Raw genomic sequence first — 103,091 nt, 5'->3', positions numbered from 1 at the left:
GTCTGACTGCATCCCTGGGTGGGGGGCCGTAGGAGGGCCCTGGCCACTCCTGGCTGGCCTTTCTCTGCTGTCAGGAGGAGAAGATGCTCACAGGATGTTGACCTGATGGCTTCTCCTGGACTTTAGGGAAGGACTATGGGGTGCCACCCAGGTGGGGTCAGTGCCTGGAGGTTAAGGTCTCGACAAGCCAAGGACTTGATTCTTCTTGGCCTACATCTTTACCCACCTGGTATCTTGTTTTTTAAATTACTTTTGGCTGTGCTGGGTGTTGATTGAGGCACACAGGCTCTTTGTTGCCGTGCACGGGCTTTCTCTAGTTGCAGAGCGAAGGCTTATTACGGTGGCCTCTCTCGTTGCAGAGGCACAGGCTCTAGAGCGTGGCTCAGTGGTTGTGGCACACAGGCTTAGTTGCTGGACCAGGGATTGAACCCGTGTCTTCCTGCACTGGCAGGCGGATTCTTAACCACTGGACCACCATGAAGTTCCCCACCCATCTTCATCGAGCACCTACTCTGTGCTGGGTGCTTGAGGTTCAGAGGTGGCCAAGACAAGGTGGCCTTGCCCTTGTGGGACTCATGGTCCCTACAAGTGCAGGAAGTGTTAGGATGAGGGAAATCCGGGGCCTGGGAGAAATGTGCCTGGGGAGGTGACATTAAGCTGTGACTAGAGGGACCTCCCTGGTTAACACTTTGAGCTTCCAGTGCAAGGGACACAGATTTGATCCCTGCTCGAGGAACTAAGATCCCACATTTTGTGGAGTAGCCAAAAAAAAAAAGGCATAAGCTGGGACAGGAGAGGTGACCAGGAGTTGGCTGGGGGGCAGGGAGGCACAGCAGCACACGAGGAAATGGTCTCCTTGCAGCGGAACGAGTGAAGAGCCAAGGGTGGTTGGCAGGAAGTGAGTGAAAATGCCGGGGCCAGTCAGGGAGCCCTGGGAGCCTTGTGGGGGCAAGGGCACTGCCCTGAGTCACAGGAGACCCCCTGGCCTGAGCTGGAAAAGGGCCTGTTGGAAGGACACCAATTAGCATGGGGAGCAGAGGAGGAGCTGAGTTCCAGGTTCCAGGACAGACACCCCGGGGGAGCATCCTCTGTACCTGCCCTCCAGCATGTCCCGCTACAGACAGGCTCTGAATTTGGGAACTTGGACCACTCAAGCTCCCTTGTTTCTCCTTGGAGGAATAGTAGGGGCTTACCCAGATGGAAGAATTGATGCTTTTGAATTGTGGTGTTGGAGAAGACTCTTGAGAGTCCCTTGGACTGCAAGGAGATCCAACCAGTCAATCCTAAAGGAAATCAACCCTGAATATTCACTGGAAAGGCTGAGGCTGAAGCTGAAGCTCCAGTACTTTGGCCACCTGAAGTGAAGAACTGATTCATTAGGAAAAACCTGATGCTTGGAAAGATTGAGGGCAGGAGAATGGGGGACAGAGGATGAGATGGTTGGATGGCATCACTGACCCAATGGAGATGAGTTCTAAAGTAACTCTTCTAGAGACCACTGTAGCTTCAACCCCAGCAAGTCGCACTTGGACAAATTACTTACCTGCTCTGCTTCAGTTTCTCCTGGCAACTGGGTGATAATAGTATTCCTTCTTGATCTGTTGCGAGGTTTCTGAGTCCGTGTGGTTAATGGGTTAATGATGGTGCTGACCCTGTTAGGATCAGGGAAAACATCTTAAGAGTTTGATGCACAGGATGTCTTTATCCTTTTTTCTCTGGCTGCTCCGGGTCTTAGTTGCAGCATGTGGGATCTTCACGTGTGTCATGCGAACTGTTAGTTGTGGCCTGTGGGCTCTAGTTCCCCGACCAAGGATCAAACCCGGACCCCCTGCACTGAGAGTGCAGAGTCTTAGCCACTGGACCACAGGTAATTCCAAGACGTCTTTATCTTTTATCACAAATTAAGCTTTGCTGTTTTGAACTTGGGTTGGCACTGGGATCTTCAGTCTGTGGGTCAGGATCCTGCACCAAAAGTGGGTGCCAAGGAAGGAGTGGGAACGTCACATCAGGGGAGCTGGGCAGCCCTTCCCCTGCCTAGGAAGAAGGCATGCTTTTGTGACTGCCCGTTTAGGGGGGCTTCTGCATGTTTTATCCGTTTAGCTAAGTTAACTCACACAAATGGACAAGTGACATGAAGTTTCCTGCCAAGTAACTAAGGATTGGAGATACTACTAATAATGCAAACACCAATAAACCAGAAGAAAATGGCAGAGCCAACACTTCCATGGCTCAGAGGGGCTTTGTGGCTGCAGCAATGATCCAGTTAATCAGCTCGAACAGGAAGTCAACAGCAAGCACACACACTGAAAATACCTAGAGATCTCTGAAAATTTTGAAAATGGATTAACCCTGTGCCCATTAAGGATGAGCTTGGCCTTAAGTACATTGTGCTTCGAAGAGTGAGCTTATGGTGGTGGTTCGACTATTTCAGTTCAGAAAACATTTTCATATTGGGAACGTGAGTGGCAATTTGTGTGGCTAGGCATGCAGACACGGAAGCACTTGGTGCGCTCTGGAAAGGGGATTCATCCCTCTGGAGGAGTGGGGTGTCCAGGAAGAGGTGGCGAGAGTGCCAAAGCAGGCACTGAGAGGGTGAGTTGACTAGGAAGGCTGCCAGATAGACGGTGTGTGAGCGGGAGGGTCGCTGCCAATTCTAAGGGCCTTGGAGACAGTTGGTCTGGAGACTTACATCTGAGGGCCTTCGGCATCCTACCTTTGAAAGTCGGGCCAATCCTACTCTTTATCACTGGCTTTGTCTGTGACCGGCTGTGTGACCTTGCAGGTCATCTGACCTCACTCCTGCACCTTTGTTTACTTATCTGTAAAATGGGCTGTAATAATAGGGCGGATCTCAGAGGACTGTAAGGATTCAATGAGAATCTGGAACATCCCACAGGACCGGGCTCCCAGTTAAGACCCAAACAAAGGAGGTGAAGGTTATCGTGAGGTGGATGAGGCCAGGAGAGGAGGAGATTGCTCAGGAGGGAGGGAGGGAGTGTGTGTGGAGTCAGAAGAGGACTCACACAGGTGGAGGAGATGATCTCAGCCCTTGTGAGCAAAGCGGAAGAGGACAGGTGGGAAGGAGGAGGCGGGGGTGGCGCCCCTCTCCCCTGGTTTGTCTGAGGACTTCCCTGGAGGCTGTTGGAAACCACACAGCCAGGAGGTGGGGGGCACGGGGAACCAAGCCTGTCTTGGTTCCAAAGCCAATCCCAGCAGAAGTGCCGTGGAGCAGCATGGTGGGAGCCTCGAATTGGGTCCCCAATTCCTCACTTACTGCCTACATGTCCTTAAGCCACTTACCCTCTCTGAGCCATTTCCCCATCTATGAAATGAGACCATATCCCCTTCCTAAGGTTTGGGGAGGTTTGGATGAAATGAAGCTTGGGAAGGGAGCTGAGGTTCAAGGGCTCAGAAGCGGCCTTGCCTTCCCAGCTGTGTGTTGGTTGCTCAGTCGTGTCCAGCATTTTGTGACCCCAGGGACTGTGGCCCGCCAGGCTCCCCATCCATGGAATTCTCCAGGCAAGAATACTGGAGTGGGTTGCCATTTCCTTCTCCAGGGGAATCTTCCCAACCCAGGGATCGAACCCAGGTCTCCCGCATTGCAGGCAGACGCTTTAACCTCTGAGCCACCAGGGAAGTCCCAGCTGAATGAGAAACAAGTGCTGACCTGGATCAACAGGAGAGAGAGGAGGACCCAGGAGAAGGCTGGAGACTGGAGATGGGAGTATGGAGCTCTCCGTCTGCTCCAGTGCTCACAGGACACATTGTAATGGGTTGGACAAATTGAAGTTCCATGTATAGCTGGTAGCTCTCCTGCCAGGCCTTGGGAGCCAGACTGAGTGGGCATCCCAGTTCTGACACTCAGCTGTGTGCCTCAGTCTTATCATCCATGAAATGGGAATCCTTATACCACCCATCTCTTAGAGTGCTTCTAAGAGTTAAGTGAAGGCTTCCCTGTGGGCTCAGTGGTTAGGAACCCACCTGCCAATGCAGGAGACTTGGGTACAATCACTGAGTAGAGAAGATCCCCTGCCGAAGGAAATGGCAACCCACTCCAGGATTCTTGCCTGGGAAATCCCATGGAAAGAGGAGCCTGGTGGGCTACAATCCATGGGGTTGCAAACAGTCGGACACGATTTAGCGACTAACAGCAGCAAAGTGTTAAGTGAACTTGTAGTAAAGGATGTAGAACAGTAAGCCCTGAAGTGTTAGCTATTGTTTATTATGTTTATTATTATCGTCATTATTAGTCGAGGACAAAACAGAGCTCTTTCTCTATGCTATTTATTATAAAATGCATACAGAATAACACAAGTCAAAGGAGAACAACCCAGTAAACCTTCACAAACTGAACAGTATCACCCACAGAGGCTTCCTTGTGACCCTCCTAGTCACTACCAACCTCCCACCCACAACCCAGGCACCACCCTGGCACTAACTTAGCTCAGTTTCCTCTTTTTGTCCTTTATATAAATAGAATCAGACAGTGACTCTATAACTCTTTCACAACTGGTTTCTTCACTCACCATCATGTTTTGTGAAATAACCCAGGTATGTCACTGGCAATGGTATGTCGTTTTCAATGCAACAACCGATCGATCGTTATCTACTTTTGGCAGGTGAAAGGAGCCCTCTGAACCTGATTGCCCTTTGCCTTGCTCAGTACTGGTGGTGGGGAAGCAGAGCGTACAGACTTTTAAAGACACCAGTTTCATGAGTCACATGTAACCGACGTTACCCGTTTGCTGTGTTCCTTCAGGACAGCTGCTTCCTTGGCAAAGGCCAAGGCACTTTCAACTCCTTGCTCAAACCAGGCTTGAGTGGCCCTCCTAGGTAACGTGAGTGCTTGTGGCAGCTCCACCCAGGTTGGCTCCAGATGTGCAGAGAGGTGGGTGTGAGGCAGTTCAGTCCAGTTCAGTCGCTCAGTCGTGTCTGACTCTTCGTGACCCCCTGGACCACAACATGCCAGGCCTCCCTGTCCATCACCAACTCCCGGAGTTTACTCAAACTCATCTCCACTGAGGCAGTGATGCCATCCAACCATCTCATCCTCTGTTATCCCCTTCTCCTCCCGCCTTCAATCTTTCCCAGCATCAGGGTGTTTTCAAATGAGTCAGCTCTTCACATCACGTGGCCGAAGTATTGGAGCTTTAGCTTCAACATCAGATCTTCCAATGAACACTCAGGACTGATTTCCTTCAGGATGGACTAGTTGGATCTCCTTGCAGTCCAAGGGGACCCTCAGGAGTCTTCTCCAACATCACAATTCAAAAGCATCAATTCTTCAGCGCTCAGCTTTCTTTATACTCCAACTCTCACATCCATACATGACCACTGAAAAAACCATAGCCTTGAGATGGACCTTTGTTGGCAAAGTAATGTCTCTGCTTTTTAATGTGCTGTCTAGGTTGGTCATAACTTTCCTTCCAAGGAGTAAGCGTCTTTTAATTTCATGGCTGCAATCACCATCTGTGAGAGCCCCAAACACTGTTTCCACTGTTTCCCCATCTATTTCCCATGAAGTGATGGGACCGGATGCCATGACCTTAGTTTTCTGAATGTTGAGCTTTAAGCCAGCTTTTTCACTCTCCTCTTTCACTTGCATCAAGAGGCTTTTTAGTTCCTCTTCACTTTCTGCCATAAGGGTGGTGTCATCTGCATATCTGAGGTTATTGATATTTCTCCCGGCAATCTTGATTCCAGCCTGTGCTTCATCCAGCCCAGCGTTTCTCATGATGTACTCTGCATATAAGTTAAATAAGCAGGGTGACAATATACAGCCTTGACGAACTCCTTTTCCTATTTGGAACCAGTCTGTTCCATGTCCAGTTCTAACTGTTGCTTCCTGACCTGCATACAGACTTCTCAAGAGGCAGGTCAGGTGGTCTGGTATCTCCATCCCTTTCAGAATTTTCCACAGTTTGTGGTGATCCACACAGTCAAAGGCTTTGGCATAGTCAATAAAGCAGAAATAGATGTTTTTTTCTGGAACTCTCTTGCTTTTTTGATGATCCAACGGATGTTGTCAATTTGATCTCTGGTTCCTCTGCCTTTTCGAAAACCAACTTGAACATTAGAAGTTCACGGTTCATATATTCCTGAAGCCTGGCTTGCAGAATTTTGAGCATTACTTTACTAGCATGTGAGATGAGTGCAATTGTGTGGTAGTTTGAGCATTCTTTGGCATTGCCATTCTTTGGGATTGGAATGAAAACTGACCTTTTCCAGTCCTGTGGCCACTGTTGAGTTTTCCAAATTTGCTGACATATTGAGTGTAGCACTTTCACAGCATCATCTTTTAGGATTTGAAATGGCTCAGCTGGAATTCCACCACCTCCACTAGCTTTGTAGTGATGCTTCCTAAGGTCCATTTGACTTCACATCCCAGAATGTATGGCTCTAGGTGAGTGATCACACCATTGTGATTATCTGGATCATGAAGATCTTTTTTGTATAGTTCTTCTGTGTATTCTTGCCACCTCTTCTTAATATCTTCTGCTTCTGTTAGGTCCATACCATTTCTGTCCTTTATTGAGCCCATCTTTGTATGAAATTTTCCCTTGGTGTCTCTAATTTTCTTGAAGAGATCTCTAGTCTTTCCCATTCTATTGTTTTCCTCTATTTTTTTTTCATTGATCACTGAGTAAGGCTTTCTTATCTCTCCTTGCTATTCTTTGGAACTCTGCATTCAATGGGTATATCGTTCCTTTTCTCCTTTGCTTTTCGCTTCTCTTCTTTTCACAGCTATTTGTAAGGCTTCCTCGAACAGCCATTTTGCTTTTTTGCATTTCTTTTTCTTGGGAATGGTCCTGATCCCTGTCTCCTGTACCATGTCATGAACCTCCGTCCATAGTTCATCAGGCACTCTGTCTATCGGATCTAGTCCTTTAAGTCTGTTTCTCACTTCCACTGTGTAATCATAAGGGATTTGATTTAGGTCATACCTGAATGGTCTAGTGGTGTGAGGCAGGTAGGAGCTAAGTGGAGAACCCTCCAAGGAAAGGGCACAACCTGGAGCGTCAGCCTCCCCCACTGTGATTTTGGGTGGGGCTCCCAGTTGAGGAGAGGCCAGAGGTCAGCAGGGGCACAGGAGTCCGGTGGGGGCACTGAGATTTGTCATGTTTCAGAGGGGAAAAAATGTTGGATGATATCCTGCCTCAGTGCCATGTGAAGATGGGCGGTCTCCTCTCTTGTTGGTGGGAGTGTAAACTGGTCCAGCCTCCAAGGAGGAAAATTTGGAGCTCTCTGAGTTATACAAAATCACACACCCTATGGCCTCGCAATTCCACTTCTAGGAATTGATTCGGCCTGGACACAGAGGGAATCAATGTTGTCTGTAATTGAAGCAAAAGGTTAGATGAAGGCAGCCTCCATTTCAGTCGTAAAAGTCTGTTAACCTAAAATAATTTTAAGAGCCAATTATTTTACCAGCAAAGAATTACAACATGGGACAGCAATTAATGCCAACTACACACACCTCTGCAGGAAAGAAAACTTTTTATAAAGGAACCTCTTTTATAGAGGAAAAAGGGAAGTTGGGAGAGGCTGTTATAAACAAAAAGTCCATAGGAGGAAATTGGGAGTTTGAAGTATAGCAGCTTTTCATTGGCTTAGTTTGACAGTTTCTCATTGGCTGCGCTATTGCCAGGCAAGGGGAAAAACTTTCTTCCTCCAGCTGGCAGCAGTAAAGTTCTGTCACTTCCTGCCTGAGGTCCAAAGTACATTTTTTCTCTTGGGATCTATACCGAGGTGAACTGGTTAAGTGTATAAGGACTCCCCCTTCTGGCCGCTGGCCTCCATTTAGTGAGTGTTTCCTTTATTAATTTTCACACTATCAATAAAGAATTGGTTGAACTCTGGCACATTCATTTGCTGGAATATTACGAAGTTGTAAAAAAAAAGATTTTTACTATTATGAAATCTCCAAGTTAATCTGTTAGAATGAAGCACCATGAGCTAGAAAAGCTTCCACCTGTTCTCAAAGGGAAAAATAATACTTGCTTTTCTCTGCCTGGATAGCTCTGGAAGGAAATACAAGAAATGGGTAACCTCAGGGGACAATGAATAGCTGTGGGTCAGGAATGGGAAACTTTCATCTTCCGGACTACCTGTTCAAAAAAATTAAATATTAGAGCAACACACACATCTGGGTGCTCAGGAATTTAGTGGGGTCTGGTTATGTTCCATGACTAAGAAACATTTACTTACTTCACGCCAGTCCAAGGTGTACATTTATGTTTTATGCAGTTTTCTTTAAATCATATTTCACAATCTAGAACAACAACAAAACTAACAACCCTCACTGGGTTCTGGCCGTGCACCGAGGTCAGCCTGGTTCCAGCCTCCAAGGGGCTAAGGGAGGAGGGTGGGTCCCCTAGAGCCCCCCAGGACGAGGAGGATGACCCAAACAGGTTCTTTTGGCACCCGCCCCCACCCCCTGATGCCAAAGTAGTGAGGCAAGAGCAGAGGGCAGGCCCCCTCGATCTGGCCCAGTGCCAGGCTGGCCAGGCTGGCAGCAACTCAGGGCAGCAGGGTTGCCCTGTCCACGGCCTTTGTCCGCACCTGCAGCTCTTCTTTCCTGATTGGCCTCCTCTCTATTGTTGGCGGAGGAGGTCAGGACCGGCAGCCACCTGCATTATTGATGCCCTCTGGTAAGGCGGGAGATGTGGGGGGCGGGTAGATGGAGCCTGTAGCCCCCATTAGCGCAGAGCCCGTGTGGTGTGCTGCTGAGGGCACGTCTGCGGGCAGCCGGCTCCTGAGGCGAGAAGAGGAGACAGACACCAGGAAGCCATGGGCAGGAGCGAGGGCAAAGCGCCCCAGCGCCCGGAGGGACCCGGGAGGCCCCCCTCGGGGGAGCAGGAATCTGGGTCTGCCAGCACAGACAGCGTGCCCAGCCGGGAACACCGAAAGGGCCACCATAAGGCCCACAGGGAGCCCAGCGCCAGGCGAGGCCAGGAGCCCCCCGGTGCCCACAGGAAGCCCACTGTAGGGAAGAACAGGGACTACAGACAAGCAGAGGCAGGGCTGCCGCCAGACGCCAAGGGGAGAGGAGGCAGCGGGCATGCCCGTGGGGGATGCCGGGCTAAGGAGAGGGGCAAGCGGGGGGACGGCCACGGGGGGCACCTGGAGGAGAAGGGTCTCCAAGGAGGAGGAAGGACACGCGAGCACGACCGCGGCAGAAGGAGAGGAAAACAACGGGGACGCTCGGCTCAGCGGGGCCGCCAAGAGACACGGAGCCTCAACGGGGACACATCGGGGGGAGACAGGGCCAGCTCCTGCCTGGACAGCGAAGCCCACGAGGCCCAGGAGAGCCACAGCCAAGGTGGTGGGACCCCAGAGCGGAGGCCCAACTTGGAGCAAACGGACATGGGCTCGGGGGGCACTCAAACCAGCGCAGACTCAGCGCTGGAGGCGCCAGGAGCTCCCCAGAACAGCGACAGCCCAAGCTGCAGCGACGGCAGAGGCAGTGACAAGCCCCCCTCGCAGCCCCAGAGCCCAGAAGGATCGTCGGGGGCGAGGACCCAGGGAGAGACCGAGGATTCCGGGACAGACCCAGACTCGAGTCAGGAGGGGGCCGGGCCGTGCCGGAGCCCAGGAGCAGCCCCAGGAACGACCCGCGGGGCCCCTGAGGCCAGCGAGGCTGACCCGAACAGAAAAGCCGCAGCTTCCAGCCCCCTCGAGGGCAGCCCCGCCTGCATCCCCCGGAGCTCGTGGGGTTCTCAGGACCCCAGGCAGGGCGGGGATGCAAGAGACGATGGGGTGCAGCCCGAAGCTGAGCCGAGGGGCGCCCCGCCCGAAAGAGCCGAGGTCTCGACCGCTCGGGGTCAGCGCCGCCAGATTGGAAAGGTGATGGGGAAGGCGCACGAGGCGGTGGGCGTGAGCAACGAGGGGTCTGGGGGAGACGGGCCGCGGGCCCCAGCGCCGCTGGCCGCCCTAGTGGCGCTCCGCAGGCTCCGCGCGAGGCCCCCGCCGGACCCCGCTCCCCAGGCCGCCGGGCCCCGCCGCGGCAGCCTCAAGGACCGGCTCGTGCGCGTAGCGCGGGCCCTGGGGCTCCTGCGGTGGCTGCGGCTGCGGCTCCAGCGGCGCGCGGGCGGCGCGCGGGGCCCCGGGACCAGCGAGGGGACGAGCCGCGGGCAGGGGCCGCGCCGCCGCCGTCTAGCGCTGAGCCTGGCGGGCGTCGCGGGGCTGTGGGGGCGACCAAGGCCTCCCCCTGGCGGCGGCCCGAGTTCCCCGCAGGTTGCAGAAAGCCCAGCTCACGACCCATCGGAGGACGAGGACCCGACTCCAGATCCCAAGTTCGCCGTTGTGTTCCCCAGGAGCTCAGAGGAAGGGTCCGCGGACGCCCCCGCCGGGGAGGGGCGCGATTGGTCCTGTGCTGGGGCGTCTGCGGACAGTGCAGGGCGCAGGGCCAGTGTAGAAGGGGTGGCGGAGTCCCCCCGCGGCTCTCTCGGCCCGAATCCCCACGAAGAGCCCCCAGTCGACGAGAGCGGCTCCAGCAGCGAAGCGGAGCCCGAGACCTTGGGAGCCGCGGCTCCGGTGCATTGGGCAGAGGGCTCGGACCCTCACAAGGACCCCAGGCTTGGCACCGAAGCACTGCTGCCCCGACTCACCTTGGAGACCCGCCGGCTGCCGGAGGGAAGCCCCGGCCCCCGCGGGTCCTTGAGGGATCGGTGGGAGCCAGAGGACGAGGTGGAGGAGGCGCTGGAGAGGGACCTGGAGCTGAGTCTCGTGCCCGGCCCGGAGGAGCCTCCTTTTCCCAGCGGCGCCGACGGCTGGACCGTGGGGGAAGGCCTGGAAGACACCGAGGACCTGGCCCGGCTGCGGTGAGTGGGCGCGGCCCCAAACCTGCCCTGCCTGGGTCACACCTTCTCCTGTTCCACCCTACCTCCGATTTTTATGGAGGGTCTCCTTCGAAGGGGTTTTGTCATACAGGGTCGTCAGGCTGGAAGGGGCAGGAGAGGGGTGAGAATTCAGATGCCCTTTTTTTCTCTAATTGGCACAAAGCTTCCTTCTGGCTCAGCAGCCTAGTCCTGCCTGTAGCCCCCACGGTAGGATCTCTTGTTCAGGAGGGGCGAGTCGGGGGAGGGCTGTGTTATGGACAGGCTTGGAGAGGCTGCGGGACTTGGTGGAGGTGTCTCTGCAGCCAGCTAACCCAGGACCTCTTTCTGCTCCCAACTCCCCTCTCCTCCACCCCACGGCCCTGCAGGCCAGTGTGCGACAGCTCCGTGCTGCTGTGTCTGAAGAAGAGGTTTCACCTGGGCCGAATCTACGTAAGGGGGACCCAGGAGGGGGTGGTGGTCTGGAATTCCTTTTCCCCTGGGGTCAGAGGGCCCTCTGGGCACACACACCCCAGAGTGTCCCCCTCCATCCTCCCTAGGCTGGGTGCTGAACCCTGCTCCCTCCACATTCTGATGAGAGCTTTCACTGTCTTCCTAGACCTTCGGGGGGCCCCTCCTGCTCGCTCTGAACCCCCGCCGGGCCCTGCCTCTCTATGCACCTGAGGTCCTGGCCAGCTACCACCCTGGGAAGACCCCCAACACCACCCCGTATGTGAACTTGCCCCACTAAGCACCCACCGGGTGGCTACCTCAGCATGTCACACTGACTGAGGTCAAGGGAACTGTGAGCAGGACCTGGCGTCGCTGGTAACCTTCTCTCTCATCTGCTTCCACTCTCCTCCCCCAGACACATCTTTGCCGTTGTGGCATCGGCGTATAGCCTGTCTGAAAGCACTGGGCAGGCCACCTGCATCCTTCTGGGGTGAGTAGTGGCTGAGCCCTCAGGCCACGCTGAGGGCTGGGAGGAGGGCGATGTGAGGTCCGTATTTGAAATTGCCTGTCTGGTCCACTGCTGGGCAGCAGCTCTGGCCTAGCTAAGACAGTGCCCTTGGGGACTTTTTTTCTGTTTGGCCTCCTTGCCCTGGATCTATGTTTCTGTATTTCTGGGAGCCTCCCTTAGGGTGGGAATCACTTCCAGGTGGGCACATCCCTGCTTTGGGGCTCATTTAGGGGTCACCTTATGTGCCCCTTCCTGGAGGCCCTGCCAGCCCTTCTCTCCTGCAGTGGGCACAGCGGCTCTGGGAAGACAGAGGCAGCCAAAAAGATGGTGCAGTTCCTACACAGCCTGGAGTGGGAGCAAAGGGAGAGAGGGTGTCGGGTGAGGGGCAGCTCGCCATGCCCAGGGGTCCAAGAGGGACCTTCCCACTCCTCTGGGCCAGGAGAGTGGTCTTCAGGCCTCTGGCTTCTCCTCGGAGGCAGCCCCAGGCATGGCCTACTGCGGGGCAGGGTGGGCTGGGGAGACCGACCCCTCTGTGGGCCGACAGAGCCCCCACGTACTGTCCTCGTCTGGGATGCCTCATTCGGGGCTGCTGCGCCCAGAGATACTTGAATGTCCCCCCCACCCACCCAGCTGGACACCGTGCTGCCCCTGCTCAGCAGTTTTGGCCATGCCAAGACAGTCCTCAACGCCAATGCCAGCCGCTTCGGCCAGGTCCTGGGCCTCTGCCTGCAGCAGTGAGTGACGGGGGTCCAGGTGGGCAGGGGCACCCACGGCCAGTTCCCCAGATTGGGAACCCGAGACTGCCACCCTTGGGTCCAGCCCTCGGTGGGCCCTGGGCCGCGTGTACCCTGGGCACCCTCACCGTGTCCTGTGCCCACAGTGGGGTCGTCGTAGGTGCTTCTGTGTCACATCACCTGCTCGAGACCTCGAGGGTGGTGTTTCAGGTACGACCCCGGCCCGCTGCTCCCAGCGCAGGGGAGAGGGAGGCGCTGTGACCCCTCGTTCCCCTGGCCTGCCTTCCCCCGGGGGCTTGTCCTTGCTCCCCGGGGCACAAGACCCGGCTGCCGCTCCCCCTAAGCCAGTCCTTCTCCCCCGAGGCCCAGGCTGAGCGGAGCTTCCATGTTTTTTATGAGCTGCTGGCGGGGCTGGACCCCGTGGAACGAGAGCAGCTCTCCCTGCAGGGGCCAGAGACCTACTACTACCTCAACCAGGTGAGGGGAGGCGCTCCCCAGTGCCGGGCGACAGGGCCTGCCCAGGGAGGGGTCCCCACTCAGGGTCTAGGCGAGGGAGGCTGAGGGAGGCTCAGCAGGCCCCTCACCCCGAGCTCTGCTGTGCTTGGCAGGGCCGCGCCTGCAGGCTCCAGGACAAGGACGATGCCCAGGACTTCACAGGACTGGTGAGGGCCCTGCAGGCGCTGGGCTTGTACACCGAGGAGCTGACCGCCGTCTGGGCTGTGCTGGCCTCCGTCCTGCAGCTGGGCAACATCTGCTTCTCCTCGTCAGAGGTGAGCTTCCGTGGAGGTGCTGGTTTGGTGGTTTGGCTCATCTGCATCACCGGTGGTAACCTCAGAGTGCAGGAGGCCACCCGCAGGGCCTCACTGCTGTCTCGGAAAGTGGATGGATTTCCATCTTTTTTTTTTAATAAATTTATTCATTTTAATTGGAGGCTAATTACTTTACAGTATTGTAGTGGTTTTGGATTTCCATCTTATAAACAAGAAAACTGAGACTAGGGTCTTCTGCCTCTATACTAATCCCATCCCACTAAGGCCCCACCCTAAGACGGGCGCTTGGTGTTAACTGAGCGGCTATGATGTACCTGGGACTTCACGTGTGTGTGTGTGTGTATTTGGGTGGGGGGTCTACACTGAGCACTTTGCATGATCTTAGTTCCCCAACCAGGGATCAAACTTATACCCTCAGCAGTGACAGAGCAGAGTCCTCACCACTGGACCATCAGGGAATTCCCTACATAGAGTTTCTTTTTTTTTAATATTTATTTGGTTGCACCAGCTTTTAGTTATGGCATGAGGGATCTAGTTCCCTGACCAGGGATCAAACCTAGGCCCCTTGCGTTGGGAGCATGGAGTCTAAGCCACTGGACCACCAGGGAAGTCCATTTAGTGCTCCTGAGAACACCGTCATATAAAGCTTATTATTTCCCCTCTAACGACAAGACAGTGGAGGCTCAGAGAGAGGAAGAGACTGGTCGGGGCCACCAGCTAGCACAGAGGTAAAGTCGGATTCACACTCAGGCTCTCAGAGTCCAGAGCTAGCCACCCCCCGCCCACCCAGGTCTACCTCTGGGTCACGGGCACCTTTCCGGTCTGAGCGTGGCGCTGCCCCCGTCCATGGGAAGCAGCCAGTCCACAAGCAGAGTGCTCCTTCCTCCCTCCCGCCTCCGTCCAGAGGGAGTTCCAGGAGGTGGCCGCCGTGTCCAGCTGGGCCGAGATCCATGCTGCAGCCCGGCTGCTGCAGGTGCCGCCCGAGCGCCTGGAGGGAGCAGTCACCCGGAGGGTCACGGTGAGCTTGGGGGTCCTGAGCAAGGGGGCCTGAGCAGACCACCCAAAGGCTTGGGGAGCCCTGGGGTGGGCCTTGGGCCTGGCACACCAGCTGCACATTCTCTGCCCTCAGGAGACGCCCTATGGCCAGGTCTCGAGATCCCTGCCCGTGGAAAGCGCCATCGATGCCAGGTAGCCCTGGGGACATGAGAGAGCTGGGAGTGGGCCTGGCCCCTGCTGCACGGGGCTCACTCACCGTGCCCCCAGGGACACCCTGGCCAAGGCCCTGTATGCACGGCTCTTCACCTGGCTTCTGAGGATGGCCAACGCGCGGCTGGCATCCCCTGTGGAGGCAGGCAGCACGGTTACCATCACTGTCATCGATGTCTACGGCTTTGAGGTCACCCTGAGGGTGGGGCCCAGAAAGGGGTGTCCACCTCATCCTGGATATTCCTGGGGACTCCAGCAGCTCTTCTGTGGGGCACACTCATGCACTGCTTGCCTCTCTGACCGTAAGATGGTCCATGAAACACTGCAGGCTCCGTAGGTGCAGCCGTCTGCCCCGTCCAGTCATGATATCACCTCTGGAGAGTCCTAGCTGCTTGGCCTTGTTGCAGAGTCTCATGGAGCCTTGAGGTGGTGAAAGACCCCAGGATTGGTCAGCCTCACTTCCTGTGTCCAACAGGCGGGGGGAGAAGGGGACTCCCACAAATCACCCTGAGTTTCCATAAGCTCGTCACCCCTTCCCAGAATATCCGGCCCCCTCAGGCCAGGGAGGAGGGATGAGATGGGCACCGGTCACTGTCCTCTGCTCTTGCCTCCTCTCCACAGCACCTGTATGTGTTTATGTATATTCATATGCACATTTGTGTGTATTTTAGAGCATGTACAAAACTCTGTACAAAGCTGCATGAAGCAGGGGCTCTGCTAGGCTTGCTGGTCAAGTGTTGGGGGCACAGAGGAAGGAGCCTGGAATTCTAACAGGAGGACTCCTGGAAGGCTTCTTGGGAGCAGCAGCCTGGAACTCTGCTTATGAGAATGTGGCATTCGGATGGTCCCTGAGCTAGGCTGTAGGAAAAGGTGCCTTCCAGACCACAGGATGGCTGTGATCAGAGGCCCGAAGGCTCACAGCAGTGCTGAGGCAGAAGGCAGGGGGACAGCTTGCTGGAGGGGAGGCCCAACTGGGGCTGGGGCAGCACTGAGGCGGCCGCGCACTGGGCCAGGGTCTTTGGACTTGACCCTGGAGGTGGCAGCATCAGCCCTGGGGCAGCATCCTGCCTGGTGCTGGGAGAATGTGGGCAGCGGTGGGAGTGGGGAGAAGGGCACCAGGCCTGTGTGCTGGCCCCCCTAGCTGCCCTGGCCCCCCCACCTCATGTGGGTGCCCACCTCACTGCTCACGTGCCCCCAGGCCCTGCGGGTCAACGGTCTGGAGCAGCTGTACAACAACCTGGGCAGCGAGCGCCTGCAGCTGTGGTGCAATCGACTGCTGCTGGCCCAGGAGGAGGTATGGGACTGGGCTTGGAGGAGGCCGGGGATGCCCAGCTGTTTCCTAGAACAGAGGCCATTCCTGGGGGAGAGAGAGCACTGCACTGAGAGCCCTGCCCCAGAGCCCCCTTGCTGTAGGCCGTCTCAGTCTTCCGAGCCTCAGTTTACTCATCTGTATAATGGGAGGGTCAGCCCTACTCTGGCTCAGATGAGGCCCCCCATGGACACGGGTGATCTCCACAAACCAAGTGCTGGCTGTTCCCAGGAGGAGTGTCGGAGGGAGTTGCTACCCTGGGTGCCCATCCCGCAGGCTCCACAGGAGTCCTGCCTGGACTTCCTGGTAGACCAGCCACACAGCCTCCTGAGTATCCTGGATGCCCAGACATGGCTGTCCCAGGTGAGCCCTTCATGTTGGGGGACAAGGAGTGGGGGGTGCCTGGTGACCAAGCCAGAGCCAGCAGTGCCTCTCAGGGGAGAAATGAAGTCTGAGGTCCTGGGACCTTGCCCGCAGGCCCTCAGCACAGCTTGGGAAGGCAGTGGCCACACTGGGTTCATATCTCTAGTCTCTGGATAACCCTGAGTGAAATGCTGACCTCTCTGAGAGTCCTCGCTGCAGGAGGGGGACCATCGTGCCTGAGGGGCCAGGTGGTGCAGACTCTGCAGGCTGCGCGAGAGGCTTGGGGGTTCATCAGGAGTCTTTGTTATAAGTTCTTAAACTCCATAAAAATAGCCTCTTACTGGATGACTTTTTTATATGTGAATCTTTAAAAAAAAAACACATCCCATCTATTTAATGTTTCATTTAAATGTACTGTATCCTTCCCCCTTTTTTATTTTCTTGGCCACATTACACGGCATGTGGGATCCTACTTCTCTGACCAGGGATCAAACCCACACTCCTGGCATTGGAAGCACAGGCTCTTAACCACTGGCCTGCCAGGGAAGTCCCTGGATGGGTTCTTAAAAGTATCTTTGAAAAACTTGCTCAGAAACACCTGTAACTGTGAGACCAGACTCCCAGGAGTCATTGCCAAAACTGCCTTCAAATCCCCCAGACCCGTTTGTTTTAAATAATTTTATCAAACGTCTCTAAGCTGCCAAATCTTATTGACTGAGGTGTGCAAGTCTTCCGTGTTTTTTCTTGATCGTTCAAAATAGTCCCTGGGAAAGAGGTCGTGCCCTTTATAAAGACTCAGATATGGAGCGACCTCCTAAAAAAGCTCGGAGACCAAACTGAAGCTCACTGTGTGTTCAGTGCTGTGGTTTTGTGGGGCAGGGGAGAGAGGCACAGCCCCGCCAGGGGAGCCACACCTGCAGAGGCCTGAGCATCTCTTCCTTTCATCAGGCCACGGACCACACCTTCCTGCAGAAGTGCCATTATCACCATGGCGACCACCCGCGCTACACCAAGCCGCAGCTGCCCCTTCCCATCTTCACCGTGCGACATTATGCCGGGCCTGTCACCTACCAGGTATCGGGTGAGGGCAGAGTGACCCTGGGGAGTCACCTGACGGGTGAGCGGGGTAAGTGTGGGGAGGCATCTTCCAAGGCTTTAACCATCTCTCTCTGCCTGGGCCCCTCTGCCTCACCTAGGGCATGATCACTGAGCTCTGGGCAAGCATTGTGGGATGGGAGAGTCAAGGTCTTGGGACCCTCCAGACCCAGAGGGGCAGAGCGTATGCATGGGACCTGGCTCTGATGACCTCAGGGAGTCTGCTTCTCCTTCTGCGCCTCCATTGTCCTCATCTGTAAAATGGGAAGGGGAACCTGTCCTATAGTATTGTCCTGAGGATTGATGTAATTACATGGAAGTGGTGAGACAGGTGCCTGGCACGTCCAAGGTACTCAGTAAAGAGACCTCCTCTCCCCCTTCTGAGTTTCATGATGACTGCACACCTACCCAGGAGGAGAGTTTCAGGGGGTGGGGGCGTGGTATAAATGGCATATTTGGGTGACTGGTTTGGGGTGGAACAAGTCATCCTTGTGGGTGGGAAGTGGTATCTCATTGTGGTTTTGATTTGCATTTCTCTAGTGATTAATGATGTTGAGCATCTCTTCATGTGCTCCTTGGTCATCTGTGTATTTTTCTTAGATAAATATCTATTCAAGTCCTTTGTCCATTTTTGAATTGTGTTGTTTTTTTTTAACTGAACTGTAGGAGTTCTGCATATTAATCTGGATATTAATCCCTTATCTGATATGTGATAGTTCCTTCCATTTTGTGGGCTGTCTTTTCACTCTCAACACTATATTCTGATGCACAAGAGGTTTTCATTTTAATGAAACCCAGCTATTTTTCCTTTGTTGCCTGTGCTTTTCGTGTCTATTCAGGAAATCCTTGCCAAATCCAGTGTCATGAAGCTTTCTCCCTTTGTTTTCTTCTAAGAGTCTTATGGTTTCACGTCTTACATTTAGGTCTTTGATCCTTCTATTTTGAGTTGATTTTGGTACATGGTGTGAGATGAAAGGCCACCTTTGAAGTTGGACTGTTAACAGAGGAAAGAGGCTGGGTCACTTGCCGAAGGGACTGGCTTCCACACCCGCCTTCTCTCCTTGACGTCCCCTCCCCGCCTCACATTGTCTCTCGCAGGTTCACAAGTTTCTAAACAGAAACCGGGATCGTCTTGACCCTGCAGTGGTGGAGATGCTTGCCCAGAGCCAGCTGCAGGTGCCCCTGCTGGCCGTCCTGTACCCCCCGACCCTGTTCTGTCCTCCTCGCCCAGACAGTCTTGCCCAAGGGGCTGGCCTTCAAGATCCTGGCACCTTGAGCCTTTGGCCGACCCACCCCAGCGCCCCAGGGAGTGGGGACGGGGAGCAGGCTGGGCTATGGACAGGCCTGGCGAGCCACTGCAGTCCCTGTCTCCCCCCGTAGCTGGTGAGCTGCCTGTTCCAGGAAGCAGAGCCTGATGAGTTTGGGGGAGGACGGGGCAAACCCACGCTGGCCGCTCGCTTCCAGAAGTCCCTGGGGGACCTCCTAGCCCAGCTGGGCAGGTGAGAATAGTGCCCCCACACCTGACCCCCGGGAGTTTGAATAGGGGGCCAGTCTGTGCTCACGTGACTCCCCTTTCCACCCACGAGGAGCCATGTCTGCTTCATCCAGTGCCTCAACCCCAATCCAGGAAAGGTGAGCCCTCCCAGAACCTGGCCGCAGAGCCCTCCCGTCCCTGCCCTGCCCTCTCAGCACCCCCGCCACTCCCGTCCCCTGCCCCGTGCTCCCCATGGCTGTGAGCCCCTCGACTCCATGTCTTTGGCTCTGCTGCACTGCCTGGCCACAGCTTCCAGGCCTCTTCGACGTGGATCATGTGGCAGAACAACTGCGCCAGGCGGGCATCCTGGAGGCAGTGTGTACCCGCAGCGCCAACTTCCCCATTCGCCTGCCCTTCCAGGCCTTCCTGGACAGGTAGGGCCCGGGATGGGGGGAAGCAGGCACCTCAGGGCCAGGACTCACTAGGCAGGCCCACCTGGAGTGGCTGGAGGACCTGGGGCTCCTTCTGGGGAAGACGGACCCACTTTCCCAGGGACCCTGGGCCGGCTGTCCAGTCCTCCCTTCTTCCACTCTCTGTCTCTCTCCTTCTCTCCCTCCATCTGTGTCTCCTTCCACTATTCGTCACCCCCACGCCTCTTCATGCCTCTGTGCATTCATGCACCTCTCCTCCTCTTAGCAAAACTCTCCTGGGTGTCTGGCACTTAGTAGGTGCTTTCCATAATCATTGTTGAATGACTTACAGACTGAATGGACCCAAGGGGCTCGAGGATCAAATGAGTGTGGGGAGAGGTGCTCATGTGCTTGTTCTGACTTGAGTTATCCATCCCTGGGCAGGTTCCGGGCCCTGGGGACAGAGGAGCAGGGCGAGCTCTCTGACCGGGAAAGGTGTGGCATCATCCTGAACCAGGTGCTGGCGGCTGAGTCACCCCTCTGTCACCTGGGAGCCACCCAGGTGGGTGGTGTGTGTGTGCAGAGAGGCAGGGAGGGCTGGCAAGTGGGAGGAGCATTCTGGGATCCTCTCAGAATCTGGGGGTCCTTCCAGGTGGCGGGGAGACAGAGTGGGCTGGGCGTCCCTGACACCCCAGGAGAACGGGTTGCCTGGAAGGAGGCTGAGGCCTCAGGAGAAGGGCAGGGTGGTCCCTGCCTGCACACCTGGCCTGCCTCCAGCCCACACCTCTGCCCCCAGGTACTGCTGCGGGAGCCGGGCTGGCAGCAGCTGGAGCAGTGCCGGGCCCAGCAGCACACCCAGGCCCTGCTGACCCTGCACCGAGGCCTCCGCGTCTGCATCTCCCACCAGCGCCTCCGCCTCCTGCTGCGGATGCAGGCTCGTGTGCGTGGGCTCCAGACCAGGTGTGTGGGGGGCGCTGAGACTGTAGGCCTCCTCAACGTGGCGGGGCAGGCTCTGGGAGACATAGGGCCTCGAGGCAAGTCTGTCTGCCTGCATCCCAAAGGCACTGGACTCTTCTTGCCGACACCCCTGCCCATACCTCTGCTGTCTCTTCTTGAATGCCCCCAGCCACGAGGAGCTCATTACCTGCTGAGGGCACTCAAACCTGCTGTCTTGACTCCTTGACTGGTGTTTTTTGTTTTTTTTTTTTGCTGCATTGGGTCTTCATTGCTGCATGTGGGTTTTCTTTAGTTGCAATAAGCAGGGGCTACTCTTCGTTGTGCTGCAACACTTCTCGTGGCCGTGGCTTCTCTTGTTGCAGAGCGCGAGCTCTAGAGTACAAACGCAGGCTTCGGCAGTTGTGGCTCACAGGCTCAGTTGCTCAATGGTATGTGGGATCTTCCTGGACCAGGGAGATCCCTGGATCTTGGGATCTTCCTGGATCCCATATCTCTCACATTGGCAGGCAGATTCTTAACCACTGGACCACCAGGAAAGTCCAACTGTCCTTTTTTCTAGTCCATTCTGCACTCTGCAGCAAGAATACTCTCTCTCTCTTTTTTGGCTGCAGTGGGTCTTAATTGAAGCATGCAGGATCGCTGGTTGTGGCGTGTGGAATCTATTAATAGCTCCCTGACCAGGGATCACACCCAGGTCTCCTGCATTGCACGCAGGCAGATTCTTTACTGTCTGAGCCACCAGGGAAGTCCCTCCAAATCCTTTCATCACCAGCAGGAACTCTGTACCCGTTCAACAATCATACCCCACTCCTCCTTCCCTCCAGCCCCTGGTAGCTTCCAGGATAATTTCTGCTTCTGTGAATTTGCCTATTCTAGATATGTCATCTAAGTTGACTCATACAATATTTCCCTTTACATCTGGGTTATTGCACTAAACATATTTTCAGGGTTTGTCCCTTTTGTAACATGTGTCAGAACACTGTATATTTTTTTACACCTGGAAATTGTTCCGTTGTGTAAGTGGACCACAGCCGTTTATCCATGTGTCTGTTGAATGTGCGTGTGGGTTGTCTCTGCCTTTGGGTTTATTGCAAATAAGGCTGCTATAAACATGAGCATGCAAGGCACAGTTCAAATCTCTGCTTTCAGTTCTTTGGGGTCTTTACTTTGGAGCGGAATTCCAAGTTACCTGGTAATTCTGTCTTTACCTTTTTGAGGAATCGCCAGATTGTTCTCCATAGTGGCCACACCGTTTTAGCCTCCGACCAGCAGTGTGTGCAGCTTCCAGTTTCACCACATCCTCGCCGAGACTTGTTATTTTCTGCTGTTTAAATTATTGCCAATCTAGTGGATGTGAAGTGGCATTTCATTGTGGTTTTGATTTGCATTTCTCTAACGACTAGTATGCTGAGCATCTCTTCATGTTCTCCTTGGCCATCTGTATGTCTCTTTGGAGAAACAACTATTCAAGTCCTCTGCTTGATTTTTAATTGGGTGGTTTGTTTCTTATTGAGTTGTAGGCATTCTTTATATACTATGGATACTAAACTCTTATCAAATATTTGATTTACAAGCAGTCTCCTCTCTCTTATTTATTTTTTAGTCTCCTCTCTTCATAGTGTACTTTGATATAAAAAAAAGCTGTAGACTTATTTTTTATTGAAGTATATTGGTTTACAATGTTGCAGGTATATAGCAAAGTAATTCAGTTACAAATATGTACATGCCTGTATATCTCTCTATATATTCTTCTTCAGATTCTTTTCCGCTATAGGTAATTATAAGATAGCGAGTATTATTCTATTCTATATTCTATATAGATATAGATATATATGTATGTATACATGTGTAACTGAATTACTTTGCTATATACCAGCAATATTGTAAACCAATATATTTCAATAAAAAATAAGATCCTTGTTGTTTATCTATTTCATATATAGTAGTGTGTATAGATTAATTTTTAAATATTCATCATGCTCAGGGCTGCTTCCTTGAGGAGTCTGGTCTTTCTTATATCTGGAAAATTCTCAAAGATATTGTCTCTTCAGGGATCTACTAGACTTCCAGAGATGTAATTTTTTTCATTTTTAGGAGTTCTTCTTGGGGGGAGGGGAAAAAAAGTTCTGTTTCTTAAATAGTAATGTGCCAGACTCTATTCCAAACACACCTCTTAATTCATTTCATCTTCTTGTGGAGCAGACAGTCCACTAATTCTCCTTTTAGAGGTGATGAAAATAAAACACGAAGAGGTGAAGTAGGGAATTCTCTGGCGGTCCAGTGGTTAGGACTCAGCACTTCACTGTCAAGGGTGTGGGTTCAATCCCTGGTTGGGGACCTAAGATCCTACAAGCCACGAGCATGTCCAAAAAAACCCCCAAAAACCCAGAGAGATAAAGACCTTATCCAAGACTGCTGTGACGAAACAGTAGAGGAAGGCGCCTGGGTGGCTGGCTCCAGAGCCTCAGGCCTCAGCCCTGTGTGTACAGCAGCCTCTGGGTTCACTTGCTCTTCTGTCCTGTCCTTTCCCCGTTGCTTGTTAGGCAGCCGGGCGCTTCATTGGGCTCTGGTTTTACACTCATGTCTTGACTCGGAGGATCCGGGTATTGGGTGTGAGCGTGGACTCCTCACCAGCCCCCTTCCCGGCCTCCAGGAAGCGGTACCTCCGGCGGCGGGCAGCTCTGGGGCAGCTGAACACCATCGTGCTGGCGGCCCGGCCCCTGCTCTGGAGACGGCGGAGACCACAGGTGAAGCCCACGGGTGGGGTGCTGCCTGGGGTGTGCTCAGGGGAGAAGCCAAGCCAGCCTTTGCCCGTCCAGCTGGCCGAATGACGACAGTGACTACCTTCCACGCCCAGCCACACGAGGGGCGGGGCCTCGGGGACCACCGCTGCCTGGCCAGAGCAGCCTAGGGCCTCTGGGAGCTCATCACCTTCCTTCATGCCAGGGCCTGACTCTCTCTGCCGGCTGGGGTGCCTCCATCCCCTCCGGGCCCCTTGGGCTGCTCCCTGTCTTGCCCGATGACTCCGATGTGAGGGCCATAAAGCAGCTCGAAGGTCAATGCCTACACGCCAGCTCCCTCTCCTGCCCCTCCCTGCCTGGACTTTGTTCCCCAAGGACCATTTCTTCCCTTCCTCCTGCCCTCTTCCCAGTCCTGGCAGACAGGCAGTGACACCCACAGCACTTCGGCTGGTGAGGGCTCTGGAGGGCAGGGGGCAGACGCCAGCCCCCTGGGGTCCATCCACACCTGTTCTGCTGGTGCCCAGGCCTCCTAGGAGGAGGAGGGGTCAGCTGAACTGCCCAGTCGGCGAGGAACCTCGAGGGAGCTCGGGGTGACACTTCACGGGGACACCACCTCCTCCCTCATCTCCTCCAACAGCTTGGGCGTCGGCACATCTGGCACAGCGTCAGGGCCTTCGAGACGGTGCCAAGCATGGTAGGTGGTCTGGAAGCTGGAGAGTGTCTGCTGGGTCATGAGCCTGCTGAACCTGGCCTGGCTTGAGGGGGAGCGTGGGGATCCCAAGGGTGCCGAGATGGGTCCTGTCCTCGGGCTCATCCATTGTGCCCCCCAAGAAGAGGCCTGGGTGCCCTTGGTTTCGCTCTGAGGGTTCGGGGGCCTTATTGGAGTGCCCAGGACTAGAATCCTTGGTCTCTGGAGGGGAAGCTTATAGCCCCGGGGGTGAGGATGGCCCCTGGGTCGCTGTGCCCCCTCCCTGAGTTTCTGGTCAATTGCTCCTCTCCACCAGGAGCTGGGGCGCTTGGAGATCCCAGCTGAGCTCTCTGTCATGCTGAAGACAGCGGAAGGTGAGTCGTGATGGGCCTCGTTCTTCCACGACCCCCTCCTCTCCCAGTGGCCGCTCCCTCTGATGCTGTCTCTGGGTGCCCCCAGCTCACTGCCTGGCTCCCTCTGCACTGGAGCCAGGGGCTGATGCTGGGAGGTGGAGGCGACACCAGAGCCAGTCACCTTACCTGGGCGTTTCTGGGCTGCCTCCCATGTCATTCCAGGCCGTCAGCACGCCCGGGTCCAGAGCATCACCGAGGCCATGCCCCCGGAAGTTCCCGCCCGGCCCAGCCTGACCCTCCCGCCTGACATCAACCAGTTCCCCTTCTCCAGCTTCATCTCCATCGGCTTTCAGGTGGGCTCCCAGGCCTCAGCTCGCTGGCTGCTGCCCATGTTTCCCCAGACACGAGCCCCCAAACACAGGCAGAAGCTGTGTTTGTCCTTCTTTCTCCAACCCCCTCCTCCATCTCCTGTTGTGGGAATTGTGGATGCAACCGCGTTGCTCGGAAAATCCGTTGAACCCACATCTCAGTCTATTGTTACTTATCAGCGATGCCACACCTTTGTTACACCTGTGGCATTGCCTTGCCATTGAACGCTGAAGTCATGCCGTTAAAGTGTGTTTAATGACAAGGCAGAGTGTCCAGGCAACAGTGCTGGAAACAAAAGCAAGATTCAAAAGTGCCCGAGCACAGTCCCGAAGTTCCCGGCAACAGCCGGGCGGGTGGGGAGATGACGTGTGTACCTTCACACAGGAAGTAAGACTAGGAAGAAAGAGGTGAAAATGTTAACTCTGGTTATACCTCACAGTGGCAAATTGATGGTGGTTTTTATTCTTCATCCTTTTCCCTGTTTTCTGAGTTTTCCATATGCACGGGCTCTAGTTTTCTAATCAGAAAGAGTAATTGAGGTGTATGTTTTTTAATATTGATTTTTATGTTTTGGCTGTGCTGCGTCTTTGGTGCTGAGAGAGCTTTCCCTGGTTGCGGCGAGCAGGCTTCTCATCGCGGTGGCTTTTCTCGTTACGAAGCAGAGGCTCTAGGGTGCAGGCTTAAGCAGTTGCGGTGCGCGGGCTCAGGAGTTGTGACGCACGGGGTTAGTGGCCCCGTGGCATGTGGGATCTTCCTGGAGCAGGGAACAAACCAGTGCCCCCTACATTGGCAGGTGGCTTCTTAACCACTGGATCACCAGGGAAGCCCAATCAAGGTGTATTTTTAAGGCGATTTTCCTCTCCAGCCCGTCTTCCTCTTGTATGCTCCTTCGGGGCTCCCCCAGGCCTGTGTCTGGCAGGTCAGCACGGATCAGCCCCTGCTCAGGCACGTGGCACCCGCCTTCCTTGCAGGAGCTCTCCTTGCCCCACCCTGGACAGCTGCTGACCAAGCCCCTGACCCGGCTGGACGGTGAGAACCCTCAGCATGCCCTGGATATCAACAAGGTGGTGAGTGACCCAGCGGGGAGGGGACAGGGTGGGCCCATGCGGGGGTGCTGGTGGGCACAGGGAGCCCTGCGTGACCTGCCTCCCCTGGCTTGGTGTCCGCAGATGCTGCGGCTGCTGGGGGACGGGTCGCTGGCGCCCTGGCAGGAGCAGACCATGGGCCAGTACCTGGTGCGGCAGGGGCAGCGCCAGCCGGGGCTGCGAGATGAGCTCTTCAGCCAGCTGGTGGCCCAGCTCTGGCGCAACCCCGACGAGCAGCAGAGCCAGCGCGGCTGGGCCCTCATGGCCATCCTGCTCAGTGCCTTCCCGCCGATGCACACCCTGCAGAAGCCACTGCTCAAGTAGGGGGCTCCGTGGGTGGGGGGCCCCGCGGACAGGGTCAGCAGGCCACCCCAGGCTCACAGCGGCCCTGTGCTGCGCCCGCAGGTTTGTCTCCGACCAGGCCCCCAGGGGCATGGCAGCGCTGTGCCAACACAAGCTGCTGGGGGCCCTGGAGCAGATGCAGCTGGCCCCTGGGTCTGCCCGGGCCCACCCACCCACCCAGCTCGAGTGGACGGCCGGATGGAGGCGGGGCCGCATGGCGCTGGACGTGTCCACCTTCAATGGTGAGGCGCGCGTCCTGCTCAGGGCTCCCACGGCAGAGTCTGCCCGGCACCCTCACCCTCCCCAGACCCCCTTCCCACCGCAGCCCTCCCAATGTGATCCTGACCTCCCGATGTGACCTTGACCTCCCTGCCGTCCTGCTGGTGGGACCCCCACGGGACAGCACCCCTTTCCCCGTCAGGGAGGACCCTGCTGTCCCTCTCTCTCACCCCTGCCCCTCGTCCTTGCAGAGGAGTGCTACTCGGCCGAGGTGGAGTCCTGGACCACAGGGGAGCAGTTCGCCGGGTGGATTCTACAGAGCAGGTCTGGGGGCTGGGGATGGGGGAGTCTGGCTGACATTGACCGTTGTCCCGTCCACCTCCTGAGTCCTTCTCGCCCTCTCAGCCTGCTGTCCCACCAAGTACCTTCTGCGGCTGCTCCTGCAGGCCAAGGCCTGCTGCCCAAGGGGTGGGGGCGAGGTGTGGGAGTCATCGGGCAGGGTCCAGACAGCAGATTCCAGATGGAGAACGAGTAGGGAGTATTCCTGCTAGATTTGGCCCAGATTCTGATCAAATTGGTAAAATAAATACAGCAGAAAAATACATAAAAACAAAAACAAATACATCAGAGCTAACGCAGAGGTAGAGGGCCTTTTTTTGCAGAAAAAGAACGGAAACCGGGTCCTCTCGCCCCCCTCTGCAAGCGCCTCCCCCCGCTGCACCCCCAGGTCCTTGCCGCTTCCGGATGGTCACCTGCCTGGCTGACCACCCTCTCCTCCCTGCCCCTGTCTCACCCAGAGGCCTGGACCCGCCCCCGCGTGGCTGGTCTGTGTCACTGCACTGCAGGGACTCCTGGAGAGACTTGGCCGGCTGTGACTTTGTGCTGGACTTGATTGGCCAGACCGAGGACCTGGGGGACCCAGCCTGGCATCACAGCTACCCCATCGCCCCCCGTGGCCTGTAGGTGCCACCCCCAGCACCTCTGGCTCCTGTCCCTATCCTGTTGTAGGCGACCCCACCGCCACCCTGTCATACCCTGGGGTTCCCTGGTGCTGCCACAGGTCCAGCCCCCAAGCCTCCTCCCATCCCGTGGGGATGACCCCGACCACCCCCCGCCCTCTCCATGGCAGCTTCTACACCCTGCCTCAGCCTGGGCACCCCACCTCCTTAGCTGGGCCTCCATGGCTGGAGGTGGCCCCACCAACCCCTTAGCTGGGCCCACTGTCTCCTGCAGAGCCGAGAATATCCCCCTGGCCCCCAGCATCCAGGCCCCCTCACTGCCCCCAGGCCCACCTCCGGGTCCAGCCCCAACATTGCCCAGCAGGGGGCTCACAGGTAAGGCGGGGAGTGGGCACACTCGGGTGGGCAGGGCGATGAGAATGGGTTTGCAGGAAGCCCCTGCCCCCAGCAGGTGACACCAGTTCTCCGTAGGTGAGTCCCGGACCTCAGGGAGTCTGGATGGCTTCCTGGACCACCTCTTCAAGCCAGTCCTCTCCCCTGGCCTCAGCGTGAGTGTCCTGCACCCCAGCCCAGCCCGGTCCCTCCTGTTCTGGGGCCTTTGCTGCCTCTCCCAGCCCTCCTAGGACTCTAGCTCTGACCTTTTGACCTGTGACTTTTGCCTTCACAGGATCTGGAGCAAGGCAGGGCTCTGAGTGGCCGCATGAAGGGAGGGGGTGCCATGGGGCCCATGCAGCAAGGCAGCTACCCCATGGGTGAGTGCAGGGCTGAGCCCATCCGGGGTCTCCCTGCCCACGGACGGGGGGAGGTGTGGGCCAGGCTTCCCACGCGGCTGGCGTCAGAGCTCCAGCCTGCACCCCGGTGGCCCATGCTCATCTCCTCGCCTGGGGCTGGAGGGAGGCTGTCTGAGGGCCTGGGTGGGCACTGATGTGGGAGGACCCTGTCCCTGCAGTGTACCCAGGGATGGTGCAGATGCCCAGCTACCAGCCAGCCATGATGCCAGCACCCATGCCCATGATGCCAGCCATGGGGCCGGTCCCAGGTAAGACTGGACTGTGGCCGCCCGGTCCCTTCTTCGGGGGGTGGGGGTGTGGCGGACCGGGACTAGAGGAGGGAAGGTCCCGCCTGGAGGGCACAGTGGGCAGGGGGCTGGGAGCTCGGCCATGGCGCTAATCTGCCCTGACTGCCTGCCTGCCCACCATGCCCCCAGCCATGGTGGTACCACCACAGCCACAGCCCGTGCTTCCCAGTTTGGACGTGAGGCAGCTGGCGGCCCAGCAGCAGGACTTCATCAACCAGCAAGCACGGATCCTGGTGAGGAATGGTGGGGCCCACGGATCGCCTTGTGGGTACCAGCCTGCAGGGAGAGGCGAGGCTGGCTCTCATCTGGCGCATCACGCCCCGTCCATCAGGCCCAGCAGATGACCACCCAGGCCATGACCTTGTCCCTGGAGCAGCAGGCAAAGCAACTCCAGAAGCAGAGTCAGGCCCTGGCCCTGGCCCCAGCCCCAGCCCCAGCTGCAGCTCCAGCTCCAGCCACAGCTCCAGCCCCAGCCACGGCCCCGGGCCCAGCCCCTACAGCAGCTTCCCTGACCTCACCTCCTCCAGCCATCACCCACGAGCCCAAGACACCCACCCCCCAGAAGGAGCCAGAGAGTGGCCTGGAGTTGGTAGGTGCCCGCCTGAGGGTGAGGAGCCAAGGCTGGGGAGATGGCAGGGCCTGGGATGGGCAGCTGGTTTCAGGGCTGCAGATGTGGGAGACGTGGGGGGTTGGGGATGGGGCCACAGGGCGATGCAGAAAAGATGCTGCCCGGCCTCGGCCCTTCGGGTCCGAGTGGGTGCACTGTGCGAGTGGCAACTTGGCCGGCAAGGCTGCTCCTTCTGTTCCCCTTCCTGCCAGCAGGAGGCCCCGCAGGAGGCTGAAGACAGGCACCCACGGCCCAGGAGCTTCCAACAGAAGCGAGACTATTTCCAGAAGTTGGGTGAGCATCCCTGGGGAGGCAATCAGACACAGACTCAGACACCGCCCCAGCCTGGCCAGGGGATGGGAGGTTGCCCTCTAGTCAGGGTGGCCCATCCAGGAGCCCAATGTCACTCAGTCGTGTGCAACTCTTTGTGACCCCACGGACTGTAGCCTGCCCGGCTTCTCTGTCCATGGGGATTCTCCAGGCAAGGATACTGGAGTGGGTTGCCATGCCCTCTTCCAGGGGATCTTCCCAACCCAGAGATCGAACCCAGGTCTCCTGCATTGCAGGCAGGATTCTCTACCATCTGAGCCACCAGGGAAGCTCAGAGGGGCGGGCCAAGTGGAAGGTAATAGACAGGACCATCTGGGGGGCATTTACAGGGCAGCAGCCGAGCAAGGTGAAGACCATGAAGCCTCCAGCCAAGGTTAAGATCCCCCAGGCAGAGGTGCAGGACGAGGAGCCAGAAGAGGAGGAACAGAGAGCAGGTGGTGAGGAGGCGGGGGGCAGGCTGGGCCTTCGGGGTTCTGCACAGGGTCTCACGTCTTTCCTCTCTTCATGGGCAGGGCCCTCAGCTCCGCCTCCCCAGGTGGTGAAGAAGCCGCCACTGTCGCAAGGTGCAGCCAGAGCTGCACAGGAGGCCGAGGCTGAGCCAGCCACGGAGGTGGGGCCTGGCGGGGGGCACAGGCCGGCCGGGGGCAAAGCCGTGGTGCGTAGCTCGGACCCTGAGCCCTGGCGGGCAGAGCCCAGCAGGGAGATCCGCAACATCATCCGCATGTACCAGAGCCGCCCTGGCCCTGTGCCTGTGCCCGTGCAGCCGGCGAGGTGCCAGGGGAAGGGGGGAGGGGAGGGGAAGGGGAGAGGAAAGGGGGGAGGGGAGGGGGGGCTAACCGCTCCCCAGAGAGTCACCCTGTGAACTTGTGACCTCTTCCTTCTTTCAGGAAGCCCCCCCAAAGTTTCCTAAAGAAAAACAACCCTAAGGATGAGGCTCTGGCTAAGCTGGGGATCAGTGGTGCCTCCTCGCCCCCTCAGGTGAGGTGCCCTCTGGTCCAGAGCATAGCCGCTCAGCTCTGGAATCCTCCTGAGGCTCCCTGGGGTGAACTTGGCCCTGGGTCACAGCCTCTGTGTGTTCCCTGTGTTCCCAGACGCTCCCCAGCCCAGGGAAGGCCCCCCCACCGGCCGTGGCCCCTCGACCCAGGGCCCGACCACGGCTGATGCCGTCCAGCTCCATCAAGGAGAAGCAGGGGCCCCTTCAAGAGCTGTTTGGCCAGAACCCACCCACTGCCCAGAAACCACCCCCTCCACCCGCACCTCCACTGCCTCCGCCCTGGGAGCCAGCGAGCCCTCCAGCTGAGCCCCGCAGTAAGGAACCCCACATTCCTGCTAGGTGGGCTTTGGAGGGGGCACGGTAGGGGGGATTCCCAAGGACCTATCCAAGCTCACAATGCCAAGGTCAGCGGCTCGGGCTTCTGGACTTTGGAGCCGTAGGCGAGGAGCCCCAGCTTCCGCGTTCCCGTTGGGGGCAGGGCCGGGGCACCCCCGGGGCCTGTCTGGCACAGACGGACTGTCACACATAGGGCGTTGGCCCCGGCAAGAATTTAGTGGCCCTGCTGACGTGGTCAGGGAGGGCCCACGCACGTCTGGGACAGCTGGAGGCGGGAGTTGGGACAGCAGGTGGGAGGGAGCGGCAGAGATGAAGCTGGCCGGGCGTGCGGGGCTCTGGAGAGGAGGGTCTTCTCTGCCTGTGCCCCCATCACCCCGTGCCCCCAGGCAGGTCCACACCTGATGCTCTTCGGCCCCTCCATCTGCCAGGCTTGGTGGAGCCCATGGGGGACCAGGGGGTCTCCACCCAGCTGCTCGTGCCCTCAGGCAGCGTGTGCTTCTCCTATGCCAGCGCCCCCTGGAGGCTGTTCCTGCGCAAGGAGGTGGGCACCAGGGTGGGCTTCACCCCAGCTGCTCTGGGTGGGGGGCGGGGCACAGGCTGTGGAGGAGCCAGCCTGGGACCCCGGCGTCGGCTCCCCACTGCCCACCTCCTTGCCTGGTTTCATCTGAGCCCCGGAGGCGAGGTGGGGCGGGAGCCGGGCTGGCGGGGGGACCACCCGCCCACTCTCGGTCTCCCGTGCCCCCATCCAGGTGTTCTACCCCCGGGAGAGCTTCAGCCACCCCTACTGCCTCAGGCTCCTCTGTGAGCAGGTGAGCACCCGGCCCCACCGGGGTATGTGCAGACAGACCACGCTCCCCACCCCTGGCCAGGCTACCACCGTGGGGCACTGGCGTGTTTCAAGCCCTGCCTGCCTTTATTTATTCCTCACAACATCCTTCAGAATGAGGACCGTTTTTGACTTCTGTGTGTTAGTCTCTTAGTCCTGTCCAATTCTTTGCAACTCCATGGCCCGCCAGGCTCCACTGTCCATGGGATTCTCCAAGGCAAGAACACTGGAGTGGGTTGCCATGCCCTCCTCCGGGGCATCTTCCTGACCCAGAAATCGAACCCAGGTCTCCTGCACTGCAGGCAGATTCTTTACTGTCTGAGCCACCAGGGAAGCCCTTTTTTGACTCATAACGAGGGTTCAAAAACGAAGAGCATGCAGCACCCAACACAGGCCAGGCACACAGCAGGTGCTCACCGGCGCCTGCCTGCGGCCCGTGGACGCTCCCAGAGGCTCATGTTTGCTCCCCCCAGTTCTACAGCACCCCCTCCTCCCACAGGTCTGTTCTTTCAGGGATGCTTAGCTGAAGGAGGAGCAGCAGCTCAACTAGTGCAGGCATCTGGGGGGGCAGGTGGGAGCTCCGGGTGGATGCAGCCCTGAGCTTGGAAGCCCCTGCGTCCCTCAGTGTCGTGCCCATGGGGCCCTGCAGCTTTTCCTCTGTGCGTGGCTGCATCTGGGGCGCGCTGAGCCCTCGGGACCGGGTGGTGACTACATGGCTTTGCCCCCAGATCCTGAGGGACACCTTTGCCGAGTCCTGCATCCGCATCTCCCAGGACGAGAGGCGCAAGATGAAAGACCTGCTGGGTAGGGTCCAGGGACCACGGAAGGCTCAGGGAGCTGGAGTGATGCGGGTTGCGCCTGTCCAGAGGGAGGCAGTAAACTCTGGGGTCCCCGCTGTGAAGGAGCCTGGGGACAGGCTGGGGCTCTTCCCACCCGCAGGAGACCTGGAGGTGGGCCTGGACTCACTGGATACGGCTGAGGACGGCGTCAAGAAGCGCATCGTGGTGGCCGCCAGGAACAACTGGGCCAATTACTTCTCCCGCATCTTCCCTGTCTCGGTCAGTGAGGCTGGGTTGGCAGCGGCTGGGTGCCAGCTGGATCCCTCGGCAGCAGGATGAGAGCTGGGGCGGGCTGGGTGGACAGTGGCCTGGAGCCGGGAGCCGGGCTGTGACCCACCCGCCTTCCGAGCAGGGCGAGAGCGGCAGCGATGTGCAGCTGCTGGCTGTGTCCCACCGGGGGCTGAGACTGCTCAAGATGACCCAGGGCCCCAGCCTGCACCCCGACCAGCTGAAGACTCTCTGCTCGTACAGGTGAGCGGAGGCCAGGGCTGGGGCAGAGGGCGGGGATGGGCTGGTGAGACGGCCCCCCGGCTCATGCCCTCACCCTGGGCGCAGCTTTGCTGAGGTGCTGGGCGTGGAGTGCCCGGCCAGCTCCACCCTGGAGCTGTCGCTGAAGAGTGAACAGCTGGTGCTGCACACGGCTCGGGCGGGAGCCATCAAGGCTATGGTCGAGCTCTTCCTGAGCGAGCTCAAGAAGGCAAGTGTGGGCTGGCAGGGGGCCTCCACCGCTGCTGCCTGCTGCCCAGTCCACCTTGGCTGGTCTCGGGGCTGTCAGCCACGCTCCTTCGAGCTGCCTGGAGTTGGGGACGCTGGGTGGAGAGTGAGGCCAGCAGGGGAGCAGAGGGGACAGGGAGGAAGGGGTCACAAGCAGGCTGGCCCCTCACCTGCCTGCCCACCTGCAGGACTCTGGCTATGTCATTGCCCTGCGAAGCTACATCACCGATGACCACAGCCTCCTCAGCTTCCAACGTGGGGACCTCATCAAACTGCTGCCGGTGGCCACCCTGGAGCCAGGTATCTGTGGACCAAGCAGGGTGGCGGGCAGATGAGGCGGCGCCTCCAGTGGGCACGGGGCGGGGGGGACGGTGCGTGGGTGAGGATCCGTCCTTGGACGTCTCTAGGCTGGCAGTTCGGCTCCACGGGCGGCCGCTCCGGACTCTTCCCTGCTGACATCGTGCAGCCGGCAGCTGCTCCAGACTCATTCTTCTCAACGGAGCAGAGGAGCAGCCAGGGGCACAAGGGTCAGCTGCAGCGCAGAGAGTGGGATAGGGCATCGGAGGTGAGGAAGACGGGAGAAGCCGAGGCAAGGCCTCACTAGGAGCCTAGGAAAGGGCTCCGTGGCCCCCAGGCGGCCGAGGACCACCCGCTTGCCTGGTGGGCAGCGCTTGGCCTGGTGCTGCCCCTCTGCCTGCTCCCAGTTTCTTGCCCTGTCTCTCCCCAGCAAGACTGTGAGCTCCCCGTGGGCAGGGGTGAGGCTGTCCGCCTCTCGTGTGGCCCTCGTGGTACCTAGTATGGTGGCGCCTGAAAAATGCTCAATAAATGGCTCTTGATCTCCCTGGCTTCTGGTGGTGTGCTCACTGCAGCCGCTCTGCCTGCTCCTCTTGGGGTGGGCGGGGCTGGGGGCTGGGGGCTGGGGCAGGGCCTCGGGACAGGCCAGTGGACCCTCGGGTGGCACCAGTCTCCTGTGTTTCCAAGTTCCCCACCCACGCCTGGAGCCAGGCGCGCAGTGACAACTCGGCCACCAGCCTGTCCCCCTCTGTGGCCTACGTGGCCCTGCCCACGGACTCCGACTACACCATGCAGGAGTTTGCCCTGCGCTACTTCCGGAAACCCCAGACCCTGTGAGTGCCCTTCCTGCCCCCATCCCACGCCAGCCCATCCTCAGTCCCCCTGAAGTGGGCCTCCCTGCTTGAAGCCCCCGGGCCAGGGTTATCTGTACCCTCTAGACCCGGCCTGGGATGGGGGGTGGGGAGGGCTGAGCAAGCAGAGATGTCCTCCCCCGTCCCCCCTCAGGCCGGCCCAGACCGGTGGAGATGCTGAGAAGGCCACGGCCAGCCTGGTGCAGTACAGCAAGGTAAAGGGGACAGTGCAGGGAAGCCAGGCCCGCAGACCTGCCCGCTGGCCCTGCCCCGCCAGCCCCAGACCTACAGCCCAGCCTCTTTGGCTGCAGGCTCCCATCCAGGAATCGCTCATCAGCTTCAGTGATGAGGACACGAACAGGCAAGCTGTGGAGAGCTTCCAGGGTGAGTGGCCACAGCCTCTTGGGTCCCTGTGCCTGCGACCTAGGAGTCCAGTTGCCTTCTTGAGTTTGCCTTCTCAGGGAGGCGCACTGGTGGCTCCTGTGCCACGTGGCCCTCCCTTCTACTCATGCTCAAGGGGTTGTGGCTTGTACGGGGTCTGTGCGGGAAGGCAGTGGTGGGCCCAGCTCACTATGCGCTCTGTGTAGCCCTGGGGCCCACAGCATCTCTGAACCCTGTCTCACTGGTAAGGCTGGGGCTGCCACTCCGCTTGGCTCCCATGCATCTTGACAGCAAGGCACGAGATGGCCCCGCGTAGCGATGGCACCAGGCAGGGCCAGGGCCAGGGCCCCGTCCCAGCTCACCATGCATCTTGTTCTGCCCACAGCTCTGATGCAGTTTATGGGGGACCAGTCCAAGCCACGGGGCAAGAATGAGCTGGATCTCCTCTATGGGCTGCTGAAGGTGAGCATGGGCTGAATGTGCCAGAAGCTGCAGAGGAGACAGTGAGCCCTGGGGGCCCCTCTCGACCTTCCTGCTGGGGCTCCAGGGCATCCCCTCTCCTTGCTCATCATCATCCTCTTTACGTGTTCAAATCATCCGGTGATGTTCATTGAGCAGCTGTTACACGCTGGGCCCAGGACAACTGGGCCAAGTTGGTGAAGCCCCCACAGAGCTTACCACCTAAAGAGATGGTCGTAAACCCTGATGCCGCGCGCCTAGGGCCAAGAGTCCCATGGAGAGAGCGAGCAGGGGCGGGGCTGCTGTGGTGCAGCAGACTTGGTGACAAGGTGACCCTGGAGCAGAGGCCTGAAGGAGTGAGGGGGTGAGGCCTGCGTGCCTCAGGGCAACGCGTGTGGGGGGCGGGGAGGGGAGAGGAGGAGCCTGGCGCCAGCGAGTGAGGGGGAGTGGAGGGTGAGGACCGGGAAGGGCGGTGGGTCCAGGGCACGGAGGCCTTGCCGTTTGTCAGGAGGTCTGAGTTTTCAAGACTGGGGAAAGCACTGGAGAATTTGAAAGACTGACGTGGCTTACAATTCTTGGGTTTGCTCTGGCTATTGTCTGTGATTCTGGGAGTTTAAGGGCAAGGGAAGGGTTACTGCCATGATCCTAGGTTAGACATGGTGCTGGCTCAGGCCCAGAGGCAGCAGGAAGGGTTTGCTATGAAATGCACGTGGTGTGTGAGAGAGAGGCCAAGGATGACACCAAGGCTTTGGCCAGGGCACTGGCTGGTCTCCCACTACGATGCCTGGTGAGGGAGCAGGGCTGGCCTGTGGCGGAATCTGCTGAAGTCTGAAGTTCCAGTCTTCAAGCGGAGGGTCTGGGCTTCAGGGGAGACGTCTGGGCTGGAGGCAGAGGCTCAAGGGCACTGCAGCCTCTAGAGGTCCCGGTGGTGAGGGGAGTCAGCTGAGACGACTGGGACAGAGGGACCAGAGAAAGAGGACAGGACCCAGCTCGGCCTGGAAGCGGGTGAAGTTGGTGACTTGGTGAATGGCCAGTGGTGCAGATGCTGTTGAGTCGAGTGAGACCAAGCCCGAGAGAGGACCATGGCTGTCACCCCGACCTGCCCCCCTACCGTGGCCATTAGTAGGATCTCTCTGACCTCAGATTCCACGCCATCCCACCCCCACCGCCCTGCCCCTCCTGTCCCCACAGCTCTGCCAGGAGAAGGAGGATCTCAGGGATGAGGTTTACTGCCAGGCCATCAAACAGGTCACAGGACACCCCCGGCCGTGAGTGGGGGACGGGGGTGGGGGGGCAGGGGGGGGCCTCTCAGGAAAAGCAGAGCACTGCGGCCTGGCCAGCCTGAAGCCCAGGCTCTCTGCCCTGCAGGAAACTCTGCGCGAGAGGCTGGCGCTTCCTCAGCCTCCTCACGGGCTGCGTCCCCCCGTCGAACACGCTGATGCCCTACGTGACCAAGTTTCTGCAGGACTGGGGTCCTCACCAAGGTGCCGGCAGGGAGGGGATTCCGGGCTGGGGTCTTGGCTGCTCAGGGAGGGGCTGGGAGACGCTCACAGCCCGGCCTGGCTCCTCTCTGCAGAGCTGGCCCAGAGCAGCCAAGAGCACCTGCAGCGCACAGTCAAGTATGGGGGGCGCCGGCGGCTGCCCTCCCCAGGCGAGATGCAGGCCTTCCTGGTACTGGGGGTGCGGGCTGGGCAGCGTTCCAGGACTCCCTGTGGGTGGCAGGAGCTGGGGCCTCTTTCCATGGGTGGACTGACCCTGCGCTTGCCCTGGCAGAAAGGACAGGTAGTCCACCTGGTCCTAATTCACTTGCCTGGGGGTGTGGATTACAAGACCAATATCCGCACTTTCACGGTGAGTGCAGGGCCACAGCCGGGGGCAGGGGGGGCAGGGGAGACACGGGAAGCCTGGGAACCCCCCCACCCCCGAAGTCCCATTTCTTCCCTGGCACCCCCATCTCTGTCCACATGTCTAGGTGGCAGCAGAGGTGCTGGAGGAGTTGTGCAGGCAGATGGGCATCACGGACCCCCAGGAAGTGCAGGAGTTTGCCCTCTTCCTCATCAAAGGGGACGGTGAGCCACCTGGCCTGGGGAGGATTCCCCTGCTGTGGCCTTGAGGGAGGCAGTTCCCACGCTTGGGGCTGGCCGGGCCGTGGGCGGGGCTGGCCCTGGTAAGCCTGTTCAGGTTGTGAACTCCTGGTGCAGGTGAGCTGGTGCGGCCCCTGTGGCCCCAGGAGTACCTTAACAGCGTGCTCGGGGGTCTGGATGTGAGCCTGCACAGCCGGCGGCTCGGCTGGGAGACCCGGCTGCACTTTGACAATCCCACCTACATCAGCACCCACTACGGCCAGGTCAGCCTTGCACGGTAGTGCCAGCCTCAGCTGCCTGGGCAGGGGCCCTCCAAGACTCCCTGCCCTCAAAGGAGAAGGGAGGGTGGCAGCAGTGGGCTTGAGGCTCAGGAGCCACCCCCTTGCTGCCCCCGCCCCGCTCAGGTGCTGCGGGACTACCTTCAGGGAAAGCTGGGGCTCAGCCCCCAGGAAGACGCCCGACTTGCCAGATTGGCTGCCTTGCAGCAGCTTAGCAGGAGCACGGAGGAGCCCCCCTCAGAGTGAGTGTGAACGCAGCCACCATGCCTCCTGTCACCCCCTTACCCCCTCCTCCAAAGTCGAGGCCACTGGTGCCCTTCACGGCCCTAACCCAGCGGGCTATGTACACCTGTCCCCCATCCTACCCCACACTCCTCCAGGGCAGGGCCCACACCTCATCCACGTGTCTGGATCCCTGGTCTCACCCACGGGAGCCACTAGTTCATTGATTTAGCACCAGCTGTTTGCCCAGCCTCGCCTGACCAGGCTGTGTCCTAGGCAAGACCTCTTGGCTTACGTGCCAAGGCAGCAGCAGTGGCAGCAGCAATGGCAGATGAATGTGGCCACTGTGAAGAGCCTGATGGGCCGGGAACTGAGGCAGCTACAAGGATGCAGCCCCCAGGAAGCGCAGATCAGCTTCATCAGTGGGTCTGGGGCAGGGGGACGGCCAGGGAGGGGGACGGGGGCGCCCAGGAAGGAGGGCCAAGGGTAGAGGAGCTAAGCAGCTTCTCCACCAGCCCTGCTCTCCATCTGCAGAGGCTGTGAGCGAGCTGCCCCTCTTCGGCTACACGGTTTACCTGGTGCTACGAGTGAGCAATCCGGCCCTGCCCAGCCCCGGCCTCCTGGGGCTGAACCGCCAGCACCTCGTCCTCATGGACCCCGGCTCCCAGGTGGGCCAGGCTTCTGCCCCTCTGCTGGCCTGGGCACCCTCGGGGCACTGATCTCCCACCCCCGACACTGACCCCACCCCCCAGGAACTGTGCTGCTCCATCGCCCTGAGAGACCTGCAGCGGCTCCACCTGCTGAGCCCACTGGAGGCAGAGGGCTCCCCTGGCCTGGAACTCAACTACGGCTCAGCCGACAACCCCCAGACCATCTGGTTTGAGCTTCCGCAGGTGGGTGGACTCTGTGCGCCCTGAGAAGGTGGCGAGTGCCTCACCCAGGCCCGGTGTGCCCAGCTGCCTGGGCCCAGGCTGCTACCCAGGGCTCTGCCATGGCAGAGCTGGGGACAAAGGCGGGGGCTGGCGGGGGAGCCCTGCCTTCATGTGCCACGCCCGCACAGGCCCAGGAGCTGAAGCACACCATCACCTTCCTGCTGGACGGCAACCCTCCTTCCAGTTAGTGGCCGCGCTACACCCAAGGCGGGAGCAGAGACGGAGACAGGACCCCTCCCCGGCCCACGTCTCACCTCGACAATCTCCTCTGGGTGCCGTCAGGCCAGTCTGGTTTGGACTTCAGTGCTTGGCTGTCCTGGAATCCACTGTAGCACGGCCCACAGTGGGGCTGCTACAGGGACTTCAACTGGGGAAGTGCTGCGAGCCTCATTCTGGGGTGGGCCTGCAGTGGGGACTGCGGGAACTCGGCTTGGGTGTCAGGGGGTCACCCAGCCTCGGGGAGATGCCCACCTGGGGCCTGGCCCCACATCAGCACGTGCCCAGACCTGGGAGGAGCGGCTGCTGAAGAAATAAAACCCCCAAGAGAACAGGGCTGTGCGCGTGCGTGTCAGAACCAACGGACGCTTTATTCTCCTGGAAATGCTGACGTCCCGCCCAGCCTTCCCGACCAGGAGCTGAGCTGGGGCAGGGCGGGCTGCTGCCTCTCTTGGCATGAGCTCTGCCCCTGGGCTGGGCTGCAGGCGGCATCTGGAGGGGAGAGGGCGGGGGGGGGGGTGGACCAAGGGCAGCTCCTCGAGTCAGCTTGACGGCATGGCCTGCTGGGCCTCGCCCTGAGTTTAAAGTGTTTTAAGAGGGGGAGGGACCGTTTTCTTCTGCTCCTCTGGCAGCCACCACACCATATGCCCCTTTCTCACCTGGGGATCTGGCCCAGAAAACTCAACCGCGAGGGCCAGGAAGGCAGGCAGGCGAGGAGAAAGAGGGCCTCAGGCTTTGCGAGCAAAAAGTAAGCTGGGCTGACCTCGCTGTGGGAGGCGTCTAGGCCCATTTCCAAAGTGAGGTGGGGCTGGAGGCGGGGAGAGCCTAGGAGCAGGCCGCCCGCCCTCCCTGGTCCTGAGCGAGGCCGGGCGGGCCATGCTGGAGTCTGGGGGGCAGGCAGGAATGTGGGCCCCATCGGTCATCTCTGCGGGCCACACAGGCCGTGCCAGTCGGCTTCACTCTCACACCGGCCTCGGCCGTGGAACAACTGCTTGATGACGTCCTGCGCCTCTTCCTTCACTAGATTCGGGGGGGAGGGGGCGTGAGGGCCAGTCCCCTCCCGGCGGAGCCCCCACAAGTCCCTCCCAGCTGGTGCCACTCACACTCACCGCTTCTTCCCGGACAGGGGTTCTGGGTCAGTGAGTGTGAGAGGTGGCGGGCGAAGGCTTTAAACAGTTCCTGGAGAGAGAGTGTAGGGAGGAGCCAGGAGCTCCCACGCCAGGACCCAGAGCAAGGCAGACCCTGGAGGGGGCTGCGGGCTTCCGCCTTGTCTTGTCCTGGGCTCATGCTTCCCCCACGCCGTCTGCACCCCAGTGCCCCAGGCTCAGGGGAGAACAGGGCCCAACCACCTACCATACCTTGGATGCAAACTTGCCCTCCTTGTAGAAGGGGGTCAGACACTTGACCACCACGTTCGCAGCCTCCTTCAGGGAGATGCTGGGTGCCAAGAGCTGGCAGGAGCCTTGGGGGATTGAGGGGCGCTGGTCGCTGGCTGAGACGCTGCCCTTCGCCTCAGCTAGGATGGAGGCCTTGGCTGAGGGACGTGGCCTCTTCTGAGCCTGGCTCCCTGGGCTCTCCTGGGCAGGGCCACAGCAGAGGGTCACTCTGGGGTCCCCTGTTCTGGGCCCCTCCCTTCCTTCTGGAAGATGGGGTCTCCAAGCCCGCTGGCTCCCTCTGGCCCGGCCCATCTGCCCTGGGGTGTGGACAGTGGAGACTGTCTCGGAAACCCCCCAAGCAGGCTCCAGCATGGCAGCCTCGTGCCTCTCGGTACCTGCTGGGGTCTGGGCCGCTTGCCTCTCTGTGCCTCCTCTGTGGGGCTGGGCTGGCCTTCGGGGGGCCTCTGATCTCTGAGCGGGCAGGCACTGGCCAGAGGGGGAGCAGGCGTCAGGGTCCAGTCGCCTCCTCCCCCTCAGCCCGGGCAGCCCCGCAAAGCCCGTGGCAGGAACCAGCCCCACTGCAGAGGCCCAGGGAGCCAAAGGGATGCCAGGACTGCCCACGCACTCACCTCGGCCCCTCCTCAGCACACTCCTTGGTCTCAGGGCGGGCAGCCAAATGCCCCACGGCTCCATCCTCCTGCCCTGAGCCCTTCTCCAGGAACGTCAAGGGTCCCCGCGCCCCATCACGGGAGGGGCTGGTACCATCTGCCCCCGGGGCTGCAGTGACTGGGGGCGGGCTCTTGGTCCTTCGGCAGAAGAAGCGGGCGATGTTCTGAGAGTCCTTGAGTGCCGCGGCGGCCAGGAGCTGCTGCTTCTTATTGACCCGGGCCTTGGCGGTGGGGCTGCCCCGGGCAGGGCCTCTCTCCTCCTCAGGGGAGGGCCCCCGACAAACAGCACCGCTCCTGGGGGCCTCTCCTTGGGGCCCAGGGAGGGACTTGGCGGGCTCCGCACCCTGGCAGTCACAGGGCTGGCTAGGGGCCCCCCGCTCGCCGCCCTGCTTAGGCCGGGGCTCTTGCTCCGGGACCCACGTCTTCTCCATCAGCTCTGTGGCCGTCTGGAACAGGCAGGAGCCTTTGGGGAAACCAGCTCCCACCCGCTTGGGCTTGAGCTGCGAGGAGGAAAGAGGCTGCTGACCACAGGCCCCTTCAGCACTCGCTGGCGGGTCCGGGTGTGGCCGCGGGGGCTGGGGAAGGCAAGGCTGGGCGGGCGGAGGCTTGGGGGTCAGGCTGGTGAGAGGTGCTGAGGGGGCTCCAGGGCAGGGGAGAGCGAGGGTCAGGGCTGTGATGCCAGGAGGAGCAAGGACTGTGCCGACACGAAGGGCGAGGGGCCGGGGCGCCGGTGGCTTGGTGGACGCACCGAGTACACCTGGGAGGCGGGCAGGATGTCATGCTCGGTGGGCTCCGGGGGCTCGGCCTGGGCGCTGCAGCTGCTGGCGCCGCCGCCCACACGGTACAGCTGCCCATCCTTCGAGGCTCTGTGGATCTCAGCCACCTGGGGCGGGGAGGGAGGGGGGAACGCCCTGGCTGGCACCCGCTAGCTCCAGGCTTTCCATGAGTGGCTTCTGTGGCTCACGCTTGCAGGCAACTGGACACTGAACAAGTTCTAGTCCCCACAGGGCTGGCTAGAAATCCTTGCAGCCAGGGAAGGAGGGAAGTCGGGCTTCTCTCCACCTAAGTGGCCCCCCGGATGGGGAGCTGCCCCGCCCACCCCTGCCCGGCGCCTACCTTCTTCAGCACGCTGGCCTTGTACAGGTTGGCCACCTTGGCATTTCGGAATGTCTCGTGTTCCAGCTCCACTGCCTTGGCCTGGAGGTCAAGTCTGAGGGCAGCAATGAGATTAAGGTGTCAGGCCTGAGGTCAGCCCTGTGAGATTCCCCCAGGGGACCCTGGAGATGGCTTCAGGGCCTGGTGGGAATGGCCTTGGGCACAGGGATTCCAGCCTGGACTGTCTGGGCCCCTGTGGCTTACTGTCCTTCGGCAGTTCCTGGCACCCTGTCACGGCCAAGCCTGCCCCCCGGTGGGGCTGTGTGAAGACCCACACCCCCTTGGGAAGAAGATGAGTCACAATTTGGGAAGAGGTGCTCAAATAAACCGGGCTTCCTAGGTGGCTCAGTGGTAAAGAACCCGCCTGCCAATGCAGGAGACACAGGGTTCGATCCCTGGGTCGGGAAGATCCCCTGGAGGAGGAAATGGCACCCCACTCCAGTATTCTTGCCTGGAGAATCCCATGGACAGAGGAGCCCGGTGGGCTGCAGTCCATGGGGCCGCAGAGAGTCGGACACTACTAGGGACAGAGCACGCACGCCCAAACAAGTACTAGGGACAGAGCACGCACGCCCAAACAAGCCAGGGGGCTGACGACGCTCACCCGTCAGTGGAACCTGCGGCCTGGCGGTTACTGCTCAGCGCCTCCTCCAGGAGCCCCAGGCAGTGCTCACGGGCCTGCATCGGGGCAGGAAGGTGGTCACACAGGTCCCAGGTTGGGGGAGGAGCCTGGGGGCAGGTGTGAGGAGCTGCCCACCTCTTACCTTCACAGTGAGCCTGGGGATCTTCCTACTGGCAGCCTCTCTCAGGGGACAGTCCTCATCTGCGGGGGGGAGAGGCAAGTCCTTCCACCCTACTTCCTGCTCTCTGGTGTCCCTGACCCTCCAACGAGGCATCCTCCCCCCACACCCTGGGACCACCCCAGGGGACGTTTCTGTACTGACCTGGGGGTACGAATTCTTCTGTCTTGGGGTCTTTGCCCTGGAAGATGACATGAAGTCCTGTGAGCCATCCTGTCCCATAGCAACACAGCTCCCAGTCTAGCATAAGAGAGGGGCTGAGAGGGTGTGAACAGGGGCCACCCAGAGCCCCCTGAACCCCACTCCCTTCACCTTGCGCAGGCGCATCTGCTTCTGGTAGAAGAGATTCCATTCCCGCTTCTGGGCCTCATCTCTGCCCTCGTCCCCGCTGCCTCCAGACCCTTCGTCATACCTAGGCGACAGGCTGGGCGTGAGCCGTCCTGGGTCTGGGCTTTGCCCTCCCATCACGTGTCTGGTAGGGCAGTGATGTCTCTGATGCCCTGGACACTTGGGGGCAACGCTGATGTCCTGGCCCCAGTGTGGCCCTTGGGGCGGGGACATGTGTCACTTCTGATCTGGCCTTGGCCCCAGGGAGAGAATGCCAGACTCTTTCCAGTGGGTTGGGGGGCCCTGGCCTCATAGCCCCTTACCTGCTAAAGCCCCCATAACCCCTGCGGCCTCCCTCGTACAGCTCAGGGTCATAGCCATTCCCCTGGGAGGGGCCAATGCAGGTCTTGTTCCAGCTGCTTCTCTGCTCCAAAGCGTCCAGCTGCTTCCGCACACCCGTGGGGTTCTGGCAGCAGTCACAGCCTTTGGTGCAGGCAGGGGGCGAGTCCCCGAAGTACTTGGCAATGGCAGCATGGCGGCACCTGGAGCAGGGGTGGTGAGGGGCCCGCTCGGGCCAGCGTTCGTTTACTCAGTCCCCAAACTCTGCCTGAGCATGGCTGTCTGGCACTGTGGCTAGCATCTCACGCGAGCTTCACGAGGCATCACTGGGCGGGGGGCAGGGGGGGGTGCCCATTTTATAGATGAGGACGACGAGCTGAAGGAGAGTCCTCAAAGTCATGTAACACACGTGCCAGGGGAGCCAGGGCACAAACCCGCTCTGCTTCTCCATGGGGCACTCCTCAGGGCTCCAGGCCCCAGCCCCCTCTCCATCCTCCGGTAGAGGGGCACCCTGGGAGAAGCATCGCCTCTGGGTGCAGACGCTGACTCTGTAGCTGAGGCTGTGTCCTTGGGGAAAGCGCCTGACCTCCTGAAATGAAGCTTAGGCACCTCGAGCACAACACACCTACAACATGGTACAAGGAGAGCCCTGGCCCCTCGGGCAGCGTAAGAGCCGAGACAGCGCTCGGAAGTGCGTAACAGCACTTAGCACTTAGGGCTCTTATTACCGCTCCTTACTCTCTTCTTCTGAGTGGGGCTGGGGAGAGTGAACAGCAGGAAGTGGCCCTACCCCACCTCAGCGCTCAGCTCTGCTTCTGTCTCCTGGCGACTCCTCCCTGTTGTCCCTAACAAGCCTCTGCCTGACCCAGTGTACACGGCCCGGAACCGGGAGACTGCTTGAGAGCAGGAACCAGGCAGCTCTGGATTGGCACCCCATGCCGGGCACTGGTGAGCACAGCCTTCCCGTGGTCTTCCTCATCACATCTTCCTCTGCCCTGACCCACCATAGCCCCCTTGGGGTGCCAGCCTCCAGCAGTCTCTCCTGTGGGGGCCCAATGGATCACTGGGGCAGATGTAGAGACCGGGGGTGTGGGTGGAGGGCACAGCTCCATCCGGGCCATTACAAACAGTGGTCCCTGCAGCAGGCATGCGGCACAGGGTGGGCGAAGCCTCTGGGGAGGCCAGAGCAGAGGCAAGGCCATCCAGGTACCACGTCCCAAAGACAAGAAGAGCAGACACCACTGCTCTAGCTGGGACACGACTTAAACACAAGCACTGCTTGGGGCTGCAAGGAACAGGCTGAGGAGCGGAGACCCCGGGCCAGCTCAGAGAACACGGCCCAGAGGAAAGGTGGGCTGGCTGCGCAGCCACCAGAGGGCGCCATTCCTGCCGCGCCCAAACCCACGCTGCTCACCCCGCCGCCCAAGTCCCAAGTCCGTGCCACCGCACAGTGGCAGCCTGTCCCGCCTCTGGGACGCTCTGGCATCCAAGTGGTGTGGCCACAAGCCTGGCTTCCTTCCCCGCGCCCTCCCCCAAGCCCTGACTCACTGGCGTTTTGTGCTCACACTCAAAGGGTTCCATTGACAGCTCGCAGATGCGGGCTGGGGTCGGCCCCTGTCCTGCTCCGGGTACCGCCTGGTCTGCTGGGGTGGCACGACCAGCCAAATGTCAAACGGCCCCGCTGGCCGCTGGGCTGCTCTGGAGCCCGTCCCTGCCGGCCGGGCCAGGAGTGTGGAGACAGCCCCAGCAGACACTGTCGAGAAAAGAGCAGCAGTGTCCTCTCTCCTCCGGGGCCACCTCCCGAGGGACGGGTTAAGCCTGGACTACTCCCCGGTCACTCGGGACTCCCGAGTCCTTCCCTGAGATGCCGCCCCAGAGGGCTAACAGCCTGGGTGGTCTGGCATCTCCCCGGCTTTCTTTCCCAGGAGAAGAGAAGAGGGGGCCCCGCTGGGGAGTCGCCTGAAGGACAGAGTGGGGGCTGAAGGACATGGGTCCCCCCCAAGGGGGCCGCGGGGTGCCAAGGGTTGGAGAGCTGCAAGCCCCCCTCCCGCCCGACTTCTCCGCTCAGGTGGAGCCTCCCAGAGGTCATCCTTGCCAGGGAACGTGCGAGTCGCCCTCCTCTTTCATCAGCTCGCAGCCCAGGCCCAGCCCACACCCGCCAGGAGGGAGGAGAGGAAGAGGAGGAGGAACAGGAGGGCCGCGCAGACCTCGGGGCAGGGAGCAGGCACAGGAAGCCTGCAGGACGCCCTCCCGGCAGGGATTCCCTCTGGGCACAGCGGGGGCACTGGCTCCCCACTTGAGCGGCCGCCCCAAGTAATGTGACACTTGAATCTCCAGGACGACCAACAACAAAAAAGCCGAGACAGCAGCTGGCTGTCAACAGCCAGGAGCTCCGCTGCGCTGAGCAGAGGCACTCGGGGCGCAGCCGCGGGTCAGGAAAGACGCGTCCGCAAAGGAAGGAAGAGGTGTGAGCCCGGCTGGCCGGGGGAGGCAGGGAGGAGAAACTCGAGGCCCCTGGGCTGCCCTGCACCTGCGGCCGCCCCCCGCCGCACCTGACTCGCAGGTGAGTGGCTGGTCACAGAGGAGGGGGGAGGGAGGGAAGGGCGCCACCAGGGTCCCCTGCCTCGAGGGTGGATCCACCACGAACACGGAGAAGAGGTTTTTGAGGGACACACTTGGGCACAGTCTCCGGACAGGGCCCCTTCGAGCCCGGGCTCTCCCCTCTCCCGCTGGGACCCAGCATGGGCCCTGGCCTGAGGCTACAGCCCTTGGCACAGGGTGGTTTCCTCTGTTTGCTGAGCAGGCAGAGAGGCCTGGGGAGCCTGCTTATTCGACAGAAGTTAGTTTAAGCTCTTTCTATTCAGGGGGCTTAAATGAGGGATTTGGCTGGCCTGGCCGGGGAGGGAGCAGTCGCCTGCCCACTGAGCCTCCCTTTTCCCCCAGGATCAAGTACCTGCTTTCTCCCAGTTGAGGAGGCCCAGCCAGTTCAAACCACCCAGGATGTGGATATCCTGAACGAGAGCAGCAGCTCCCACCTCTTATTGGGGGACGCTTGGTGTTCTTGACTCGGGGTGGGGGGCTAGGCCCAGGTCCTCCTTCCGGTGCCCACTGAGATCTCCAGGAGCCCCCAAATCTCCCTGAGCACCAGGCCAGCACTTGAGGGCCCTAACCCCAGGGTGGGGTGGAAGTGAAGCTGGGGGGGACTGCCCCGCCCCATTGCTGGGCCCACAGTGCGGACCCCCCACACACTGCTCCAGCCTCCCTGTCCTCACACAAGCAGCATTAAAGGCTCCCTCCCCAGCCACCCCCACCCCCCAGATGTCTCCCCAAGGCAAACAAGTCCACATCTACTTGGAAACAACCACCCAGGTTAAAGTGGGAACCAAAGACCAGCCTGTGTGTTCCTGGCTCCGCTGAGGCTGTAGGAACGGGCCTGGGCTGCGGGCTGGGGAGGCTTAAAAGCCCTGCAGCGACGGGCAGTGATGACAGAGAGAGGGAACAGACCCCGAGCAAGGGAGGGACACAGCGGTGAGCCACTGCAAGACGGCCCAGGCAGGCAGGCAGGGATTAGAGTCCCTAGACGCAAAGGACACAAGTGGATGGAGCCCCCCAAACACAAGTCCCTGAGCAGGGACACAAGGGTGATGCCCAGCTCCTGGGCCTGCAGGAAGAGTCAGCAGCAGCAAGCAGAGCTATGCGGCTGGAGACCCCGGGCTGCCTAGGGCGCAAGTGTCTCCCTTCCACCGCAAGGTGGGGCTAAGGCCAGAAGCGCAGCGCACAGTGGGCATCTCTGTCTCGCTCGTTAGGCCTCGGGAATCTGCTAAGACACCCACGGCCTTTAATTATGCCTCATTCTGGTTGTTTCTCCAACAAGTAAGGGTGGATGAAACCCACTTTGATAAAATAACAAGGCAGGGCAAGAAGCCCTTGGACCCTTGAGGCACCAACACGCCCATATCAGTCACCAAACACCCGCAGGCTGGGTTCTCCCCAGGCAGCTGTGCCTGGACTTGGAGCGTCAGTTTGGCAAGAAGGAAACAGGGCCGCTTCAGTACCAGGTGGCAGTTGTCTGGCCTGCAGGATGCCTGCCTGCTCAGTCGCAAGGCCCTCTGTGCCAGGGGATGCCACCCAAAGGCACATGTCCTAGTCCCTCCAGCTCTGCCAGCCTTCCCTCAGCCTGGCTCATCTCCCCGCTCTGCAGGCTGCCCCTTTGGCTGGGGCAGGGCCATGAGGGGCCATGCGGGCCGAGAGCCAGGGAAAGCCACCACTTGTTCTGGCTGCTCCTAACCGAGGTGCTACCGGGCATGGGGCTGGGAGATACTCTAGCTTCCCTGGTTCACAGGCAGGAAGTACAGTCTGGGAAGGAGTGTGGCGGACCTCAGCTAGGAAGACTAGCAAAACATATAGATAGGCCCACAGGGCTTCCCTGACCATCTCCCTCCAAACCTGGGAGGAAGGTTAAGGGGACAAGAGGCAGCGCTCCTGGGAGGGCCCCCTCTCCTGTGGCCACAGCTGGGAACGCTGAGGGCTCCCTGCTGAGCGACGGCTGGGCCATGGCCACACGGTCACCTGACGACGGCTGGTTATATCGGGCACCCGGCGTCAGGCACCCTTGGCCTTGCTTTAAATAGCGTGCTGGGAAGCCCGCCCGGGACCTGCTGGAATGTGCCCCCACCCTCTAGGAGTACAAGGCCCCTCCAACTCCCCCACGGGCCCCACTAAGGCTCCTTTCACTCAAGGCCAAGCTGGAAAGGATGAAATAGCAACTGGAGAGCAAAGGGGGCTTTGGTCTTCGGGGCAGATCCACTCTTGTCCCCGGTGCAGACGGGACCCCACAGGCACAGCCGGGGCCGACCCAGGCACAGCTGGCAGATTCCGGTCCCCACAGGCCCCGGCTGTGAGAGCCTGTGGCCTGCAGCGGGCGTGGACGGACGCTCTTCCCAGAGGGGGGCCTGGGCCCCCCGGGCATGAGTCTGCAGCTTTCTGACTTCCTAAGCCCTGGAGGGCCAACAGGCCCCACCTTTCCTGCACAGTTCAGCCTCCACTCCACCTTCCTCCTCCCTGCTTTGGGGATCACACCTACACCCCCTCCACACCCCAACTGACCAGGGTCTCCAAGCAACCTCTCGCTCAGAAGCGGACCCACCCCCTCTGCAATCCCTCCTGAGCCTTTAGGCATGGGGGCACAAGTGGAAAAGCCCCCTGCCAGCTCGCGCTCCCTGCTTCCTCTCTGAAGGAGTGTCTCTGATGGCTCCATTAGGCAACGCAGGCCCTGGGCCAATCAGCTGAGAAAGCCAGGCCAAGTGCAGCTAAAGAAGGGAGGCGAGAGCAGCCCAGCTCTGGAGCCTGGTGCATGCTCCCTAAGGGCTCCGGTCAGCCCACTGGGACAGGCCAGGCAGGCAGGCTCCCATCCTCCAGGAAACCCGGGGAGTGGGACGCCCAGGAGCCAGGGGCCCGGGACAACACTCCTGTGCATGCCTGCCCCCCAGGTCAGCGGGAGGTGGTCTGCCCGGCGTGACCTGAGGAAAGGGGTCCTTGTGAACTTGACACAGAAAGACTCGTGAGATCTGCCCTTTGGTGACAAGTCACAGGAGGTTCTCAAAGGGCAGGCGTGGCCCGGTGAGTGAAGACGCTGTGCTCCAGATTCCCACGTGTGGGTGGGACTGGTCTCCGCAGCCCCAGTCCTGTGCTGAGCCTGTCACACGGGCCAGGCCCTCGGTGCGCGGCTCCTGATCTTGTCTGCAAAGAGCAGGCTTCCCAGAACAGGCGCCTAGGGAGGCACAGTGTGACCGTGGAGAGGTCCCTTCCTCTCTCTGGTCTCAGGGTCCCCAAGTACAAAAGAAAGGAGGCAGAAGGGGATGACGCATAGCATTCTAGAATCCTATGCCTCCTAGGACATTGGAAGACTGGGCTCCTGATCTCCTCTGTAGAAAGATGCGGACCCTGGGCTGGGGCGTGGGAGAAGCTGGGGGGCTCTGACTCCAGGAGCTTCGCTCTCTGACAGAAAACCATCCAGTCCTCCACGGAGCCATCTCCACCTGCCTGCCACCCCCATCATCACTTACAACACAGCTCCCTGCCTCCAGCCGGCCGCCCACCACCTTCCTTCCCCTCACACACCACAGACATCCTGGCATGAAGGACACAAATGACACTCCCCAAAGGTGCTGGAAGAAGGCCACTGGTGGCGTGCGCAGCGAGGGGGCCGTGACTGCCCCAGAGGCCGTCCGGCCTCTCCCTGCCCAGAGCAGAACCACGTGCCCCGGGCACTCCCGGAGCCCGGCGCTGGGCTCAACCCTCCCTCCTGACAGCCTCAAGGCGGGCACCCCGTCTCCATGTAAAATGAGGGGAGGAACAGACCCAGAGAGACAAACTGACTCCAAGTCACAAAAGCAGGGAGGAGGCTGGCAGCATCAAACCCAGAATGATTCAAATGCTGTGCTACGGGGCCGGCTGGCCAGATGGGAGCAGGAACCCTGTGGAGGAGATACCTGTGCCAGCCACCGTCCAGGCCCCAAAGGACCACGAAGTGGATGGGGGGCAGAAGTGGCCTAAGTGACCACAGGTGGGGCTTATGAGGCCACCAGGAGGTCCCATCCTCTAACGACCAGAGCTGCCCAAGAAGGAAGGGCTGGGCAGGAGGGGGACTCCCCTCCTTGAGCAAAGGCCATGTGCCAGAGAGGGCAGGGAGCCAAGGGCGGCGCAGAGGGCCCGGCAGATGACCTTCCAGGCGGCTCTAAGGACGCTACGCTGCGGTGGCAGGGCCAGGGGTGACCGCAGCCCACACCGGGCGAACCTGCCAGGCAGAGATCAGGGACGGAGCGGTGGCAACAAGAGCTTAAGGCCTGGCGCAGGCCCCGGGCTGCTGGCAGCCCCGCCTCGGTGAACAGGTTGAGGCTGGGTTGGCCCAGGCTGTCTCTGAGCCCTCTCTCAAGAGGTGCTGGCTCCCTCGTGCCCACCTATGAGGCACCAGGGGAAGAAAGTCTGGGGCATAATGTGCTCTGACTCACTGACTTGGCCTGGGCCTTCACCTTTGGCCCCTCAGGCAGGATGGGCTGGAGGAAGCCCTGGGTCATGGGGCTTGGAGGCTGACCGGCCACTCGGGGGGAGGGGGTGTTGGGGGAAGGGGATCCTCTTGCGAGCCAGAAGGGCAGGTCCCAGCCAGCAAGAGCAGGGCGCTTACACCCTCCCTGGGACGCCTGGTCCCATCCTGAGAGAAGACTCCTTGGGGAAAACTGGAGGAGTACGGTGTCACCCCACCTTCTCACAGGAAGACACCGAATGAGGAAAGAAATGGGGCTGATGAGAGGGGTGGGGACCCCAGGGGGCCTCAGACCGCCCCCCCAGTCAGCTCTCACCTCTGGCCGACCCTGGCCAGCAGCCCCCATCAGCCTGCTCCCAGGAGAAGCGGACCCTCTGTCCCCAAAAGTGACCAAAAGTAAGGGTGCCAGGCTGGGATCCCAGAGCCCCGTGTCCCCACTGGGAAACCAACCAGGGAGCTGTTTCCATACCAGACACCCTGACAACACCTAGGAGTTGTGTCTCAAAACAAAGGAGCGGAACAGGGCAGTCACCTTCACGGCCAGCAAGCATGGCTGACCCTGGCCGCTGGCAGAGCCCTCCCGGGGCTGGCTGTGCCCGGCAGCCCTGCAGCGGGGCCTCAGGGTCCCCCGTGTCCCTGGCCGGGGCAGTGCCAGTGAGGCGGGGTGAGGGCCAGCGCTGAGCGAGGGGCCCCACGGCTCGCTTCCTCTCTGGTGAGCCGCCGGACTCTGATGGGTGAGGCCTGACAAACTCGTTCTGCGGGCCAGGGCAGGTGAGAGGGCGGACTCTCCGGAGCCAGCTCCGCAGGGACGCCAGGCCCTCTCTCTGCTCTGCAGCCCAGGAGGCGCCCAGCAGGAACCCGGCGCAGCATGGCAGCCAGCAAGCTCATGCAGGAGATACACTCCATTGGGGACAGGCTGCTGCTCAAGCTGCAGAGACTGCCACAGGCTGAGCCTGTGGAGATCCTGGCCTTCTCAGTCCTGGTGGTTTTTACAGGTAAGCCGGGGCTCCCAAAGTCTCCTCAGCACCCAGGGCTCTTCCTCGCGTCTGGGAGAGGAAACTATGGTGCCAGTCGGAGGGCTGGGTGGTTCCCCAGATAGAGGAGGAGCAGCAGATGTCTCCAGAGGGTCGGGGGTGGGGGGCAGGGGATCTCCCCCTATTCTCCGACATGCTGCCCCTGGGGATGGGGTGTGCTGAAAACCAGGGCCCAGGGGTGCTCCCTGGACCTCAACCCAGGGATGAAGGGAGCCAAAGCCCTGGGGGCCGGTGTGGGGACAGTCACTCCTCTCCCCAGATTCTCGGTGTTTCTGACCAGTAAGCAGACCTCTAGGGAAGGTCCTCCAGGCCCCCAAGGGGGCTTCTTCAGAAGCGAGGTGGGCGCGCTTTCTCCCCCCCGTCTGAGTTTCCCGGGCTCTCTGCTGTCTCCTCATCCCCTCCAGCCACCGTAGTGCTGCTGCTACTGATTGCCTGCGGCTTCTGCTGCTGTCAGTACTGCTGGCCCCGACGGAGAGGCAGGAGGACCCAGGTGGGACCCATGACCCCACCCTGAGGGCCAGGGAGTTGGCCGAGAAGCTGGAGAGGAGACCGCCGACGCCACGTCCCAGGTGTCAGCCTCGCCCCGCAGCCCTCGCCCCTCAAGACAAAGACCCACGGCTCAGCCCTGGCCGGGCCCAGGGACCCGGACACTGAGACCTGGAGCCTCAGCAAGGAAACGGGCTGTTTCGGCCACAGAACTCTCACCTGCAGGGCGCCCAGGAGGGATCGATGGTTTCGAAGACAGAAAACCATCAGGGATTCTTTGCCGACCTGCACTTTTTAACAAAGCACAGAGCGTAGTCCCCGTACTTGGAGAATACCCTGCATCTGCGGGGAGCTGGCCCTCGGAGGTCCCACGCCAGAGAGGAGCAGGCCAATTTGAGGGGCTCTGTGCAGGAGCTACTGGGTCCCAAGCACCCCCCAGAGTGGGGAACATGTCAGTGTTCTATTCCAGGGTTTGCCTGCTTCTTTCCAGTGTTTGCCTGCTTCTTTCCAGTAAAGGCTTTCTGGTTATGTGTTTCTGCGGTGCCCTATTCCCTGGGCTGGGCCCTGTGCATCGGGAGGTCGGCGTGCCAGGATCCTGGGGGTGTGGCCAGTGACTTCTCCTTGCAGCCTCTGCTCTCCCTGTGCCCATGGAAGCTGGAGAAACACGCAGGCAAAAATGCCACATGGGGGGAAGGTGGCAAGACTCCGGAACCAGGGGAGGCTGCAGGGCCCCTCCTGCCGAGCGCTGCCTCCCAGATGCCTGGTCGGCCGCGATGGAGGCTGTATCTGCCCCAGGCAGGTGCCGGGCTCAAGAATGCCACGCCACGGTCACCATGGCCATTAACTGTAGGCAGCACGCCCTATCCTAGCAGGTCCCCCTAAACTTCCAGAATAAGAGAGGTGAGGTCCCTACTGTCATCCATAACCTGCCTCCCGACCGCAACATCCTTTCCCCAACGGGCCAGACGGTCTGGGTTCAAATCTTCGCCACCACCCCCCACCCCCGACCAGCTACATGAATAGATGTTAGCGACTTGACCTTCCAAAGCCATGTTTCCTTCCCCTGTGAAATGGGGACAATCCTGGTACCCTCCTCCTGGGGTAAGCCTGTGAGGATAAACCAAGACGGCCTTGGCATGATGACCTGGCCCAGCACTGGGCATATCCTAAGAGCTCCGCCGCTACGAAGCATCCTTATTTGCCCCTCTATCCGGGGGCCGAGCCAGAGCAACGTGGACCCGTTTTAAGGACTGCTCCTGCTGACAACAACACTGCCCACCTCCTGCCCTGCAGTTTACTTTCTCTCCACAGAACTTTCCAGGTAGAACTACAAACCCAGGAATGAGCGCAGGGGAGGCAGAGGCTCTCACGGCACCTGCCACCCTCCCCCAACACCGGTCCATCAGAGCCATAAAGAGCCCCGCGTTCTTTACACATCTCCATCGTCTCGGCCTGTGCAGCCTGTCCTGGTTGCCTGGAGGCAGAGCCCCAGCCACTCGGGAAACAGTGAGGAGAGGGGGATGCCAGCCCCCGCCACTCCACCATCTCCAGCTGGCAGGCCGGCAGGAGAAGCCCTCTCCCTGGTTGGTTTCCCTCCCTGGTGTCCAGGGACTTGTCTAACGGTTTGGTTTGGGTGGAAGACCCAGAGAGGAAATGCTTCCACAGAAAACAAAAGAAATGCAAGAATCTGTCTGTACACTGTACCCTTCTACCACCATCACGAAAGAATGGGGTTCAGAAAAATAGCGATAATAATAATGACAATAACGGTGAGCACAGAGGTAGCTAAAATGCACCAAGGGCTCATCCCCCCCGCAGGCATGTCTGAAGCCTTTTGACACAGATTAATCCATTTAATCGTCACAACAACCTCATGCCAAAGGGACCATTACGATCCCCTTTTCAAAGGTGAGGAAGTAGGTACCTTGCCTAAACCGGACCAGCTGAACAGTGGCAGGACCCGCCTGTCTGGCTCACCACACCCAGGCCTCCAGCTGCAGTGCTGATAAGGCTGCATCACCCACCACCTAACAATCTCAGGCCCCAAAGAGCCCCACCCTACACCCTTCCCTGTGAGCGGGTGTGGCCTAGGAGTTAGGAGCTGGGGTGGGGCCCGTCTGGGTTCCCTCCCAGAAGAACACAGGGAAGGCGGGAACATGTGGAGCCCCGCCTTTTCTGGGCCTAGCACCCGTGGCTGCAGGCTCCCCAGGAAGCCTTCAGTTCAGAAGACACAGCAACCTCAGCCTCGTGTGATCTTCCTTCAGCAGGCTCATCAGCACCGAGAACATCCTTCATCAGGGTAACTGACACTGAACCTCTTTTCTAAGATTCAGGCTCCTGGGTGCAGCTGCCAAGAAGTGGGGACCACGGGCAGCCCTGGGCACCTGCAAGCGGACAGAAGTTCACTTGTGTTTTCCTCCTCCAGGCCAGGAAGTACCTAATGCCGACTCCAAATAAGATGCTGTCCCCACCCTCAGGGGCTTCCAGGAGCACAGCCCCGCCACCAGTGGCTCCCCCGCAGCTGTCTCGTCAGGTCCCAAGCAGGCTCCAAGCCCCTGCGGCTCAACCAACCAGACCTCCTTGTGCACAACAGCAGCCTGACACACTCTGATCGGCCCTCTGGGGAAGACAGGCATGGAGAGGAGACAGCAACCACCCTCCCAGTGTAGGAGGGACTATACAAGGAGGTGCAGCAAAGTAGGTGGGGGCCATGGGAGAGGCGCCGTCAGGCCGTCCAAGCCCAGAGAACACCCGGCTGAGGCTGGCGACCAGACCTCTCCGCTCCCACTGCCGTGCCACCCTGGACCAGGCCGCCAGCCGCGTCTACCTGCAGTCACTGCCGCAGTGTCCCCGCCAGTCTCGGTGCTGGTCTCCACACCTCTTCATGCCACAACCCCTGCTTATGGCCTCTGCTCCAACAGTGCCCACGATTGTGGTCTCGGTGCCTCACAAGGGTTTTTCACTCTACGCTTCGGATCTGCACACTTTACTGTCCAGACATCACATCTCAGAAACTACAGTCAAGCCGCCGGTGCAAGAATCTCATTAGCAGAGGCCACATAAAACTGTTTGCTCTGAAATCTGTTTTCCCGAACATTAATGTTTGAAAGCAATCTACAAGTAACCAACCTTCAGGACAAGATATTTGCTTGTGGGTAACAACAAATTCCACAGCCTAAAACACAGAGGACAAGGAGTTCCCTGGTGCCCTAGTGGTTAGGATTCTGGACTTTCGCTGCCATGGTCCAGATCCAGTTTCTGATTAATCCCCTGGGTTAGGTTCCTGAGATTCTGCAAGCCACGCGGTACAAACAACAACAAAATGATTATTTAAAAAATTACTGAAAACAAAATAATTCTGTACTTAGAAAATGTTTCTTCACTCTCCTCGGGAAGCAGCTGGCTGCTGTCCCCTAATTCTCACTCTTCCATCATCTTCACATCTCAACTTAATCATTGCTCCTCCTAGGGGAGTCCCCTGGGCCCCAGGCCATGCCAAGGGCACCAACAGCATTCTCTACCTCTTCCCATCATATCACTCCCTTCCTGGCGATCATTTCAGAAGAATTTTCTGACCTGGGCCAGCAATTAATAGAAAAAGTCAATTAAAGCAATGTTTGCGTACATGAGACATACATACTCTACACTCCTCATGAGATGGAAACACAGACACACACATCTTTTCTCTGAGTGTGGGTTTGCTGATCAGGTTTCCTGACTTGTCTATCTGCTAAATTTTCTTTCTTTGAGGCAGAATAAGGGGACTTCCATGGTGGTCCAGTGGTTAAGAATCCACCCTGCAATGCTGGGGACTCAGGGTCGATCCCTGGTCAGGGAACTAAGACCCCACATTGCCTCGGAGCAACTCCGCCCACGTGCCACAACTCCTGAGCCTGCGCACCACAACTAAAGCGTCCGTGCACTGCAGTGAAAGACCCCGCGTGACTCAACTGAGACCCGACGTGGTCTAATAAATAAATATTGTTTTAAATTAAAAAAATAGAAGTCAGCTTTCTAAAAAAAAGGCATCTGCAAAGAAACCTGATTGTGAAATCCTTCTGCATTTTTAGGAACTGTTTACAGCTGTCTTGTCCACATCTATTTTTGACAGAAATGCCATCTGAATGATTCTGAAGTGGTCAAGTAGTATTTACAGAAAGAAATACTTTCCCTCTCTGCTTGTTCTGAGGTCCGACAAAGCACTTCAGAGCTCAGATTGTGCAGCTGAGTGGAACAGCTGGGTCCAAACCTCAGAGCAGTAACTTCTTAGCTGTGTGACCTTGGGTAAGCTACTTAACCGCTCCGTGCCTGTTCCCCGGTTGTAAAACTGGGGTTTCGGCTATCACCACTGCTTCGTTTTCATGTAATGTTAAGTGCAATTATGTAATTATAATAACAACTACAGCTGCCACAAAACAGGTTGGGGAACAAATAGCTGACTCTTGATAAGCATCCAACTAAGCTGATGGAGCGGAAGCCCGAGGGTGTGCGTAGACCCCGGCAGGCCAAGGGCATTAGTCAGTGTGTTTTACGGAAGAAAATGCGAGGCAGCAGGTGAGCCGGGGTCAGTGAGGCCAGGAGAGGTAAGAAGGACTTCACAGAACCCACCCACCACCTCTTCCATCCCCGGCTGCACGTGAGAATCACCTGGCGAGCTTTACCAAGCACAGGGTTCTAACACACCCAGAGGAGGGGCCTGGGAACAGGCCTTCAGAAATGCTGCCACATGCCTCTAACAGGCCCCAGAATGGAACCCCCAGGAGGGCAGAGCCCGCCTCTCCTGCTCACAACTGGACACAAGGTGCCAGCGCAGTTCCTGCCCACCGTGGACACTCGACTCCTGTCTTTTAAGGAGGGATGGCGGCCACCAGGTTCCACGCACCAGGGCACAGGCCCCACTCCTGCTTCCCGGCTGCTCCATCACACCAGGGGTGGGAACCCACAAGAAACAGTTGAGGCAGGCCTGAGCGACAGAGATACCAAGGGAGAAGTCAGGCCTCCGCAGGAAGCCGGGGCCTCGCTGGTGATAAACACCCCCATGCTGGTTCCAGGAGGTGCCAGCGGGAGCTGTGGTTAATCATCTACCCGGTGCCATGGACAGCAAACAGCCATGGGTGGCGCCCCAGCCCTGGGGCCTCCTGAGCAGGTCCTTTCAGTGGACACAGGTGAGGGGGACAGGTGGCCTGGAGCAAGGGCCCTGGAGCCATTCTCTTCCCACCGACTCCAATTCTGATTTGTCTCAGCCAGGACACTTCAGCCCACACGCCCTGAGCAGCCCTCCAAAACAGCATCGCAAGAGGGCAGAACACAGCAGAGGGGGTAAGTGTGAAAGGCTGAAAGGGAATGTGGTTGCTCGGCAACAGGCCCTAGGCCACCTTTGTCTGCTCTGGTGACAGCAGGCAGGTCTGGTCAGGGCCAGCCATCAGGGCGACCCCTTTTCCTCCCAAAAGTTGCTTCTCTGAGTCGGGGCAGAGCTCTGGTCTCCTGGCAGTGTCTTCAGCTCGGTCCCTGCAAAGCGTGGCTCTGGAGGATTCCCCTGATCCACCCTCTCTTAGGACACAAGACCGAGAGCAGCAGACCCGGGTAATGGCGCCTTCCTTCTCCGCCTTTACTCCCTTCAATTGGCTACTGGCTCGCAGCCTGCCCGTCTCAGCTGTGTTTCAAGATGATTAGTTGGTCCTGCCTCTAAGGAAGCCGGCTGAGCTCCCAGCTTGAGTCCGTCCACTCCTTGGCTCCAGTGAGGACCTCTTAAAATGCTCCCCAGATGTTCGCAACTGAGGCAGAAAAACTGGGAAGGGTCTACATCAGTGCTTGTCACTTATTTTTTGGCCGTGTCACGTGGCGTGCAGGGATCAAACCTGTGCCCCCTGCACTGGGGTTAGGATTAGAGTCTTAACCACTGGGCCACCAGGGAAGCCCCTACAGCAGTGCTTTGCAGGTTCTGGCTGAGCAGGCCTCAGGGATGGGAGAGAAAGTCCCTGATCACAGCAGGGCTGTTTAGGAGAGGCCTGGGGAAGGCAGAGCGCACTGGACCACCCCCACCCCTGCCCTTGATGCCAGGCCCTGCTTTCACTTTTGCGGAGGAGGAAAGCCCATCCGTTGCCTCCTGGAGGCACTGAGCCCCAAGACCCAGTGTCCCTTCAGTGCCCACTAACTGCAGAGATTGCTGCTGTTCTGAGATGGCACCAGAGGATGGAGTTAGGGGAGTAGGCAGTAGCACATGGGGAGGGCTGTGGAGAAGCCCCGGCATTCAGGGCCTCTGTCCCCGCCTTTCCAGGTTCAAATGGACAGAATGCTATCGAAATACTCCTGGAAGGTGGAGTTCTGGGAGAACCCCTGGGACCAGGGGGGCCTGGCCGTGATCGTCCTGTTCTTCACCACGGTCCTGTCTCTCGTCTTGTTTGCTATTATCTTCGGTTTCCTCCCCATGAACAAAGCGACCAACCAGAAGGAAGAGTCGTGACCTGACTTTCTGCCGGGCAAGGGGGCCATTCTCAAAACACTATGGACTCTTTCTTCAAAGCTCTTTAACAGTCTGGAATTAAACATTTTTCATATGATTATCTGATAAATGCCTGTCTTCCCCACTGGTTCAAGTACCAAAAAGCAGGGACTGGGTCTCTTTCTGTTCCCCATTGTACCCCTTTTCCGGTGTGCCTTGCCCAGAGTCAGTACCAGTCAGTGTTTGCTGATGGAACAAATGAATGAATGAAGAAATGAGCAAAGGAACGGATACACAGAGGGATGCCTGAACCGTCGGCTCTCTGAGCCTGGAGACCCTGGGAGACGACAGAGCCCAGTACAACCTAGGCCTAAACCAAAGCAGTTCTTCCTATCTCAGGGTGCAGAGGCCTCTGGGCCAGAGGTACTTTCAACCTAATTACTATTCCTTTTTACACTCAAAGGTAAATTTGGCCATGTCATCAGTAATCAAATGCATTTCATGGTCATGCTCAGAGAAAGCAGCTACACACCGAGAAGAGAGGAAGCCGGCTGGATGCCCCACACTGGCCTTCATATGACCTGCATGTCTTTTCTCTGGTCCCAGAGATGCCCAGGTATCCCTTACAGAGCCCCCCAGCCCCCATGCACCCCGACCCTACAATGCAGCCTTTGTAGACATGTCCCCGCCTCTGCTGACGCCACCATGCTGGCCTGTCCCTTGCTGCCAGGTGCCCTCCCTTCGCAAACAGCTGCTTCAGTGTCAACCTCAAACCAGGCTATTCTTAGAAAAGGGGCAAATGTCTGGTGGAGAAGGGGCTTTGCCTTTGTGCTATGTACCATCTGTTCAATAAAGAAACATTCTTTCATTCAAAGAGCAATTTCAAATCTAGCCACACCAGCCATGCTGACTCCATCCCAGGGCCTGGAAGTCCTGGCATCAGACATCCTCATGTGCAACAAGAGAGACAGAAGAGATAAGGCGGCTTACAGGGCAACAGGAGGCCCCCCAGTGCTCGGCCCCTGACACATTAAGAGGCCCCAGCTCCCTGGGCTGAAATAGAAGGCAGAGGCCCCTGGGAGGACCTGGCCTCTTGTGTGGTGAGCTGCTGCAGCCTAGAGGTGGCAGAGCTAAGCCTCCGGACAGCCTTACAGAGACTCAGACTCATCCCCAACAAGAACCCAGCCAGGGCGCTTTCCAGAACAGGGGACTCTGATACCCAGCAAGGACACAGAGCCCTTTCAGGACAAGCGCTTCACTCAAGAAGCCAAAGGAGGCCTAATTTAGCAGTTCATAGTATGAGTGCCTACAAAGGGCTCTGGTCACAGGGGCTGTGGGCAAGGGTCCTGACCACCTCTGCTGGGCATGGTCTCGCGAGGCCAAATGAGAGATGGCCGCTTGGAGAAGGGAACAGCTTCAACCCAGGGGCTACCAACTCATCAGTGAAGAGGAGGGGGTGAGAGTCAAAACATACAGCCCAAGTAAGAGCCTCTCTGGTCTCCAGAGGAAACCCTCAAACCTCTGCTGGACACGAGTACCATGCACTTAATCAGCTCCGTGCTTCCCGAATCTAGTCCGGCAAAAACCAAGGTGGCGTGTGTGTATGAAAACGTGCACGTCCCTGACAATCGGGAGATGGGGATTATCATCTGTCCTACTGTGAGCTTCATGACCATGACCTCTCTGGTCCACTCGATGTCTGAAGCCATAAGTTCTGCATCTATCTTACAGGTTGTCCAATGAGATCTAACCAATGAGAGCAGAGGAATCAAAGACCTTTCTTGAGCCAAGCGCTATACAAATGCCAGGGCTCCCAGCCTGTCTCGAATGCTCCCAGACGTCCCTCACACAGTGTGCCCACAGCTGCTCGTGCGCGGCGCCCACCCTGAGCAGCTATCAGGCTCTTTCATAGCCCCCTCCAGCAGCAGATGCGGATCAAACAGATACGTGGTTTCCAAAGTGGGCAGGCTGCTGTTACGTTAGAAATATGATATCTCTCCAAGCACAATACCGCCCCCCCCTAAGAGATAAGCTGAGCCACATGTTTCTGTTTGGGTCTGGGAAGAGACTGACTACCCTACAAGTGAAGCCAGTGGTCCAGCTCCGTGGCATGTGACAACCACAACGCCAGTGGTGCAGAACTGGTCACATCTCTTGGAACTGAGTCATTCACGGGGCCAGCCACTCCAGAAGTGGGTAGAGTGGGATGGGTGGGTGACCACCCAAAATCCGCAATGAATCCTCACAGGGCCAGAGTTTCTGAGGCCCTACATGGAAAAGTGCAGGGCCTCAGAAACTCCTTCCGAGGAGTACCACCTTCTATGCTCCCTGACAGGAAACATCCCACACGATGGCCCTCAGCAGGCAGGGGTCCCTTGCTGGCCCAGGAGCTGCCCTGCATGAGCTGGTTAACGCATGGTGACGGGGGAGGGAAAGGTCTCAACACTTGGCTCCACACACGAGATACGTCACTCACCCTGACTCTTCGCAGAAGGCCACCAGGGCATCAAAGGCCAAGACTGCAGCTTTATCAGATGCTTTGTTCCCTCTCTTTTCCTGGAGACAAGAAACAACTATTCAGCAAAAGTCTTACATAGTTGGACGACCACATAGCCCAACAAATGATGAGACAGAAAAACAGCAAAGGACACTAATTAAGACATTCATGAAACAGCCTCCTCCACACCTGACCATGCATCACCTGAGCAGCTTTTGGAAAATAGAAATTCCCCAAAGTACCAGCTCTAGTCAGGTCCCAGGTCACTTTTTTAAAGCAATTTCAGGTGACTCAGTTCCAGAAATAGGCTACCTAGCTTAAAGTGTACCTACATATACCTACGGAGAAGACAATGGCACCCCACTCCAGTACTCTTGCCTGGAAAATCCCATGGATGGAGGAGCCTGGTAGGCTGCAGTCCATGGGGTCACTAAGAGTCGGACACGACTAAGCGACTTCACTTTCACTTCTCACTTTCATGCATTGGAGAAGGAAATGGCAACCCACTCCAGTGTTCTTGCCTGGAGAATCCCAGGGATGGGAGAGCCTGGTGGGCTGCCGTCTATGGGGTCGCACCGAGTCGGACACGACTGAAGCGACTTCGCAGTAGCAGCAGCATGTATGTATGTATATACACTCTTTATCTTTTTTTGGCATGTGTGATCTTAATTCCTAGACAAAGGATCAAACCTCACCCCTTGCAGTGGAAGCACAGAGTCGTAACCACTGGACCGAAGTCTTAACCATCGGACCATCAGGGAATTCCCTACCTGTATTTTAAAATTTAAATAGATATTGCTAGATTGCTTCCCTCCTCAAAAGACTGTAACACTGCATTTTTCTCCTGGCAAAGTGTAGACACTCCTTCCTACACGTGCCCACTAGCAACAGGGTTTGAGCTCTTTTCCACGTGTGTCAGATTTTATTTAATTTTTACTTCCTTGACTACGACCAGATTTGAACATCTTTGGATATATCATTTGATGAGTTTTTCTGGGAATTTTTGTTTCGTATCCTTTATTTTTTCTTGTCAGTTGGGAAAGCTCTCTATTTATTGCCCACTTTAACCTCTGGTTTACCTTTTACGTTAAATATTTTTCCAGGTCTATTATTTATCTATTGCCTCTCTTGATGGTATCTTCACCACACAGAATTTTTCCATAGGTTTAGGATTTATAGAAACTTAAGATTATTTATGTATCCAAATATTTGGTTTTTTGAAAAGATAGCTTTGTGGATTTTTACTTTACATTACAGAAGTATCTTCACTGGATCTCCAGCCCCAGGTGACACACAGGACTAACCTTAATCCTTTTGCTTTGGGCCACACAGTTTTTGGGATCTTAGTTCCTTGAGCAGGGATTGAACCTGGGGCCACAGCAGTGAAAGCACCAAGTCCTAACCAGTAGACCACCAAGGCAGGCTTGATCCTGACTACAGAAAATAACACGCACACAACAGACTGTACGAAGATACACTAAGTATAAAGAAAAAAGTCTAACCTTGTTACAAGCTATCTACCAACAACACCCCATGCGCCCCCTTGTACTTTCGAGCCTCAGGAGCACCCCTCCAGATTACAGAAGCTCCATCTGGGTTCAGAAATACGCTGTGTGAAATGGTGGAGCGGTGGGTTCGGACAGGAAGGGCTCCTACTGTCCAGGACTCACCTGGAGTTTTGCAACTTCCTTCCTGATCAGGAAGCTGACTTGGTCACGGTCGCTCCTGGAGTAGTAGAGGCGGCACCAGGAAGGCTTTCCATCTCTGCCCGCCCGGCCAGACTCCTGGTAGTACCCAGCCATAGACTTGGCAATATTCCAGTGGGCAACAAACCTAGGATCCAGGGGACAACCAGCATGAGATGTGGGGGGAAGGCTGAGGGGAGGAGAGACTCTGGGATGGCTGAGCAGGGCCCTTCACAGGTACCAGGAGCGGGGAGGCTGGCAGGGAGAGACGGGACCCCAGGGTAACAAGGCTAGGACACCTGCAGCCCGCCAGCAGGCCTCCCTGCCATGGAGCAGCCCATAGGAAAAGTGGCAGACTTAAATAAGATTAGGACACTTACGAGCTGGATAAGGCCTCTACAACATCTTTGAAGAGCAAAAAAGATAACATTTACTAAATACCTACTATGAGCCAGTGTACATGTTTGTCTTGTTTAATCATTACAGTCATCACCATGTGAGCTGGCCTCATTTTATAGGCAATAAACTTGGGATTCAGAAAAGTAAATTCATACTAGGAGATGGTAGAGCTAGGATTTGCGTCTAGGGGTGTCTGATTCCAAAGCTGGCCCCTAACAAGACACAGCTGACCCAAGGTTCAAGCCCTGATTCCAAAGTCCACGTTCTCTCAAGTGCAGTTCATGGTCTAATTCCTACGCTGATCAAGGCAGGGTCACTGTGAGGCTTAATGAGACCAAATGTGCAAAAGTGCTCTGTAAGTCACACAAGGCATTACTGTTGGTATTAATCCGAGCAAAGGACTTGGGGCTGTAGCCCAAAATATCTCCAGAAGGTCAAGAGTGGCTGGAGGTAAAAGACACCCCTACAGTGGCCAGTGTGGGGCTAGGAGGCTGGGACGCACCCATCTCTGCTGGACTGTCCAGTAAGCAGCAAGAAGGGGCGACAGTAACAGGATCTTTGCCTTTGCCTTCCCACAGGGAGTGGTTTTAAGATACTTCATTCCACTCTCTCACAAGCTCCAGTTGCTAAGATGAGAGTGAGTAGGGCTGTGTTAAAGGGTGAGCCTGAGGGTGGGCTGTGCTTCTCTGCCACCAGGGGGCAGACCACACAAGGACTGTCAGCGTCTGGACTACGGACTTGGGACGCTGTCCTGGGGCCTCCATTCCCCGCTCCCTCCCCCCGGCCCCCGACCCTAGAAGGACACACAGTCCTGGTCCTCCAGGCAGAGCACCAGGTGGCCCGCCCCACCCTGAGCCAGGGCCCGAATGGTGGAGTCAGACAAGAACCAGAACTCACCTGACATTGGCTTTGTCCACTCCCATTCCAAAACTAATGGTCGCCACAATTACAGGGACCTTCTCCTCCATCCACTCGTTCTGCACCAGTGTTCTTTCAGGAGCCTTCAGCCCTAGAACAGAGAAGGTGAGGAAGGGAACTCACATCTCTCGTGGGTTTCCCCTGGGGCCTACCGGCACACACACTGTGAATCCATCACCCACCAGGTGTATGACCTTGGGTCAGGCACTTAAGCCACCGAGCCTGAGCCAGTCAACATAAAGACCCTGGCCTGTGTGTGGCAAAGGTTCTCTCATAAATGTGAGAGCCAGGATTCAAACCCAAGTCCAGGGATTTCCCTGGTGGTGCAGGGAAGATTCCGTGCTTCCAATGCAGGGGGCCTGAGTTTGATCCTGGTCAGGAACTAGATCCCCCATGCCACAACTAAGAGTTCGCATGCCACAAGGAAGTGCAACGGCTAACCCCCAGTGCAGCCAAATGAATATTACAAAAAGCAACCCCCAAACACCCATGTCTTCATTGGCCTCCAGAGCCTGTGCTCTTGCCACAACACCAATTCCTGGACTAAAAAAACTCATCACCTGCTGCTGGGTGGGCACAGGGTGACGACAAGAATTCAGGAGGTCCTTTTACATCTCATTCATGTCTAGGCACCTTTTTGTGGATTTAAGTGAATCATTTTAGCTCTGCCTGGGTATCTGGAACTAGATGATGGACCATCTGATCAGCCAGGATTCTTAAGGAATAAGAGACTGGCCAAAAGGCTTCTCTGAGTGAGGAGAGCCACGGAGCCCAGGCGCCCCTTACCTGCGTGGTACGCCTTGGCGTTCACACCCCTGTAACTGAGCTCTGTGGCCAGCTGTTCACAGGCCTCTCTGGTTCTGCAGTAGATGATGCCACAGCCGGACAACTGAATTTGGAGACACAGGGAGAAAACAAGCATTGGGAAAACAAAACACTCAGCCCATCATGCTGTGGCCGCTTCAAAAGTGGCTCTTTCAGCCTCACAGTCTCCTCTGAGGCAGACCACCTAGCACAGCCCTGCCACTTTCTAACAAGGCGGGACCACACTGGCTCAGAACTCAACCTTTCCAACCTTTCTGCCTCCTCCCCTCAAGCCCTGGATAGATCTGTAAAGGAGGAGGAGTCCAGGAACCCCAGTAGGTGAAACAATGCCAGGAAACCAAAACGCTTGTGTGCGAGTTTTAAGAAGCTACAGCTGGGGCTTCCACCGTAAGGAGCACAGGTTCACGCCCTACTCAGGGAACTAAGATCCTACATGCCATACAGTGCTGCTGCTGCTAAGTTGCTTCAGTCATGTCCGACTCTGGGCGACCCCATAGACGGCAGTCCACCAGGCTCCCCCATCCCTGGGATTCTCCAGGCAAGAACACTGGAGTGGGTTGCCATTTCCTTCTCCAATGCGTGAAAGTGAAGTCGCTCCGTCATGTCTGACTCTTCGCGACCCCATGGACTGCAGCCTACCAGGCTCCTCCGTCCATGGGATTTTCCAGGCAAGAGTACTGGAGTGGGCTGCCATCGCCTTCTCTGCCACACAGTGCAGCCCCTCAAAAAGAGAAGCTACAGCTAGTCCTGGCTAAGAAAGCTGGAAAAAACCAAAGTTTTTAGAAACGAGAATCTATCTCTATGCTGTGGCTAGCACCCCACCGGCCCTTCAACCCCTGACTTCGGTGCCCTCACCCCTTTATCAGCCTTCTGTCCAAGAGCCTTAAGGCAGAAGTCCCTCAGATTCCCATAAGGATCAGGAAGCAGTTCCTTGAATTGCACGTCATAGAAGAGGTTGGCCCGGAAGCAGGGAGTCTTGAAGGTAGCAACTGGCTGCTTCAGGTGCAGGGCAGCAAACACGTCCTCTCGGACCTGCGGGGTAGCCGTGGCGGTCAGAGCCACACACGGGGCGTCTGCCAGGCGGGAGCGCAGGGCTCCCAAACGCAAGTAGTCAGGGCGGAAGTCATGCCCCCACTGGGAAACACAGTGAGCTTCATCCACCACCAGGTAGGAGAGCAGGTGGCGGGACACCAGGGAGTTCAGGGTGGGCTGGAAGGAGGTGGAGGCTGCCATCTCCGGCGTGATGTACAGAAGCTTGGTCTGGGGCTTTTCCTGCTCCAGGTCGGAGAGCAGCTCCTTCCTCTCCTGCACTGACAGCTTTGAGTTCAGGGAACTCACTCGGACCTTCAGAGCCAGCAAGTGGTCCACCTGGTCCTGAAGGCACAAGAGGGAGAAGCCCAGACAGACAGTAAGTGGCCCTCAGGACTCAGAGGTAAATGTCGCAGCGACTCCCTGAGGGTAGTTCACAGGCATAAACTGTCCTCCTCCCACCCTCCAACGTGTCTTCTCTTTGCATAAAAGAGGTACAGAAGAGGAAGTCCTGGAAGTGTGGAGCTAGACAGACATGGCTTTAATCCCAGCTCAATTACCACATGCTCTTCAGCTGGTCCTTGAACTTTCAACTAACTCATTTTCTTTCTCTTTACTAAAAAAAAGAGTAAAACTACCTAATAGGATTGTTGCAAGGATTAAACGAACTTTTATGCCTCAGAGGCAAGTTAACACCCTGAAGGCACTTAGTACAAAGCCTGAGACTAGGGCACACTCACGAAGCATGGTCACTGTTGTTCTCTGCCTTGCCTGCTCTCTTTCTCCTTTTCTTCATGGGGGATGGCTCTTACCCACACAGCCACACTTCCTCATTTCTGATTCTACCAGCCCAGCTGCAGGCTTTAAATATAGCCAGAAGTACAGTTAACAACATCCCAGCAAGTTTCTCATCTGTTTTTCTGTCTCACAGCTGTGTGCCCACCAGAAGCACGCAGAACATACCAGGGCTTCCCCCATATCAATTTACCGCTCTACCCATCTGCACCTTCTAGAACATCAACAGTGCACGTGTATACATATGAGAATGTATGTGTACATACACATACAGTTCCATGTTCCTCCAGAAAAAAAGTTACAAAGGAAGGTAAGAACCTCAGGCCATCAAAACAGAGAGGACTCAATCATTACCCACCAGAGTGATATGCACTAGTGGAGAGCCCCACATTTAGGCAATTCAGAAACCCAATACAGAGGGACAAAGACAAATCAAAGAAAAGCAAGAGACCAGCAAAAGAAGTAAAACTTCTAGCTACTAAAAAAAAAAAAGTCCCCTAAACTTTCTGGGCTGCCATCTTCATTCCCCTGAGCCTCACCTGAATCAAAGCAATGAGAGGAGAGACCACGATGGTGATGCCTTTAGCCAACAGAGCAGGGAGCTGATAGCAGAGGGACTTTCCTGCCCCAGTGGGCATGCACACAAAGACATCCTTATCACCTGCAAAAGACAAGGGGGCAACATCTCAGTGCTCCTGCCTTTTGTATATTCCCCTCATCCAGGCTGCTGATAATTAAAGGATAATGTAAGAAAAACCTCTAGCAGAGTGTCTGGCACATGGAAGGGTCTCAATATAATTGCAATTCCCTTCCCATCCTTTCTAGGAAAAGGGGAGCGATCCAGGGAGATTCAGCAATGCAAGCCAATCATTCCCGGAAGTGGTAACTACTACACGGGTAAGGAGTCAGAGTCTGCTGGGACATGGATGGCTGAACCGAATCAGGTGGAGCTGAATGAGGATTCAACGAAAGCGGAATTCTTCTGGATGGATGAGCTTCTCTGCGTAGACACGGATACAACATCACTTAGAGGGATTTTGTTTATAAATATTACCGTGTCACTGACATTACATTCCTGCTCCCCTCTTGACAACCTCCATCTGTCAACACAGCTCCGGTTTATAATGTTATTACTCCTTCCCTACTTGGGACCCAAGCCACTCTATCTTCAGCAAAGAAATTACCTGGAAGATGACTGCCTTAAGACTATTCCTGCCAACCACACCCCCCCCACACACACACACTGCTGTCTACACCAAACAAAAGAGAATGGAAATGTATAGTGTTTTCAAAGACAACCTTAGCCCTGACTGTGAATTGTCAGAATCAGAACAGTTGGGTGGTTCTGCCGATAAAACTGTAAGTTTAGGGTGACATGTCTATATCTCCAAAACCAAATATACCCAAGGGTGGGGAGGTAGGAAGGGTCAGAAGGAAAGTGCTCTGCAGGGAATTCCCTGGTGGTCCAGTGGCTAAGAGTCTGTGCTCCCGATACAGGGGGGCTGGGTTCGATCCCTGGTCAGGGAACTGGTTCCCATGTGCCACAACTAAGACTCTATGCAGCCAAGTAAATAAAAATAAATATTTTTTTTAAAAAAGGAAAGTGCTCTGCAGCAGCACAAATGTAAACACAGATAGTTTGGCAATGTTACCTTTCACTACAGCCATGATCGCCTTCTCCTGCAAAGGCGTCTTAAAAGAGTCAAACCCAAAGACCTTTTTCAACGTGCTCCGGACTCGACGCTCAGGGTCAAAAGGAGAGGAAGGGTGGGTACTCATCTTTACCAACAGTGGCCAAAGGTTAAGGCAAAGGTGATGATCATTGGTTGCAACTAGAAACCTCTGTTCTGCTTTTAAAAGACTGCTTACTTTTCTCTATGAGTATAAATTTGCTTTATTATACTCAAACAATGCACAATTTTCAAGTAATATAGATCCAGGTGAAGAGCCTGGAGCAATACATTCTTGAGTAATTAACATCTCTATTTTTATGCTCAGTGAAAATAAAATCTTCGAACTATTCCAGGCCACGGTACAGCGCAGAGCTAGAAATCAGATCACGAGAAGAAACATAAATGTCTTAGGAACAGTTTGGAGAAGATGAAATTTTTTTCCCTAAGATCCACCCTCTTCTCCATAAGCACTGCCACTGACAACCATTCTTCCCCCGGGACCTGACCTGACCCCTTCTTCCCACCACCCTCTCCCCCACCCCCCGGAGGACAGCCCTCCCCTTTTCCTCTACTCAGCCCCAGATCCGCTCTTTTCTCCCTTCCCCAGCCAAAGCCTCCCTCTCTTAACCCCAAGATATCAGAGCCGGCCGTGGGCTCCGAGAAGCGAAGGGCTCTTGTCGGGCCGCTGATGCCTGCTGGCTCGGGAACTACTCGAAGACCCCCATACGCCTCAGGTAACTGAAAAACCAAACTGCTGGAAAAGCAGTGTCAGGTAAATCCCACAGAAGCTTGTGTCCGTCGCGCAGTGATGACGTTCTGCAAGCGTTGGCATGAGGGGCGGAGCCAAGCGCTGAAAGAGCCGTTTTGATTGGTTCTCGGTCTGGAAGGGGCGCGGGGTCTCCTGGGATCCGGAAGAAGTCGCCTTTCTGCGCGGAAGTCGGCTCTTCGGAGTCATAGAAGTGAGCCACGCCGGGGCTGTGGAAATAAGATGGCGGGGAAGAAGAATGTTCTGTCGTCTCTGGCAGTTTACGATGAAGATTCAGAGGCCGAGTCTGATGGAGAGGCTGGAGTTGAAACGGCAGGCAGCGCGGCTGGTGAGGCCCGAGAAGGGAAGTGGAAAGGGAGAATCAGGTTACTGCTCCACTAGCCGGCGGGAGGGAAAGAGATGGTCCCAAGTATCGGGCCCCAGAGCCCTAAAGGGCACTCAGGGTCCTGGGCTAGACCGAGCGTTGTATGCTCTGTAGCACGAATGGACCGTCTCCTTCCGTTGATTGGATTATCCTTCCGTAATTTACTGAAAGTCTCCGTGCTGGGCAGAAGGATGGACAAAGGGGAGAGAGGATCCAAGGCTACTGAACCACTACCTGTTTTCTCCGGGCTTGTTTGTGGGGAAGAGCGAACCTTTTAATTAATAATATGCCCTAGACATATCCTGGAGCTTTGTACCTTCGGTCTCCACCGCGAGAGAGTCTTAATTCAGTAGATCTGGGGAAGGACCTGAGCATTTGTGATCCTTCCAAGGCTTCTTGGCGATTCCGTTAGTTTGTGAGTTGTTTAAAGCCCATCAGTGTTTTGTTACCGTACTCACGTTGAGAATAACAGTAGTAAGAAGTGGGAACAGATTTATATGGGAGTGAAGAGAGGCAGCAAGTTACCCAACATATTTGAGCCTTTGTTTCCTCATCGGGAAGTGATGGAGGGGCTTGGACTGTTAGCTTCTCAGTGCAAGTGGTCTTGGCCTGTCTGGAAGTTCTCTGCTGGTTTCCCAGTAATTTGCATTGTTTGGCGGGGGTGGAGGGGGTGGGGGGGGATTGTTGTTTTTGTTTTAAACATAGAAAAAGATTTTGTTTCTCAAGTAGATATGATTGGGAACCTCTCAAGGCACCCGTGTTTTAAGGTCCAGTTCCTAGGGGAGGACTCACAAAAATGATGATGACAGAGTCCTTGTCTTGTATGGGAAGACTAGTTCATTGGTGCCTATTATACAAAGTAGACATAGGCAGATCAAAAGAGGGGCTTAAACAACGCGATATAACGGTTCAGAGAAAAGTATGCTTCAGTTGGCATAGGTGGATTGGAAGCATTAAAAATGAAATTTAATATTACTTGGCTTTCTTTCCTGTTCTTTTAATGAATTCATACACTAAATTTTGTAGTCTTCCCCAAAACAGAATCTGGGCCAGTGGTCACTTACATGAGATTTAGGTTTTCCTTGTCTCTTAAGAGATAGTCCTGGCTACTCAGATTACTCAAATGTTTTTCTCCATTCTTTTCCCAATTCATCTTATTTTTCTCTTCTGTTTAAGACGAGAAAGGCGGATTGGTATCCAAAGCCTATGGAGATGATGACTTTTCTCGCCTTGCGGGTGATGAAGATGGTTATGAAGAGGAGGAGGATGAGAACAGCAAACCTTCGGTAGGTAAATCTATTCCCAAATCCACAGCTGCTCAAAGCATCATTTCGTTTGTCAGAAACTTTCTGACCTGTACCAACAGTGTTCCATTTCCCCCTCCCCCCCTTTTTTTGGTGTGTTTAGTATCAGTTGAGAAAATTGGATTGGATATCTGTAGTTCTCTTTGAAAATCTAATTTTTTCACCTGAACCATTTTGTATTAACCTTTGTATTGAAACTTGGGGGCAACAGTAGTGGACAGTTTTGTTTACCCCAGATATCAATAGGTGTTTTATGTTGGTTTTCCCTGTTTAGATAATTTATTCCATTTGAAACAGTGCATTCATCCCAACTGATGTATCGTTTATATCTGCAGTCAATTCTGTATTATTTGTAATCTTGGTTGGGGCTCATTCAGATCTTTCAGTTTATTAAAAAGACTGGCAAGTACCGTTATTTGTGATTCGGTATTTATTAAATCCTTTCTTGATGTTCTACTTGGCACTTTTTATCAGAGTGTTCTTGATCATCAAATCTTGCTTAAAGTTTAGTATGTGCTGACTAGCAAAGAAAAGAGAACTTGCATCTTAATTTAACCAGAAAGACTTTAGATACACTGTCACCTAAAATTTAAAAGTTTGGAGAACTTAAGTCTAGAGAAAAACAAGGATTCAGACTGGTGCTTAACACAGACATACAAACTTGTATCTCAATATAAAATCTGGTTGGTTAGCAACAGCTTTAATTAAAACATCTAATAAATTGGTGATGGACAGGGAAGCCTGGCATCTGCTGTCCATGGGGTCACAAAGAGCCGGACATGACTGAGCGACTGAACTGAATGTTCTGTATTATTTGTTTGAAAATGTTATGCATTGCTACATAAACGTTAGAGTTAAAATGCTTTACAAATTAAAACAAAAATGCGTTTTGTATATCTGTTCTTTTGGAAGATATTTTTATCCCTTGAGGTATCCCCTCCCCCATTATTGCTAATAATTCAGAATTGACTAAAATTGTTTAGAAAAGCTTTGTAAGTTGTTTCATTTTCCTGACTGTTCTTAAGTGAGCACATACTGGCTTAACATCCAGTAACTATTTCCTTCAGCAAATTTGCATGATGTGTGTTTTTGAGATGTTCTGCATTTACTTTGCATAAAATTTTCACCATATTTAAGCTTTATTTCACATTTTGGTAAAATCCTCGCATCCAGTCCCAACATATACATTCTAAAATGTGACTATATCTAGCTGAGCTACATCTCTGATTGTTTAGCCTGATGGGTTTCATTCGCAGCAGATTGTATTTAAAAGCTGTGGCTCTCTTGACACCTTGCAGAACAATTCAGTCTCAAAACCATCAGGCTAGTTGAAGTCTCTCGGGTGGTGGTTATATTCACATCTTGTGTGCTCTTTCATATGGGGAGGGGGGCATTTAGAGTGATTGAAAACAGCAGTTTCAAATGAAACTTTCCATTGGATGTGAAATTACAGCTCCCGTGCATTGGGGTGTACTCATGGTGGAACAGAACACAGGAGACAGCTGCCTGACAGGGCAACCCAACCTTCATTGGGTTTCAGTGAAATGGTGGACTAGCTTGTGTGAGGCTGGGGCACGCATTGGAAAATGTCATGCCCACATGATGCTCCGTGTCAGGCAGGCCATTTGGATAAGGAACAAGGCTGCCTAGAATGGGTTAGTTCTCCAAAAGCCTGTATGGAGCGGGGTCCCCTCAGCTGGGTCCCAAGACAGTCCTGCCTTTCCCAGATCACTTGCCCTGGTCATTTTATACCTGCCTTCTTACTGTTCATGCTGTTGTGCAGATGTTGCTGGGTTGACGTGCTCGGGTATAGCATTGGGGTGAAGGGTCATGGCACTCAGGGAGGTGAATGCTGTCACGGGAGCTCGAAGTCTGATGTCTTTGTGTACATGAAAGGCAAAGAAGGGAAAAAAGATTTCTGTACTATGAAATCATGTGTATTTCATTGGCAACTCCATGCCTGCTTTATCCTGTGGGGCCTGATCTTCTTTTCTCAAGTGTATTGCAACCTTTCTCCGTTTTTGTGTGTGTAGTCTTTAATCTCAGGCATTTTCATTGATATAGACCATGGCCCTGCTGGAGTAAGGACTTTGAGCGGCTGATGTTCTGTTTTTCCTACCCAGAACATCTCTTTTTCCCCTCCTCTTTCTCTGGAGCCTGGGTCATGTGGTGGGGGAGGGATTCTTGGTGGGACGCGCCAGGCTGGGCACGTTTGCTCCGTACCCTAGTTGTGCATGTGAGAACCTGGCCCGCTCCTTTAAGCTTAATCCTCTAAATTCTTTGTCTTGTAGGAAGATGACGATTCAGAGACTGAAAAACCTGAGGCTGATGACCCAAAGGTATTTGGTGTTGGCTGTGGTGGGGTGGCTGGATATGAACAAGGCACTTTTAACGTCATGGCTCAGTTCATGTGTCTGGTTCCAGATCTGTCCCACTAACATACGTGTAACCAGTGTAATTTGGGGGTGGGTGGGGTGGGGATCAACCCAGCTTTAAGAGAGCTGGAGACCACCCTGGACTGTCTTGAGGCAGCTTAATTTGCAGCCCCCTACCTGTTCTCTAAATCCAGGTGGGCTTTGTGCCCCTGCAGGTGGGTTGGGTGTAGGAATGTTTTTAGAATCAGGAAACCACAAGGGCTGCCTCGTGCACTGTGGGTTCTCTTTAGTTGTCCAGACATGAAGAAGGGCCATAGAGGGCCAGGCAAAATGAGACCTCCTCCAGCTACTGGGGATGTTGAGCCGAAGCCTTGTTTCTCCAAGCTAGTGCCCTCCCACTCTCCAGTAAACCGTACAGAATGGTTTGTTTTGAGACAGCATGGTCATTTCTTATTTTTCATCCCAGTAGCAGCTAGGAGTAATTCACACATCTTTGACCCCATTGTGATAAAGGTTAAGACACATACACACAGCCCACCCCCATCCCCCATGTTAGGGAGCCCTTGGAAATCAACACAAAACCCAGCCTTCAGGGTGACCCAAGGCAGTTCTCGTGGAGGGTGAGCATCGGAACCAGACTGAGCTCCACCAGCTCAGACGTCCTCTGGTCCCCAGTGGCCAGCAGAGGCCCCGGGGGTGGGGCAGAAAGACGGAGTCCTCTGGCATCGCCAAGGACTAGAAGCGGTCCCCAGCATGAGTTCTGCGTGTTCCCTGCCCTTCGTCCTGCCCCAGCTCCCTCCTTTGCCCAAGCTGGCGTCACACTGTCGTCCAGGTCTCAGTCTCCACCTCCAACCCCCCACCCCTCCCTCTTCTGGAACTTTTCTGTCACATTTAAGTTTTATTTCGGTCAATATTTAACAGTACTTTTGCTTTTCAAACCGTTACTTTTGCATATTTCTGCCTTAAGTGTGTGACGTTTCTAGTCTTAGGATGTGTCACCGCAGATGTCATTTATTTAGTTAGCAAATGAGTTGATGTCATAACTCTCTTTTCCACTAGATGGTCCTCCTCCCTACGTTGGCTTTTTAAGATCTGCTTTTAATTATAGCACTTTTCAAAAGTTTTTTTTTAATTGGAGAATAATTGTTTTACAGTGTTGTGTTACTTTATGCGGTACAACATTGTGAATCAGCTATAAGTATACATATATCCCCTCCCTCTTGAACCTCCCACCCACCCCCCAATTTGGTTTCTTTACACAGTCAAAAGCAAGAATCCCAAAGAACTTCTGTTCATTTTGGTTTTATCTTTTGAGGTTTTAAATATATTTTTTTAATTTTAAAATAACATACCTATTACATACTAACATAAATAACATTTTTATGAGAAATTATCACCAAAAAAAAGAACAAAACATGGTATTATTTTACAAGTCTCCTTAATGTCTAATGTCTAGTTGAATAGACAGCTATTAATAGGTTCTTATAGCTGCTCCTGTGTTCGGTCTGTTGCATTATGGTGTTTTGGTTGAAGAATTTGAGGAAACTCTGGCTTGCGACAGGCAGGTCATTGGAAAAGAGTATTCTGGTAGCCCTACAAGTCCTTGTGGGTGTCCTCTGATGCGTCATCAAAACGCAGCAGACGGTAGCTTCCTAAAGGTTGGTTGCGACCGGAATGTGAATCCTTATCAATGAACTGTTCGTTCTCCGCTTCGTTAAAATCCTTGGGTCTCTCCCACTGTCAATGCCTCTTTTTCTCCTACTTGGTATCACATCATCAGACACTGGTGATTTGGACGGTGTCGGCTCACTGCATTATGTGGGCCCCCTAAGTGTTGACACATTTTGTTCTACGGTGTCCAAAAAAAATGCTTATTTGTTAACAACATTACTGATCTCATCAGACGAATCAATAAATATCAGAAAGCGGTCGTGCTCACAGTGGGAAGTAGGTATTTTCTCAGATTCTCGTCTTTGCTAGAGAATTTGAATCTTATCGCCAGTAAATAACCATGAGTGACAGATTTAGTCTTTAAGAAAATGCCTGCCAACTTCGTAAGTCTGAATAACTAGTTTGTCAGTTACTTTTTCAGGCAAAAATGATGCTCCATGAAGAAAGCAGCTTGTTCAGCTTGTAACCCAGTCACACAAAATGTTAAAAAAAAAAAAAAAAGAACTCAGACAAGTCAAAGATCAAGGTTAATCATTTTTAATGCTTCACCAGGGATGTTCCTAAGTGAAATTGACTTTTTTTTTTTAAACTGAGATTTAACTACTGCTAAATCTGTGCCGCTTCAGTTTATTCTAAAGGGCCAACGAGTTACATTGTTACTTCTGTAAACGTAATAGTGAAAGTGAAGTTGCTCAGTCATGTCAGACTCTTTGTGACCCCATGGACTGTAGCCTACCAGGCGCCTCCATCCAAGGGATTTTCCAGGCAAGAATACTGGAGTGGGTTGCCATTTCCTTCTCCAGGAGATCTTCCTGACCCAGGGATTGAACCCGGGTCTCCTGCATTGTAGGCAGACACTTTACCATCTGAGCCACCAGGGGAGTCCTGTAACAGTGAAAAGGGCAAATATATATCTTACTCAGTATTATACAAAGGAGTTTTGACCCTGTAGACCCCCAGGGGTCCACAGATCAACTTTGAGAACCACTGTTTTTCAAAACCAAAAATCTTGGGTGGGTAATGTTAGTTAACTGATAGCTGCTTTCATTGCCCTCTGCATGTCCATTGGCTGCTAGCCTCATGGGGGTCTTGAGCCATGTTGAGGGCAGCAGAGCATCCCAAGGATGATAAACCTGCATCATCAAATCTGCCTCGTCTGTTTCATGAGGATTAACGAAATGTAACAGACACTTAGCTTTCAGTCGTTAGTTGTGACGACCAGCGCCCCCTTGGCTCGCTTCCCAGGCCGGCCACACGTGTCACTGGGCTTGTTTTGGGATTTTGGAAGCCGCATTTTAAACTGGAGTGTGCTCTGAGGAGAGCAGAGGTGAGGGGACTTAAAATGACGTCAAGTGGAGAAAGTTAAGGAGCTGGGAGAGGAAAGACCAGGGCATCGCTGGAAGTTCTGTCTGTTTGAGGGCAGGGAGGTGGCAGCCCCATGTGGAACTCAAGGAATGCAGAGAGCTGCAGGGAAGATGTTTGCCTTCACATAATGAAGTCAAGTGGGCCTTAGGAAGCATCACGGCGAACAAAGCTAGTGGAGGTGATAGAATTCCAGGTGGGCTATTTCAGATCCTAAAAGATGATGCTGTGAAAGTGCTACACTCAATATGCCAGCAAATTTGGAAAACTCAGCAGTGGCCACAGGACTGGAAAAGGTCAGTTTTCATTCCAATCCCAAAGAAAGGCAGTGCCAAAGGATGCTCAAACTACTGCACAATTGCACTCATCTCACACGTTAGTAAAGTAATGATCAAAATTCTCCAAGCCAGGCTTCAGCAATACGTGAACCGTGAACATCCAAGTATTCAAGCTGGATTTAGAAAAGGCAGAGGAACAGAGATCAAATTGCCAACATCTGCTGGATCATCGAAAAAGCAAGAGTTCTAGAAAAACATCTGCTTTATTGACTGTGCCAAAGCCTTTGACTGTGTGGATCACAATAAACTGTGGAAAATTCTGAAAGAGATGGGAATACCAGACCACCTGACCTGCCTTTTGAGAAATCTGTATGCAGATCAGGAAGCAACAGTTAAAACTGGACATGAAACAGCAGACTGGTTCCAAATTGGGAAAGGAGTACGTCAAGGCTGTATATTGTCACCCTGCTTATTTAACTTATATGCAGAGTACATCATGAGAAATGCTGTACTGAATAAAGCACAAGCTGGATTTAAGATTGCCGGGAGAAATATCAATAATCTCAGATATGCAGATGACTCCACCCTTATGGCAGAAAGCCAAGAACTAAAGAGCCTCTTGATGAAAGAGGAGAGTGAAAAAGTTGGCTTAAAACTGAGCATTCAGAAAACTAAGATCATGGCATCTGGCCCATTACTTCATGGCAAATAGATGGGGAAACAGTGACAGACTTTATTTTTCGGGGCTCCAGAATCACTGCAGATGGTGACTGCAGCCATGAAATTAAAAGACACTTGCTCCTTGGAAGAAAAGTCATGACCAACCTAGACAGCATATTAAAAAGCAGAGACATTACTTTGTCGACAAAGGTTCATCTAGTCAAAGCTATGGTTTTTTCAGTAGTCATGTGTGGATGTGAGAGTTGGACCATAAAGAAAGCTGAGCACTGAAGAATTGATGTTTTTGAACTGTGGTGTCAGAGAAGACTCTTGAGAGTTCCTTGGACTGCAGGGAGATCCAACCACTTCATCCTAAAGGTAATCAGTCCTGAATATTCATTGGAAGGACTGATGCTGAAGCTGATGTGAAGAACCCACTCATTTGAAGACCATGATGCTGGGAAAGATTGAAGGCCGGAGGAGAGGGGGACGACAGAGGATGAGATGGTTGGATGGCATCACTGACTCAGTGGACATGAATTTGAGTAAACTCCTGGAGTTGGAGATGAACAAGGAGGCCTGGCATGCTGCAGTCCATGGAGTCGCAAAGAGTCAGACACGACTGAGCGACTGAACTGAACAAAGAACTGCCCGTCTTCTCAGGCCAAAAGTGGGTCAAGCTGCTTCAGGAGGTAGTGAAGTCTGTTTCTGGGCCTTTTATGAAACCGCTAGTCTTTTAGAACCAATGTTCTAAGAGAAATATGAGGGTTGGAGTTGGAGTAAACCCCCAAGGTGCTTCTTTGGAAAGGACTTGGCATTGTGGATAAGCAAAGTTGTGTATTTTCCAACTTTATTATCTGTTAATTTTGGGGAGTACAAAAGTAGAATACAGAGACTGGAAACGGCCCTCATTTTTATCCCGCTGATGTTTGGGGTTACCTATGAGTACTGCTGCTGCTAAGTCGCTTCAGTCGTGTCCAACTCTGTGCAACCCCATAGACAGCAGCCCACCAGGCTCCCCCGTCCCTGGGATTCTCTAGGCAAGAACACTGGAGTGGGTTGCCATTTCCTTCTCCAATGCATGAAAGTGAAAAGTGAAAGTGAAGTCGTGTCCGACTCTTAGCAACCCCATGGACTGCAGCCCACCAGGCTCCTCCGTTCATGGGATTTTCCAGGCAAGAGTACTGGAGTGGGGTGCCATTGCCTTCCCTGACCTATGAGTGCAGAGTCCCATATTTGGGAGTTTGAGGAAGAAATGAGAACTCCAGGCCCCACTGCCCCCACCCCCCTACTCCCCCCCACATAGGAAGCCTGTGTTCCTGATCCATCAGCCCAGGGTGGCAGGGATTGGGCCCTGGGGTTGGCCCTAAACCAGAGAAGAGGGGCTTAGAGGAGGTGGCAGAGTGTCCCGCAGGAATAGGATGCCGGGCACTTCTGTTCCATCCATCAGGTCTTGTTCTCACCTCGCCTCAACAAGCAGCCAGACTCAGGTGTTCCAGTTACTGAACAGAAGGTGGCGCTGCTGTCCTGGACAGAGGCAGACCGGGCGGGGCAGCCCTCTGTCCGGCTCCTCACCGCAGGGATGGGCCCCTAAAGCTCAAGTGCTTCCTCCATCTGTTTGCCCTTGGCCCACGAGCTTCCCTTTCGCCACCCTCCTTTGTCCTTGTTTTACCTCGGTTGCCCTGGAACTTTTCCCCTTGTTTATCTTTTTTCCCCACTCCCACTGTTCCTGTAGATAAAGGTATTTCCACTCAACCCACTGTCCCTGACACACACACTCTTCCTCTGCAAACAAAACACGGGCACTGATGAGCTGGCACAGGTGAGCTGGAGCAGCCTGTGGGCAACTCACTGGGAGGCCCAGCCTCCCATTGCGGGGCAAGGCGCGCTGGTCCAGGCTTTGACCCGGGGAAGGAATCCTCCAAGCCCAAGGAGCAAACATCTGTCAAAACAAAATAGTGTTTCTGGGTCAAGAAGGTGACATTGGGTGGGGGAAAAAATTGTTCCAGCATTTTTTAAAAGGCGTGAACAACCCCAGTTCAGAAAAAGCATTACAATAATCCTTCAAACCCCAAAAGTAGTGCAAAAATGAGGAATTCACAACCCAGAGCCAGTCTGGTGGGTTTGGAGTCGGAAGACCTGGGTTGAGTGCTGGCGTGGCTTCCGTCCAGTTGTGGGCCAACAGGCAAACTTCAACCACTTGGGGCACGTCTGAAGTCAGGGCTGTGATACCAGGCGGTGGTGGCAGCGATAGAGGAGAATGTGTAGGGATGTGTTCTTTCTCAGCCTAAGATGGAGTTTTAAGCAATGCTTGGCAGTCTGATTCCGCATCCCCATCCTGGAGGTCAGAAGTTACTATAGTTTCTCAGTTCACAGCATCCTTGGTGTCACAGGAATTTTTCACAGAACTCCTAGGCCAAAAGAAATAACCTAACAGTTCTGTTCAGTAAGTATGTTCTCCAAACAATCAGCATCAGCGTCCTCATGATTTAGTGTGTTTCTGTTCGGCTGCTAACTCGTGACTGTAGACCTCCAGGCTCCTCTGTCCATGGGATTTCCCAGGCAAGGATACTGGAGTGGGTTGCTGTTTCTGTCTCCAGGAAATCTTCCCAACCCAGGGATTGAACCTGCGTCTCCTGCACTGGCAGTCAGGTTCTTTACCACGGAGCCACCTGGAAAGCCCCACAATTTAGTGTAGTCACATTGGAAAAACAACCCATAAATTAGTGTGGTATCAGACAAGATGTTGAGAAATTTCTGTTTGCCTTGAAATTTGTAAATTTCACGGCCGCTTCCTAGGGTGCCTTGATGGACAGTTTGGCAGTGTGGCACCGCTGCGTTGGTGGGTACTCATAGAGTTTCAGAGCACTGGGGCTTGGTGGAGGCCTGGCTCAGTGGGCTGAGTGGGCTTCTGCCTTCAGTGGCCGCACGCACACACCTGAACTCCCTCAAGAAGGACCAGCGTCCTGGTCTCCAAGTGTTACTAATTGACCTGGAATTGAGATGAAGGATTTGCCTAGGGCAGAACTGACTCAGTAACTCACACTCTTCCTGTCCTCTCCAGCCGCTTCTCCCCAGCCCAGCATTATTAATGATCTTTGAAAATGTCAGAATCAAAGGTCTGGAGGCCGAAAGCAGCCCACAGAGCTCGTTTCCCAGGAGTTTGTTGACACCATTCTAGGAAGAACTTCAGGAGCCTGCCAGCATTCTCTTAGTGACCACGCACGGAAAGAGGCGCCAGCTTCCGCAGGATCCGTGCAGAGCAAAATGCTTTCCTCCCTGGGCTTTGGGTCTGTTGGCTGTACCTCCAGGGCTCTGGAATCAGAAAGGGAGATGCCAGACTTTTCATGAACAAGCAGCATAGGGTTCTAGTCATCCTGAAGGATACTCCAGAGACAGGTTGTGGGGGTGGCAGAGGAACCAGAGGCCTTTTGCAGCCAGCGGAGATGGGCCATTGTGTGCCTTTGCTTGGTGAGCTTCTGGGGAATCCACCCTTGGGGATTGTTGTACTGAGAATTCTTTTTCAGGATGGGAGAGCAAAGGTTATCTTGTTAGAGTTTAAATGTGGACCTCTTAGAGGTCTTTGACATGGAAAGGGTCATATGGCACTTTTTCTGGTGGTTATCTTATCAGGGTTTTGTTTTTGTGCATATTTTGTTGTCAGACTATCATAATAGCAAGATTGAATATTTAATGAAAGGAAAAAATCACCTAATATCACGATCCTGACAGTGTAGCCGTTTTTATTCTTCTATCCAGTACTCTTGCCTGGAAAATCCCATGGACGGAGGAGCCTGGTAGGCTGCAGTCCATGGGGTCGCTAAGAGTCGGACACGACTGGTGACTTCACTTTCACTTTTCACTTTAACGCATTGGAGAAGGAAATAGCAACCCACTCCAGTATTCTTGCCTGGAGAATCCCAGGGACAGGGGAGCCTGGTGGGCTGCTGTCTATGGGGTTGCACAGAGTTGGACACGACTGAAGCGACTTTGCCGCAGCAGTGTAACAGGGTTAACTATTTTGTATCCAGTTTTGTTCTCATTTGTATTATAAACATCTTCAGTGTTCCAGTAGTCTGGGTAATTCTATAATGTTGTTTTAGTCTGACTCTTGCGACCCCATGGACTGTAGTCCATCAGGCTCCTCTGTCCATGGGATTTCTCAGGCAAGAATACTGGAGTGGGTTGCCATTTCCTTCTCCAGGAAATGTTCCCAACCCAGGGATCGAACCTGCGTCTTCTGCACTGGCAGGTGGATTTTTTACCTCTGAGCCACCTGGGAAACATAATTATATAATAGCATGACATAAATGAAAAATTACACTTGAGAATTACAGGTGGGTTTTGTATCTCAATAAAACTACTTTAGGAAAGATTGTTTTTATAATTTTCTAAATACCTTCAACAAATGGAGAATGATGAAGAGGTTGAGATTCACCAACTTTTGTTCTAGTAGTAATGCCAGTCAGTAGCAGAACATTTTTTCACACCAATTCCCTTAGTCCTTCTCATATATTCAGCTAAGATAAAATCCAGAAATGGCACATCAGAATAGCAAGATATGAAAGTATTTTTGTAGTTGTTGACTAAAGTGTTGTATAGGCAATTTCTTTTCAGTGAGAGGCCCTGATGGACAGGAAATGTGCCATGCTCTTCACACAAGTCACAAGAAATAATTCATTCTTTAAAATGTAAGTTCTCATTGGAAGTCTGCGGGATTGTTCACCCAGTAAGGGAGGCGGGCTCAGTAGGCTTCAGGATCTGGTATTCCTTCTGTAAGCCCCAGGAGATCTCCAGGCTGAGGATGGGGCGGCAGCGCCCAGTGTGTGGGTGATTAGGTCTTCAGGACCTGCCCTTCCGTTCATGGAAACTCAGACATTACTCACTGGGACACCATGAATTCTTGAGCTGTTTCCCCTGATCATTATAGTTAAAAGATAATAGATCTGGCCGTCTTCTCCTTAAGTGGAGGGTGTAACACCTGTCTGCCTGTGACCTGCTCTGGAGTCATTCCTGGAGAGGAATTTCACCTCCTGGCTCTTTAATGTTGGGTGGCTCAGATAGTAAAGAATCTTGCCTGCAATCCAGGAGGAGACCCAAGTTCGACCCCTGGGTCAGGAAGATCCCCTGGAGAAGGGAATGGCTACCCACTCCAGTATTCTTGCCTAGAGAATCCCATGGACAGAGCAGCCTGGCTGTCTCTAGTTCATGGGGTCACAAATAGTTGGACATAACTGAACAACGAACACTTCCACTTTTTCCAGTGGTTGAACCAAGGGTTTCATAGAAATTGTGGCCATTCACAGCCTCCTAGTCTCAAGGGAGGAGGCAGGAAGTTGGGAAATGGTATTTCTAGGCTTTGCAGTCGGGCTGGAGTTTGAATTCCGACGTAGACATTTACGGGCAAGAAACTGCTTCATTGTATTTTGCGTCGGTTTGCTCCTCTGCAGTGGAGAGGATAGTCTGCCTTACGGGGCTGTTACGAGACTTAACGGACGTGTGTTAGCGTTTGGTGCCTTCTGTCTAGGGTGTGAGGAGCAGGGTGTGTGCTCGGTCCCTCCATCTTGGTTTTCACTTCCTGCCTGCCCCCGTGTTCTGCCTTCCAGATCCATGATCCTTTTAAGTACTGATTAGAAAAAAACAAGACAGTGTGACTCACCTAAGCGCAGAGAAGGAAATGGCCCTTGACCATTCCCGGCTTGTGAGCCATTTGGTCTTGTCTTCTGGCTGTTGTATTTGGCCTTTGAACTGTTGAAAATACCCAGGCCTATTTACCACCAGCATTGCCTTGCTCTCACCACAGTGAGTGGCCGTTTGGCCTTCTTTTGGACTGCTCTTGAACAAGGCGGAGGTGGTCTTCACAGAGTAAGTGACAGAATTCACACACCAGGGAGAACCCACCCACCCCAGGCTAGGGTCTGCAAGTCCATCTGGGTGATGATCTGAGCAGCAGGCAGAGGGACAGAGGCAGGGCAGGCTGTGCAAATAGCTCTCTTGTCCAGATTGAAAAAAACTCAAGGTAGGTCCTTTGTCTCACCGCCTTCGGAAGGCAGCTTGGCCACATGTGTAGCCGAAACACCGCTGGGAGAAACGCGGTTGCTGGGAGTTGTGATCTCCTGCAAAGGGAAGAAGGACCATTACTGTCCCTCTCACTCCCTATCCTGGCAGTCCCACCGCTGCCAGCAGGGCCTTCTTGACTGCACTTGCCCCGCTCAGCTGAAGCGGAGACTCCCAGGAGCCCCACCCTGCCCCTGCGCGGTTCTGCATCCAAGTAGGAGCCGCTGCATGCCCGGCCCACCCGCCCGCCAGCCACGCAGGCCCCAGCAGACTTCCTTCCCTTCGGGGCCACATGCCACGGATTTCTAACCAAGGTGTGGCTGGGTGCCTCCTTCCCCAGTGAGGACGTAGCTTTTTGAAATTTATGTTGTAGAAAGGAAGCTGCCTGTCTTTAGGGATCCGGCACTTCCCACCTCTGTTCCTTGCTTCAGTCCATGTCCCTTGAGATGCTACTGTAGGATTCCTGGGTTTGACAGGATTTTACTCATTTGTATTAACATTGGGTTTCCCAGGTGGTTCAGTGGTAAAGAAGCCCCCCTCTGCATCTTCAAGTGTCTTGAATCAGATCTGTGGTTACGTTTGAAATAGTCAGCATAGTCTCCCCTTGGGAGGTGGCTCCAGCCAGAGCTTGCCTTCACATGGAGTCTGGGTGGTTCCACGTGACAGAGCCTTAGCGCCATGCGGAGCCATGGGGGCATTACTGAAGCCAGGATTTCAGAGAGACTATTCTTCTCCCCTCCCTGCCTTTGCTTCCATCTCCAAGGCCAGCCCTGAAGCTGGCTTAGTTTGTCTTGGCAGACGCCTGTTTAACCCTTTCCTGTAGAAACCTCCCTTTGTGGAGCTGAGCCTTCCCAGCAGTGAGCTGGGAGTGAAGGCAAGTCCATTGAATCCGAAACGGCCCCACCAGCTTCCGCCCATTTTTCTGATAAGTTGAGTGTTTCCATCCACGGGCAGGCAGCCTGCCATGGCAGTGGCCCAATCCTGACCATCAGGATACAACTGAAGGAAATGTGCTGGTGATGGGCTTTCTCTTGGGCTCTCCTGGGTGTGTAGGTAAAGCAACCCCTGCCAGGCGGCCCCCACGCAGCACTGGGTTCAGTGACTGCTGCTGAGTCTTGCGGTTCCTGCCTCTCAGTCCATGCCCCCAACACTGTCTGTCAGACCACAATGATTTTATTTTGGAGCTTGGAGCCATTTGGAATGGCTGCTTTCTGGGCATCCTGAAGTGACTCACGTGTCACAGAAAACCTCGTTTGTCCGTCAGCTTGAAGCCTTCAGGGGCCTTCTCGGGGCTTCCTTGGCTCTTGAAACAGCAGGATTGTCTGCCCACAAGTTCACAAGGCTGTCATGAGAACTAAATGAGATCTTTCACTGAAGTGCTTAGCATGATACCTAACGTTATTCCCCAAGACTGAGTTTTGTTTGGATCACGTGCCCAGTGTTTGGCCCATTGCCTGGTACGTAATAAATGCTTGATAAGTTATTTGTGGAATAAATAAATGAATTAACTTTACAATAATTCTTTTTTTGTGTATTCAAATCAGAAGCAACAAGGTAGACTTAAGGTGTTTTAAATTCAGTATTGGTGCGCGCCCCCACCACACACACACCTTCCTGCCTACCCCGTATCAACCTTTATTGCAATTCTGCTCCTGTAGCTCCTCCACTGCCTTGCTTTCTGTTGAGTGCACATATTGAAACTACCTGTGGACTTTAACAGGTTTGGAGTCTGGGGGTTCAGCATTGCAGGTGATGTTTGCTTTGAAACCCTAAACTAGACTGAAGAAAAACTGACCACTGGCTGCTTAGGCGTGGGTGGTGGCGGGGAGGAGGGGCGGGGGTGTATGTGTGTGGAGGAGGGGAGGGTGTGTGTGTGTGTGTGGAGGAGGGGAGGGTGTGTGTGTGTGTGTGGAGGAGGGGAGGGTGTGGGTGTGTGTGTGTGTGTGTGTGTGTGGAGGAGGGGAGGGTGTGTGTGTGTGTGTGGAGGAGGGGAGGGTGTGTGTGTGTGTGTGGAGGAGGGGAGGGTGTGTGTGTGTGTGTGGAGGAGGGGAGGGTGTGTGTGTGTGTGTGGAGGAGGGGAGGGTGTGTGTGTGTGTGTGGAGGAGGGGAGGGTGTGGGTGTGTGTGTGTGTGTGTGTGGAGGAGGGGAGGGTGTGTGTGTGTGTGTGTGTGTGTGGAGGAGGGGAGGGTGTGTGTGTGTGTGTGGAGGAGGGGAGGGTGTGTGTGTGTGTGGAGGAGGGGAGGGTGTGTGTGTGTGTGTGTGTGGAGGAGGGGAGGGTGTGTGTGTGTGTGTGTGTGGAGGAGGGGAGGGTGTGTGTGTGTGTGTGGAGGAGGGGAGGGTGTGTGTGTGTGTGTGTGTGTGGAGGAGGGAGTTGTGTGTGTGTGTGTGTGTGGAGGAGGGGAGGGTGGGTGTGTGTGAGATCAGTGTTTGAGCACCTGTTGTGGGCCGGGCACCGACTGTTGCAGGTGCTGGGAACACAATGGTATATAAGACAGAGCACAGAACAGGGCAGGTGTCCTCTCGTTGGCCAGGTGGGGGTGGGGTGGAGGCCTGCTTCCTTCCCTGGTGCAGGGGAGGAGGCCGACATGGCCAGCAGAGCATGCCTGGGGCCTCAGGCCACAGTGAGGGTTCTTTTTGAGTGGGATCTCTGCTTATGGAGTGCAATGTCACCAGGGCTTTGTAACTGCTCGGGAGCCCCAGGTCTGAGAGGACAGAAGATTTGGGAGGCTTTGTTTCTCTGATCTGCCTCCCCAGCTGCCCCCTACTTTTAAGATGCAGCGTTTCATCATCGGCCAGAAAACCTAGTCTGGAACATTCTTTCCCCTGGAGCGGGGGCGCGGCTGTCCTTTGCCCTCTGCTCAGAGGGTTTTCTCTGTGCCTAGTGCTCCTGAACGTGGGGAGAAAAGGCAGAGTTTAGATGTGGTGGAATCCAGCTGCCAACTTGCCTTGTCTCAGGTTGGACCCCAGAGCTTCAAGTGCACTTTGTGGGGCTGGCTCTCGGAAGGGTTGATGAAGTGTTGGCTGTAAACCTCCATCCTCGCCACCAGGAGCTGTGGCTCCTCTGCTGAGTAAACCCTCCAGCTCACGTGGCCGCACGTCCCGCGTCATGGAGCCATGTTGTTTTCACTTCCTTCCTCTGCTCTGGTCACGGTTTTGCTGGTGGCTGGAGTTTTATATTCTCTGCAGAGGAAACCACATCTCAGATTCTGTAATTCCTAAAAATGCGGCCCCTGTCACAGGGCTGTTAGATTCTTCCAAGTCTCAGACACGATTAACTGCAAAACCAAAATTGTTAGGTTCAGATCACAGCCCTCCAGGGACGGCCCCAGCCCACGGCAGCCGCCTCACACCCTGGTCAGAGGGACTTAAGCCCTGGGAGAATAGGGGGTGCAGACGGTCTGAAGAAGAGGCGTCAGGGTTCTCCTTCCTCCTTTCTCACTTGGCTTCGTGGGATGATACGGATTTTGTTTTGCTTTGTTTTTCCTGTGTCTTAACAGGACTTGAACTGGAGGGCAGAAACCAGGTTTGCCTGGTCTTTCCCCCAGGAACTGCTATGTGCGACGCGGTCCCAGGCAGGACACCCTGTCTCCACCTTCCTGAGGAACTGGGTGAAAAGCGCCCGCCGGGGTGTCTGAGGGGGCGTGTGCTGTCACGTCCAGGAGACCTGGACTCATGCCTCCCGGCTGATGCAGACAGTCATCTGTCTGATAACTGGATCTCTAGGCTGAGTTCATTTCTGTGGCCAACGGAATATCCACCTGGAGGCCAGGGAGGGTGGATTCGACAAGTCAAGGCAGGCTTCCTGTGAGCCTTCTGAAACCCTGCTGTGGGGGAAGGAAAGGAACAGTGGGTTTTTGTTACTTTTTGCTCTTGTCCTCTCCTCCCCTCCTGCCTCTTTAAGGATATACCGAGTCTCTCTCTAGCAAGTTTTGTCAAACCGGTTTCTTGAACTGCTGGCAGTTTAACACGTGAACCTTCCTTCAGTCTCCGAAGGAGATAGCCCTGTTAAATACTTCATCAGTTGTTTTTTCTAACACCATGGCTGGCTTCCAAGATAACTATCCTGGGCATTTTGTTCGTTTTTGCGCTGAGTTCCTGGTATCTGAGGCGTGACTGTCCCATGGGTCTTTGTGTTTAATGCGGAGCCCCGTCCTCGCCCTCAGAGCAGCTTCATTGGATGAAAGTTGCCTCGATGGACTGTTGAGCATAAGTGGTTCTAAAAAGCGTCTCTGGGGTATTTGACGCCTGTCCTCAGTGGTCTCACCGGACACCCTGACTCTCCTTCCTTGCTGGACTTTCTTCAGCATCCCTTAATGTCCTGCAGCCAACTCCATTCCAAGAACATATGTTGCCGTGGCTCCAGGTCCTTGTGGGGTGTAGTCCAGCCCTTTTCAGGCTCAGGTTGGGGCAGCGGGGTTCAGGCTCCTTTCGGATCTGGAAGCACTTGGGTCGTCAGCTTTCTTCAGGGGCACCTTGGTACCAGGCCACATGCCCAGGAGCTCAGCAGACCCACAGCCCACTTGTCCACGTCAGAGGGCAGAGGAATTCCCTGCTGAAGCGTAACAAGGTGTGGCCACCAGGAGGCACAGAGTCCCATTGTTGGATTCTCCGGGGCCTTAGGAATCACACAGGCGCCTGTGACGCAAGTGGGGGATCTGAACAAGCACAGACTCCAAAGCCTCGCCGTAGTCTGTGGCTCCCAGCCTGCGGAGGCTCAGTTAGGTGTTTGGCTTTTAGGGTTGTCTCAAGGCAGGAGAATCTTTGCTTGCGGTTGGGTCCCTGCGCTTGCAGATAATGTGGAGCTGGATTCCAGCTGGGAAGGGGCGAGGGTGCAGAACTTCTTTCTGGGGGGTGCTGGTTTGGAATTAAATAAAAGGCCACAGTTTCATGGGACTTGAGGTGCACGCCGTGAGAGTAGAAAAGCAGAGACTAGTTGTCATATTGAAACCAACTACCAGGTTAATTTGGGGAAGGGAGCATGTATAGAAAGATAAATCTGGGGGAAAATGAGGAGCCAGGTCAAAAAAGGAAAACCTGAAGATAGTAGAAAAAAGACTTCCTCTCTGTGATTTTGCCCCACATCCCCAAGATGTGACTAAATAAAGCTCAGATAAGCCAGCCCAGGCCCTTGTGAAACGCAGGAATCTCCGTCTCTGCCCACCCGCTCCACCTCCCATCACCGGACAAAGGCAGGCCCAGGAGCCTCACCCCTTTTAATCTCACGAGGAGCTTGTGGTGTGAACAGGTCCTTTCTCCTTTGAAGAGACTCCTCACTTGTTTGGTGACTAACTTCCTGTGCCCCCGGAGCAGACAGCAGAATTCCCACGTGGCTGGCTTGCCTCCTTCCTTGCTGCTCTGCATTTTGGCCTCCAAAGGGCCCAGGGCAGCGCTTTGGGAAAGAGCCCTAGGAGGCCTTTGAAGAGTTAGTGCATCAGGCTTGTGGGACCAGCCAGGTGGCCCCAGAGGGGAGGTAGGATGTGGCCAAGTGATGTTTTCCCACAGTGAGCACCAGGACAGCTGTCCCCTGGAGGGAGAATTAGGACCTTTATAGCCCAGCGTGCCACACACTTCAGCATGGGTTCCCCCAGAGTCACAGCTACAAAGGGATCGTTGTGGGGCCCGCCGAGACCCGCTGTCTGTGGAGGGGCTGATTGATGACCAACCTGAATTTGGCTCGGCAGCCCTCTGGGGGTGCCTCTGCTTTTTGCCCACCTGATTGGCAGGGGGCGGGTGACTGGGGGCAGTGGTTGCTAAGCAGCCTGGCCTGGACGTTATGCCCGTCCAGGTCGAATGAATAGCTGCAGTGTTCCAAAGAATGAGGGAGTTTTGGCCTATCCTAGGGACTTTTTGGAGAAGGGGGTTAAGAACTGCTGTTCTGGTCTTAGAGCCTGGGGGGTGGGGGGTTGGTGGCCTCCCTGTGCCTGCCTTCTGAGACGTCACCTTGGTGTCAAGTCGCATCGTATGAGTGGGATACATAGCGCTGCCCAGCCGCCTCCACGTGCCCGTCGGGTCCACGATTGTTACTGTCTTATCTCCTCCCTCACTGATCAAAGGGAGGGGACACAAGATCCAGCCTCGTGAGCACAGCTTCTGCCACTGTGATCATTACCACGTCATGGCACCTGAGACCCCGACCTGTGTTGAGGGGCTCGGTTTCTCCAGAAATGGGGAGAACAGCTATGTTTTTACGTTTGTAAAACGTAAAACAAACATTATGCGTTTGGGGCAGCAGAAGCAAGGAAAGTAGGTGCCTAGCCATGTGACCGTGGCCAGAACTGGATTTTCTTCACTACAGCACGTGGCACATGGGGCTCTTAGTTCCCCAACCAGGGATTGAACCTGTGCGCCCTGCATTGGAACGACTGGATCAGCAGGGAAGCCTTTACCTGAGCAGTGAGATCCGGAGTGGTCTGATGAGAAACCTTTGCCCCTAGGGCTCTGTATACCTCCAGAACAGAGGACACGGCGTGGTAGTGGGTTCTGGGGGCAGGGGCTCGCATAAAGGATCAGAGAGAGCTTTCTTTGGAGAGACCGAGCTAGTGTGAAGAAAACCAGCAGGTGAGCTGGGAGACGGAGCCAGGCCGCCTTGCGCTGGGCTGTCCTGAGGGCGGTGTGTGACTCCCTGATGGTCTGCTGCCTGCCTGCCCCCAGTTCCATGAACTGCCCCCTTGTGATAAGGCCTCCCTTTTTTGCTGAAGCTGAAAGTGAGAAAAATCTCTTGGGAGGAGATAGCCTTTTGCGTTTTGGTCTTGAGATTCTCTAGCCACCTCTTGTTTCCTGGGCACCAGGCGGGGTGCTGTGTGCTGGGGCGGCTGGCCAGGCCCGGGGGAGCCGTGGGCAGGGTCCAGGTTTGCAGGTGATGGCTGGCTGGCTGCTGGTTGCTCTCCTTGGCATTGGGGGTGCTGTCACTGCTGGAGGCCATGGAGGAGACACTGAAGCAGGTGGCTGGAGCATCCCGGCTGCTCTGATGAAGGAAGAAGGGATATTCGGAGGTTCAGGGGTCTCAGGAACCCCAAAGTGTCAGCTCGCTCTCTGAGTTCCTTGCAATGCTTCTACCTTTTCTCCTTCCTAAAAAATCCTGAGTGGTGTCAGTAAGGAGAGTGACTCTGGGTCGGGAGCCGCACACTTACTCCTTGTGTTTTCCTTTTTCCTTGCAGGATAACCCGGAAGTAGAAAAACGAGATCCCCAGGAATTAGTTGGTGAGTACCCTGGGGTGGAAGGTGCCAGGGACAGGTCTCTGAGCCTCACCCAGAGCCAGCTGGCTTCCAGCCACGCAGGTGGTTTCTCTCTGCTTCCACCGAGGCAGCAGCTCAGCTGCGAGCCTGTCTCTGGACTCTGACTCTCAGGGCCTTTGGCATTTCCTAAGATGTCTGCGTGAGACACCCAGAGAACAATTCTTTGAAAACCGTATTTATGGTGCGTTTCAGGGAGCTTTGGTCAGTTGCCAGTGTCGTCAAGAGGGACTCGGGCCCCTCCAGCTGGGAGCTTGTTCTCCTTGTGCTCTGCGCCTGGCCTCCGGCCTTGGACCCCCCGAGCCTCTCCACTGGCATATTCACGGGCTCAGGGCGCAAACATGTGGCCTCTGCTGGCATGCTGCTCTGTCCCCGGGAGGGAGCATGCCTCCCAGCCCTGGAGCCTGGGGCCCTTTGTGTAACTGGCCAGGGCGGTTACGGTTCTGGAATGCGGCCCGCGTGTCATCCCAGCCCCGTGTTAGCCCAGCCTCTTCAGCCTTTCAGGAGGTCTCTCGACTCCTTTCATTTCTGCCATGGACTTTGTCAGGGCTCCCCCGAGGCCTGGCCCAGCCTCACGTTGTCGGGGGTTGGCCCTCCCCCTCCGTGGCGAGACCGCCCGTCTCTTCCCGCCCACTCAATCCTCACAAAGCGGGGTTCCTGCTCCCCTCGCCCAGATGGCGCCTTTGCGGCTCACTCGCCCTGCCCGGGTGAGCCCCAGGCTGGAAATGTTGTATCCAGCAGCCCCTCCAACCTGTCCTTTTTCTGGACAGGATGCCTTCACCAGGAATGGCAGGTGGGGACCCATCCTGGTTATCGTGACTGAAAGACCTAAGCATCATTCGTTACGTTTGTCTCCTGAGGGAAAGACTGGGTAGGACCTTGACCACATGGAGAAGCCCAGATGCTCAGCGGGATTCTGCCCTTCAGCCCCGGGTTTTCTGATGAATGGGGTATGAGTCTTTCCTATTAAAAAAAAAAACCAAATTTTCCTAAAACCAAAGAGCCTGATCTTGGGAAAATGGTGCCATAGAGGCAGTGCAGTGCAGTTGGCTTCACAGGCAGAGGGAGCAGAGCAAGCCCCCTGGGAAACCCGTGGCCTTCCCCGAGCAGGCGGTCCACGGGCCGGCCCTGGACTGAAGCCTCAGCCTCGCTGTCACGGCAGGACGGAGTGGGGGCGGAGCCGCCCCCAGGAACGCAGCCAGGCAGCGCTCTCGGCTCCTACTAGCGGCGCTCGCTTGGCAGGAATGTGTGTGGGCTTCAGCCACCTCGGCCCTAAACTCGTCGATAAACAGCTTTGACTTTGCCTCTCCTTGTCACCGTTTGAAAGCAGCTTTGTGAGGGGCAGCTTACATAGAGTGGAACCCCCGCCACAGTCCTGACGAAGATGTCTCTGTGACTGTAGAGTGTTCCCCGTGCCATCCCCTTGCACACGTTTCCTCCGCTGGCCTCAGGCAGGCAGTGATCTCTTTTCTTCACTATAGTTTTGTCTCTTTAGAGTTTCTCATACATCTTCGGCTGGGTAATTCTTTGCTGTGGCGGCCTGGCCTGTGCGTCGTACAGTGTTTTAGCAGCATCCTTGGTCTCTGCCCACCACCAGAGGCCAATAGCAGTCTCCACTCCCTGCCAGATACAACAACGAAAAATGACACTGCTGCTGCTAAGTCGCTTCAGTCGTGTCCAACTCTGTGTGACCCCACAGACGGCAGCCCACCAGGCTCCCCCGTCCCTGGGATTCTCCAGGCAAGAACACTGGAGTGGGTTGCCATTTCCTTCTCCAGTGCATGAAAGTGAAAAGTGAAAGTGAAGTCACTCAGTCGTGCCCGACTCTTAGCGACCCCATGGACTGCAGCCCACCAGGCTCCTCCATCCATGGGATTTTCCAGGCAAGAGTACTGGAGTGGGGTGCCATTGCCTTCTCCGAAAAATGATTCTGGACATTGCCATATGTCAACTTGGAGGCAAAATTGCCCCTGCCCAAGAACCATTAATACAGATGGACTCCTTGTTTGTTTGTTTTGTCTGGCTTATTCATTTCCCATAATGTTCTTGAGACCCTTCCATGTTTTTGAGCATATCCATAGTTTTTTTTTTTTTTTGATTGGTAATATTATTTCATTGTGGGGTTACACCACAGTTTCTTGAATCCATTCTCCCATAGAAAACATGGGTGAAACTTGAAGCCTCCTAGTTTGGATTCCTGTTCCCATTTCTCACTGAGGAGGGGGTGGATGACTTGCAGAGTGGCTTCCGCTCATGGCGCCCTGGGTGTCCCCCTTTTGCCTGGGCCCAGTGCCTTCCGTCCTTGCCTCTGGATGGAGGACTCAGGTTGCTCCGCTGGTGTGGACAGCGTTTTCACTTGTGTAGACAGGCCCAGGTTTAGTGGAGCAAAGCGGAGCAGAGAAGCTGGCTAAGGGCTCCCCAGCGCTGTAGCTGCTTGACAGGTGAGTGGACACCCAGTCCTCCCCTCCAGGTGCCCCGTGGGCGGTCCTGGAGCAGTGGCCCTGGGGCGGTCATCCACTTGAGTTCTCTGTGTCTCTGGTGAGGCAGAGACACTCCGCTGCCTCCTGCTTCCAGCCCCACAGCACCCACCAGGCGTGCCTTGACTCCCGCCGTTACACACGCCCCGCTGACGAGCCACGCCTGTGCAGATCCATGCCTGGCAGCTGTGGATACCTGTGCTGCTTTGTGAGGTGGGCGTGCACCCAGGGTGAATCACGCTGACGGCAGGCTTCTCAGAGCCTGAGTACAGTGCCCGCCCAGAACACCCCAGCAGACCCAGAGCAGCCACAGACCTGGGCTGCCCCCGAGGGCCTGGACACACGTCTCGGTGTGTTTCCAGGGAGGTTGATTTGAGGCAGCTGTGGCGGCTCCAGCAGCCCTATGTGTGGGTCTGATGTCTTCTGCTTCAGATGCATTCTGAGACTTAGGAAGGACAGAGTTGCAGGAAGATTGCTCCTGAAATCTGCAAGAGAAACTTGTACCGCGTTTTCTGAATGTGTGCCTTCATTCGCCATTGTTCCAGAGAGGAACTCTCTGTTCCCAGCCCAGTCCCAGCCCACGAGCTTGGGAGGACTCTCCCCTCCCTGTCACTCTGTCCGCTTGGGTGGGTGGGTTGCTAATGGCAACAGCGGCACGCCCTGTTTTTCCAAAAGGCTTTCCTGGCAAATGCCAAAGGGCGCTCTTTGTCTCTCTGTCACGTGCACACACACTCTCCCCACCCAGGGGAGCCGTCTCCCCCTGCTGTGCACCCAGAGCCTGCCCTGGCCTTCCTGGCTTTTGGTGCTGATGCTTATGAAACGCGAGAGCCAGCACAGCCCAGGCAGTCCCACTCTCAGCTAGCCTCTGCAGCCTGCTTGAGCCTCCAGCTTAGAACGCCTGCCTCTCCCAGGGCTGGGAGGAAGGAGGAAGTTGGGATGAGACCAGGGTGTCACCCTTGCTTCAGGAGGCAGGAGACGGAAGGGGCTGAGCAAAGAGAAGCACATGGCCCCATGGTGGAGCGTGCTCCCAGACCGCACTGGTGTCTCGGTCCACAGCAGGATGACACGCCGACGCCCTGCTCTGGGGCACATCCAGGGAGGCTCCTCCGACAGTGAGAATCGGCACGTGTAGCCTTGCTGGGAGATGGTCCCTGGGCTCGAGCTCCAGCCTCAGTGTGTGCAGGCTCGTTTGGCAGCAGCTGAGAAGTGAAGCTCAAAGCAGAAATCAAAGCACCTTATCTGCTAAGAAAATATTAATCCAGCCCCAGGAGAGAAGGGAAAGGCTCACCCGGCCGTCCACTGGTAGTCTAGGCGGCCATTTCGGGGCTGAGAGAGTCATGCCAGGGCTGGCACATGTCGGTGCCCAGTGGGTACTTGCTGGGTGTTAGTGGTGCTGGGTTGTCCATTCTTTGCCTTCATCCTGCCCCACCCTGCTCCGCCTGCTGTTTGCTCATTGCATAGTCCTTTTCTTGAGCGAATGCCTTGAAAAGCACAGACAGAATCTTACAACAAGCAGCACATTGTCTGGGTGATCCAGAGCACGACTCTGCAGTTGCCAGGGTGGCTGGAGGCAGCAGGGAGGGGAATGAAGGGAGAGAGAAACGGGTGGGCAGGGCACATCGCCAAGGGAATTGTCCCTTGGGAGCTGTGGGTCTTCACTTCAGAATCAGGCCTGTTGTTCCCAGGAATGAAGTGGACCGAGTGAGGGTTGATTGATTTACTGCTGAAGGACCCGAAGCTAATAACCAGCAGGTCGTTTTGTATTGAATAGATGTCATTTACGTACAAAGCAGTTTTGAATGCTGAGTCCCGAAGCCCAGGGAACCCTGAGCTTCTGGTGGACCCTGGGTAGCAGAGCCTGAGACGGAAGGACAGCACCAAGCAGCTCTGAGTCCCCAGGATCCTGGGAGGGTGTTTCAGGGGCAGAGCCCGTGGGAGGCAGAGCCTTGTGCGCATGTCTTCCCAGCCCTGAGCTCACGACTTCACATTGGTAGCTTGAAATTGATTGGCCATGACGGGAGAATTTACACCAGAGAAAGGGGCAGATGGCTGCGGGTCGTGGGTCTGCCCCTCCCACCTCCCAGCACCACAGTCACCAGCACCCCAGGACACAGTCCTTCCTCTGGGCCTGGCTGTGATATGGCCGCTCGCGCCCTCTGCCTGAACTTCTTTCCCCGCTGCGCCTACTGGCTCCTTCAGGTCATTTAAGTTCAACTCAGATGCACCCTCAGAGAGCCACTCTGCATGCCCTGTTTTACCATTTTGTAGTGTGTGATCCCTCCTTGAAAACACTTTATGTACCTTTCTTGTCTTGAAGGGTTTTTTATTGTCCATGTCAGGCCCCCACCCTGACCCTCCCGCGCACCCACAGAACTCCTCTGTTCTCTCTGCAGCCTCCTTTTCTGAAAGAGTCCGGAACATGTCACCTGATGAGATCAAGATCCCTCCAGAGCCCCCTGGCCGGTGCTCAAACCACTTACAGGTACGTGCACGCTCAGCTGCTGAGGCCCGTGCGGACTGGGCGGGTGTCTGGCTGGGTCTGACTTTAAGCGGCTTCTGGAAAAGAAATAGCCCAAGTGGGAAGGAGCCTGCAGTCCTGGTGACCTCACTTAGGCCGCTCCCAGGAGCCGGCGCCCTACCCCCGGCTGCCTCTGCAGCCTCAGCTGGGCCCCCGCCTGCCCCGGGACACTGCCAGCAGAGCAAACAACATGCCTGTTCTGGGCACCCTTGAGCCCAGGGAATGTCTCCGAAGGAACTTGGCTAAGAACCTGAGGGGTCATCAGAATGTTCAAGAAACAATAGGAATGCAAATGCTGCTGCTAAGTCGCTTCAGTCGTGTCAGACTCTGTGTGACCCCATAGACAGCAGCCCATCAGGCTCCACCGTCCCTGGGATTCTCCAGGCAAGAACACTGGAGTGGGTTGCCATTGCCTTCTCCGCAAATGCACACGCGTGTAAATGCATGCGCTTCAGTCCTCGTTTTCCTGAAATGGCGGTTCACTGGCTTCCTGTCTGATGATCCCTGACTTGCGGAGATGGAGTGTGGAGTGCGCTCACCTCGGGAGCAGGCCCTCAGGGAACAGCTGGCCTTACTCTTCCCTGTCAGCCTCAGTGGCGGTTTCTCCTTGTCCCTCTGCGTGTTCCCCTTTGAAGGGGACCTTGTGACAGTAGGGCAGACACCCACGGCTGCCCCCGAGCGGGGCCTCTGGCTACGCCGCTAGCGCTCGCACACGCTGACGGACGGATGACTGATGGGGCTGGGGCTGGGCATGCGGCGACCTGGGTGGGTGCCGAGCGGGGCTGGGCTGCCGCACACAGTCCCTTCTCTTCCTGGAAACCCCTTCCCTTGGCTGAGTCGTCTCCCCACCACCACCACATACCACCCCACCCCCGGCCCCGTGCCACTCACGCTCCAGGCAACAAGCCGCAGCCTAAGGACAGTCCAGCAGTCACCAGGCAGAGATAGCCAGCCCCAGCCTTGAATATCAAAATGTCTCTCCTTTTTAGATCCTGCTAGTGGCAGAAACCATGACACTGAGCAAAGGTTTTAGTTCCCCTGAGATAGGAGAACCCACCTGACGGCCGAGGGCACACAGAGAACTCATCTGTAAGATACAGCAGTGCCCCCACCTGCCAAGCCTTCCGGGATGGCCTGCCTCCATCACCTGCAGAGCGAGGACACAGAGGCATGCGCTCGGCTTCTCTCTGCCTGGCAAACATGTTACAGACCTCTGTCTCCAGCTCAGTGCTTCCCCTGGGCAGTCTTGACTCCTGACAGGAGTGGGTCTCCTTTCCTGACGTTCCAGAGGACCTCGCTCAGGCCCTGCCCCCCCGCCCACCTCCTCTTGCAGGTGAAGAGCACCCCAAGTGGTTTCTTCCTGGACAGTCTGTGTTTAGCTGCCACTAGTTGGGGAGGCTGCCAAGAGACCCTGCCCTGGGCCAGCGCCAGCCTCGCTGGGTAAGCCTGCTCCTCCTCCGAGGTGGCCCGGCCCTGAGGCTTGGGTTCCTGGGGCCTCTTCAACTCCCCGGGCAGCCCTGACGCCATCTGTTGCTGGTATTGTCTCTGTGGGCCTCAGGACACCTGTGACACTGGCCTGGACCCTGCCAGGTGGTTCTCTGGTTTCCCATTGAGCCAGAGAACAGAGCTTGAGGGGAGACTGGATGAGAAACTGGCTCTTGACCCCCAGCAGTGCCTCTTGGTAAAGTGACAAGGACTGGCCAGCTGTGAGCCTCCCCTCAGAGGACACTGGGGAGGCTTGTGACACCTCTCCTGCCTTCCCAGGTCTCCTGCTGGGTCTTAACCCCATGTTAAAATTAAAATCCAGCATTCAGCCCCCACCTGTCAACACTAACTCTTGAAGCTCCTCTTCAGATGATTCAGTAGCTGATCCCCAAGTGGGGTTTGTTCACTGTCTTCTCCATGGCTTCTCTAGCTCCAGCTTCTTATTCCTCCTGCTGCTGACCACCCAGAGGGGATCAGGAGAAAGCACAGCGAAAGCAGACTGGTCTCTGTCTGTCTCGTCTGCACTGGGTGGAGGAAGACCGTCTGGCCGGAGCAGGACTTCACGTGGCTCCCCCAGGTCCTCGTGTCCACAGCACATGACCACAGGCTGGGATCGTGAGGGGTTCCGTCACCATCGTCTTTTTGTCCCCCTTCTGTAGGACAAGATCCAGAAGCTGTATGAGCGGAAGATAAAGGAGGGGATGGACATGAACTACATTATCCAGAGGAAGAAGGAATTTCGGAATCCCAGGTGAGTTTTCTGTGAGCCAGCAGGGGGACGGTGGGAGGGGTGATGTTGGACTGGGGACAGGAATGCCCCCAGAGAGGTGCAGGGAGAGGCCCTGCTCAGATCCCAGCTGAGCCCAAAGGGACTGTCACCCGGACTGCGTTAACCTCGCTGAGGCTTCGTCTGCCGTTGAAGAGCCAGGCAGCAGGTGCGGAGGGGAAGCCGCGAGACGTGGGCTGGTGGTTCTGCCTGGGCTCTCATTCCCTCCTCCTGGAGTGCGTGATCTGAGGCCTTAGTGTCCTCAGCTGTGCGAGGAGGGGATTGTCTAGATGGTCACCCCAGGTCCTCCTACCTCTAGAAAGTTGTTGACTCTGTATGCAGGTTTGACAAACAGACCTGTGTCTCGGTCTCACTCTGTCCAGTGTTCCAGCAAGTGACACACCCAGGAAAGAGCCTCGTGTGCCGATTGGCGAGAGCTGCCCTTGCCCCTGTGGGCCTAAATGGGGAGGCCCCAACCCAGCCCCACAGGCTGAAGGTCTGATGTCCAGTTGAAACCTCATCTTGACACCATACTCGCTCTGGCCACTGGCCCCAGTCCCTCTCTGTGGAAGGTTGGAAGGCCAGAAGTGACTTTTAATGTCAAGTCAATGGACATTTGCCCTCCTGTTTGGAAACTTGTTTAGAATAGTTCAACTGGGCTAAAGACTTGGTCTGCACGCAAGTGCTAAATGGCTCTGACCTCCTGGAATCCGGTGCTACGCAGGGCCTCGGGCTCAGGCCCGCTCAGCACCCTGTGGTCTTCTTTTTTCAGCATCTATGAGAAGCTCATCCAGTTCTGTGCGATTGACGAACTCGGCACCAACTATCCAAAGGTATGTGCCACCTGCAGAGGCGGCGGGTGAGGGAGGGGACCCAGGGCCCTGCGCCCTCTCCACTGGCTTCAACCTGGAGCCACTGAAAGGTCCGTGTGGCACGCTGCCAGCAGAGGAGAGCTGTCCCCCTCTCCCTTGTTTGAGCCCGGGGCCTCTGCTGGTTGGACTCGCCGTGCCGCGTAGATCAGCCGTCCACAGTGCTTTTCTGCCCTCACTTTCCTAAGGAGGGTTGGCTGGAGACAGGATAGCATCTGAGCCTCCCTGCCCTTGAAGGCCAGAGACTCCAGGCCAGGAAGATCCATGGAAAGACTTGGGGAGAAGCATGTGGTTTCTGAGTCATTTCCATTTATTGGCCCTTTCTGCAACTTTGACGGAGAAGGCAATGGCACCCCACTCCGGTACTCTTGCCTGGAAAATCCCATGGACGGAGGAGCCTGGTGGGTTGCAGTCCATGGGGTCACTAGGAGTCGGACACGACTGAGCGACTTCACTTTCACTTTTCACTTGCATGCATTGGAGGAGGAAATGGCAACCCACTCCAGTGTTCTTGCCTGGAGAATCCCAGGGACGGGGGAGCCTGGTGGGCTGCTGTCTCTGGGGTCGCACAGTTGGACACGACCAGCGAGTTAGCAGCAGCAGCAGCAACTTTGAACTTTTCTTTTTCAGGATATGTTTGACCCCCACGGCTGGTCTGAAGACTCCTACTATGAGGCATTAGGTGGGTAGCCGTTCATCTGCCTGCTCACCCATCCATCTGTCCCTCCAGTCATTAGGCAACACAGGTTTCAGGGTCTCCTCCGTGTTCGGCCATGTCTGAGGAGCTGACTATGCAGCCTTGAACCATCCAGACCCCCATCCCTGACTTAAGAAGCTTACAACACAGCGAAGAAGACAGGATCAAAGGAGTGATTCCAGCAATAACGAGTGGAGTGATGAAGATGCAGGCTGGGCCACCTAACCAGGGGCCAGGGGAGGGTGGGCAGCCTTGTGGAGGACACTGTCCGAACAAGGTCTGAAGGTGCACAGAGGCTGGCCCAGCAGGTGTGGGCGGGTGCCAGGCGGGGGGCCGGCGGAAGTGCAGCTCTGTGCAGGGGCCCGGCTGGGAGAACTGGGAGGAGTTTCAAGGGGCCCGCTCCCTCGGGTGCCAGGTCCCAAAGCAGCGGCCTGTGGACCACCAGATCTGGCCCGTGGTGTGTGGTGTTGGCCCTTATAAGTTCTGTCTTGCTTTAATTGGAATTTAGTGCTAGTGTTTTATCTAAAAATCCAGAGACTTCTCTGGTGGTCAAGTGCTTAAGACTCCGCACCTCCACTCTAGGGGGCTCAAGTTTGATTCCCTGGTCAAGGTACTAAGATCCCACGTGCTGTGCAGCCAGGCCAGAAAAGAAACAGTGCAAATCTAAGATCCCGGTTGCTGAGGAGGTGGTTACCCTAGGCCAGCATTCCCCCGTGGCTGGAGCCCAGGAGCAGCTCACCCCTCCAGACGGTGCGCAGCCCCAGCATCGGGGCCTTTGGACTGTGAGGCCCAGCTTCGTGCTGGCTGAGGGCTGGCTCGTGACTGCCCATCACAAAGCGATGCTGCAAGCAGGAGCCCCGGGAGAGCGGCAGGCAGCTGTCTGGGCTGCTTTGGCCCGAATTACCTTCTTGTTTAATCCGCTGCTCTGTGACTACCTATCCTGTCTTCATAGCCAAAGCCCAGAAGATTGAAATGGACAAGTTGGAAAAGGCCAAAAAGGAGCGAACCAAAGTAAGTGATGGGTGGACGTCCTGATGAAGGGGGCAGCTGTCTGAGGCGCATGGGTCCTGCAGGCTGAGCCAGGGGGCTTCCCTTACCCCCACCCCCCACCGCTGGTTCATCACCCGGCGACACTGTGAGCAGCCTTAGATGTGCTGGATTTTAAGCCTCCATGACTCAGCTTGAAGACGCTTCCCAGGCTGCTTCCACTTGGTTTCTCGGGACTTAATGTTGGCTGCATTATGTCCCCTCCCCCGACACACACCCTTATAGCTGCCGAGCCCTGGGGGCTTTCTCCCTTTGGGCCCATCGGCAGTCTCCTCAGCCTAAACGGAGGAAGTACATCCTTCCCAGGGCGCTCTGGTCTGTGCCGTTCTTGGCTTCCAGCATGGCCTCTGCAGCCCGCCTGAGTGCTTCCGTGTGCCTCCCGTGGCCAGGTGACCCCTCACGTCAGGACCCTGAGCGTGCTGCTTGCCTCTGGTCTCGGTCCTTCAGGGGACCGAAACTTGGCCGTGAGACCAAGTCCTCTGGGCTGTGCCCTTTCTGACCGGAGTCTCAGAGAGAGAACACAGCCGCAGGACGCCCGCCCTTCCACCTGTGGTTTAGCCTGGTCCTCCCGCAGCACATGTGGCCTCCAGGACGTGTGTCCCCTGCCCCCCTCCCTGGGGCCACAGGGTTGATCTCTCTGGGAGCTGGTGCTGGGGCGATCAGGGGTCCTCATTCTTAACCCTTGATTGAATTTGCCAACTCTCTCTCCTTCCCCCTTTCCAAACCCCAGGCTTGTTGCAGGGACGTGTCTGCAGCACCTGGGGGCCGGAGCTGTCCTTCCCCTGTGCGCATGGGCACCGCCTCCCCCGAGGTGTGAGGGCGGGGCCTGGGCGGGCAGGGGTGCCCCAGCAGCGCAGAGATGGCCATGGCGGGAGGGGCCCGGTGTCTGCGGGAAGCTCTCTTCCGAGGATTAACCGTCCTCTCCAGGCGCCTCTCCAACGCTTCCCCTGCTGGACAGTCACAGCTGGTTCTCAGCGCTTCCCTCGTGCAGTGCCAAATTGCCTCCTGTGCCCCAGGAGCAGACAGCTGGCAAAAAGATGTGGATGCGCACTGTGCGCAGGTCCTGACTAACGATCGTCCCTCTCACCCCCAGATTGAGTTTGTGACGGGCACCAAGAAGGGCACCACGACCAACGCCACGGCCACCACCACCACCACGGCCAGCACAGCCGTCGCAGGTACAGCGGCTCCGCTCCCCGCCTCCCCCGCAGACGCAGCCAGGGCCTTCCTGCCTTATCTGCGGGAGCAGGGTGGTGGCGCTCTGGGCCTGGGGTGGGTCCCGGCTCCCCGGCTGCCCTCGGCTTCCTGGGGCTGTCCCTGCCGTTTGTGCTCCCTGGTCTCAGACCACTGGCCTGGGTGGGCCCTGACTTCTCTCTGGCCTCGTCCCCAGATGCCCAGAAGAGAAAGAGCAAGTGGGACTCAGCCATCCCGGTGACGACCATAGCCCAGCCCACCATCCTCACCACCACGGCCACCCTGCCAGCTGTTGTCACCGTGACCACCAGCGCCAGCGGCTCCAAGACCACCGTTATCTCTGCCGTGGGCACCATCGTGAAGAAGGCCAAGCAGTGACGCGAGGGACCCCAGGGACCGGCTTAGGGTGGCTCGGACAGTCTCCCCTCAATGGAGGGGAGGAGCCACTCTGGGACCTGACGAGACCGCGGCCTCTGGGAGGTTCCACATTGTACATTTCAGGACTGGGACCCGTTCCTCTCCCTCCTCCCTGCGAGGAACTCCGGGTGGCATTTGGCCTGGAAGAGACGGGGCTGCAGAGGAGCGGGGCTCTGGACGGCATCCCCGCCACGGGGTCTGCACCCGATTAAAAGTGCCGCGTTCTCACGTCTCAGCATCTTGGATGCCCTGGTCTCTTCACAGTCTGTTTTCAGGCAAATGTGAAAACTCAAGTGTCCTCTCGTCTTCTCGGTTGGATCCTCACCTCGGGGTTGACAGTGGGGTGACCGCAGCCTGCAGCCGGCTCAGAGGGGGTGGCCCGAGAAGTCACCTCGGTCATTCCCAGTGAACGTCTCTTGGCACAGGCAGGCAGGGGTAGAGGGGGGAAGGCCTGGGCTCCCGCTGCCCTGGTCCTGGAGCTCTGAACCCCACCAGCTGTCAGGAGCCCAGCCTGTCCTCCCCTGGGCGCAATTGAGCCCTCCTCCAACCACCTCTTGGACACACCCTGGCCTTTGAAGTCTCACCAGTCACCAGAAGGGCGGGAGCTGACCCCTGACCCTCGCAGGGAGGGGGCAGGTTGCAGTGGGGAGATGAGTCACCTCCTGGCCTGGCTGGGCAGCCATTCATTGTTTACGTTAAGTCCAGCTCCTGGGAGGATCTGCCACCCCACCCTTCCTGTGCCTGTTATCTCTGCCCCACAGCAGCCCTCGGGCAGCGCCAGTGGCCGCTGGGCTCCTCTGGGGCCAGAACAGATTTCCCAGCAGCTGCCAGGCCTGGAGTCCCGGGTCTGGAGGGAAAGAGTGCTTTTCCTGCTCTCAGGCAGCTCTCTCCCCACCAGCGGAAGGGCCGAGCGTCAGAGAAGGAAGCGAGGCTGTGAAGAGCTGACCTGCTTCCCCAGAGTGGGCAGGGGTTCAGAAAAGTGGTCCCCAGGAGGCACCGGATGCTGGTGCATGACTGGGGGAGTGTGACGACCCAGCCCTGCGGCCCCCAGAGTAGAGATGGAGCCACCCCTGCCCCCTCCCCACAAACACATCCCCAGCTGCAGAAGAGGGCATGTCTCCCTGTCCTTTGAGGAACTTCGCAGCCCTCAGACATAGAGAGAGGGCTTCCCGCCTGCAGCCTCCGCCAGGGCCCCAGGGAGCTCATGTGGCGGCAGCTGGGACCTCGGAGTCAGCACCTCTGCTCTGGAGCCCAGGTTAAAACAAATTGTGTTTGAGTCATGTGTGTCTCAGGCCTTTTGCTCTGTAAGTCTTCTCTGTCAAATCATGGTAATAAAGCTTTTTGAGCTGGTTGTGAGGAACCTATGAGATGATTTATGCATCGCTGTTGTTGCTCAGTCATGTCTGACTCTGCAGCCCCACAGACTGTAGCCCACCAGGCCCCTCTGTCCATGGGGTTTCTCAGACAAGAATACTGGAGTGGGTTGCCATTGTGTTCTCCAGGGGATCTTCGCAACCCAGGGATTGAACTTGTGTCTCCTGCATTATCAGGCACTAGTGGCTAACTTACCACTGAGCCACCAGGGATACGTTTATAGAGTACTCTATCCAGGCTTGTTGTTGGTCAGTCCAGCTCCTGCTTGTTTTAGACCAAGGAGGGAAGCACCCTCTAGAGATGATAAAATCAGCCTGGATCATGGCCTTCAACTGTCCTCCAGGCCCTCCCAGACGTGCCACCGAGCCATCCGATCAGTAATGGCTATTCCCCC

At 56.1% G+C, this 103,091-nt stretch overlaps 5 protein-coding genes across 14 annotated transcripts; 4 read left to right on the top strand and 1 right to left on the bottom strand.

Moving 5' to 3' along the window:
- The first annotated feature begins 8,446 nt into the window (after positions 1 to 8,446).
- MYO15B (myosin XVB) lies at positions 8,447 to 38,629 on the top strand. Its single transcript, XM_070774459.1, has 63 exons — positions 8,447 to 10,823; positions 11,207 to 11,270; positions 11,437 to 11,546; positions 11,686 to 11,760; positions 12,063 to 12,156; positions 12,409 to 12,512; positions 12,659 to 12,722; positions 12,876 to 12,989; positions 13,121 to 13,282; positions 14,187 to 14,300; positions 14,412 to 14,470; positions 14,546 to 14,678; positions 15,687 to 15,782; positions 16,029 to 16,160; positions 17,109 to 17,234; positions 18,354 to 18,431; positions 18,636 to 18,754; positions 18,842 to 18,887; positions 19,039 to 19,163; positions 19,584 to 19,701; positions 19,936 to 20,099; positions 22,750 to 22,843; positions 23,475 to 23,531; positions 23,842 to 23,899; positions 24,101 to 24,231; positions 25,219 to 25,314; positions 25,417 to 25,652; positions 25,738 to 25,916; positions 26,145 to 26,217; positions 26,691 to 26,852; positions 27,127 to 27,227; positions 27,324 to 27,400; positions 27,520 to 27,604; positions 27,802 to 27,891; positions 28,060 to 28,163; positions 28,262 to 28,519; positions 28,750 to 28,831; positions 29,197 to 29,638; positions 29,755 to 29,845; positions 29,959 to 30,175; positions 30,626 to 30,738; positions 30,947 to 31,006; positions 31,752 to 31,827; positions 31,963 to 32,081; positions 32,215 to 32,333; positions 32,418 to 32,559; positions 32,765 to 32,876; positions 32,984 to 33,141; positions 33,558 to 33,703; positions 33,876 to 33,936; positions 34,033 to 34,105; positions 34,488 to 34,564; positions 35,753 to 35,829; positions 35,930 to 36,045; positions 36,138 to 36,232; positions 36,335 to 36,412; positions 36,534 to 36,630; positions 36,763 to 36,908; positions 37,050 to 37,165; positions 37,422 to 37,567; positions 37,680 to 37,813; positions 37,898 to 38,038; positions 38,206 to 38,629. The coding sequence occupies exons 1-63, from the start codon at positions 8,791 to 8,793 to the stop codon at positions 38,263 to 38,265; spliced, it is 9,225 nt and encodes a 3,074-aa protein (XP_070630560.1). The 5' UTR covers positions 8,447 to 8,790; the 3' UTR covers positions 38,266 to 38,629.
- A 16-nt stretch (positions 38,630 to 38,645) lies between these two features.
- RECQL5 (RecQ like helicase 5) lies at positions 38,646 to 68,610 on the bottom strand. Of its 2 annotated transcripts, XM_019981314.2 has the most exons (20): positions 68,422 to 68,610; positions 67,763 to 67,900; positions 66,650 to 66,771; positions 65,142 to 65,660; positions 64,248 to 64,350; positions 63,441 to 63,552; positions 62,130 to 62,292; positions 60,439 to 60,518; positions 42,943 to 43,161; positions 42,605 to 42,704; positions 42,437 to 42,473; positions 42,257 to 42,315; positions 42,097 to 42,170; positions 41,454 to 41,547; positions 41,086 to 41,220; positions 40,299 to 40,837; positions 40,065 to 40,155; positions 39,652 to 39,870; positions 39,403 to 39,472; positions 38,646 to 39,313 (listed from the first exon to the last, which is right to left on the bottom strand). In XM_019981314.2, the coding sequence occupies exons 2-20, from the start codon at positions 67,887 to 67,889 to the stop codon at positions 39,213 to 39,215; spliced, it is 2,964 nt and encodes a 987-aa protein (XP_019836873.2). In that variant the 5' UTR covers positions 67,890 to 67,900; positions 68,422 to 68,610; the 3' UTR covers positions 38,646 to 39,212. The 2 variants fall into 2 exon arrangements, with proteins under 2 accessions (XP_019836873.2, XP_019836874.1); XM_019981315.2 differs by lacking the exons at positions 38,646 to 39,313; positions 39,403 to 39,472; positions 39,652 to 39,870; ... (8 more) ...; positions 42,943 to 43,161; positions 68,422 to 68,610 and adding an exon at positions 51,436 to 53,904 and having other exon boundaries at positions 67,763 to 68,315.
- On the top strand, positions 43,771 to 52,048 carry SMIM5 (small integral membrane protein 5). 5 transcript variants are annotated; one of them, XM_019981319.2, is made up of 4 exons: positions 43,771 to 43,906; positions 45,296 to 45,521; positions 50,836 to 50,995; positions 51,439 to 52,048. In XM_019981319.2, the coding sequence occupies exons 3-4, from the start codon at positions 50,869 to 50,871 to the stop codon at positions 51,546 to 51,548; spliced, it is 237 nt and encodes a 78-aa protein (XP_019836878.2). In that variant the 5' UTR covers positions 43,771 to 43,906; positions 45,296 to 45,521; positions 50,836 to 50,868; the 3' UTR covers positions 51,549 to 52,048. The 5 variants fall into 5 exon arrangements, with proteins under 5 accessions (XP_019836878.2, XP_019836881.2, XP_019836879.2 ...); XM_019981320.2 differs by lacking the exon at positions 43,771 to 43,906 and adding an exon at positions 48,448 to 48,577 and having other exon boundaries at positions 44,596 to 45,521; XM_019981322.2 differs by lacking the exon at positions 43,771 to 43,906 and having other exon boundaries at positions 44,595 to 45,521; positions 50,841 to 50,995.
- ERLN (endoregulin) lies at positions 56,556 to 58,830 on the top strand. Of its 2 annotated transcripts, none has more exons than XM_070774069.1 (4): positions 56,556 to 56,685; positions 56,764 to 56,839; positions 56,971 to 57,103; positions 57,798 to 58,830. In XM_070774069.1, the coding sequence occupies exons 1-4, from the start codon at positions 56,631 to 56,633 to the stop codon at positions 57,981 to 57,983; spliced, it is 450 nt and encodes a 149-aa protein (XP_070630170.1). In that variant the 5' UTR covers positions 56,556 to 56,630; the 3' UTR covers positions 57,984 to 58,830. The 2 variants fall into 2 exon arrangements, with proteins under 2 accessions (XP_070630170.1, XP_019836876.2); XM_019981317.2 differs by having other exon boundaries at positions 56,565 to 56,685; positions 57,076 to 57,103.
- A 103-nt stretch (positions 68,611 to 68,713) lies between the features above and the next one.
- Positions 68,714 to 102,683, top strand: SAP30BP (SAP30 binding protein). Of its 4 annotated transcripts, XM_070774066.1 has the most exons (12): positions 68,717 to 68,877; positions 70,090 to 70,199; positions 72,509 to 72,556; positions 89,778 to 89,820; positions 94,724 to 94,812; positions 96,993 to 97,084; positions 97,872 to 97,932; positions 98,599 to 98,650; positions 99,618 to 99,676; positions 100,443 to 100,523; positions 100,806 to 100,890; positions 101,103 to 102,683. In XM_070774066.1, the coding sequence occupies exons 1-12, from the start codon at positions 68,772 to 68,774 to the stop codon at positions 101,282 to 101,284; spliced, it is 1,008 nt and encodes a 335-aa protein (XP_070630167.1). In that variant the 5' UTR covers positions 68,717 to 68,771; the 3' UTR covers positions 101,285 to 102,683. The 4 variants fall into 4 exon arrangements, with proteins under 4 accessions (XP_070630168.1, XP_070630167.1, XP_019836875.1 ...); XM_070774067.1 differs by lacking the exon at positions 72,509 to 72,556 and having other exon boundaries at positions 68,714 to 68,877; XM_019981316.2 differs by lacking the exon at positions 100,443 to 100,523.
- The last annotated feature ends 408 nt before the right edge of the window (positions 102,684 to 103,091 follow it).

Source organism: Bos indicus, chromosome 19 (genome assembly GCF_029378745.1).
Source record: "Bos indicus isolate NIAB-ARS_2022 breed Sahiwal x Tharparkar chromosome 19, NIAB-ARS_B.indTharparkar_mat_pri_1.0, whole genome shotgun sequence".
In the NCBI taxonomy this organism is placed as follows: Eukaryota; Metazoa; Chordata; class Mammalia; order Artiodactyla; family Bovidae; genus Bos; species Bos indicus.
This window is presented reverse-complemented; position numbering and strand designations above follow the sequence as displayed.

Coding starts and splice junctions, on each gene's coding strand:
- ERLN (XM_070774069.1), top strand. CDS start 56,631: ATGGGTGGCGCCCCAGCCCTGGGGCCTCCTGAGCAGGTCCTTTCAGTG. Junction 56,840..56,970: donor GGCAGAACACAGCAGAGGGG/GTAAGTGTGAAA, acceptor TCCTCCCAAAAG/TTGCTTCTCTGAGTCGGGGC. Junction 57,104..57,797: donor ACCGAGAGCAGCAGACCCGG/GTAATGGCGCCT, acceptor CCGCCTTTCCAG/GTTCAAATGGACAGAATGCT.
- SMIM5 (XM_019981319.2), top strand. CDS start 50,869: ATGGCAGCCAGCAAGCTCATGCAGGAGATACACTCCATTGGGGACAGG. Junction 50,996..51,438: donor AGTCCTGGTGGTTTTTACAG/GTAAGCCGGGGC, acceptor CATCCCCTCCAG/CCACCGTAGTGCTGCTGCTA.
- RECQL5 (XM_019981314.2), bottom strand. CDS start 67,889: ATGAGTACCCACCCTTCCTCTCCTTTTGACCCTGAGCGTCGAGTCCGG. Junction 60,519..62,129: donor AGGAAGTTGCAAAACTCCAG/GTGAGTCCTGGA, acceptor TCTTGTCTCCAG/GAAAAGAGAGGGAACAAAGC. Junction 43,162..60,438: donor GCCTTCTGCGAAGAGTCAGG/GTGAGTGACGTA, acceptor CCCCTGCTCCAG/GTGCCGCCATGCTGCCATTG.
- MYO15B (XM_070774459.1), top strand. CDS start 8,791: ATGGGCAGGAGCGAGGGCAAAGCGCCCCAGCGCCCGGAGGGACCCGGG. Junction 18,755..18,841: donor CTCCTAGCCCAGCTGGGCAG/GTGAGAATAGTG, acceptor TCCACCCACGAG/GAGCCATGTCTGCTTCATCC. Junction 27,228..27,323: donor GCCCAGCAGGGGGCTCACAG/GTAAGGCGGGGA, acceptor AGTTCTCCGTAG/GTGAGTCCCGGACCTCAGGG.
- SAP30BP (XM_070774066.1), top strand. CDS start 68,772: ATGGCGGGGAAGAAGAATGTTCTGTCGTCTCTGGCAGTTTACGATGAA. Junction 70,200..72,508: donor ATGAGAACAGCAAACCTTCG/GTAGGTAAATCT, acceptor TTTGTCTTGTAG/GAAGATGACGATTCAGAGAC. Junction 89,821..94,723: donor AGATCCCCAGGAATTAGTTG/GTGAGTACCCTG, acceptor TTCTCTCTGCAG/CCTCCTTTTCTGAAAGAGTC.